At 40.0% G+C, this 142945-nt stretch overlaps 7 protein-coding genes across 10 annotated transcripts; 2 read left to right on the top strand and 5 right to left on the bottom strand.

Annotated features, from left to right (window-relative positions):
* Positions 1 to 4229: 4229 nt before the first annotated feature.
* Positions 4230 to 20816, bottom strand: LOC133450738 (long-chain-fatty-acid--CoA ligase ACSBG2-like). 2 transcript variants are annotated; one of them, XM_061729584.1, is made up of 15 exons: positions 20485 to 20816; positions 19426 to 19500; positions 19089 to 19330; positions 16953 to 17236; positions 15387 to 15475; positions 14283 to 14403; positions 14079 to 14159; positions 12783 to 12932; positions 11201 to 11368; positions 10938 to 11119; positions 9815 to 10045; positions 8620 to 8837; positions 5897 to 6036; positions 5568 to 5811; positions 4230 to 5304 (listed from the first exon to the last, which is right to left on the bottom strand). In XM_061729584.1, exons 2-15 carry the CDS (start codon positions 19488 to 19490, stop codon positions 5213 to 5215), a joined length of 2307 nt encoding a protein of 768 aa, XP_061585568.1. In that variant the 5' UTR covers positions 19491 to 19500; positions 20485 to 20816; the 3' UTR covers positions 4230 to 5212. The 2 variants fall into 2 exon arrangements, with proteins under 2 accessions (XP_061585568.1, XP_061585567.1); XM_061729583.1 differs by lacking the exon at positions 20485 to 20816 and having other exon boundaries at positions 19426 to 19597.
* A 2387-nt stretch (positions 20817 to 23203) lies between these two features.
* hint2 (histidine triad nucleotide binding protein 2) lies at positions 23204 to 27653 on the bottom strand. The gene is made up of 5 exons (XM_061730104.1): positions 27458 to 27653; positions 26909 to 27046; positions 26018 to 26122; positions 23611 to 23683; positions 23204 to 23528 (listed from the first exon to the last, which is right to left on the bottom strand). Exons 1-5 carry the CDS (start codon positions 27542 to 27544, stop codon positions 23437 to 23439), a joined length of 495 nt encoding a protein of 164 aa, XP_061586088.1. The 5' UTR covers positions 27545 to 27653; the 3' UTR covers positions 23204 to 23436.
* Positions 27654 to 29644: 1991 nt separating this feature from the next.
* mrps30 (mitochondrial ribosomal protein S30) lies at positions 29645 to 41772 on the top strand. Its single transcript, XM_061729582.1, has 5 exons — positions 29645 to 30229; positions 33780 to 33925; positions 37981 to 38086; positions 40159 to 40335; positions 41313 to 41772. The coding sequence occupies exons 1-5, from the start codon at positions 29677 to 29679 to the stop codon at positions 41570 to 41572; spliced, it is 1242 nt and encodes a 413-aa protein (XP_061585566.1). The 5' UTR covers positions 29645 to 29676; the 3' UTR covers positions 41573 to 41772.
* A 1640-nt stretch (positions 41773 to 43412) lies between these two features.
* On the bottom strand, positions 43413 to 55199 carry emb (embigin). The gene is made up of 9 exons (XM_061730103.1): positions 55027 to 55199; positions 52408 to 52491; positions 51964 to 52147; positions 49593 to 49675; positions 49348 to 49484; positions 47333 to 47494; positions 47036 to 47153; positions 43913 to 43940; positions 43413 to 43809 (listed from the first exon to the last, which is right to left on the bottom strand). The coding sequence occupies exons 1-9, from the start codon at positions 55091 to 55093 to the stop codon at positions 43740 to 43742; spliced, it is 933 nt and encodes a 310-aa protein (XP_061586087.1). The 5' UTR covers positions 55094 to 55199; the 3' UTR covers positions 43413 to 43739.
* Positions 55200 to 60019: 4820 nt separating this feature from the next.
* malt1 (MALT paracaspase 1) lies at positions 60020 to 80165 on the bottom strand. 2 transcript variants are annotated; one of them, XM_061729580.1, is made up of 17 exons: positions 79919 to 80165; positions 78145 to 78311; positions 76864 to 76985; positions 74807 to 74954; positions 72669 to 72847; positions 71385 to 71481; positions 71238 to 71285; positions 70519 to 70542; positions 70397 to 70441; positions 67959 to 68162; positions 67526 to 67703; positions 66550 to 66621; positions 66335 to 66462; positions 65053 to 65202; positions 64150 to 64307; positions 63881 to 64006; positions 60020 to 62626 (listed from the first exon to the last, which is right to left on the bottom strand). In XM_061729580.1, exons 1-17 carry the CDS (start codon positions 80065 to 80067, stop codon positions 62150 to 62152), a joined length of 2472 nt encoding a protein of 823 aa, XP_061585564.1. In that variant the 5' UTR covers positions 80068 to 80165; the 3' UTR covers positions 60020 to 62149. The 2 variants fall into 2 exon arrangements, with proteins under 2 accessions (XP_061585564.1, XP_061585565.1); XM_061729581.1 differs by lacking the exon at positions 71238 to 71285.
* Positions 80166 to 95153: 14988 nt separating this feature from the next.
* prlrb (prolactin receptor b) lies at positions 95154 to 114543 on the top strand. The gene is made up of 9 exons (XM_061729579.1): positions 95154 to 95308; positions 98716 to 98839; positions 101282 to 101414; positions 103666 to 103835; positions 106431 to 106594; positions 108314 to 108455; positions 111080 to 111176; positions 111912 to 111981; positions 112075 to 114543. The coding sequence occupies exons 2-9, from the start codon at positions 98782 to 98784 to the stop codon at positions 112834 to 112836; spliced, it is 1596 nt and encodes a 531-aa protein (XP_061585563.1). The 5' UTR covers positions 95154 to 95308; positions 98716 to 98781; the 3' UTR covers positions 112837 to 114543.
* Positions 114544 to 115868: 1325 nt separating this feature from the next.
* Positions 115869 to 133978, bottom strand: LOC133450734 (selenocysteine insertion sequence-binding protein 2-like). 2 transcript variants are annotated; one of them, XM_061729577.1, is made up of 18 exons: positions 133820 to 133978; positions 132450 to 132562; positions 130219 to 130345; positions 130061 to 130130; positions 129690 to 129901; positions 128568 to 128652; positions 128388 to 128482; positions 124953 to 125087; positions 124741 to 124824; positions 124543 to 124644; positions 124317 to 124449; positions 123010 to 123176; positions 122779 to 122905; positions 122520 to 122694; positions 121422 to 121642; positions 119618 to 119772; positions 117993 to 118173; positions 115869 to 117117 (listed from the first exon to the last, which is right to left on the bottom strand). In XM_061729577.1, exons 1-18 carry the CDS (start codon positions 133829 to 133831, stop codon positions 116993 to 116995), a joined length of 2319 nt encoding a protein of 772 aa, XP_061585561.1. In that variant the 5' UTR covers positions 133832 to 133978; the 3' UTR covers positions 115869 to 116992. The 2 variants fall into 2 exon arrangements, with proteins under 2 accessions (XP_061585561.1, XP_061585562.1); XM_061729578.1 differs by lacking the exon at positions 115869 to 117117 and having other exon boundaries at positions 118026 to 118173; positions 119618 to 119693.
* Positions 133979 to 142945: the final 8967 nt, after the last annotated feature.

The following is a 142945-nucleotide window of genomic DNA, read 5'->3' as shown; positions in this document are numbered from 1 at the left end:
CCCATTACAGTTAAAACAAGACTCATCACTGGAAAAAAACAACAATTTTCACCTGTTTCAAGTAGATTTTCACTTAAAATAAGTAGAAAAATCTGCCAGTGGGACAAGGTTTTTTTGCTTGTAATGAGAAGATAAATCTTGTTCCACTGGCAGATTTTTCTTATTATTTCAAGTGAAAATTTACTTGAAACAGGTGAAAATTGTCAAATAACAAGTTATTTTTCTGGGGATGACTCTTGTTTTAAGTGTAATGAGATACTAAAAATGAGACATTTTAACTAGAAATAAGACAAATATTCTTGTTAAGATTTTGAGTTTTTGCAGTGTACCATCTACTTCAGCTTGGTATTTATGGTCTTTAAATTATTTTCAGATGGCTTCCTTCAGTTTGTCAACACTGGGATTATTGCTGTTATATGACGTGCAAGGTTCATCTGAGGTTAATTTTATGCCCTGGTAAAGACTGGATTTAGGACCCATTTCCTTTTTTTAATGATGTTATGTAACCTTAAAAATGGAAGAAGGCTTGCTTTCTCCTTGACTCCTAACTCTAAATCCTGGCTTAGTAACTGAGTTAGTTTTTAAAAGTCGCCTGATGTTTTAGTATTGGTAATATTTGGGTATTTTAAAAATGACACCACAGAGTTATTTTACTTCAATAATATCAGGTTAAACTCGTCTACGGATGCGTGTTCACACTTTTGAGTTGGATAAAGTTTCTGGTTCCTCTGTGGACAGTTTTAGATTATTTACATTTTATTTTCTGCACTAAACAATACACTTATATTTGAGGTAAACGTTATCAGGATGGTTTAATCAGATGCCAAAGATTTTTTTAGTGAATGTAAAATCGCTGATCCATTTCAGTTAAAGCAGTCCAACAATGTTTGAGGATAAGATGCTGAGATATATCTGAGGAACAAATTTCTAGTTACAATCTGTTTAGAGAAAACGTTTGTTAACGTCAGAGTTAATCCACCTTGACCCACAACCAATCGGTCGGAGAAGATCCGGGCTGATGGACTAGATCTCCCGGGATTTCAATTAATCTTATTGTAATACGCATGTAATCAATGTTTTTAAATTGTTAGATTTTTCCTGTAACCGTACAGTCAGATAAATTTACCCGTGGATAATGAGTAATGAGTTTATCAATAATTAAAATATGAGAACAGAAAACTGAAGGCAATAAGAGTTTTTATCTATTTTCATGTTTAATAGATTACTCTTCTTAGGTGACAGGTTTGCCTTATTTTGTCCGTGTTTGATTATGAAAAAAGACCAAAAAATAAACACCGATTTTAAATTATCGGCTGCATTATTTTCAGTTATATGTTTAAGTTGTCAATGATACAGAACTTTAGACTTCTGACTGCAATAAAGGAATTACTGAAATTTAATCACCTGCATACACAAAAAAAAGTTTTTTTTTTTTTTCATGAACATGCTAGTGGCTAATGCTACACAGCAATCAGCTAAATCAGCAAAATGTGTAACTGGTAACCTCCATTTATTATTGTATAAAATTCAAGTTAAATATTAAACAAATGTGTTTTTTTTTTTTTTTTGCAAAGTAGGCTAAGTCATGATAATAGCTTGCTGATAAGCATATAACCATGGATATAAGAGTTTTTATTTCATCCATCCATCCATCCATCCATCCATTATCTATACCCGCTGTATCCTGTACAGGGTCACAGGGGTCTGCTGGAGTTTATCCCAGCTCATCACAGGCGAGAGCCAGGGGTAGGGTTGTCACTTTTCAGAAATAGAAATAAGGGACACCCCGATTTCAGCAGCGCAGGAGCCAAAAAAAAAATGGACATCCCCAAAACTTCTGAACTGCATAGAAATTTATTTATTTTATATGAAAAAACTAAATGCTTTGATTTAAAGTTTAAAGTAGCATTGAATTTGCATGACTGTACAGACAGACAACCATAATAGAAACTGAAATAGCCTTTGCTCCTATATATGTACGTCCCATCATATCATATCATATATCATATCATATCCTATCTTATCCTATCCTATCCTATCATATCAGCCCAGATGTATAATATATAACAGGTGAAGGTCGGAAAATTAGAATATGGTGTAAAAGTTCATTTATTTCAATAATTCAACTTAAAAGGCAAAACTAATATATTACATAGTCTCATCACATGCAGCGCAACATGTGTTAAACTTTTATTTGTTATAATTTTGACGATTTAATTTTTTATTGATTTCATAATATAGAGATTTTTTATTTGGGGTTTTCATAAACTGTGAGCCATAATCACCAAAATTATAACAACTAAAGGCTTGAAATATCTCACTTTGAATGTAGTGGGAAATAATATATTTGTTTCACCTTTAGTGGAATTTACTACGAATGAAGTTTTGCAATATATTCAAATTTTCCGACCTTCACCTGTATATTATGACATCAATAAATAAGAGAATAACATATGTCCGTATTGGTTCAATACGGAACGCAACTTTTAATTCCCAATTACGTAACAATTCTGTATTTCAAGGGACGGGTGGCGACCCTGTCCAGGGTTCACCCTGTCCAGGGTCGCCGGTCCATCGCAGGGCCACATATATTAATAGACAACCAGACACACTCACACTCACACCTACGGGCAATTTAGAATCACTAATCACCTACTCTGCATGTTTTTGGACTGTGAGGGGAAACCGGAGTAACCGGAGGGAACCCACACAAGCACGGGGAGAACATGCAAACCTTGAACCAGGAACCTTCTTGCTGGGTATTTTTATGCCTAACCATACAGTATATCTGCATTGTTTTGTTATGTCTCAGTGTAGCATATTACCTTGATAATATTCAGTGATTTCATTAGGTTTTAGTGTGAAACTAAAATTGACGCCTAAACAAACACCTAACTGGTTGAATCTTAGTAATAACGCCTGCTGATGTAAATCTAAATTTAGCACATAAAGTAAGGACTGGTGTTTGCTAGATTATGTCTTTGTTGTAACAATGCTTCTTGGTAATAAATATACCGTTGGAAGGCCCGTTCAGTCGTACCAGGACGTGGGTTGCACCCATGAAGAATTTGACAGATCTCTGCCAGTGCAAATGCCAAACAGCTTTGACTCTTGTTTGGTGTTTCGTGGATTGGATGATTGAAGTTTGAATCTGTACCAGATTGTCAATATATCAAATATATCAAAATATCAATCTCAGATACTATTGTCGAACAGGCTTCAACCTTTTGATTGATTAGGATAGGAGTTTCAAAAACATAGAGCAAAACTTCACTCAAGCAAATGCAACAAAGATTTACTGATTTACAGATTTGCTTTTTCTGTTTTGACCTAATTTTAAAATAAGAATACAACACAGCAGTTGCTGAGATGCACATTGTTTGCACTGATGATTGATTAAAAAAAAAGTGAATATTCCACAAGATGCACATTTTCTTCTCAATTTGTACAAATCACTTTTTTTATTGACAAAGAAAATCTATCACAAAATAAATATTTCTATATGTGCACCAATTTGGATATATGATTTACAATGTTATGACTGGATAAATACAGACACCTGATATTCCTTTACACTTCATATTCACATTATAAAACATTTATTCACCTTCAGTTCACCGGATGGAGATTAATTTACACAAAAGTAGTGCCGTAAAACGCTGGCTCAGACTCTCCAGTCGACCAGGTCTTGGTAACTTTCAACGGCTTGAAACAAAGCAGCTGGACTTCCTTTTCGTTTGTTCTTAGGTATGTTTCAAAACTTTTGAACTGACGATATCTTCAGGATAGAAGGTGAAACGTCTTCAAGTAAAAAAGAAAAAAGGAAGTTCAGTCAGCTTATTTTAAAGTTATTCTATGCAACTTCTGAGAGCTAGCAAGATTTGAAAGTGGCGCCTCCTCTAAGCCCCGCCTCCCCCTCCCCCCCCCCTCCCCCACCCACGAGCGCTCCGTCCAAAGCCACGCCCCCACAAACACGAACGCGTACACCCAGGATTCAACAAGGCAGTGGAGAGCGATTTTTAAACATTTTGGACAGCACATTTACAGCAAAACCCCATGTCTCATTCACCTGTAAGCGAGGCCGGTTTTAGGGGGGGGGGGGGGGGGGCTGTGCCCACCCAAACGTGCATCCTGCCCACCGGTGTCTCCATCCCGGAGAGCGCCGGTGCGGCTGGCGGAGCGCTGCAGTGCCGTGCAGGCTCTAGAGCCACGGCTACGGCGTAGCCTACGGCGTACCCTACGGCGTAGCTGTGGCAACAGAGCCTGCACGGCACCGCAGCGCTCCGCCAGCCGCACCGGCGCTCTCCGCCTTCGCCGGGAAGGAGACGCCTACATCCCCACGGACCCCCATACAGCTTCCGAGCTGGAGCTGCTGCCGCTCTTCACATGTCCCTGTGGGCTGCTGCTGCTGGGCAGAGAGTCCTGCAGCAGCAGCCCGGACGGCTAACGGCTCTGCTCCCCGCTCTCACACACAGAATGGGATACCCGCTCTGGAAATAACTACATACTGGGGGTCCGTGGCAGAGGGGAGGGAGGGGGGTTACACTGGGACACTGTGAGCCCAGGAGGACCCGTGGGAAGTGGACACGGGGGGCTGGAAGCGAGTGCGCGCATGGGACAGGGCGGGGGGGCGTGGTTTAAAATGAAGGCATCTGATTGGTTCTTTCCCTTCCTGCCAAGCCTCTGGTCCTGGACCAATCCGTTTCATTCGGACCGAATGGGCGGGGCTTAGAGGTGCCTCTTTCAAAATTCTTGCTAGCTCTTCCACATCAGGGAGAATACCTTTAAGCCTCAGAAAGTGATGTAAAATCTTTAAATATGCTGCATCAGGAGTAGAAAATATATCCCATAATCAAATATGTTGCCATAGTGCATTAATGACAACATTTCTGTTTTAAAAGACATTATAAAAGTGGAGTTTAGTGTTCTTAAAAGCTTCTTGACACCGCAGTGTTTCCTACTGAGGACGTGGCCATTATGTGTCACGTGGCAAGACCCGGCTCTGACATGGAAACATCATCCAGCTGCACGCAGGGAAACTGTATGTTCATTTAAAAGCTTAAATATCAAACACAAAGTTACTCACACAGCTTCTGGCAACATATCAACCTCTGTTCAGTTAAATACAATTCATTCAGAAACAAGACTTCCAGGTTCGTGCATTTCTGGCCACATTTGGTTTAAACCCGCCGTCGCCGCGGTGCGGTGCGGTCTACTGCCTCTCTGCGGCTACCGCGTACAACTCTTCTATTTTCTCCTGGTACATCTTCAAAACAATCGGCCTCCTCAGTTTCAAGGTGGGTCCTGCAGAAAAGAAAAAGAAAAACAGGTTGCGTCGATGTTTATCTCAGACTAAAGGAACTAAAAAAATGCTGCAGAGATTCAATCACTTTCATACTGGAATGTCATTTGGGCTGACTGCAGCCATAAATCATTACTGATTACTGGATGACCTGTGTTCAAAACCTGATAAGCGGTAAATGCTTATCAGGTTTTCCCATCTGATGACGCTTCAGTCTTTTTGTCAAATAACAGAGAAAAAAAACATCAAATTTCTAATTGCTGACCCAGTTCTCCTCCAGTGACGGAGAAGTCTCGCTCCAGTATGACCCACTTCTGGATCCTCTGGGCGTTGGACGTGGATTTGCCGTTGACCCGCTCGATGCCTTGCTTAATGGCATCGTAGAGAGCCGGCTCCTTACTGGCTATGACCTCTGACACCTTGGTGGCAGTGATGCCGTGTTGCTGGCAGAAATCCAAAACCTCGGGGCTGAGCTCGTCCGTGGGATCCCCGTTTTCATCAGCGACGCACTGCGGGAACAAAGACAGGTCGTGATTAGGTCGGGTATATTTTTGAAGCAGCTGCGACCCTCTGCAGGCGTCAAGTCTCGGTTACTTTAAGCGTGAGCAGCATGGAGAGGAACTTCAGCTTGTCTCCGATCAGCATGGCGTTGCTGATGAAGGGCAGCTCGGACTTCACCGCGTCCTCGATGCCCACGGGAGGTATGTTCTCGCCTCCGGCAGTGATGATCAGCTCTGCACAGAATACAGGATACGTTTGTGTCGCTCTCAAACCTCATGATGCAAATCTGATCTTCTGCGGAACAGCCAGGAGTGGGACGAAAAAAAATCCAAACATGATAACGCTAAAGTTGCAAGTTTCAGATGGGAAACTAGCGTGAACATGCTGCTTGTGAGGGGTGAAATGATCGGTCCAGAAATGAATTCTAAAGGAAGTTTTAGCGTTTTATCAACCGTAACTCGTTCTGCATTTGTCACAGTTTTGGTATTTAGTTCTTGTTTTTATTTTGAAAGCCCATGTCACCAAGCAAGGTGAGGCAGCGTTCAGTTATTCTGCTCCTCACCGGTGGAACAAACTTCCTGTAGACCTGAGGTCTGCTCCAACTGTAGATCCTTTAAATCAGGCCTAAAAACATTACTGTTTACTGAAGCTACTCTTAAATTAAATACTTACCTGCTGTATTCTACTGCCCTTACTTTTAACAACTTGTGCTTTTTATTATTTTACCTCTTTTCTTATTAGGGCCCTATTGTATCTGTAGGAATTTTTTTTGTTTTCCTTCTTCCGACGAAATGAGGGCCTTTTTTTGCCCCTCTAAACATGCCCCAAAAGTCACCAAATTTTGCACGCAAGCCAGGCCTGGTGAAAAATTTGATATTTAATGGTTTACATTAATGGGCGTGGACTAATGGCTCAACAGCGCCCCCTAGAAAACTTTGTGCCTCAAGCCCCACAATACGGTTTGACGTACATGCACAAAAATCGCTACACACCTGTATCATGTCGCAACTTGAAGAAAAGTCTCTTGGCGCCATGGCCGAAACCAAACAGGAAGTCAGCCATTTTGAATTAATCATGTAATTTTGGCGCAATTTATGCCATTTCTTCGGCAGTTAATGCGGCCCGAACCGTAACGTGCCCCCAGGTGTGTTATACATCAAAATGTGCGTCTCCATCCTGCAACGATGTGCATTACTTTTCTCAGTCAAAAGTGTTACCGTGCTGACGATAGATGCCAAAAAGCGCGCCCTTGACTTCCCTTATATCGACCCTGATTGTCTGCACCTGTGTCTCTTCAAGCTTTCTGTGTATATCTGGTCTTTCCCTCCTTCCCTCTGGTCCGTACTGTTTCCACCCTCCGTGTGTCCTGTAAGGTTTTTGGTAAGCGCCTGTGTTTCTTGTTAACCCTCCTCTGAAGCGCTTGGTTTGTTTTTTTGAATAATAAATCACCTTTTTTGGAGCTCCTGCCTCTTTTGGGTCCTGATCAACCACTTCGCAACAGCATTTAGTTCAGATAATTCCTAACATAAATTTGCTGATTTCTCCGCTTCTCCAAAGTTGTAGAGGTGATGACTCGTAAATAAGTCTAATATCAAACAAATTAAGCCAAAATTTGGAAAAACACAGTGATGAAAATTGGCCTTGGTTAGGCCCTTAAAGGAGCTTGAGGCTCTATTTAAGAAATGAGACTCTCTAGCGCCACCCTTCACCACGACGGCCGTTGGGGGTACTGCAGCCAACAGTGAAGCCGGCACGGGAGAACGGGGAGAACGTGCATGCAGCGTCATGTGACGACACATCCGCAGCCCAGCGCGGGAAATTTGGGCCCGAATTGCAGCACATTTTGCAGCACACAGCCTGTTCAAGGCAAAGGAGAGATACACTAGAGGAAACATTCTTTTGGGTTTGGAACGCTTCATCTGACATTATTACTAGAAAACTTAAAACGTATACGAATTTTTTTCATAAATCCTGCCTCAAGCTCCTTTAAGTGCCGTTCCAGTAAAACTAAAACCACACCCAAACTCGGTGTTACTACATTTTTAAGTAATTAAAGACATTCTTGGGTAGTTTCCCACAGGTGTGCCAGAAGCACCTGGGACATGTTTGCAGCAACGCTTATAAATCATGACAAACGCTGAGCGGAGCACGAGTCAGCAGCAGTGCAGAGACATCGAGATTGTTTCTTTATAACGGCAATCACTGAATTTGAATGCATCAGTGTCTTTTATGTTTTATAACGTTGATGTTGAAACACTTGTAGTCACATGGTGTTTAAACTAGCGCTCAGGCTCTTAAAGGGGAAGCCGTTTCGGTTGAGTCTTGACATTTCACCACATTCTCTGGCCAAAACACGTCGTTTTTTTAAAGTTCTGGGATATGTTGATGGTACCGGAGCATAAAGTTTCTGAACCGAGTCTTGTTTGATCGACTCTTTTATGGCTCATTTTCTTTATTTTCCCATTACTGAAAGTAATTGTATGCATTTTGGTGCCAGTTAAACGTCTTGTTGGAGCTTTTTCACCTGCAGTCAGGCAGCTACTTAATTTATACACACTTTAATATAAGATGTTATTAAAGGTCCCTACTTCCCTCATAAAATAGCGACATACGATCTAAATGATTAAATCAGATGAGACAAATATCCATATTTAACTAAAATAATTTCAGTGTAAATTCTTCTTTTTTTAGATTTAAAAGCAGTCTAAAATAAACAAAAACCAACATTATCCCCCTCTTTGCAAATCTCTGTTTTCCATCCCAGAAAGCTCAGCTTACTAATGATTTATTTTCTCTTCAGATATTGCTCTGGTCACCTTTGATCCGCCCGGTGATGTACAGGAAGTCGTTCTGGTCGTGTCTCCCCAGGTCCCCCGAGTGCAGCCAGCCCTCCTCGTCCAGAGCCTCGGCCGTCTTGTCAGGCATGTTCAGGTAGCCCATGAAAACGTGGCGACCCCAGAAACAGATCTCTCCGTTCCCGTCCTCATCTGGGTTCTCCAGCTTTGTTTTACCGCCTGGCATCACCTTCCCACAGCTGGAAATGACGAAGCAAACGTCAGCGATTGTCAATCCATGTGCAAAAAGAAATGAGTCGCATCCCAAATACTGAAGCAAAATTTAGCACACTGCTGGGAGGAAATATTACAAACCGGTGCAAGTATTAACTTCCCATGAAAGGCACCAGTAATTGGGGATTGGATTAGTTTATTTCTGTTAAGTATTCTACTGAATTCACACATAGGAAGTGCATTAGAAAGTGCACTCTTGGCCAGTCCTGATCACCCTTTGTCAGAACAGTTTGTCCTTCTCCCTTCTGGGCGGCGCTATAGGCTTCCCAAGGCCAATAGCAATAGGTGTAAATTTTTTTTTATACCAACCGCTGTTAAAATGATCAATTCACATACATTTTAATATTTTTAATACATTTTTATCATTCTGCCTGCACTACTGGAAGCACTTCTGCTTTTACTCATTTATTATGGTTACTATGTCATGTTTTAATGTTTTAATTGTTCTTATTTGTATGTCTGTCTTTGTATGATGACTGTTTCCCATACTGCTAAATGAATTTCCCCTCGAGGGACAATAAAAATGAATCTGACTCTGACAACACCAGTATTTTTTTCTTCTATTCTTTCTTTCAAATCTCGTGCCAAGAGCTTCCCTACAAACAGTGCAAACTGCAAACACCGCTTGTTCTGATACCCTCAAACTAACAGCATTGAGCATTAACAGTAAGCAGGCCAAAGAGCACGCTGAACTCATTCCTGCATTTGCATAATTTGTCCGTATGACTCAACAGACGCTGGCTTTGATTCATCTAATTTCACGCAACCCGCACAACTTTCTTCACAAACACAGCATGTACTGTGATCGGGGGGTGCGACTTGCTTGGATTTTCCCTCCAAGTAACCTTTTCTCTTCAGATAAATCTGCAAGATGAACATCTGTACGGTTTCCGCGTCCAGCGCTCGTGATAGCTGACGTGCTGCAGTGCGGTTCGATGCCCACCTCGTGATGCAGAAGTCGTCCACGGAGACGGAGTGTGGGCCCGAGCTTTCACTCATCCCATAGAGCTCCTTGACAGGGATGTTCAGGCTCATGAAGTACTCCAGCGTTTCTTTGGTGATGGGGGCAGCTCCCGTGCAGCAGAACTTGCAGCGGTCTAGACCCAGGACACCGCGCACTTTCTTGAACACCAGATTGTTAGCCAACATGAAGCCCCAAGGCACTGCATTCTCCCTGCAACACAGACACATCAAGTAAGTGCAAAGAAGGGGTGCACAGTGGTGTTCATCACAGCATTATCATCAGTACTCGAGTTGAAATAATCAGCGGGGATGGTGGATTTTATCATATGGGGACAGATAATTTGTGCTGATTACAAATAATATAATATATTACAAATAATAGCAGTGACCAAAACACCTGCAGAAATACTGCAGGAATGACATAGCAGCAGTTAAATGCAGCCTTCTGTAAGCTTTAAATATCCACTGGGCTTACATCAAATACATCAAAACACAACAATAAAAACACTTTTCTGAACTTATCAATATGACTCTGTCTTTCACAGGATAAGTAAAATGGATCACTGCAAAAACTCACAATCTTAACAAGAATATTTGTCTTATTTCTAGTTAAAATGTCTCATTTTAGTAAAAAAATCTCATTACACTTAAAACAAGACTCATCACTGGAAAAAACAACAATGTTCACCTGTTTCAAGTAGATTTTCACTTAAAATAAGTAGAAAAATCTGCCAGTGGAACAAGTTTTTTTTGCTTGTAATGAGAAGATCTTGTCCCACTAGCAGATTTTTCTACTTATTTCAATTGAAAATTCACTTGAAACAGGTGAAAATTGTCAAATATTGTCAAAATTGTCTGGTGTTATTTTTCTGGTGATGACTCTAAATGTTGAAATAGCAGTAAAACCACATTCATTTATGAAATGACATACGGGATGGAAAGGGGGGATGGCAGTTTTATTTTTATTTCAGAGGGGATGCCATCCCCCCTCATCCCCCCTCAACTCCAGTACTGATTATCATGCAAAAAATCCAGGATACTGTTCTCAACCGGCGACACAGATACTGGACTGAAGTGAGTCCCCGGTGCTGCTGCTGCCTCACCCAGTCATCACACTGTAGTTGTACTGCAGCCCGATGGACTTGGCCCAGTCCGCCACTCGCTTCCTGAGCGGGGAGGCCTTGGCACCAACGGCTCTCATACTCTCCTGCATCTTCTCCCACACGCGAGGAACCCCGAGAAAGCAAGTGGGTCGAGCCTCTCGTAGTGTGGTCACTAAGGTACCCTGGGACAGGGAACGGTGACTACTGTCAGAAAATTGAAGTCATTAGTAAATATGTGGTTGTACAAAACCGGTTTTTCTTACCTTGAGGGCGTCGGGCTCCGCGAAGTAGACCGTCCCTGCAAAGCTCATGCAGATCCAAATGTCGACCATCTGGGCTGCCACGTGGCTCAGCGGCAGGTAACTGACCAATATCTCTGCATCCCCTTCTGTATTTATCATGCCTGATGCCGTACGAGCCGTCCACGTTAACTAACGCGATAGAACAGAGACAGTGTGTTTTCATAGTATCAGAAAATCAGGATTATAAAGCAAAATACATTGCTAGATAACTCCCTAGGTGAGGTGTGGCATCCCATCCTTGAGATGGCGATGCAGCTGTAGCTTCATTAGGGCTGATCATTCGGTCCAAGAGAACCGGCAAAGTGAGGAGAAGACCCGCCAGAGACTCTCCAACTCTCCAACTCTCCAACTTTCAAAAACATTTATCATTTTGGTGCATATCTCTTAGAAGCTACACGGCAATCTTACTTATTGCAAAGTTATAATCTTTTTCTACTGCCGCTTAAAAGGATTGAAGAAGGCAATAAAACCGCGTGGATCGTCTGGTTCAACCTATTGACCTTGTCTGAGCAGCTTTTGCATCAGGCAAAACTTCCACCTCATGGGTTAGAAGAGAGATAAGATGATATCAAAGGAAGTCTGCTGTCTATCAATATTGAAACTTAGTTGGTTGAAAAGGAAATAAACCCCAAGGAGTTCTGATAAAGGATAACTTGTTATTATAACTGAACATTATTAGCATAAAATGTAAGCAGAGGTAGTTTCTGGCGTTCCCCAAGGCTCTATATTGGTTCTCTTAATATAAGGATTGACAACATTTTTATTTTTTTAAATCTAGCAAATATCAAAAAGTTAAAGAGGGTTTCATCACAAACAAATGTGGTGAAATAGGATTGTGTTTTAAAAATGTGAGCTTCCCCAAATAAAAATCTATTTCTTTTGTTCAACGGTGGTGATAGTTTCAGCTTTTATGTGTTTGTTAAATATTCTTTTGAATGCTTATCTGACCGGAATAATTGTTATTGACTCTTTTTATATTTATTTTACATTAAGACATTAGTACTTTAAGGTCAGTATAATGTATTATGCTGCTGAACCATCCGGCCAAGATTAGAATAAAAATGACTGAAATAATTAATGAACGTGTGAATCATTTAAAAGGAGAAGAATTACCATTTTTCTATTTTTCATCAAACCCATAAAAACTGTCAAAAAAGCTCTTCAAAGGGGTGACAGGATGACTTTTGTACTTTAAGTGAAGTGGAACAAGACTGATGATGAGTGGTTGTAATAAATGTGTTCATCTTTCCAGAAGATTAATTGAGAGCATCAAGAAGGCAAGGCAAGTTTATTTTAACATTTCATTTACAAGAAAAATCAAAGGGCTTTAAACCAAAAACCTTAAGAAGTGCATTAAAAAGTTAAAAAGTTTAAAAGCAGAATTAAATTCAAAAAAGGTTCAAACAGAAGAAATGCAAGAAATAAAAGTTAGTGAATTGTGGGAGAGTACTGAAATGCAGCAGTAAATAAAAGGGTCTTCAGGAAGCAGATGCTGAAAAAGTTCACTTGGATGGAGGATATAAAAGGTTTATTCTTTACTCACGTTGTCTTGGCTCAACATCACTCCTTTGGGGTTGCCGGTGGTTCCGGAGGTGTAGATGAGGGTGCAGCACTCGTTGGCTCGAAGGCCGTCAATTACAGTATTCAGCTGATCGTCTGGGACGTCCTCCCCAAGCTTCATGAAGTCTCCCCACTAGAGAAACACAAAGATTATTTTAAACCATTCAGATCTCCAGCTTTGTTTTTTTAAAGTCTTCTAAAATAGTGGTTTCCAAACTGGGGGGCGTGCCCCCTAGGGGGGTCGCGGGCGGCGCTATTGCAAGGGGGTTGGAGCGAGGTTGGAAGGTAGATTAATAAAAAATAAATAAATAAAAAAAAATAAAAATTTAAAGATTTTTTATTTCTTTAAGATTTTGCCTTCAATACATATGTGCAGTGAGAGAGAGAGACAGGAAATAGGGGGAAGAGATAAGGGGAATGACATGAAGTAATGGTCTGGCCAGCGGGAATCTAACCGGGGACCTGCTGCTTCAGGCCCCACAACTACCCGGTGCTACTGGAAGGAACATGCATGTGGTAATCTCTGACATTTTTGCAGACCAATTGTTGAAATTTTCATTATTTGTTTAGCTGTTGCTGCTGTTTTTTTTTCCTCAGGGAGCTGGTTATTTTTGTAAAAAAATATGTTGAAAGTAATGCATACTGTATTGTACAGTAAAAAGGAAAAAAAAGAAATGTGTTGCACACATGTAGCAAGCCCACTCACATCACTGAAAAGATGTGGGGATTAAAGGTGTAGTTTTTGTAGAGCAAATGTTCAGATTTTGGCTCCTGTTTGTATTGTTGTTGTTTCAATCTCTGTGAGCTGGTCAGGTTGAAAATCTATTTTTACAGAGATGGACTTTTTTTTCGCACATATGTTCAATATATGAAATAAATTGCAGTCGCATTTGAATGCAAAAGATGTGTGTGTCTGTGTTGGGGTCGGGGTCGGCTCGAAAATTCTGTTACGTACAAAAGGGGGGCCTGGCAAAAAAAGTTTGGGAACCACTGTTCTAAAACATGTCAGTTGTGGGAGGAAAAATGCAAAATGGTTCAACAAGAAGCATCAAATAAAAAGCTGGTGAAACGTGTGCCACTGTGTGTGTCGGGTCATAATGGGCTAAATATGAATGTATACATCTACTGCATAGCTTTGAAGTTCAATCTTATTTTACACGTCGTTATGTAACGTGTGTGGTGGAGCTGTGTGCATCATATAATATGCTATCAGGTGTCTCATAAAGTTTAAACCATGTGGTTATTCTGCTGCATCAACGTGTTTCCCATGTCAACATACTGTATACAGGAATGGCTCTTTCTTCTGCAGCTCGCCTTTATACTGGACGATGGCCTTCAGATGTGGTAACTGATCTTTAACCTGTTGGGAGAGGCGAGATTAGAAAAGGTATGTGAGGCTAGATGCATTGTCTTCTTTTAGAGGTTAGTTGTTACAGCTTTTGAAACGGCCGACAAATTGCAGGTGTTTTAACAAAGAGCCGACCTGCAGGATTTTGTCCAGCTGCTTCTGGTTCTCCACCACCAGCACGTTGGCGTCACAGTTGGCAGCCACGTACTGACAGGCCTCTGGGGAGTTGGTGGTGTAAATGCCGGTGGCCAAACCTCTGCAGCATTAAACACAATCAGTCTATGCTTCGTCTTTAATGATTCACTGTGGATTTTAACTGTAAATGATGACATGGACCGGCTTAATAATTACAAACTATTAGGTTTTTTTTCTGGTTTAGTTATGTCTTTCTTTTTTTTACTTGTACTTGGAAAGCGTGACTGTGCAATAAAATACCACTGTGCAAACAATTAAATAAATATTAACAGATAAATATGGAATTCATTAAAATGTGATTAGAAACAAATACATGAAGAAATAGATATTTGTGAGACATCAGGCTGGATCGCCCTTTTGACAAAAAAAATTAACCCCTTGATGCCTGGTATATGAAAGGCATATAATTCTTTTTTAAATTTAATGTATTATAAATTGAAAAAAAAATGTTTTAACTCCCAAATCTTTCTTTAAAAGTTTTATATATATTTTTTTCGAATATGAATACATTGGGTATTTTTTTTTTTTTAATTATTGTGTCATTTTTGTACTGTTTTGATTCTGGGGTGGTGCAGAGTTCACAGAAAGGTTTGCTTCAAATCAGTGACATCACGTATCATGGGGTTAAAAAAGATCATTCCAGAGTTAAATCAGACCCAGGTCTATTTTTAGACACTGTTAGCAAAAAAAACAAATTAGTTTAGTATTCCTCTTAAGCTGACATTTAGAAAAAAATTATAGATTTTTAAAAAAGCACCCAAAGACAGCGGAGGGAAAACTGAGATTCATGTTTAAACTGACTCATAAATCATGAGCTTAAGACGTAAAAGATCAAAATAAGAACTAATTGCATGCTTTAACAGTCTACATGATCTCTAGTGAGGGCTCGGGAAGGCTGAAATCTGATACTGTCAATCAGGTAGAGGCCAAACCGGTTTGATGAGAGATGAAAAGATACACCTGGCAGCAGGTAAAGAGAGAGAACTTTCACAGAGTCAGTGGTGACGGTGCGGAAGCATCTGCAGGGGCATCATGGGAACTCACCCGGCCAAGATGCAGCCGATGTCTGAAATGAACCACTCCGGGGAGTTAAAGCCCAGGATGCCGACGCCATGGAAACGCTCCAGCCCCAGCTGCAGGACAGGGAACATTAATGACACAGACGTGGCGTGCTTCCCTTACCTGCCTGACACACATCTCACTTCAAAAGCCACTCCACCTCCGCAGGCCACGAAACAGGAGACGTAACACAAGCTGCGGACTTCACACACTAGGAGAGTTTGTTTACAGCAGTTCTCACGCCACAGCCTGTCACTGAGGCGGTGGGTTATTCCTCTGGTGGAGAACAAGTACAGGACGTTTCCCAACAAATCTACATGTGAATCAATCAACACCACAAAATACATCTACAGCACTGTCTCAGAAAATTAGAATATTGTGATAAAGTTCTTTATTTTCTGTAATGCAATTAAAAAAACCAAAAATGTCATACATTCTGGATTCATTAGAAATCAACTGAAATATTGCAAGCCTTTTATTATTTTAATATTACTGATTATGCCTTACATCTTATGATTAAGATTCCCAGAATATTCAAATTTTTTGAGATAGGATATTTGAGTTTTCTTAAACTGTAAGCCATGATCAGCAATATTAAAATAATAAAAGGCTTGCAATATTTCAGTTGATTTGTAATGAATCCAGAATGTATGACATTTTTGTTTTTGTAATTGCATTACAGAAAATCACAATATTCTAATTTTCTGGGACAGTCCTGTAAAACAGACGAGCGTGAAGTTATCAAGAGATTCCTGAATTGCTTATTTTGGTGGAACTGATGCTAATTTAACTTAGATAATGACTTTAATCATCCTAACATTCATAATTAAATTAGCATTAAGGAGGAATTACTTCTTTTGTAGGCTCAATGAGTCACCTGGCATCAAACAGACAATGTCTCAAACCAAGGTGATGACAGTTGCACTGAAAGTCTGAGCGTGCCAAACTATGTGGGGATCTTAGGTGTAGATGTGGCTGTTTTGTTGTGTTTCCTTTTAATCATGCAGTGCAGAATCAACACGTATCTAAAAACTGGACAAGCAAGAGCCGATAACAATAAAAAAAAAAAAGGCTGACGTACATTGCAAACCCTGTCAAAGCTTTTAAATGCAGGCGTCCTTGGTAAGACTATTTTTAAATGTTATGCACTTTTTGTATACAGGACTGTCTCAGAAAATTAGAATATTGTGATTTTCTGTAATGCAATTACAAAAACAAAAGTGTCATACATTCTGGATTCATTACAAATCAACTGAAATATTGCAAGCCTTTTATTATTTTAATATTACTGATCATGGCTTACAGCTTAAGAAAACTCAAATATCCTATCTCAAAAAATTAGAATATTCTGGAAATCTTAATCTTAAACTGTAAGCCATAATCAGCAATATTAAAATAATAAAAGGCTTGCAATATTTCAGTTGATTTGTAATGAATCCAGAATGTATGACATTTTTGTTTTTTTAAATTGCATTACAGAAAATAAAGAACTTTATCACAATATTCTGATTTTCTGAGACAGTCCTGTACTTCAAAGCAAAGACGTCTAACCTTGAGGAAGCTTTTGGCGGCTGCGCGGCACTGCTCGTAGTACTGCCTCCAGGTCAGGGTCTCCGCCTGGCCGTCCTGTTTGAAGACCAAAGCCGCACGGTCCCCGTAGTTCTCCACCGTCTCCAGGAACAGCTGGTGGATGGTGACGGGGGTCTCGGAGCCCGGGCCCGAGCCCTCCACCCTCAGCCTGACGGCCCGGTCTCTGCTGCTGGTCCATAGATGCTCTGCAGGGGCCAGAGTCGTGGCCAGACTGGCCTTCACGGGAACGGCCCTGGCCTCCCCTGCTGTGTCGGGACAACAGGGAAGGCTGGATTTAGACACCATGGAGGACAGTTGAGAGGACAGCAGCAGCCGTGTAGAGAGGGAGTCAGTGGTTCCCCGGCTCTCCCAGAAGGTGTGCTGACACCTGCTCTCTCAGGGCAACATGATGTGCTGTGTGCCGCCGAGGGAAGAGGCTCTTCTGTTATCTGATACAACAGCAGGAAGCTGGAGAATGTGCACGCTCACCGGCCCGTCAAGTTTGCTTTGAGGAAGTAAAACGCAGCCTTGATCTGTGACGAGCAATTTGTACTTCTGTTATCTTTGTTTTACAGAAATGTGCCATGTTTTTATTTGAAAATAAAAAACTGGCATGATGATTTTTTTTGATTTTTTTTTTTCTTCTATGCTTTTCCTGCAAGATGTCTCAAACATGGTCTTGATGGATCGTCTGAGCATCTTTAAATCTAATTTAGATACCGGTAGATATCGGTTTTGTTTGTTTTTTTAACTTGAATTTATTTGCCTAATGTGACAGTGCAAACTCACACACATTTACATACATACAATATATATATATATACACAGGACTGTCTCAGAAAATTAGAATATTGTGATAAAGTTCTTTATTTTCTGTAATGCAATTAAAAAAACAAAAATGTCATACATTCTGGATTCATTACAAATCAACTGAAATATTGCAAGCCTTTTATTATTTTAATATTGCTGATTATGGTTTACAGTTTAAGATTAAGATTCCCAGAATATTCTAATTTCTTGAGATAGGATATTTGAGTTTTCTTAAGCTGTAAGCCATGATCAGCAATATCAAAATAATAAAAGGCTTGCAATATTTCAGTTGATTTGTAATGAATCCAGAATGTATGATATTTTTGTTTTTGTAATTGCATTACAGAAAATCACAATATTCTAATTTTCTGAGACAGTCCTGTATATACAGTATATATATAAAATCAAAGAGCTCTGTCTTCAAATAATCTGCAAAACTTTTACCCTCTTGCCGCATGTTGGGGTCATTTGCTGTGACTCTGATGAATCAATCCTGGCGTTGAAGTAGTCTTTTAAAACCACAATAAATAACCGGTTAGTGAAGTAAAAGTGAGAAACGCTCTTTTCTGCTTTAGAAGTCTGACGGAGGAGCTTTTAATTTTCTTTTTCAGCATGATCCCTGTGTCTGTTATTGTATTTCTATGTTATCTGGATCTGGTTTGTTGTGTGTCCCAAGAACTAGCGTGCTTGAACATGCTGCTTGTGAGGGGTGAAATGATCGGTCCAGAAATTATTTCTAGAGGAAGTTTTTAGCGTTTTATCAACCGTAACTCGTGCTGCATTTGTCACATTTGTTTTGGTATTTAGTTCTTGTTTTTATTTTGAAACCCCATGTCACCAAGCAAGGTGAGGCAGCGTTCAGTTATTCTGCTCCTCACCGGTGGAACAAACTTCCTGTAGACCTGAGGTCTGCTCCAACTGTACATCCTTTAAATCAGGCCTAAAAACATTACTGTTTACTGAAGCGCACTCTTAAATTAAATACTTACCTGCTGTACTCTACTGCCCTTACGGTACTTTTTAACGTGTGCTTTTTATTATTTTATCTCTTTTCTTATCATTTTATTTCATTTTAATTGTTATTTACGGTTTAATTGTGTCTCGCCGCTTTTAATGTTGATGCAAAGCACTTTGAATTACCTTGTGTTGAATTGTGCCTTACAAATAAACTTGCCTTGCCTTATACCTTGTTTTATAAACTCTGCATTCAAAAATAATTAAAGGCATCGGGGCTCCTTTTTTTTTAGGTTTGAGGAGGTTTTTCAGATCAGATTAGTTCCTCTCTTCTAACATGGAAGTCAGTCTTACCTGGGAAGAGTCCTTCATCAGTTCCCTTCAGCCCTGGAGATCTGGGGGGCTTCACTGGTGGCTCGCTGTTACTGGGAGCATCAATGGGAGCATCGGTGTTACTGGGAGGATTTGTCTTCTGGCTCTCTGAAACTGGCTCTGCGTCAAGGTCAAGTGATCCAGCTTTTCCGTTCTGGATAACAGTTGAGTGGCTCTCTAGGCCCGTTGGATCTGAACCAACCTCTTTTCTCTGGGATGGGAGGCTGAGAAAAAGCAATGAAGACAGAACGGATGAGAACCAATATTCAGTGATGAATAAAACAATCAGTCAAGTTGTCTTCCGCTTCGTTCCACATACCTGTCTGCAGGGCCGTCCATGGCTGCAACGCCATTGCTCATGACCGGACTTTCCTCAGCACTCATCTTGTATTTGCTAGGAACAGGGACATAAAATCAGACTGTTTTCGCAGATAAGCCCGTGTGTTATGAAACAGCAGCGCTCTGCTCCTTTATACAGCGCTGACATCCACTGAAGTCATGCAACAGGTCGGCACCGCTGACCGCTGAGGCTAGAAATAGCATGCAGAGGTGGTCCCAGTGTCGAAACTCTGAGAACAGTGCCAGGAGGCATTGCTCCATGTCCACACACTCTTTATACTGTCTGTCTGGAGGGGTGACCACCTTTGACCCAAAAAAAAAAATCATAAACGTGCTGAGTTTGCAGGTTTTTTTCTAATAATGATCAAAACGCATGACATGGATTCAATAAGATGACAATACTGTAAACAGACGGTAAGAGGCAGTGCTTTCTGATCCTCTACAACCTCAGAGTATCTTTCATTTAATACACTATTAAAGTATCTGCAAATATCAAACATAACCTGAAAACTAACAACCGCTTCCTTCGTCACCAAATATAATCAAATATCTGTCATGTAATGGGGTTTAAAGAAGATCTATCACGGCTGCAACCTTTCAGACTGAACTCTGGTTTGGTTGCTCCCTCGGGTCAAGATTTCTCTGGACGAACCTAAAACAAACTTACGAAAGTGCAATTTGCCAATATGAAGTGGTAATAGAAAAATATTTGCTCCAAATTGTGCAAGTGTGGAGTAAAGTGTCCTGTAAGGGACAAGAAAAAGTAGATTTCAGGCCAATTAACGACTTAGATTTGAACGTGACCCAGAGCAAGATGCAAAAGAAGAAAAAAAAACACAGCATTTTACATTTTTGATCATAACTTACAGTCTGAGAGGTTGTTAAAAAATAAAAAAAATTAAAAACACTTGTAACATCAGGACTTTCTTCGTTCAGCTATATCTGTGGAGACCCTGATGCACATCCTCCTGTCCAGTCTTCACACAATCTAGAAGAAATACGGCTGTGGAATTAATGCATACAGTACGGTACATCTTACCTTCTCTGCTCTTGGAGCTGCGCGGCATCAAACTGACAGGAGTCAGATAACCGGGGGACAAACCTGCATCAACCTTTACCCCTTTAACACGGGCACTTGACTGTTGCCCTCGGGGGGCAAATCTCCAGCTATAGGAAACTGGGACAAGGTCAAAGGAAATGTCTCTGCCTCATCCAGAGCTGCAGAGACTTGCACAATCCCAGCGGTGACTGATACAGAGACGGTAAAGGAAGATCCTAAACCTGACTCGCACAGCTGCAGAAACCTGCTGCAGAAACCTGCTGCATGTGTGTTTATTTCTACAACCGGCGACCGTCGGTGTTGGTGACCGTCACTACGATCCAACAGAGGAAACGTTTAATGATTCTGTGAAGCAAGAGATAAAGTGGGACGGGGTGGAGGTGCTGTTAAGACTTTTATTAGCTCAAATCGCTTTATGAAAACCAGTCATTATCAGACATGGACAAGGAGTGCTAGCTCAGAAGTAAAGATAAAGATCTGGTCAATTATCTCAGGTTACGAGGCTTGTTGAGACTTTGAACGAAGAGAGATTTTCAACACACACTTGAAATTTCTACAGGACTCACATCTGTAAATGTGAAATGATATACGGCATAAATGGTCAAATAGAAAGCATTCTGTCTTAAGGTTTATTTTAATGCCCCCACGCCCCTTTACCTTTGGTGTGAAGTGCATACGAGAAACAAGCCGGGTGGGAAAAGTGAAATAAAACCCTTCTATCATCAGCACATGCTTCATTTCCTCCCTTGTCCAACGCAAGTAAGTAAATGTGTAAATGTGGGGGAAAGTTTAACTGCCTTTGCAGTGACTGGCAGTAACCTCGCTGGGTGCAAGGGTCGCTGATCGTACCACCAGGCACACCCAGCCAGCCTAGCGTTGGTGGACTGCTACTAATTAGGTTAATTGGCAACAGATCAGGGATATAATTGGGTATTAAAAAAATCTAATAAAATAATAAAAACATTTTAGACAAGCAAAGTTCCTGAAGGTTCACCAGCTCGCAAAAAAGAAAATTGGAGAACCAATGTTTTTCAAGGGGATTCTATGTGGGTATGTAGGCGAGGGAGGGGTGCTTTTTTCTAGTTTTTCAATTACTTTATTTTATTTATTTTGGGATAATATTGTTTATTACAGTTTTTTGTTTGTTGTTTTTTTTTATTTTATAATGTTATTATTGTAATGTTAGTATTATATGTGTGTGTATATATATATATATATATATATATATATATATATATACACACACACACACACACACACACACACACACAGGACTGTCTCAGAAAATTAGAATATTGTGATAAAGTTCTTTATTTTCTGTAATGCAATTAAAAAAACTAAAATGTCATACATTCTGGAATAATTACAAATCAACTGAAATATTGCAAGCCTTTTATTATTTTAATATTGCTGATCGTGGCTTACAGCTTAAGAAAACTCAAATATCCTATCTCAAAAAATGTTAATATTCTGGGAATCTTAATCTTAAACTGTAAACCATAATCAGCAATATTAAAATAATAAAAGGCTTGCAATATTTCAGTTGATTTGTAATGAATCCAGAATGTATGACATTTATAAAATAAAGAACTTTATCACAATATTCTAATTTTCTGTATATATATATATATATATATATATATATATATATATATATATATATACACATATACATATATATATATATATATATATATATATATATATATATATATATATATATATATATATGTTACTTTTTTGGGGGGGTTATAAAAAATAAAAAAGATATTTGTATTTCTACTGTGAGAAATGCTGTACAGGAATAAACAATATAAACAAATCTTTATAATCTGACGGTGTGACTTGCTGATTCTTTTACGTCAGACAAGAATATTTTGGTTTTTTAAATACCTGACATGTTTCGGCGATTCCTCCCGCCTTCATCAGTCACCTGACTGGTGACTCTGAAAGCTGCAGAGCAGCTGAAATCTTCAACAAAAACAAAGAAAATTAAAAAAAACTAAACTCATGAAACAGCAAATATTAATGTCTCCAGTTCTCAAATATTTTTTTAAAAAGTGTTAGAAGGAAGGGTGGTGTAACACAAGTGAGTGCTGCTGAGATCAGATTTGATATTTTCTGTATCCAGTGACGTCGGCCAGTGAAACACGGACAACTTGTCTGTACATGTATGATTTAAAGTTACAAACACGTGCATGTTTTCATTGCACGCAAGATTGCGAGCCTGGCCAGGCTTCCTACCGGTAATTACTCCTCCTTTGATACAAGGAACTAGTCTGTGTCCTCCAGATTTGGGAAAACACCCGTTAGATGAACAAACCAGACTGGCATCAACAAAGACATCCAAAAAAGTTGACTTTTTTTTTCTTCTTTAACAATTTTCAAAAGTCTGTTTTCTGTTATGAATGTGGAAACCTCTGTTTGGTGTGTGACGTGGCTCAGCTGTTTCCTGTATATGCTTTTTTTACGCTGCAAAATCAATATAAAAACCTTAAATGCCCAGGACTGTCAGTAGGTAGGAGCACTGGGTGATAAAATGGGGGAAAAAACTGGGATAAAAAAATATTAAACAAAAAAAAAAACCTTAAATGCAAGATAACAATTTAAAAAAAAATATATCATTGTGTTTTAATTCATAATAACTCAAAAAAAATTGCAAAAAAAAAAAAAACTAAAATCAACGAGGAAATCCGACTTTCTATTGGAATTGTTTAATGACTGATTTGAGCATCAAGTCTTTGAGAAAAAGCATCTTGGTTTACAATTAAATCAACATAATATCTTTCATTTTCATTTTCACATTTGACGAGATCAGGAAAGAAAACGTGATGTTTTTGACTTGTATGTGGACTGATGTCATTTCCTGCTGTTGGGACTGAAGTGTTGAAGTGCTGACGACGGAGACGAGGGAGAGCACGCGTGAACCCGTTATCCGGGCGGCCAGCCCATCTGACGCCCTCCCATCACGTGGACGTGCAGGTGGTAGACCGACTGAGATCCATCCTTGCCGTCATTGATCACTGAGAATCCAGCAAGCAGGTAAATAAACAACCTGTTTATTTCTTCAGGAAAAGGTCAGGAACACGATGATAAACCACTCACCCACTCTGTACCCATCCGTCAGAGATTCTTGCTTCGCCACATTTTTAGCAACCACCAACAAATGTCCCAGGAGCTAAAAGAGAAATAAGACATTAAAAAAAGAACTGTCAACATCATATTTCAATATTCACCAGCTCAGCGCACATTTTTGAATATATCAGTTATTGCTTCTCAAAGATCAATGACTTTCATTGGAATGAGAAGAAGAAGATGTACTGCTCCTGCGAACTGGTGCATGCTTTAAACACGGCCAAACTACATCCTGAAAACACTGTATTGAGCTTTTTTAGAGATAGCAGACCATAGATATACGTAGACGCCGCATCGAGTGGTTTTGCCCGCTGCTGCGATACGTCAACGTCGCCGCCATATTGGATGTGGCAAGACTGCGTTGTAAGCTAATAAAAGTATATGGACTTATTTTCATAAAGTGCCTGTCTACAAAGAAATGTACGTTTTACGTCTCATTTATTCATTCACACACGCACTAATATACTTGGGAAACAGTTACGCACCAAATATAATATATTTAATTTTTTTCAGATGGCAAAAATAAGAACTTTATTGATCCCACATAGGAGTAATTCATGTTATATCAGCTATAGAGAACAAGGTAATGCTGAAAAACAATATATATCCCCCCTCACAAAAATAAGAAAAATAAAGAAACATATTTTCTCATCAACAAAACAAATTTAAAAATTTTCAAATAACAAAATAACATATTAGAACCATTTTCCAGACAATAAAATAACATTTGAACCATTTTTCAGACAATAAAATAACTGAAAAAATCTGAAAAATGGTTTAAATATGTTATTTTGTTACTTGAAAATTTTTAAATATGTTTATGTAAAATATGCTTTGTTGATGAGAAAATATGTTTCTCTATTTTTCTTATTTTTGTGAGGGGGGATATATATTGTTTTTCGGCACTACCTTGTTCTCTATAGTTGATATAACATGAATTACTCCTATGTGGGATCAATAAAGTTCTTATTTTTGCCATCTGAGAAAATTAAATATATAATATTTGGTGCCTAACTGTTTCCCAAGTATATTAGTGCGTGTGTGAATGAATAAATGAGACGTAAAACGTAAATTTCTTCGTAGAAAGGCACTTTTGTGAAATACAAGTCAATTTACTTGTATTAGCTTACAACGCAGTCTTGCCACATCCAATATAACTAATCTATGCCAAAAACAAACAGCATGCAAACAAGTAGTTTCTGCTTACAGCACAGAATTATACTTGAAGTTGTTCCCGTACTTTAATTCATGACTTATCTTTGCCCAAGCATGTCACTGACAACAAAGAATAAACCACTGAACCCGTACACATTGACAGGTTGTGCAATCAAAACCACTCACAGAGACGAGCTCCATGAGAAACATTTTCTTGTTTATTGTTCTTTTTTCCTCAATTCTTGAATCATCAGGGTTTTTCTAAATTATGCTTTTTGTTTTTCCTGCTAAGTTGAAATGTGAACCGATGGATCTGCTGCCACAAATTGGTTTGAGGATTTTGAGCAAATATAATAGAAAAGAGGTTTAGGTGAATAAAGATGTATTTATGTACAACTCGTGACGTGGTGACGCTGTATTTTGACATATCTGGGGCACTTGCAAACACTGATTCCTTATACATGCAGGACTTAGCAGAGACGTTCTAATCACATTGTATTTTCATTGAATACACATCTGTTTTCTGACAACAACGCATGAATAAACCACATGATTTTGTTTTGCCCGTGCACGTTTGTCCTAGATACTGTTTCCTCGGGCCTGGGAGCTAAGGGTCATCATTCTTACAACGTCTGCAACTATTTCTGCTGACTGCAACATCTTGCATAATCGTTAGTCAAACTCCACTCAACTGCATAAAAACAGCAGGATAAAACAGAAATGTCCACTAAATGACACTTTCCTCTTTGTTGTCCGCTGTATGCATCAGTTTTCTTTTCCTATCAATCAATAGTGCTTAACCTTTCATCTTTTACAGATTGCACTTTGATGAGCGAAGCAGAACAAAGTCCACCACTTCAGATTCAAGGCAAGTGATGAAGGAAACAAATAAAATGAGGTGATTGAACAGATTTGGAAGAAAAAAAGTGGCAATTTAAGATTTAATAATTCTAATCTCAACATTTCAGAAATAACATGAGGAAAAAAAACACAAAGCATCACTAATTCATGACAGTTTATGGTTGACATAAATTTCCCCATCGTGGAATCAAGAAGAGAGCTTTGTGAGAGCAATTATTCACATGGACAATCTGCAAACTTCAGACTTGTACTGTTTGCAAAGTTTCTAAGATGAGGAAATCCTGCATCATCTTTAATTAAATGATGAAATCTAGTGGATGAGAGTGACGCGTTATTTAAAGTATGAGATCAAGCTACTTACCTTGGCATCATCATCCTTAGCTGCACTTATTCTAGGAATAGGGACCCTTGGAATAACCAAGAAATGAACAGGGGCCTGTGGGTTGACGTCTCTAAATGCCAAACACTGGGCAAGACACAAAAAACATGTATGAAAGACTGAACAGCAATCAATCAATCAATAACTTTATTTGTCCCCGATGGAGCAATTAATCTTGCAGCAATATATAGACATATACACATAGTAAAAAAAAAAGGACAACGACTTCAAATCTAAAAATCTAAAAATCCAAGCCCCACAACAGCTACCTTTTCCTCATGGAATTGAGAAGGGAGATGGCAGAAGGTACAAAAGATTTTTTATATCTATTAGTTTTGAGAAGTGGAAGTCTGAGCCATGTACCCGATAGGAGAAACTGAAACTCTTGGTGTAGTACAGGATGGAACAGTCTGATAGGATAGTTTCTGCTTTCCTATACAGCTGTTTGTCATACAGGTCCTGTAGTAGAGTCACCTGAGCAGAGCCAATTATTTTGCTACAGACATTAACCATCTTGGTAAGAACAGTTTTCTGCTTTACCCTAAGTGATGAAAACCAACAAGTGAAAGAAAAAGTTAATACAAACTCAATGAAAGAGCGATAAAACATGGACATCAAGGATGAATCAACATGGAATTTGGACAGTTTTCTAAGACAGTACAGACGCTGCTGACCTTTCTTGTAAATTAAGTTGGTGTTGTCTATTATAGTTCCCAGATACTTATAGGTCTCTACAATTTCTACATCTTGTCCGTTAATCACTGTCCTATCCGGAGAGGGCTGGCTGAGAACAGCTGAGAACAGCTTCAGTATAACTACAGCAAGTTGGTTTGTGTTGTGAAATGGATACTTTTGAAGCCACTGGTTGTTTACCTTGTCATCTTCATAAATGATATCTGCAGGGATGCTTTTGTCAATCACTTTGGAGAAGATAGTTGGGGCTGGGGAGCCGTACCTGCGAGCCGCCTCCTCCGCCAGCTTCACCTCATCGTGCTTGGTGCACAGTGATCTCTGCAGGTCGGGGAGACACCACACACTCACATCATCACATTTGTCTGGACGGACTTAACTTAACTTAACCTTGCAAAAAAGCACCACAGTTCAGCTCAGCTGCACACAGATGGGTACAAACGTATGTTTTTCTTTATCAAAATGTGCATGCAAAAATGCTTCCCATCAGAGAACAGGGGCATTTGTGTCATTTTAACGAGTTTCCCTGCAGGAGGGAGCAGGCTGCAGGACTGTCTGGCTGAATAATGCATGGATCAAGGCTGATTTATGGTTCCGCGTTACACCAACGCAGAGCCTACGCCGTAGGTTACGCGGCGACGCGCAACGTACGGCGCGCGTCGCCTCGAACCCTACGCCGTAGCTCTGCGTCCTTTAACGCAGGACCATAAATCAGCCTTTAAGAGCAGCTACCTCGGCTCGACCAACACGGGGAAGACGGCTGAGCTGCACGGCTCTGGTCCCCACCAAACACGGCCGTAGCATTTTACGGAAATACATGGCTTATAACTTCCACTTTATAGGTCGCCAATATTCCACGATATATCAATGTCTTTCACGCAGACTTAAAAACATAGAACTTTGCACTCATCATACTGAGTAAATGCTGCGTTCAGGCACTTTACGTAAAGTTCAATACTACCCTCGATCTCCTTTTGCATTCGACTAAAACAAGACTCACTTTTACAAAAAAAAAATATACACTTAGTTTCCAGTTTTTGATAAACTTAGTGTATTCTGTTTTTGCTTTTTAAAAACCTCCCACAGCACTTTTGTAGTTATCACAAACCATATGTGAAACACGTAATAACGACATTTTCAGAGGGGCGTAAAGAGGCTTTTCATCACGTGTTCATGGGGTCGCTTCAAGAGCATCAGCGCTGTCACCGACTAAACACATGCTGACCATACCGGTCAAGTGTCCCGTTTTGGCCGGGAAACTACCGTATTTTGCCCCTCTTTCCCGCCGTCCTCCTGTATTAGTGTTTTCCCATAAATTTCCCGTTTTATAATCATTTTTAAAAAGCATTCTTGTGTCTCTCCAAACTAAATTGTTGTCACTAACCTCGCGAGAACTGCCACCTGTTAGTGGCAACACAGGTGCAAACCTGGTGCAAACTCGGAACAACAAATCAGATGGATGGATGTAACGAGAGAGAAGACATTTCTGCAAAAATTTGTAAATATCTGTAAAAATGGGAAACCGAATTTACTTTCCTAAAGAGGAGCAGGATGGAGCTCAGAAACATGCGTCTGTCATCAGTCAGTGAATGCCAGAGAGCCACATGAGTGAAAATGACAAATTAAAAGAACATGTAAATGTTTCACTTGAAGACAATCAATGTGTATATACACTGAAAATATTTAAATAAATAATTGTGCTTTAAATCCCTTTTGTGTTTTCATTTAGGCTCTATTATAGGAATGACATACATAGGAAGTACACAGCATTTCAGTGTCAACAAAGGTCGGCCTGTCAGATTCTGAGCACCTAGTTGTAGATTGTAACTGGTTGACAGGTAGTTATTTTAGATTTCTCTTAAATCTGTTTTAAAATGTAATACCGGACCTCGGTTGGGCTGGTGGGACGGCAGCGGAAAATGTCCCTTATTTTTAAATCCAAAACTTGACAGGTATGATGCTGACACATCCTGAAAAATAAAACATCCAACATGAGATGACATGTATTGACATTACATCTAACGAAGATAAAGCAGATCAACATATAGGCAGAGCTGGTAGTAATGAGTTTTTACAATGACATTTACTCCGTTACATTTACTTGAGTAAGTTTTGGGAAATTTTGTACTTTTAGGAGTAGTTTTGAATCACTATACTTTTTACTTTTACTTGAGTAGATTTGTGAAGGAGAAACTGTTCCTCTTACTCCGCTACATTAGGCTACGTTGAGTTGTTCCTCTTCTTTTATCCCTTTTATCCGCGTACGCGTCAATCTCATGACATCACTGGGGGATTCTTTGGGAAAAATGTTTGTTTTTGCATGTTTTGTCACATTTACACAGACTCAAACACACACAGAGTTTATATGAGTTCATGGGCTTGTTCTAGTTCTGCCTGGTTAAAAAAGAAAAGTACAAAGGCTTGAAATTTCGTGCTACTTGTGCTTAATTTATTTTTTTATTCTGTTATTATTTTATTTATTTTATTATTTATTAAAGTACTTGAATTTACTTTAAGATTATTTTAATTTAAGCTATTTTTTTATTAATTTTAATTTATTTTATTATTTTATTGATTTCATTTGCCTGAAGATGGTTATTTTGTACTTTTGTCTGTTTGAATGGTTGTGTTAAAAAAATAAATCAGAAAGTTACTCAACAGTTACTCAGTACTTGAGTAGTTTTTTCACCAAGTACTTTTTTACTTTTACTCAAGTAATTATTTTCATGACTACTTTTTACTTCTACTTGAGTCATATGATTCTGAAGTAACAGTACTTTTACTTGAGTACAATTTTTGGCTACTCTACCCAGCTCCTCCTGGAGGAAGTGTGCATTACTGGAGCTGAGACAGTGGTTAAACGGTGTAGTACCGCGCTGTGCCTGGAGGGGGCGCTGTGGCGGGAGGCTGGCGGGCTAAACCGGAAGAGTACAGTGACGTAAGAGAGCAACATGGCGGCCCGGGCAAGGCTGCCCTTGCTGCTCCCTAAACATGTCCCTGCGTTCAGAACCCAGAGGTTCGTCCAGGCCGATGCGGCGGTCAAACAGCCCAACTACCCCCCCGTGGTGGCCTCGCTCACGGCCAAGAGCAGGGCGGCCCGCCAGCGGCGCATGGAGGAGCGGATCTCGGTGGTGCGCTCCGCCGCGGGGCCGGACAAGCTGGCCATGGTGACCAGCCTGCAGCGGAGCAAGTTCGTGCTGTACCCGCAGACCGCGGCCCGCCGGGCCGACCAATGGTACCAGCACTTCACCAAGACCGCCTACACGCCGGGCCTGCCGGACCGGGTCACGGTGGAGACGGGGGTGGAGGAGGAGCAGCTGGCCGAGCTGCGGGCCCTGGTGACCCGGGTCATCCTGCACCAGCACTGGTACCTGAAGCAGAAACGCAGCCCCTTCATGTTCCGGCACCAGGAGCAGCTGGTGGGGCCGTTCCTGCAGAACCTGGTGAAGGAGCTGACACACAGCCTGGCCCAGCAGAACCCGCTGCTGCGGAGCTGCAGTCTGGGTAATAATAATAATAATAATAATAATGACTTGGATTTATATAGCTCCCTTCTAGGCACCCAGAGCGCTTTACAGAGATCATTATTCATTCATACACATTCTCTCTGGTGGTGGTAAGCTACGTTTGTAGCCACAGCTGCCCTGGGGCAGACTGACGGAAGCGTGGCTGCCATATCGCGCCAAACGGCCCCTCCGACCACCACCAACATTCATACACATTCACACGGGGCAAGGTGGGTAAGGTGTCTTGCCCAAGGACACTACGACAGCAAACTGGGACACAGCGGGGGGTAGGTGGGGGGAACAGAACCACACTACAGCTGATACAGGTACACCTGTCAAGATTTGGATTGAAAAATACGGGAAAGCCCTACCGAGGTCCAGTATCTCACATGTTAAGAGAGATCTAGGAGAAATCGCAAATATCCACCTGTCAACCACTTACAAACTACAACTAGGTGCTCTAGCCTGATAGGACGACCTTGTTGACACTGAAATTCTGTGGACATTCCAATGAATGAATGAATGAATGAATGAATGAATTCATTCATTCATTCATTCATTCATTCATTCATTCATTCATTTTATTTTAGTGTCATGCCCAAAGACCCATCCCTTACAGGATTATAAGACACCAGAAACAGAAAATCATCATTACACAATATCACACGCACTTAATTGGGAGCTGCACAATGTACACCGGACATAAAACAAACAAAATAAATAAATAAATCAAAAACCAGAATATATATTTTTACATATGTTACTTTTCTTCACCTATCCCACGCTTTCTCCAAATAGTCAGCAAGTGCAAATACTTTATGATCAAAAATCCATTTGAGTCTCTCAGCATCACTTACCCACATCAAATCCAAATTCTTACACCTATCAAATAATTTTTGACACAGCTCATGATACAGAGGACAATAACATACAAAATGGAACTAATTTTCAATGTCATTAATGTCACAGCAAGGACAAATCCGCTCTTCTTCTGGGACCCCTCGATAACGTCCCGTCTCAAGGTGCAGAGGCAAGATTCCATAGAACCTAAATGAAAACACAAAGGGAAATTAAAAGACATTTATTTATTTAAAATATTTTCAGTTTATATACACATTGATTGTCTTCAAGTGAAACATTCACATTTTCTTTTAATTTGTCATTTTCACTCATGTGGCTCTCGCAATCACTGACTGATGACACAGACGCGTGTTTCTGAGTCCCGTCCTGCTCATCTTTAGGAAAGCAAATTCGGTTTCCCATTTTTACAGATATTTACACGAATTCTTCGTGCTTTTTTGGGCAGAAATGTCTTCTTTCTTGTTTTTCATCCATCTCTGATTTGTTGTTCCGAGTTTGTTCCCGTTGTCGCTACTAACCTTGCGATAACTGTCACCAGGCTACAGCAGGTGGCAGTTCTCGCGAGGTTAGTGACAATTCAGTTTGGAGTTTAAAAATTATTATATTATAAAACTGGAAATTTATGGGAAAAATACTTATACGGGAGGACGGTGGGAAAGAGGGGTACAATACGGTAGTTTCCCGTCCAAAACAGGAGACTTGACAGTTATGAACAAAATAATCACATTTTAACCAGATTATCTTTTATTTATAATAACTTAAAGGGGCCTGTGGGGCAAATCCGAGAACATACTATGACTTTTTTACCTGTGCCATGATGGTAGTATCTCAAATTAAGCTATTCCCTGCAACAGTTTTGTGGTTAAGTCCAGGATTTGCAACAGAAAATGTCCAAGAAAAGAAAAATCTATGAAGGAGGAGGATAATTTAAAGATAAAAACAAAGCTCCTATTGGAGGCACGGCGGTATTATTTTAGTGTCTGCCACACCTCTACAATAGTGATTAATTTGTATCTATAATTAATAGTTAAATACACAGGTGAGAAATGTAATATGCAACGTTACTTAAATGTATCTACATTTGATTAATGAATAAAAGGTAGATGCATCTAAGTAGTCTTGCAGCCTTTAACACCAACCATGATGCTGATGTGGTGGATAAGTAATTGATTATTGAGTTTAGCACCAACGAATATTTCACTGGCACATTTCCCTTGTTTATATGTATTTAGTTTAACATGTGAATGTATTTCAATGGACTATCTGGTCAAAAATAAATACGGTTTAAAAATAGTCTAACTGATTAATATGTTTCAGGCAGTGAAAAGTTAAAGAGATGTTGTGGGATTCAAAACTGTGTCTTTATTTGTTGTGTCATGGTGTTTGTCACTGTAAACAAAGTGTCATACGAGGTAGCCTAAATGTGGCACCTAGGGCTGGGGATCGATTCGATTCCGATTCTTAAGATTCAGAATGGATTATCAAGATTTAATTCGATCCGATTTGATTCGATTCAATATTGATTTGGGTTAGTGTTATTAAAAAAGTTTTTTGTTGCATGAATTATATGACTGTAGATATGCAACGTATTAATACTAGTATTATATTGAGATTAAACAGCAAGTATTGGCAGCTAATGATGCTGTAAGGACCAATCAGCTCCCAGAATGCTGATAGAACTGCTTTCAGAAACATCGTGGGGCAGAATTACCAAACAGATCCAAATCCAAATGTAACCCCAATACAGTATATAAAGTAATGAAATATAGACAATTTATGCAATTATAACCTAACACTTTCATGTTTTCATACCTTTAAACATATTTAAAGGCAAAAACATGGCACCAGTTATTCTCGTGTCCAACAAAACATTCCTTTTTTGGGGATAAACAAAAAAATAACCAAAAGTTGTAATGTAATGATGAAAAAAAAAATAAAAAATACATAAATAAAAGAAAAACAAAAAAAAAACCAAAAAAAAACAAAAATTAAAAAAAAAAAATCGATCTTTAGACATATGAATCGATTTTTAGGAATTAATATGAAAATCGATTTAGAATTGGGAAATCGATTTTTTTCAACACAGGCCTACACCTAGGTGCCGTGAAGCACATGTGCGTTTGCATATTGAGGTGTATATTGATCTGTTGGTATCAGATGCCAAGGTGCTGCATTCTGCGCTGCTGGAATTTTAGAAATATTTACCAGTCCCACAACAAAACAACACGTTTGCTGATTCAAACACCTTTCATCACCATCTGACACCACGTCAAACTGGAATGCACTGAAAGTAATTCAGAGCAGAACAAAACAACTATTCTTTGCACTGCAGTCCCCAGAAGGAAGTATGAACCATCACCCCGTTTCTAATTCAGCTGATCATATTATCTTACCCATCTGTCCAGCAGGTGTCACAACAACTCAAACCACTGCACATCAAGGCCAGGAAATACAAAACCTATATCAAAGATAACTGGTGTTTGAAAGGTCTAAAGATGGGAAAAAATGTGGACTTTTCTTTTCAAGAACAGTTACATGAATCCTTCAACAAGCTGCCTGTAGCTGGGTGTCAAGTGTAATCAGAACTCTGGGGGAAGTAAAAAAGAGTAAGCCAGCAGGTTACATGAAGCAGAACCTCCTGCCAGTGCTGGCGTCCTCTTCTAATGCTGGCTGGTTTTCCTTTTCAGACGTCAGTCCGCAGGTGAACTTTTACTGGAGGAGAGGACAGCGAATCATCCCGAAGGGGCACCGCCGAGGCCGGGAGGAGCCGCACCGGTTCCAGATCGACGACCAGCCACACAGCCAGATTAGAATAACTCAGCAGCTGCCTCAGGTAGGAAGCAGCACACGCAAATGCTCCCACATGTCCCGGTGTGACGCAGAGCCACTGCTTCTGGTCATTACTTAAATCTTTCTGCAGCTCTCTATAAGCTCTTGTGGCACCAAATAAGGCTAAATTAGGGCTGAACGATTTTTGAAAATAATCTAATTGCGATTTTTTTCCTCAATATTGCGATTGCGATTTAATATGCGATTATTTTTTCAATGTCCTGTTCTCATGTATTTTTCAACTACACAAGCAATAAATTGGTCTGTTTTATAATAAACAATGTCAGATTTATTTAAAGCACAGATAACAACAATAAAGAAAACAAATCTGTGGCTTTACCCAGTACTGAAGTTGAGGGGGGATGAGGGGGGATGGCATCCCCCCTGAAATAAAAACGGTCCAAATCATCCCCCCTGTAAAACTGCCATCCCCGCTTTCCATCTCTTATGTCATTTCATCAATTAATGTAGTTTTACTGCTATTTCAACATTTAGTCATTACCAGAAAAATAACTTATTTGACAATTTTCACCTGTTTCAAGTAAATTTTCACTTGAAATAAGTAGAAAAATCTTTTTTTTATCTTCTCATTACAAGTAAAAAAATATTGTTCCACTGGCAGATTTTTCTACTTATTTTAATTGAAAATCTACTATAAACAGGTGAAAATTGTTGTTTTTTCCAGTGATGAGTCTTGTTTTAAGTGTAATGAGATTTTTTGTACTAAAATTAGACATTTTAACTAGAAATAAGACAAATATTCTTGTTAAGATTGTGAGCTTTTGCAGTGATCCATTTTACTTATCCTGTGAAGGACAGAGTCATATTGATAAGTTCAGAAAAGTGTTTTTTATTGTTGTGTTTTGATGTATTTGATGTAAGCCCAGTGGATATTTAAAGCTTACAGAAGGCTGCATTTAACTGCTGCTATGTCATTCCTGCAGTATTTCTGCAGCTCTTTTGGTCACTGCTATTATTTGTAATATATTATATTATTTGTAATCAGCACAAATTATCTGTCCCCATATGATAAAATCCACCATCCCCCCTGATTTTTTTTTTTTTTTACATCTCGAGTACTGGCTTTACCTCTAACCCAATCGCACGACACCAAACCGGGTTAAACTTTAGCCAAAACGAGGCGTAGTTAAATAGAAAAACACAGAAAAACTCCCACAGGGAACAAAAAAACTTCCTCACAGGAAACTCAGAACTTCTTCACAAATAACTCAAAAATCACATGGAAAAAAACCCACCAGCAAACTAACAAACAAACCAACAAAGCTCAGAGTTAACAAAACCAACCAGCAATGAACTCGCAGCCCCGCTCTCCTCTGACGGGCTGCAGGTGTGGTTTAAAGCTGATTTATGGTTCCGCGTTACACCAACGCAGGGTACGCAGTACGTACGGCGCGCGACGCCGCGTACACCTACGCCGTAGCCTACCGCGTACCCTACGGCGTAAGCTCTGCGTCGATTTAACGCGGAACCATAATTCAGGCTTCACAGCGCGGCTCCACTGTCCGCCGGCGCCCGGCTCCTCGCCACGCCGACTCCGCGGTCATATATTTAATAAATGTATAAAGCCCATATATCTATAAAGCCCTGTCTGGCCGAGCCCTAACACTGAGGCCATGGTAGAAACAGTAGGTTACAGGCGGACATGCGGCACTGTTGACTTTTTTTCCCTGCCGGCAACGTGACCAGATCACGTGACCAGATCACGTGACTGGTCAAATCGCAGCCTTTGCGGTTTGAAAATCTCGTTTTATCACATCGCGATATTATCGCAAATGCAATTAATCGTTCAGCCCTAGGCTAAATCATCAGCCCCGAACTAATGAGCTGGTGTGAAGCCTTCGTGTTGATCTGCCGGGTTTGAGCTTCACTAAACTTGGTGCTGCTCGTTTGCTCTCATGATCCAGAGGTTCTGTGGTTTGTCCAGGTTTGACCTGTCAAGCCGGAGCCATGCTGCCATGTTCAGCTTAGAGAGAAAGTATTTTCCCTGGCAACCTTTTTTTTGTGTGGTAACTTAAATGTCATTGTAGCAAGGCTAGTGCTAAGGGGGTCACCCGACAGGACAGAGGACACAGGGTTTCGTGCAGGAAACGGTTTATTTACTCCTCTTTCACCCAGACACACGTGTTATCACCTTCAGCAGCTTCCTCCCAGCAGACCTCTTGCTGGTATGCAGCTGCTCTTTATGAAGGCAGGCAGGGTGGAGAGGCTGATTGGGCACAGGTGTGCCCAATCAGCTGAGTGGCTGCTCCTCCACCCTGCCACAGTCATCAACTTGAACATTTAACATAACTGAGGCCTTATATGGCCCTTTCGCACTAGTCCCGCCTCAGCTCGGTTCTACCCGCCACGGCCCCGTCTTGCGCTTTTGCATTAGGGCTGAGACGGGTAGAGCCGCTCCAAGCAGATACTTTTTCTGTAACCATTCTGGCGAGGTTCTATCCGGGCTGAGCCGGGACTATTTCCGACGTCACCACCCTCCGTGCCACTGATTGGTCGGGGGGCGGGGCCGTCAGACGTTTGAATCAGGAAGCGGGGAGTCAGAGCGACTGGCGGCACGAGGCGATTTTATTATAAAGCGCAAACGTCTGTTTGGTGATCCAACTCTGAGGTGCAGATGTTCATAAACCTGGTGGCTGACGAGAGAATTAAAAAAGGGATGTAGATGGGCTGTTTTTTTCTCAGCCGCTCGCGGCTCCAGCTGATTTCTGATCTGCGCCGACACGAACAAAGGTGTTGCGCAATCGAGTATGTCACAGCAGCTTCACCCCAACCCCCCACTTCTCCCCTGGCTGTGGAAAAACAAACGGGGACAAAACGGGTGGAGCCGGGACGAGCCGGGCTAAGGCGGTACTAGTGTGAAAGGGCCAATAGACTCTGAGCTGTAGCTCTGATGTTGCTTTGCAGTTTCTCGTAGCATTATGGGGGTTGACCGTGCAGTATATTTGCTTGGATGGCCTCTTCAGCTTTTTTATTTTTTAATGTTTTCCACTTGTGAATAATGTTCTCATCGTAGAATGATAGACTTCAAATTGTTTGAAAATGGCCTTATTACTCTTCCCACATTCGTAGACAGCAGCTGCTACTCCTCTAAGGTCATTGCTGATGTCTTTTCTCCTCGGCGTTGTGTTAACACACACTAAAATGCTCAACACCAGCTAGGGCTGGGCGATATGGACCAAAAGTCATATCTCGATATTTTCTAGCTAAATGGCGATACTCGATATATATCTCGATATTTTTTCTGTGCCATAATTGGGGTTTCCCCCAAAGCATTATAGCATAGCATCTCTGTTAGCTTCATTTTTTTCTGAGGCAAACCCTTAAAAAAACAGTCAGTTTTAATACAAAGCCTCGTTTGTTAACAGAGGTCTGCACAATATCAAAATGTATAAAACGAATGAAATAAAAATAAACTGCCTGCATATATAGAATAAAATGCTTCTTGAATAAAATAAAACAAATATCCCTTTCCTGCATAACAATTAAATTAAAATACACTGTGCAATTAATACAATGTAGACAGTAACAGGCAGACTTTTCCACTGAGGTTGACAAGTGCAAATAACAAATCATTTGTGCAAATCTCAAATAAAACATTCAAGTCAATTTGTCACAAAATAAGCTATATCAAAATCATTAAAAAAAAAAAATATATATATATTTTTTTAAATCGATATAAGCGATATTGTCTCGTACCATATCGTGTTTGAAAATACATCGATATATATTAAAATCTTGATACATCGCCCAGCCCTAACACCAGCAAACATCAAGCGGTTTGATCAGAAGCAGCCGCCTGGTCTGCCTCTTACCTTCGTAATTCCTCTCATCGGTAAACACGCGTTTCACTTTTCAAGTGCTGCTTCTGGCCTTTTTTGCCTCGTACCCGTTAAGCTGTGTGTATTTGATTTGAAGATCTGTCGTTGTGTTAAACTCTAGAAATGTTGGATGGATTTTTATATTAAAATCCCACTAAAGCAAAGCCACAAATACTGATAAACAGATTAAAAAAACAATAATTGTTTTCCCGTCTCTCAGTTTGCCCCGCTGGAGTCCTCGTACGCAGCTGAGGTCCCGGAGGTCCGGTACGCCCCCAACATGATGCCTCTCTTCAGGAGACAGTACAAGAACAACATCTTCACAGGTAACGGATCAGCCGCTCTGGGGAGTTTGCCAGAGATCAGGTTCTGTTACGTAAACTCAGAGTGAGCAGAGAATCTGTGTTTTCAGTTCCAAGAAGTACATTAATCGCCATGGCAACATACCTAGCAAATACACAGGAGGAAGGTTTGGTTCACAACGTGTTGAGTATTTTAAGTCCACGCGTATGAACGCTGAGGCTCAGTTTCTGCCACAACGTGCCATTTCCTTTTGAGAATTAAGAAAAAGCACAAAACACGTGAGGATGTAAAGACCACGGACCGATGTCTTACCTCTGAAATTAGTTTAATCTTCCCTTTTTATAGACTTTATTTTATTGCATTTTTTTATTGCATATGTAAACGGTATTCTTTAGCAAGATACTGTTAATGCCTCATTTTAATCGGTCGGTCATCAGGGGGCGCCGGTGAGTCCAGATAACCTGCCTTTCAATTATTCATACTTGTGTGATGCTGTTGCTTGATGTCGCTGCGTCTGCTGTTTGAACCTGGTTTATTTAATAATGCAGGCCGTGTTCACCCGTGTTTCTGTTTTATTTTACTTTCTTTGAGCGCTGAACGTTAAGAGTTACGTGCTCTCTTGTTGAGTAACACCCTCCTACATGTTCACCTGCAGTCTGACAGCTGCACATCATTCTCAGAACCGACGGTGGTTTTTAGTTATCGTTATTTACAGATTAACAGCAGAAAATAAGTGTCTGAACTGTACATGGCTCCATCATCCAGCCGGGTCCACAAGTGTTTGATAATGACGAAGGTCTTGTAGGTGTGGTGCATCCTCTCGTTACTTCCAGGGAACTCGATATCAGGTAACGAGTTAGGTGGTAGCTGTTTGACTGGAGCTTTCAGGGTGAAGTTAAAGATGTGTGTATGATAGATACGGGGGGAAAAACAACTCAGGTGTGGCCAAATGAATACTGTTGCTGCATTTTCAGAAGGAAAAAAACCCTCTGATGATCTCAACATGATCAAAACATCTGGAAAATCATGGAAAAATAACAAAAGTGGACAACTGCAGAATCCTTTCCTTGGTGAACAAAAACGACGTAACAACATTAACAGGAGTCAAGAGGTAGACGTCTGATCGTCAAAGTCTGCAATCAAGAATGTAAACGCAGACGTCTTACAACAAGCTGTAAGATGCCCTGGTTTCATTCAAGACCAGGAAGACTAGATTAGGAAATGTCTAGTGATGCACCGAAATGAAAATTTGTGACCGAAACCGAAAATAATAATAAACACTTGGCCGAATACCGAACAATACCGAACATGGTTCTTCGCAGTTTTTAATTTATTTTGCCAATTTTTTCACCATTGCATAAATCAAATAAATTTGATTTAGGCATGCTTTTCAAAGAAAAACATCTTTTCCAAAATTACAAGGTAGAAAATATTTATTGAACATAAAAAACTGAACATTTTTTAATTTCCCAGCATTATGTTGTTTTGGTTCCACCTCCTGGTGAATGTTAGGTCAAATTCTTATGTGGTTACTTTTTGGTTGGCCAACGATTTATGTTTGTGGTGCGCAACAGTTACGGGAGCGGCCAGTCTATTTCCTTATTTTACAACGCCATTATTAATTGTTCGTTTTTTTCCCCACTTATTCCACCGAACCCCGAAAGTGTTTTTCTGCCGAACAATTTCGGTTACCGAACAATCGGTGCATCACTAGAAATGTCAAAACAGTCTTCCGTACTCAGGAATCAGATTCTTTGGACAGATTAAACCAAAATGAACTTGTATTCTAATTATGGCATCATGTGTCCGAGTCCGACACGGTGGAGGCAGTGTCATGATATGGGGATTTGTGGTCACCCATTGAATTGGTGTTTTATTTAGGACCTGGCTAGATGCTTCCTGAAGCGTACAGGGCTTTACTCTCTGCAAAACCGACGGAGAGATGCTTCAGTGGCATCTTGTTGTTTTTATGTCTTTGACTAAGTTTTGAACCGAATTGACAAGTCGACTTGTATCTCCAGGCAGTCTGAGCTGTTTGCAGTTTATATATAGCTGAACTTGTTATAATAAAACAGTATTTTGGTGTCATTAACAGGTGCAAAGATGCCCGACCCGGCGTGCTACGGTCACACTCAGTTCCACCTGGTGCCGGACCGATACCACCGAGACCGCTTTGCCCGGCTGCAGCAGTCGGAGCAGGTGGAGGTTTTCCTCCGAGCCAACGCTCTCGCCAGCCTCTTCGCCTGGACCGGAGCTCAGGCCATGTACCAGGGTGGGTGGTCACGGCAGAACACAGACGGCAGAACTGAAATTACAGAATTTACCTTACGATGACCAGAAATTAACCTGAAGATCCATCAGATCTCACTTCATGATTTAGTAGCAACTAAAGTTGCTTTCGTCAACGAAAATTATGACTAAATATCGTCGTCAACTAACCTTTATCACCTGAGGAAAAGGAGACGAGACGCAACAAAAATAGTGGTCATGTGATAATGATAATTAAATATATAATGCAATATCGTAGATGAATAAAAACAAGACTAAAATGTAGATTACAAAATAAAAACTGCTAAAATTTGTCTTCATTTTCGTTGACTTACACGAGACGAGACGAAATGTTCTACCAAAGATCCTTAATGTCCATGTTTTCAGTAGTTTCTCTGGTTTAGTCGTTTGGCCGTTAACGCAGAGCTCTAGGTTCACGTTATTAAAAACAAAGTTACATAGAGAAACGCAGGGATCTGCTCTGGGGCTGGAGAAGAAGAACCATCTCCATCTTTGGATACACTTTCCTACATAGACGTGGAAAAGAAAACCCAATGTGTCATTGAAAAAGAAAAAGATGGGGAGAAATGTGGAAAAATAAATGTGTTGTAAACTCAAATTAGTCTTCTGTATCTGGAATGAATGTATTCTTGAGTCTATAAGGTAATAATAAGATAACCTTGTTTGAATTGTAAAATGGGTTTGGATAAATACAATCTTTGACTAAAATAAGACTAAAATGCTCAGACTTTTAGTCGACTGAAACTTGACACGACTAAAAGGAGAATGAACGGGACTAAAACTAATAAAAACTAAAATGATAGCTTGACCCAAAGACTAGACTAAAACTAAAATTGAAATAGACTGACAAAAACGACAGTAGTATCAACAACTAGTTCCCGTCCATTAGAGGAGCAGGAACCAAATATCTGCCCCTTCAGTCCACTGCATCACCAGCTCACACCGCTCTCTCCTGTGCAGGTTTCTGGAACCACGAGGACGTGTCGAGGCCGTTCACGTCGCAGGCTGTGATCACCGACGGACACTTCTTCTCCTTCTTCTGCTACCAGCTCAACACCGTGGCGCTCTCCGTGGAAACGGACGCTAACATCCCCCGGAAAAACCTCCTGTGGGGCACGGAGAGCCAGCGGCTGTACGACAGCGTGCAGGACGGGGAGGTCGTGGGGCTGAACGACGACGTGCTCAAGCTCCTGGTCCAGTTCCTGCTCAATCAGCCTTAAAGATGACAGAAAACGTTAGGTTGGAGTTTAAGTACTTAAGGAATCAAGAGAAAGATGCGAGAAGTTTCTCAACTAATGGTTTAAGCTCCAAAATACAGAAGAAATGCTCGACGTCCTTGTTGGTTTGTTTGTTTTTTCTGACCGATACGATTGCTGGGAATCTTTGTCCACTTATAAAATAAATATTTATGGCCTGTAAAGAGATTTAAGCTGCATTTTTGTTGCGTCTGGCAATTTTGAGATGCCGCATTGCAGGAAGATGGAAATAAAAGTGGCTTCAACAGAACGCTCAGCCACTGAACACACACACACACACACAAATTGCAACGACATTAGGTTTCAAATCGATGAACGAGGGTTTAGGGGTGGGACGATACGGGTAAGTCCCAATTCGATACTTTGGCGATATGTGGCCCAGGATATCGATAATATCACGATATTTTCGATATTCGATATATCGATATATCGGTAAGAGCGATATATCACGATATATGGGACTAAAAAAGAAAAAATACCTATAAAAAGGAAAACGTCTGTAGTTATGCATTTATTCAATGCCAAAACTTCATACAAGAAAGTGCATTTGTATATTTCCTCACTGTCTCCTAGGCTTGTAAATGTAAACACTGTACAGCTGGACAAATTAAAGTGCATGAACATTAATAACATGTTTTATATAAACCAGGACAGTGCACTGCTTTGTAATAATTAAATACATTAAATAATAATTTCACAAATATAATTATTGTGAAATAACTAAGAAATAAATAACTCAAATAGGCTTAACAATATCCCTTCTTTTCCAATATCCTTTTAGCCTGTCTAATTTATTCTGTCACCACACACACATATTGCCATGAAGCATCAGGCATTTTTCACTCATGTCATGACAAACTGTATCCGATAACAGAAGAAACCAAACAAGCTATAATAAATATAAATAATATGAACTTATCCAAAGTACCCAAAGCACTCCAAAGCACTGAACACTGGTTTTGCACAGGTGGGCGTGTGTCTGAGTGTGTATGAGAGTGTCTGTGTCCGTGTGTAACGTGACTGGTGATTCAATGATCTGCAAGTTTTCCCAGCACACGGTTGACTGGACACGGAAGGATACGAGCGAGGATCACTTACAGAGTGAAAAGCATAAACGTCATAACACAAAAAGACTGACGATCATTTACTTTAACGGCGTCTGTGGAATAATTTTGTATTACAGTACGAGCCGCTCTCCTCATGTGGAGCGCAAGCGGAGCGGGGTCCGTTTCTTAACGCAGCTGGTTGTCTGTGCGAGCGGACATTAACGCACATGGAAGTTTAAACACCGGCTCAAACAGCAAGTTTTCCAGCATTAACAGTGCTGCTCAGCCCGCTGTCTGTACGAAGTAACCCGTGGTTCTGTATTTTCTGAGCTGGTTTCTCAGGCGGCATGTTTGTTTTGCTCACGAGGGCAGCGGGGGCGGGCGGGGCAGAGCTTGAACAATAGTGCGGTGACAACCGCATAAACCATTAAGTGTGTTGTAATAAAATATCGATATTAGCCGACAGTATATCGATTATTTATTGAAACAGAGAGCACAACAATATATTGAAATATCGATTTTTTTTCCCCACCCCTAGGGTTTAGTATTCTTGAAATCCAGCTTCCCGACAGCCACAGCTGAAGCTTCGCTGACTCGTGTGGCGTCAAGTCAGCAAAATGTCTACAGCCGTGTATTTCTGTACGATTCTCCAAAAGTAGGAACATTTACAACCCTTACAGAATGTGACCTTTCAGAGTTTCACCGATGCTCTGTATCTTCAGTTTATATTCATGAAGAAAAAAAAACTTCATACTGCCCCACGTTTTTGTGTTTTAATATCACATTTTTGATCATTTAATAGACATCACATTGTTCATGTTGCGTAAATATTAAAATCTTTTGATACATTAACATGAAAGTGACACCGGTCAAGTTGAGGTGACGTTAGATGCACAAAGGTGATTTACTAAATGCATTTCAGGGGTGTAAGGCACTGCTAGCAATCCAAGACTCGTGTACAGCAGCAGTTACGGTGAAGAGATTAAAAGAGGAGAAGAAATGACATAAAACAACCGTTCAAATATTGCTTTCAAACTCTTCTAGTTTGATTTTTATGGAAGCTTGAATTTGATTGTCATCAGGCTTTATGGACTTTCCACTTTCCGCTGCCTCATCGAAGGACTTTCCTCTGTTCCATTATCGTCTTCTTGTTGCCTGAAGTAAAAGTTAATTATACACACATTTATTGTTATACATCAAGAGAACGTGCAAATGCATGAAGCAAATAAACATGTAGAGAAATGTCCATCATACTCACAGCGTGTTTTGGTCAGCATTCGTAGCATCTGACAATGAGACGAGAAGGAATAAGGCTTTAACTACTTGACAAGAAATGTATGAAAATTTAATGCACGATTAAATTGCACGATGCCAGATATTCGCTTGGTGCACGAATCCGTGTAAACATTTAATTCAATTCAATTCAATTTTATTTATATAGCGTCTAATACAACAGATGTTGTCTCTAGATGCTTTCCAGAGATCCAGAACATGAACATAAACATAAACCCCCGAGCAATTATTACATAAACAATGGCAGGTAAAAACTCCCATAGTGGGAGAAAAGCCTTAAGCCAAACAGTGGCAAGAAAAACTCCCCTTTAGGAGGGAAGAAACCTTGAGCAGGCTTAATGCGAGTTGTTAAATCAGTGAAAGATGATTTTAACATGGGTTCCTTAAGGGAACACAAAAATGGGGAAATTGTGTGAAGAAACAAGAATTCATGACATTTACAAAAAGTCGTGGGAAAGAAATTACATCCTCTTTCAGTTCAAGGTTTTACACATTCAATAAAATTAACTACCATTTGACCGTTGCCAGATTTTAAATTTTTAAATTTTACATTTTTTTCGGCACCTCTATAAATGCTTTAACATAATACCAGAGAGGAAAGACATCAGCACAGAAGGACTTATCGATGTGGGAAGGATTAAAAACGCCATTTCCAAACAATTTCCAGCAAGTAAGACTGTTCACAAGTCAAAACTATTCTAGACGGCTGACAGTATTCAAGGGTGGATGAAGGTCTCTCCAAGGTCAGACCACGCTGTGGTTGGAGAAGCTGCACAGTTTATATACAGGACTCAGAACAGTAAACGTAAAAGACTGCACATATAGCTGGTTTAAATGGGTTTTCTCTCAATTACACGAGTCCTTTCACATCTTTATTGAGAGAAGGTTTGCAAAGTTGCATCTAAATAAACTGGAAGACTTCTGGAAGAACGTGCTGTAGACACAAAAACCTTATACAGGACTGTCTCAGAAAATTAGAATATTGTGATAAAGTCCTTTATTTTCTGTAATGCAAAAATGTCATACATTCTGGATTCATTACAAATCAACTGAAATATTGCAAGCCTTTTATTATTTTAATATTGCTGATCATGGTTTACAGCTTAAGAAAACTCAAATATCCTATCTCAAAAAATTAGAATATTCTGGGAATCTTAATCTTAAACTGTAAACCATAATCAGCAATATTAAAATAATAAAAGGCTTGCAATATTTCAGTTGATTTGTAATGAATCCAGAATGTATGAATTTTTTGTTTTTTTAAATTGCATTACAGAAAATAAAGAACTTTATCACAATATTCTAATTTTCTGAGACAGTCCTGTAATTGTTGAAAACACCCCAAAGAAGCCCTCAGGAAAAGGCCTTGGCACAGATTGATGACGATTAGGGATGTCCCGATCCGATCATGTGATCGGAAATTGGCCCGATCACGTTGCTTAAGACTTGATCGAAATCGGTCGTTGCATCTCGATCAGGGATCGGTATATTCTCATTATTTTGATCAGCGCATCAAAAACTGTGGAAAAATGCTAAACAACTGGTGTATCAACAAGCAACGGGTCCACATAATTTTTGTACAACAACACTGCTAATATGAAGAGAGCTATGGGTGAGGTGAGGGTGGAGTGTGGGCCGTGTCACGTAAAGTGAGCTCAATAAAGTTGTTTTCTTTGATATGCACACAGCAGTGTTACAGCGAAGGTAAATAAATTTAAGTTAAGTTACAACAGTGATTTAAAACCGAAAGAAGCCTCTGTGTCGACTTCCTCAGCTGAACGTCCAGAAAAACCCTGCAGGCTGCGTCACACATTCTTGCAGACTTTGCACGCGGGCAGCGTGATGGACACCCTTCTATCTGGAAGATTGTAGGTCCTTCAAACACAAACATTTTATTCTTTAAGCCAGAAAAGGACAGTAAGAAGTAAGAGTTCAGTCTAAGAAGCAAATTACTGCCTTACTTTGACACTGTTGCTCTTTTATTTCCTTATTTGTTTACATGCCTGCTGGGTATTTTAAGTTGAGCTGGTGTTTTTATTTTATGTTTAAATATGCATTATTTTTGCAAGTTAACAGTTGCACTATTATTACTTGATTGTTCAAGCTAGCTCGAAGAGAACTGTTTAAATGCTAAATGATAAAATAAGGTGAATAAAATAAAAAATGGGGGACGACCTGGATCTGCTTATTTTTCATTTGTTCATTATTTGAATGTGTTACGAAAGTATGGGATCGGGACTCGGTATCGGCAGATACTCAAAAAATCAAATGACTGGGAATCGGATCGGGGCCGAAAAACCTGATCGAGACATCCATACTGACGACACGGCGTAGGTTACGTAACCTACGCCGTGCGCTCTGCGTCGATGTTACGCGGGCCGTACCCTACGCCGTACCCTACGCCGTCCCCCACGCCGTACCCTACGCCGTAGGCTCTGCGTTGATTTAACGCAGACACATAAATCAGCTCTGGAGCCGGCAGGCAGAAATCTCAAAATTTTTCGGGGCAAATTTCTTAACAGGCGTAGCTACAACTGTTAGATTTCATCTATTAAACCAACATTTATCTTCCTAAATGATTTATTTCAGCCAGCGGTAATTCTCCACAGAGCTGCAGGTTTCTCCCCGGGTCGACGGCGCAGGGCGATCACGTCTGTACTCCGGCTGCTGCTGCTCCGACCCGGCGGCTCTTCTCATCTCCGAAAACATCGGATCAAATTTCTTAACAGGCGTTATTTGGATAAACTGAGCCCAGGTTGGGGATCTTAACGGTTACTTTTATGCCTGAAAAAATATTAAAACTAAAGTGGCATATTAACAGCGCTACAGCTAAAATTAAAACAGCTTTTGGCTCTCAGCTTCCTGATTTTAGGGGTGGTGCTGAAAGTAGGAGTAGTGGGAGTATTGGGACAGGGCCCTGGGAAGATTTCAAGTGCCCTAAAATCTGTCCCTTCTTTTTTAGGGGTAGTGGTAGTGAGGGAGGGCTAGTGGTAGAAAGTAGGGGGTGGGATTGGGCCTAAGTTAGGCCACTCCCACCCCCTTGACTGAGGTTGTACTTCCTTTACCACCTGGCGGTACATGCTAATACCTTCTGTGTTGTTTTTCTTGGACCGGCTTCTTTCCCAGAGAAGTATGGCGGCGACCAGCACGATAACCTCCGCCATGATGCTTATGAAGGGCTTCAGCGGCTCCATGAAGGTGATTACCTTCACAATTGTCATATAGGTGTGAGTTTAAAATGGTTTTAATTATTTCACATAGTGTACAAGTCGCCAGTTTGAAAACTCCTGAGATCTAGATGTAATCACAGTAATTCTCTTATCTAGTCAAACTCATATGAACCTAAAGTTTAAAAAAGGCAGTATTTGAGTGAATGTGGTCTGACCTTCAGCGACATGTGGCTCATGGAGGTGCTGATGTTGTAGACGGCGCCGCAGTAGAACCGGCCAGAGTCCGCCTCGGTCAGGTTTTTCACCTTAAGTTTGGTTTTCCTCTCATCGTTGTAGATCTCATAACGATGCGGCGCTGGGGCACTGAAGATCTGCTCCTTGGAGACACAAACCTCCGCAGCATTAGTCACTTTATCTGTCGGGGGGCATCTGTTCAGGCTGAGCAGGTTTTCATGCATTTGTTTTTGAAGAGTCATTCTGGTGCTTTTCCTCTTCGATGTGAAGATCTGCTCTGAGTGTTCTGCATTAGTCCTCGACTTCCTAAGGGACGGCCCCAACAGACACAGAGAAACCTGCTTCTGGAAACCAGTGGGTGGGGGAAACCGATCAGAGAAATACAGCATGTGACGTAGGCGACGCATACCTGTCAAGTCTCCCGTTTTGGCCGGGAAACTACCGTATTTTACCCTCTTTCCCACCGTCCTCCCGTATTAGTATTTTCCTGTGCATTTCCCGTTTTATAATATAATAATTTTCAAACTGCAAACTAAATTGTCACTAACCTCGCGAGAACGGCCACCTGCTATAACCTGGGTGGCCGTTCTCGCATGGTTAGTGGTGACAACGGGAACAAACTCGGAACAACAAATCAGAGATGGATGGATGTAACGAGAGAGAAGACATTTCCGCCCAAAAAAGCAAAGAATTTGTGTAAATATCTCTAAAAATGGGAAACCTAATTTACTTTCCTAAAAATGAGCAGGATGGGGCTCAGAAACAAGTTCTGAAAGATGTGTAACTGCGATGTTAGGGCCAGTCCCAATCCCCCTCTAGTCCTACTTTTCAGCACTACCCCTACATTTTGCGGGTTCCCGTGAGGGTAGTGGTGTCCCAATTCCTCTTTGCATGTAGGGCTAGTGGACATAACGAGGGCTAGTGTGTATCAATCTAGCCCTTCAGAGTGAGGGATTTCAGATGCTGACTCGCTGACCGGGGGCTAGAGAAATTTCCCAGAATGCTTTACGTCGTCATTTGCAGACTGAATTAAACGAAAAAACAATGGCGGACATTTCTTATTTTTTAGTGAATAAAATCAATATTTTGAGTTAGTTTCTGCATAAAAATGCGTTTTGATTACATTTCTAGTGAGAAATATATATTTTACTTTCATAATAGTCACTCAGTGAATGTACATAATCACTCGCTTGCCCGTTTTTGCGAAGTCTTTTCAGATCTTGCCAGAATAAAGGCTGATTTATGGTTCCGTGTTACGCGGCGACGCACGCCGTACGCCGTACCCTACGCCGTAGGCTCTGCGTCGATTTAACACGGAACCATAAATCAGCTCCCGGACCGGCGGCTCTTATGAAGTGATTAGTCTCCTCCTGGTCTTGTGTTTCTCCGTGTTTATAAGAACTTCCTGGATTCAAAAGACCAGGATTCCTTGTGAACAGAGCATGTGCAGAAAACAAATTCCTGTTCCGTTTGATGAGGATATTCCGTTTGACGTTTATATGACCCAATATTCGGGTTTTAAAAGGAGTAACCCAGGGGTCATATTCAGGTTTTTAAAAACCTGAATATGAGCAAATCCGGGTTATTCAAAGGGGTTATTGGTGTTTACATGGCCGTGCAAAACCGGGTTATTGCCAATATTCGGGTTTTGAAAGGGTTATTGATGCATGGAAACGCAGTCAATCAGACAATCAAGCAGGAACCTGATCCATGGTGCTCTCAGCATCCAGCTGGGTGGTTTTCAACGGCGGCTCTCCGAGACATTGCATAAACCTCACCTCCAACCCGCGGAGATTTGCTTGCTACATTCTGTATTGGTGAAAGTGGCCGTGAATCGGAGGGGGAACTAGACCCGTTTCACCAGGGAGGATTTCTGCAAAGTGAAATTCAGGCTCGGAAAACCCTGGACTTTGGAAAAAGTGTCCATTCAACAATGACCAGTAACACAAATGTCCTTCAAAAACACGTTAGAGACACGTTGGGACAGTTTGCTCACCTTTTCCGTGCCATTGTCCTTGTACCAGTGCCAGGTGTTGGGCATTGGTTTGGCCTCCTCCATTTTACACACCAACACCACAGAATCCCCCACGTAGCTGACGACGGGCTTATCTCGGGTTTCAGCCATCTGTGGAGCTGACGGAGCAGGACGCAGGCGTCATTTTATGGATAATCAGGGAGATGACGAGCCATTAACTATTACGGTGAAGTTATATCACACTTAAGAAAGGACTTCATCCATACCTGCCAAAATAAAATCTACTTTTGCTTCACTTCCAAACACACACGAGTAATTCCCCAGGTTTACCTCTGCAATGATACTGAACCTGTGAAGGAAAATAAATTGTTTTAAATATTTAGTATAACATTATTACATGAATGAAGTAATAAAGGTGTTCACACCTTGTCACATATAATAAATGACACAGGGCTACTGTCTTTTAATGAATTAAAACAGTAATTTGATTTACCTGGCGGTACCTTTTTTTTAAATTTACAATTAAGAACAGTAATGCGTACATATGGGGTACCTTTGGGCCAAGCTTTACCTATTCATATGCTATGCTAGTGAAGATAATACATTTACAAAAAATTGGTGGATTTGTATCATATATTTATATAAAAAACTGCAACAAAAACTGTATGTTCCGATTGGCATTGTCAGAGTATGGAATATTGATTTAAAAGATCATGGACAAAATATAGACTGGAAACGAGTGTGGAATAATATCCCTTTGACATCTAGTAATCAACTCAACAATAACAAAGTTAATAATAAAAAAAAATAAGTTAGATGTAATTGTAATGTGTATTTTTGTTTTTTCGATTTTTTGTTGGTGCTTGTTTTGTTTTTTCATATAAGGATTGTGTTTCATGTAGTATTTAAGTTAAGTCTGATAACGCTTGAATGTATTTTGTCAAGACAAGAAAAGAGGAGGGTGGGTGAGGGCGGGGAGATCAGTGCAGTCATTGGGTGGGGGGATTTCAGTGCACATTATAATTGCAGAGCATCCTCTTTTGATAAATGTTATACTGTTACAAGTATATGTTTGAAATGTTGATGCTCCTCTTGAATATTGTTTGAAATATATATTTTTTTCCCTCATTGTTATCCTACCTTGCATGGGTTAAAATTACTTTGAAAATCAATAAAAAGTTGGTCATAAAAAAAACATTATTACATGAAGCGTTTTCTCATAAATCTGTTCAACTGCCACGTTTGCCAAGTTGAGCAGCCAATTTAAAAGACAGTTGCGTCTTTTTTTAAAAACACCTGCAACGCCCTTTACACCTAGTCTTCCACTTTTGTTTTCATTTCATGTTTTGTGATGTCAAGTTCCATCCCAGTCCAAAATTCCTTTAGTTCACAGTGTTTCCTGTGTGCAACATATTTGATAAAAAGTTTCAACAGTACAACTTTGACCCTTTCATAATGTTGATACTCCCTCAAAGGCATTCGGGCAACGAGGATACCAAGTGATTAAAGATGATTTTATCTGTTTTTCTTCCTGGAAACAGGCCTGTAGAGTATCTTAATAATTCACGGTTATCACTGTAAAACCTTTCATGTTACACTCCTCCACACTTTTCTCCATCAAGGACACGTTTGAAGGCGTGCTGGTGCAGCGCTCACGTCTCCATCCATACCCATGCCGTTCTCATGTGTGCAGAACACGTGCTTACTTTCGAGTTTACAGTCGCTTTGTTTTATGTGATTATAGCCTATTAGCTACTGTCAAAGGATAATTATTGATCAGGTGCGTTGAGGGTTTGAGTATCACTAGTATCCAACTTACACCTGCATTCTTGCCCTTTACGCACTGAAATTCATCCAGATTCCTTGAAAAATATATTTACAGGACTGTCTCAGAAAATTTGAATATTGTGATTTTCTGTAATGCAATTACAAAAACAAAAATGTCATACATTCTGGATTCATTACAAATCAACTGAAATATTGCAAGCCTTTTATTATTTTAATATTGCTGATCATGGCTTACAGCTTAAGAAAACTCAAATATCCTATCTCAAAAAATTAGAATATTCTGGGAATCTTAATCTTAAACTGTAAGCCATAATCAGCAATATTAAAATAATAAAAGGCTTGCAATATTTCAGTTGATTTGTAATGTATCCAGAATGTATGACATTTTTGTTTTTTTTTAATTGCATTACAGAAAATAAAGAACTTTATCACAAAATTCTAATTTTCTGAGACAGTCCTGTATATTATGCCATTAGTGAGATATATTTGAAAGCCCCTTCCAAATGTTCTTTGAGGGAAATTATTTTTAAATTTTTTCTCACACATTTAACTGTTTACCCTCTGCACATGTTGTTTCAATTGCAATCACCTGCAGACATTGCTTACTAAAATGATGATTATTTAACTGTGCCGTCAATTTGGAACACGTTGCACGCTTAAAATGCAAAATTGGATTTATGTTATGACAAAAAACTAATGAGACAAAATATGAACTATGAACTTTGTTTCTGTCAGATTAAATGTACAGATTTACCATCATATACCACATATCTCACTGCATTTTATTTCTGTTCTGGGTCGTAAAACTGATTCGATAAATAGTATAAACTAAGCACATGAAATACTTACCCTGCTTTGAGTTTATACTGCTCATTCTCCGGCAGCACCGTGACACGACTGCCCTGAACCTCACGTCCATCTTTAGCCCAGTAGCCCGTTATGTTCAGTGAGTGGTTCTGACCACCGGGCCAAATGCACTCCAGGGACAGATTGGCCCGATTTATCAGCTCAATTCTCTTCACGTGACTCTGACCTGCGTGAAACATCACAAAGGGCTTTCAGACGGACCCGAGGTCAAATCAGAACCCACCAGAAAGGTGCAGCAGCTCATTATGACCCAACACACCCATGCCCTGGTACCACGTTCTAGAGGTGAAATAATCCCCTCGGCAGAATTTTTACAATTCCTAGTAATATTTACAAAACCACCAGGGATAAAAAAAAAAAAAAAGTTAAAAAACAATACACTGAAATCTTGTGAATCTATCATAAAACATAATCCGACGGTAATACCTGTCAGAGTGACCGTCGTGGTGAGTGTTGGCAGCGGACTGACAGGAACCAGTGGTGGAGGTGTTGGTGAGGGCTCCACCGTCTCTGGATGCAAAACAAACACGTCATTTAAACAAATTAACACAGTCCTAGTGGAGAGAGAACATAGCACAGCAATTTCACAATTAAACAGCTCAATGAAGGATGTAGGTCTCATAAAATTGTAATATTTTAGAATCCCAGAAACAAATTTCGAGAAAGAAATTGTAAGGTTATTAGATTTTTAGAATCTATAAAACATTACATGTCTATGTTGCAGTAATTTGAGGGGGGAGGAACTTTATCCTACATTTTTGCTACATGAACTGTCATCCAGAAACTCCCTACCTTTAATTTGCCTTTAATTTGATGGAATTAGTTTCAAGACTGGGGTCAGATTTTAGGGTTTTAAAAAAGGTCTTTAAAGGAGCCGTCTGTAAGAAATGGCCAAAACTGGTACTGCAGTCACTTTCAAAATATTGTTGAGCGGCGTGTACCCCCCCCCCCCTCCTCCCCCCGACCAGAGGTTGCCAGGTAGGCTGCAGAATGCAGCAGGAACGTAGGCTGCCATGGCTGCGATAATTAGAGCCGAGCTGGCAACCCGGATGCCGAAACAATACTGACTTGGTGATTGGGAGATAGGTGGAGGGTGGAGCTTCAGAAACAATACTGACTTGGTGATTGGGAGATAGGTGGAGGGTGGAGCTTCAGAAACAATACTGACTTGGTGATTGGGAGATAGGTGGAGGGTGGAGCTTCAGAAACAATACTGACTTGGTGATTGGGAGATAGGTGGAGGGTGGAGCTTCAGAAACAATACTGACTTGGTGATTGGGAGATAGGTGGAGGGTGGAGCTTCAGAAACAATACTGACTTAGTGATTGGGAGATAGGTGGAGGGTGGAGCTTCAGAAACAATACTGACTTGGTGATTGGGAGATAGGTGGAGGGTGGAGCTTCAGAAACAATACTGACTTGGTGATTGGGAGATAGGTGGAGGGTGGAGCTTCAGAAACAATACTGACTTGGTGATTGGGAGATAGGTGGAGGGTGGAGCTTCAGAAACAATACTGACTTGGTGATTGGGAGATAGGTGGAGGGTGGAACTTCAGAAACAATACTGACTTGGTGATTGGGAGATAGGTGGAGGGTGGAGCTTCAGAAACAATACTGACTTGGTGATTGGGAGATAGGTGGAGGGTGGAGCTTCAGAAACAATACTGACTTGGTGATTGGGAGATAGGTGGAGGGTGGAGCTTCAGGCCAAAACAAAAAATGACAACATAAACATCAGTTGAGGGCTGCAACTCCTCTTTTTAAACTGGAATATCCTGGCTTGAGTGCTGTTGTCAGTGACATAAGTATTTGAAATGAACATGATTTTTAAATGTCTGTTGACATATCGGGGTGATTTTGTGATTCGTTTTATTATTGCTCTTACATACAGCTCCTTTAATATTCAGAATAATCTCTTCAAGCAATGCAATTCTACAACTGACAGAGAAGTATTGCTATAATTATTATTATTATCATCATAACAAGTGGAGCACAAAATGTCTGGGGTTCACTTGTAACTCTCATTTAAGTGGCACCTGCTAGTTGCTATGGAGATTTCCCCAGCTTTTAAGAGCTCATTATCTCAGAATGTACTTTTAGTTTAAGATAAAATAAACCCAATTAAAGCATTTCCAACACACATGTGAAATGAGAGAAGAAAAAAAGTATTTTAAGATGTTTTATTAGGTTTTCTTCTACCCATTCACTGTCATCCTAAATGTTAGTTGATATTAAGCCACTTGGGATAGTCTTTAAGTATAACCCACATTAAAAAATGAATGTTTTTAGTGATATTGTTTAACATCAGTATAAGGGATAGTAAGGTATTTGTCCCTCGTAAGTCTCAAATGTCACGACGTGACAAACTTTAACTAGTTTTTCTCACAAACGTCGGTGCGGTGAAGCCTTTAAGGCTGATTTATGGTTCCGCGTTACACCAACGCAGACCCCACGGCGTAGAGTACGCGGCGACGCCCACCGGCGTCGCCGCGTACTCTATGCCGTAGGCTTCGCTGTCGATTTAACGCAGAACCATAAACCAGGCTTTAGCGGTTCACCTGCCAACACGTGTTTCTCATCATGAACCAGTTCTGCTTTCAAGTTGGACAAACAGAAGCCTGTTTTCCACTAATTTCACGACAAAAAAATCTAAACTTTCGTTAGGGGAAGCTTAAAAGAAAACCCAAGGAGGAAACGTTAGAAAACCGCCCCATAGATAGTGTTTCACGCTAGGAAACACAAACATCAAACAATCACCAAACGAAATTAAATAAAATTGCTAAACATAACCGAACTTGAAAAACTTAAGTGTCCATTATAATAAGTCTTCTATCACCCTATGTTATTTATTTATTTACACTAAAACCCGCCCTAGTGTAATACCAGCTCATACATACATATGACGTCACGGTGTTCAAATTACATAGTAACTATTTCCTCTGTTTCCTCAATTCCCCACAAGGTTAGCGGGTCATTCAGGGATGAAAATGACCAGAAAATAGCTTTAGGACAAGCAGATAATGAGAAAAGGCCGGACTGTCTTTACTTGTGTTGCTGCTGCAGAAGAGCATCAGCAGGAGGAGGAGAAGGAGCTGCTTGCTGGAGGATGTCATGGTGGTGGAGCCTCGTCCTCCCTGCAGGTTCCTCTGTCTCTCTGCTGCTGGTGCTGGTGCTGGCTCTGCACCACCACCTTCCTCCTCCAGCAGCAGCAGCAGCAGCAGCAGCACCCTCCTCCTCATCCTCCTCCTCCACAGTGACGCAGTCATGAAGTCACCCTGCAGCCTGCGGGTTGCTGACTGACTCCATGCATTATTCAGCCAGACAGTCCTGCAGCCTGCTCCCTCCTGCAGGGAAACTCGTTAAAATGACACAAATGCCCCTGTTCTCTGATGGGAAGCATCATTTGCATGCACATTTTGATTAAAAAAAAAAAAAAAAAACAATATGCAACAGACTCAGAGAAATGCAATATGACATTCTACAGAATGTCTATATATCCCCATATACAGGACTGTCTCAGAAAATTTGAATATTGTGATAAAGTTCTTTATTTTCTGTAATGCAATTAAAAAAAAACAAAAATGTCCTACATTCTGGATTCATTACAAATCAACTGAAATATTGCAAGCCTTTTATTATTTTAATATTGTTGATTATGGCTTACAGTTTAAGATTAAGATTCCCAGAATATTCAAAGTTTTTGAGATAGGATATTTGAGTTTTCTTAAGCTGTAAACCATGATCAGCAATATTAAAATAATAAAAGGCTTGCAATAATTCAGTTGATTTGTAATGAATCCAGAATGTAGGACATTTTTGCATTACAGCAAATAAAGGACTTTATCACAATATTCTAATTTTCTGAGACAGTCCTGTAGTAAATATACAGCAGGGGTCTCTCCAAACTGTCAAAAATGTAAGACTAGATTAGGAACAAGATTGCACTGTCTTTGGGAATGTGAAAAGATTCAAAGTTTCTGGCAAACTGTATGTGACGAGGTTGGTGTGATAATCCAACAACAATTACAGCCAAACCCACTACTATGTCCACTGGGATGTATCCCTAAATCACTATCACGGCATAATAACACTTTACAGTTCTTGCTTATGTTGGGCCGAAAGGCTATTATGACTAAGTGGGTGGGAGAAGAACCTCCCTCAACACATTTATGGAAGTCGTTGATAGCCAACTATATTTCTCTGGAAAGAGTGAGATTTGGAATAAGTGATCAGAGGAGCCTTTTTGGAGCAAAATTTGGCAAAGTGTTGGAATACCTGGGAACTGCCTGAATATTGGATTCACTGAGGACCTTGGGAATCATTACTTTGTATGTATTCTGGATCTGCTACATATTTCAAGTTATTTGTATGTATACTGCACTGGACATGTATCATTTTGAAAATGTATAATAAAAATAATGTACAAAAAAAAAACTGATACATTTGTACCCATCTGTGTGCAGCTGAGCTGAACTGTGGTGCTTTTTTGCAAGGTTCTCTGTCATGTTATATGAGAGGACCCTGGTGACTCGGGGGCACATTATCTCCTCTTTCTGAAAGAAGCCAGGACTGGAAATATTTTACCTTTGTGTGCAAATTATAAAACCAAATAAATGAAGTTCTTTTATTGGAAAAAAAAAATACTGTAAATTTCACATGCAGTCAGAGCCAGAGATTTGAGCAACTTAAAAAGCTTTTTCTGATTTCAGTCCTCTTGACATGTCTACGAACAAAACACATGAGCTATATTTACAATAAGAGCATATTAAAAACTGTTTCATCATGGAAGCAAGAAATTAGTGACTGCATTAGCACACCTGAATCAAAAGAATGGCTCAACAGCCTGTCACCAAGGTATGTTAAACACACATTCATCTAAAATCAGGTGAGTTGAAACAGGTAAATGTCTTCAATTTGGACAGCTGACTTAATGAGCCCTGCTTTAGGGTTCTCACCCAGGTTTCCTGGTATGACTTCAGTGTTTTCTTTACGGTTTGCACCTCGCTCGTCATTCACAGAAAAATGTCTTCACAGCAGGTTCTCATTCCTTCAGGAGTGACTTCAATCTGGCCTCTGCTGCAAAAACCTGATCAAGGTTTTTGCAGCAGGCTAGCCTGCATGTTTTATGCATTATTTAGAATCAGTTATGTTGAAGCAGAAGAGAAACATCTAAAACATGCAGGACAGCCCCCCCCCCCCAGATCTTATAGTTTCACAAAGGAACTCTGAATCTCAACCACAGTTTCCATTGTTCTGTTGTTAATATTTGTATTTCTTCTCTCTGTTTACCAGCCAGCTGGTCAAAAAGTCTGTTGTTTACAGATATTTTTCACTGGATATGTTGGAAAAAGCCTGATAAATGGGGGGTTTTCATTTCATTTGTATGCTATTTAGCATAAAATGATGATCAACCAGATGCACAAGTGGGTTTAAACCAAACCACATGTTCTAAAATCTGCTCCTCACCGGTGTTACAAACTTCCTGTAGAGCTGAGGTCTGCTCAAACTGTCAGCTCCTTTAAATCAGGCCTAAAAACATTACTGTTGAAGCGTACTCTTAAATTAAATACTTACCTGCAGTACTCTACTGCCCTTACTTTTTAACAACTTGTGCTTTATTATTTTACCTCTTTTCTTATCATTTTATTTGTTATTTACTGTTTAATTGTATCTTGCCGCTTTTAATGTTGATGTAAAGCACTTTGAATTACCTTGTGTTGAATTGTGCTATACTAATAAACTTGCCTTGCCTAAAATCCTTCCTTCAATCAGGACCTGCAACATGTTCACCAGCTCCGTGTTTTCCCTTCGTCACGAGGGATGAGGTCAACTTGTGTTCAAACAATATTGAGTTAGGAATATAACACCCTGGGAGCGTAGATGTGCTCCCCAGAACAGACCATGATAAAGCTTCCTCTCGTCACGTTTCTAGCGTGATTTCAGTGGGTGTTGTGGAAAAATACACCGACGGGTGACCCCGGCTGAGGAGCCGGACCAATGTGGATTCAGTCCTGACCCTAACCCCATCATCACACTGATGCACTCATCAGTGTGTGACTGTAGAGACAAAAGTGCTGGGTATAAAATAAGAGGTGCCGTGTGAGAACAGAAGAGTTAAAGATATTTTAATATATACTATATTTTACTTTGAATTTTCTTCACTTTCAATGGAATGGAAAATTCAGTTTAACTTGTTTTCAGCAAATAAATGTCAGGCAGGTACCAGGAGTCTCAGCTAGCTTTGAATAATTAAAGACTTGCATCACAGAAATTCAAATTTTATTAAAGTTTAACTATGTATATGTATATATATATATATATATATATATATATATATATATATATATATATATATATAAAAACAAGGGCCTGCTGGGATTTCCATTACTGTATGTAGATATATAATATATATATATATATATATATATATATATAAATTAAAATTTCTGTGATGCAAGTCTTTAAAGGAGCTTGAGGCTCCTTTTAAGAAATGAGACTCTCTAGCGCCACCCTTCACCACGACGGCCGTCGGGGGTACTGCAGCCAACAGTGAAGCCGGCACGGGAGAACGGGGAGAACGCACATGCAGCGTCATGTGACGTCACATCCGCAGGACAGCGCGGGAAATTCGGGACCGAATTGCAGCACATTTTGCAGCACACAGCCTGTTCAAGGCAACGGAGAGATACACTAGAGGGCTCATTCTTTTTGGTTTGGAACGCTTCATCTGACATTATTACTAGAAAACTTAAAACGTATACGAATTTTTTTCATAAATCCTGCCTCAAACTCCTTTAATTATTCAAAGCTAGCTGAGACTCCCGCTCTATTTCTAAAAAAAATTATAAAAAAAGATATACAAGCCGCACCTGCATACAAGCCGCATCTGTTCTATTTAAAAAAAAAGATATGCAAGCCTCAGATATTTATGTTGTTAGATTAGATATTTACTTCATGTACAGAAGGATTTTGAACTGTAAATGATGTACATGTTTGTACCTAAATAGATCCTTTCCAGTGTCTTTTAACACGGCAGCAACTTTGTTGATTAAAACAGGACAGAACCAAGAGAAAATAACCGGTATTTATTTATCTATTTGAAATCTGCTGTCAGTAGTGTATTCTTCTTTGCATTTATTTTGTCTTAGTTTTGATTCTAATTCCGGTTAGAGCGCCCCGAGCGGTGTAAGAAAAATCCACAGAATAGCCGCATCTTTGTATAAGCCGCACGGTTCAAAACCTATGAAAAAAGTTGCGGCTTATAGTCCAGAAAATACGGTATATATATATATATATATATATATATATATACATACAGTAATGGAAATCCCAGCAGGCCCTTGTTTTTAGGAAGCTTCCACGGTTCACGAAGAGCAGGCAGAAACTGATTCAGTCCCCTGCAGTACGAGGGAACGTCTGGCTTCATAATGTACCATGACATGAGCACCGGCGGGGCCTTCCACTGCTGGGACAGCTTCAATACTTAACAAAGAGGACTACTAGTGTTGTACAAACACCCTGGGGGGGTGGTTTCATCTAATTTCATCTCAGACCTATTATCCATGGTCAAGGCTGGAAGATTGAGTCACTGAAAGCACTGAAAGATCTATTTAGTTTCTTGAAAATGGTTTAGGGGCAAATGGTTCTTGTGGTGCTTTTAGATTTAAAACAGGAAAAAAAGGTTTGCTACAGAATTCATTTATTTTTATTCCTCTCAGATTTGCTGTACATCGTTAGGATTCCAGGGACAGTCCAGCAGCCTCACACTGCAAAAACTCAAGATTTTACCAGGAATATTTGTCTTATTTCTAGTTAAAATGTCTCATTTTAGTCAAAAAATCTCATTACACTTAAAACAAGAGTCATTACCAGAAAAATAACTTATTTGACAATTTTCACCTGTTTCAAGTAAATTTTCACTTGAAATAAGTAGAAAAATCTGCCATTGGGACAAGATTTTTTTGCTTGTAATGAGATAAATCTTGTCCCACTGGCAATTTTTTCTACTTATTTTAAGTGAAAATCTACTTGAAACAGGTGAAAATTGTTTTTTCCAGTGATGAGTCTTGTTTTAAGTGTAATGAGATTTATTTTGACTAAAAATGAGACATTTTAACTAGAAATAAGACAAATATTCTTGTTAAGATTTTGAGATTTGCAGTGCACTCGTAAAAACAAAAATTAATGTACACATGAGCTGACTGATGATGTGGTTGTGGTCAAGTCTTTAAACATTATGAGGAGCAGCGGCCATCTTTTAACTGTAAGGGAGACTCGAGAAACACGGCAGAGGAAACTTTTTCAGTTACTCGTGTTTGTCATCTTATACCTTTGGTCACTACACAGGATTTGTGACATAGGTGAGAGCAGGAAGTACAACAGACCGGTACAGAGTTCGCGCTGCTGCCGCTGGATCCACGTGGATTCAAATCAAGAGTGTCAGTCAAAAACCTCGATAAAAACTCACAAAGTGAGCCATTTATGTGCCTCAGCATTTCTGAACAAGAGATTTATCAATAACCTGACCACTGCGTCCCTTTGGCCGATCCAATAAACCAACAATGTCTAAGTGAATCCCCCAAGATGCACTGCACCGTTCATACGGCAGCCCAGAAAAAAAAAAAACCTAACCGTGACTCTAAAAAAGTGTTCCCTGTTCAGTTAAGACCTCAACACCGAAGCCATACTTACACATTAAATATATCTCTGTAAACTTCTGTCTTTATATTCATATCTGCACTTTAAAACACTGCTCTAAAAGAAAAACTACATCTGCAGCAATATACATCTACTGTAACGTACGTTTTTCACTTTTCTAAGAATGCATTTATAAAATGTAATTTTTCAGACAAATATAAATTCAGGATGTATATGCTTAAATTCATGAAATAAATTCAGGGATATAAAAGAAAAAAAAAATGTTTCTTCACAATCTTTTGATAAAATGTAACTGTAAGAGCAGAATATTCAGATACTAATGGCACTTTTCCACTATTACCTACTCGTCCCGCCTCGTCCTCGTTTGTTTTTAGACACCCAGATGAGAAGTAGGAGGTTGGAGCGAAGCTGCTGTGACGTATTTGATTGTGTGATCTAAACGGAAAAGACAACACTAAAGATGTAGAACCTGGAGGAGATGATAGATGTGCTGCTGGGTCTGTGGCTTGTGTTCGAAAACAAGTTAAAAAATGAGAGTGAAAGAAGCTTCAAGCAGCGACGCTTTTTGTTTGTTTGTTTGTCTCGGCGCTGCTGAAAAGTCAGCTGGAGCCGTGAGCAGCTATGAAGTGACAGAGTTCCTGGTAGATCTGGTCGTTCCTTATCGCCCGTCTAGATCCCTTTTTTAATTCTCTCCTCACCACCAGGTTTATGAACATCCGCACCTCGGAGTTGGATCATGAAAAAGACGTTTGCGCTGCCGTTGCCTGTTGAATAAAATCGCCGTGAGTCGTTCTCGCGCTGATTCCCACTTCCTGATTCAAACATCTGACGGCCCAACCCCCCGACCAATCAGTGGCGTGTATTGTGATGAAGTCAGATCCAGGGCCGAGTCAGCACGCTTAGATCAGGGGTCGCTAACCCAAAATGTTGAAAGAGCCATATTGGACCAAAAACACAAAAAACAAATATGTCTGGAGCCGCAAAAAATTAATTCTTGTATAAGCCTTAGAATGAAGGCAACACATGCTGCATGTTGATGTTTCTATATTAGCTATAACCGGGGGAAGATTTTTTTTTCATTATGCACTTCGAGAAAAAAGTCGAAATGTCGAGAAAAAAGTCGAAATGTTGAGAAAAAAGAAATGTCAAGATTAAAAAAGGAAAAAGGAAGAAACAGAAAAAAGTAAAAAAAGAAAAAAAGGGAAAAAAGAAGAAAAAAAGGAAAAAAAAGAGAAAAAGAGAAAAAAAAGAAAAAAAGGGAAAAAAAAGGTCAAACATTTTTGAAAAATCTCCAGGAGCCACTAGGGCGGCGCTAAAGAGCCAAATGCGGCTCTGGAGCCGCGGGTTGCCGACCCCTGGCTTAGAACCTCGGCAGAATAGGTACAGAAAAAGTACCTACTCTGCACGGCTCCACCCACCTCGGCCCGTAGTGGAGAAGCGCAAGACGGGGGCGTGGCGAGTAGAGGCGTGCTGAGTAGGTACTAGTGGAAAAGCACCATAAGACACTGGTTTCACTGCGGCTCAAGCTGCAGGCTGTTGATGAACACAGCCTGCACCTCGCTGATGTCGTCGCTGGCCTCGATGGGGACGCCGAGCCCGGCGCAGTCGTACGCCAGCTCGTAGCCACACTGGTTGAGGTTGTCGTAGTAGGAGCTCCCGCTGCCGCAGCCGCCCGCCGCGCCGTGAGGATGCTCGCACACGTCCAGGTAGCGCTGCTGGGGGGACAGGCGGTTGTAGTCCTGGACCTGGTGTGGCCCGTGGCAGAGGTGGAGCTGGTGTTCGGGCCCGGGGCTGTGACACGGGCTGTGGGACGGGCTGTGAGGCATCAGGCACGTCTGCATGCAGCTGTTGCGACGCATGGCCCGGTGCAGGTCCAGCCGAGCGATCAGGGGCTTGCCGATGTTGATGCTCGTGGTCCAGTGGACGGGATGATCGTCGTCCATGTCTGCAAACGTGCCCTGAAGGCACACGGTGAAGACCAGCTCCTCCTGAGACAGGGAGGGTTAGGAGGGAAAGAACAGTTTTAATAAACCAGAACCATTTGTCTGGATGAAAAGAGAGGTAGAATATCTCCATGTTACTTCAGTACAAAAATAAATGAAAACAAATGAAAATACAAACTCATTATGGTAAGACTTTAGCCACAGTATCACCAAATGTAGACTCTTATTACTTCAAAATGTATCTGTTATTCATTTTTTCTGTAGCATATTGACCCAGAGATGATCTGACGAGATGAAATGACCACGGTGACCTTTAATCACGCCTAGCCAGAAGGGATTAACTTTTATATGCTGAAATACTAACGCGCATTTTATTTCCTGCAGTTTGTTCCACTTTGGTTCATACCTGTAAAATAATAAATACTGATTCTCAAGGGAGCCAGATAATGAATAGAGATTTTTGTCATAAGTTTAGTGGGCATTCATATAAAAGAAGAGAAGCTTCAGTTTATGTTAGGAGAGCATATATTTTAGCGGGATTAAGTCCTAAATCTCATACAAATCTGTGTTTTTCAGGATGAATTCTTTTAATATTGTTGCTTAAAAATCAAACAGAATGCATTTTGGACATGCTTATGACAACATATGAGGGCCATCGCAGGTTGAAAAACAACACCTGCCGACAGCAGATGATCAAATTATATATATATCCCTTCTTTCCTTTTCTCCCTTCTTTCCTCCCTTCCATCTTTTCTCCCTTCCTTACTCCCTTTCCTACTTCCTTCCTTCCTTCCTTCCTTCCTTCCTTCGTCCGTCCTTCCTTCCTTCCTTCCTTCCTTCCTTCCTTCCTTCCTTCCTTCCTTCCTTCCTTCCTTCCTTCCTTCCTTCCTTCCTTCCTTCCTTCTTTTCTCCTTCCTTCCTTCTTTTCTCCCTTCCTTACTCCCTTTCCTACTTCCTTTCTTTTCTCCTTCCTTCCTTCTTTCCTACTTCCTTCCTTCCTTCCTTCCTTCCTTCCTTCCTTCCTTCTTTCCTTCTTTTCTCCTTCTTTCCTTCTTTTCTCCCTCCCTTCCATATTTTCTCCCTTCCTTACTCCCTTTCCTACTTCCTTCCTTCCTTCCTTCCTTCCTTCTTTTCTCCTTCCTTACTCCCTTTCCTACTTCCTTCCTTCTTTCCTTCTTTTCTCCTTTCTTCCTTACTTCCTTCTTTCCTTCATTCCTTTTTTTCTCCCTTCACCCTCCCTCGACCTGAAGACTGCACAAGGGTTAGAGGACGTGCTGTGAGCATAAGCGATGTGTTTACCCTGAGCTTCTGCAGCGAGCTGAGCCGGGTGTAGAGGCAGTGCTGCGGCAGGCTGCTGGACAGGAGGTAAATCCCCGTCTCCTCCGGAGTCTCTCTGTTCATCTCTTTAGGATCCACGTCAAGCTCCTGCGGTGACATCACAAGCTTTCAGAACCCAGTTTGAAGCAGCTTTTAGTATATTTATAGGGCCTACATGTTGAGAATTGTTGAAAATGAGAAAACTCAAATTAACTTGTTTTCATACGGACGACATATGACAGTGTGGGGACCTGGGAAAAGTCGGTGACGTGAGCTTGGCAGAAGGACATGTCGTCAGGCTTCTTCACGATGTAAGTGTAAATGACGAGCACGTTGGAGAACTCTGCAGCGAAGCCCAACTTGATCTGAGCCCCGCAGTCGAAGCTGAGACACATACTCTCGGGAAGCTCTGGGGAAACACAGAAACATGTCAGGATCTGAACAGATGACTTATGACATTCAAAATAGGACTCCATTGTACAGGACTGTCTCAGAAAATTAGAATATTGTGATAACGTCCTTTATTTTCTGTAATGCAAAAATGTCATACATTCTGGATTCATTACAAATCAACTGAAATATTGCAAGCCTTTTATTTTTTTAATATTGATGATTATGGCTTACAGTTTAAGATTCCCAGAATATTCTAATTTTTTGAGATAGGATATTTGAGTTTTCTTAAACTGTAAGCCATGATCAGCAATATTAAAATAATAAAAGGCTTGCAATATTTCAGTTGATTTGTAATGAATCCAGAATGTATGACATTTTTGTTTTTGTAATTGCATTACAGAAAATAAAGAACTTTATCACAATATTCTAATTTTCTGACAGTCCTGTATACTCCACTCACATATTTTCCTTTTTTTTATATAAAAATATGTTTATTTTAAAAGTTAAGAAACATTTTCATTTAGCACACGTAAAGCTCTTTTTTTAAATAAAAAAATATTGGTATGTAAGTGGAAGAGAAACTGTTGCTAATGCTGCATGTTTTAAACAACAGAGCAGTTACACCAGCAAACTTCTGTGTACAGAATCAACAATCTGCATGAGACTGAATGTGTCCTCCTGAGTTGGAGGAAGCCAAATAAAGGGGCTTCCCAGGGAACTGATGGCAAATGACTAATAAATGTTTAAAGCCTTATTGTTACCGTGAGCTTTGGCCCACTGGCGGCTCTGGGCGTGGACCAGACTGGCGCTGTCGCTGGGCAGAATGGGGTCGGTCAGCGCTCTCCTCTCTGACAGGCTGCTGCGGATCTCCAGGGCCTGCTTGCCCTTCGTAGCGTCAAACTGACCCATGTCTGGGAAGGAAAACAAATGTAGACATTTCACTAACAACCTTCCAGGAGTCGAAGCTCACTCCAGTACGAAGGACAGTATGTTTTAAATGAAATGAATGAAAGCTTTTCTGCCCGTATGGTTAATAACAAGAGTTTAAATCAGGAATCAGCGGGAGCTCTGGGGCATAGAGATCCAGTATAGCAAGTACATTTCATAGCAAAATAGTCTCTTAGGGCCAATCCCAATGTTCACCCTACTCACTACCACTAGCCCTAAAAATGAAGCCACTAAGCGTAGGGCCCTTGTAATGTTCCCTAGGGATTGGGACACCACTTGCTACTTCACTGCGTGGTTTACGTTCGGGTACGTAAGCAACTGCGTAGTTACGTTTCAGGAAGCCGAGAGCTAGAAGCTGTTTTAATTTCAGCTGTAGTGCTGTTAATAAGCCACTTTACTAAGTTTAAATATGTTTTCAGGCGTAAAAGTAACTGTTAAGATCCCCAACCTGGGCTCAGTTTATCCAAATAACGCCTGTTAAGAAATTTGCTCAGATGTTTTCGGAAATGAGAAGAGCCGCCGTACGGCGCACGTCGCCGCGTAACCTACGCCGTAGGCTCTGCGTTGATGTAACGCGGAACCATAAATCAGCTGGCGAGATCTGGAAAAACTTCGCAACGGGCACGCGAGTGATTATGTACATTCATTGAGTGAATATTATGAAAGTAAAATATATATTTCTCGCTAGAAATTTAATCAAAATGCATTTTTATGCAGAAACTAACTCAAAATATTGATTTTATTCACTAAAAAATGAGAATGTCCACCATGTTTTTTGTTTGATTCAAGTCTGCAAATGATGACGTAAAGCATTCTGGGACATTTTTCTGGCCCTCGGTCACGAAGTCAGTATCTGAAATCCCTCGCTGTGAAGGGTTAGATTCATACACACTAGCCCTCGTTATCCCCACTACCCCTACATGCAAAGAGGAATTGGGACACCACTACCCTCACGGGAACGGGCAAAATTTAGGGTTAGGGCTGAAAAGTAGAGCTAGGGGGGGTTTTGGGACTGGCCCTTAATTGATCAAAATCAATTAACCCGATGATGTACTAAGTTCCACCTAGCTTGATAATTGTGTTTCCATGTCTCACCCTCAGCAACTCTGTCCAGCACCACAGTGATCTTTTCATCTTCCAGCAGCCGCTTCTTGAGAAACTTGACAAACACTCCATTGGTGAAGCCGGTGGAGCTCAGCTCGAAGGCCTCGGCGTCCTGGCACCTGCAGACAAACGGAGAACACAACGCTCATGTAACACAGGAGGACAGTGAAGCTGATATTAAATAAAAACTCATGTCTCAGACTTACGTCGCATATCCAAAGACAATGTTGGCTGTTACCCTCAGGACGATGTTGGGAGTATTGTCATCATGAATGTTCCTGGAAAATGAATGAAATCATAAAACATCTAAGCTGTATGAACACTATTTTGAACATCTGTCATTTGCTGTATTTCAGAACATCTTTTGTTCAACTCGGTGCTCCTCATCCGGGTTTGAAAGTGTCTCCCAGCCCCATCAAACATCTGATTAGATCCTGATTAGACTTATTCTGTCTTCACTCAGTACTCTGTGAACATTTTTTTGTAATTTACAATATATTTTTTAAACTCTAAGCACAACTGTCTTATCCATAATGTCACTTCTCAGTGGAGCCTACCCAGTAAAAACTCATATACTTATGTTCTGCATTACAGTTTTTTGCTCAGTTATTGTCCTCTTTTCATCCCTCCAATACAAGAAAACAGGAAAATTAAATTATTAAAAAAGAAACATCACAATATGTAAGAACATTAGCAATGACAAAGTTAACTCCAACCAGGTAACGAACCTCAACGCCGAACTGCTGATTGCTTCATTTTCAAGACAAATGAAAACTAACAAGACGCCATTTCAATATTTATGTCACTTCTTTCAGGAAATCTGACCAGAAATTATTTACAGCAGATCTCAATTATCTTTTGGCCCTATGAGACAGTAAATTAAACATTTTGGGACATTTAAAACAGATTTACATCAAAATGTGTTTTGATAACTTTTTATCATCATGCAATCTTAATATCTGAAGTTCCTTCATGTTTTACAGTGAATGAATGAAAAATTGGCCCAAAAATTTTAATTTCTTCTCATCTGCCTCCACATTTTATCACAGCATTTTTTCTATTTCAATGTAGCATTTTTTTTTGTCCATCACTGAAGTATTTCTTCTTTTTTTTGGGACTTCCCTATATTAGTCTATTGTGAGATAATTTCGTGTCATTGGTGGAACTAATTGAGGAACTAACCTCTTCCTGCACATGTCCAGCAGGAAGACGTTCAGGTCCGTTTCCTTCTCCTGCATCAGTTTTAAGATGCTCTGCACACACAGGCAGTTGGCCGAGCGGTACGGGTTGGGGGCGTCGACCGGCACCATGAAACTATTCCCATAGTTCTCGTATCCATGTCCAGCGTAGTACAGCAAGCCTACAGAGGGACGAGTGCTTTTCTGTAAGACAATCAACCTGCAGGACATCTCATTCAGGTCACATCAACAGATTTAAAACTTGTATTACTTTTTTTTACTTGACTGTAGCTCTAATTGACTAGATATCAATGAAGAAGTTGTCTCAGTGGAACTGGCTGGCAGCGTCTTGGGTTAAATCCTCTCCACATAATGTTTTGAGATGCATTTGCGTCATAATATCCAGAACTATCCGTGAATGAAAGATCCAAACACACCGTACACTCCCTTGTGGAGCAGCAGCAGAAACTCATCGACAGCATTTCTCATCTCTGATTCGGTGAGGTCGAGCAGAGAAACCACTTTGAAGTTGAGCTGGCGCAGGAGGTTGGTGAGGTCGTACACGTCCACCATGGGGGCTTTGAGCTGCGGGTGGTTCTGGTACGACAGGTTTCCAATCAGCAGGGCCACTTTGTCAGTTGCTGGAGTTGAACATTGGAGGAGGGGAAAAAAAACAACACAAACAATAATATTACTTATTGGTATTAATTAACAATTATCATGAATGCATCCAAATTACCATGGATGTTTGGACAATTTCCTTACCATTTTTTTATGTCATTTTGCATGCAGTGAGATGAAGAAAAAAAACTATGTTGTGTAAACCATTATATAATATGTTTTCACACATGACAAAAACCATTATGCTCTGCTCAAAAGTCTGTCATTGCTTAAGCTTTTGAACATATCAGATCAGCTTTATGCCCTCTACATTCATTAGCTATTTGCCACTGAAATGTTCAAATTTCCTGTGAAAATAAAATAAAAAAATATCTTGCTTCTACTCCACATTGTATTGTTAGGGTAACCACTCCACTATACCAATAAATACATAAATAAAATACATCAATGGAAGAAGTTGATTTATTTTTATTTCTACATGTTTAGATATGAAAACACAGTTTTAAAAAAGAGCTCTGCTGAATAATTGAATACACCACTGGCGCCAAAAGCTGATATCAGCCATTAGCATCTACAACTTCTTGTTGTTTCTTTGCATAATTTGCACCTGTCTTGGACATCAGCTTGCTGTATTTGTGACCACTGTCCCGTACAAAATTAATTGTACATTTTATGGGTTTCTACCATCTTTTCCATTCATTTGGATTCAGATCTGGGCTTTGATGCAGCCATCTCACGTCCCTTTATTTCCTCACATGAGCTGCTCGTTTGTGCATTTGTTTGTGGGCTGGGCATCGCTATGGTGATAAAACAAAGAATTAACCACAACTACTGTAGGAGAGGGACGGCCTTAAATCATGTTTATGTTCAGTTACTGCGAGCTTCTCAGCCATGGGACAGAGCAGCAACCCCATTTTTGTCCTTGAAAGGCTTTCTTTGCTCTGCACAAAAGTGTATACTCTTACTGAGGCAAAAAAAAAAAAAAAACACAACCACAGACTGCTAACAAAATACTGTATTTTCTGGACTATAAGCCGCACCTGTATATAAGCCGCACCCGCTCTATTTAAAAAAAATAAATAAAAAAAAGATATACAAGCCGCACCTGTATATAAGCCGCATCCGCTCTATTTAAAAAAAAAAAGATATGCAAGCCGCAAATATATTTATGTTGTTAGATTAGATATTTACTACACTGTAAATGATGTACATGTTTGTACCTAAATAGATCCTTTCCTAACAGTGTCTTTTAACACGGCGGCAACTTTGCTGATTAAAACGGGACAGAACCAAGAGAAAATAACCAGTATTTATTTATCTATTTATCTGTTTGAAATCTGCTTCTATTTCTATCTGCTAAAGAAGAAGTAGCATATTCTTCTTTGCATTTATTTTGTCTTAGTTTTGATTCTAATTCCGGTTAGCGCTCCCCCTAGCGGTGGAAGAAAAATCCACAGAATAGCCGCACCTTTGTATAAGCCGCATGGTTGAAAACCTATGAAAAAAGTAGCGGCTTATAGTCCAGAAAATACGGTATGTGTCTGAATAGTGAAAGAAAAATATGTTTTAAAAATTGGTATCGCTCATTGGTATCGCTCTGATTACAGATTTAGCTTTCTGTTTCAGATAACTGCCAAAGGTATCTGAAGATCTTTAGGTGAAACTTTGAACTTCTCAGAAAGTTCTTTAAACATTAGACTTTGGGTGAATTTGTCCATGTAGGACAAAACATATTTTCTGAAAGCCTTAGGCCGCTCCAGAAGTGCATGGTGACGTCAGACTTCATTTAGAAAAACAACACCAGACCATAAAAAGTTTCAATGAGACCAGCTGAACCTTTCACTCCATATGTATGTTAACAATTACTCCTAAGTATAAACGTGATCTGTTTAAGGATACAAAATCACCTGTCACAGTATTAATCAGTCTACTGATGTTATCAACACACACATTAAAGCAGAGGTAGTGAGTAAAACTGCAGGCAGGAAGGAAGTAGATCATACCAAACCCTGACATTTGAAACCGTTTGATGTCCCTCAATACGTTGATTAGTGACACTCATAGTTTCCTCTCTCTTTTGCTGAGCCTTTTGTTTTATTTTTAGTCATATCTGGTATTTGCATTGTGCTTCAGGGAATAATTATTACTCCTCGTTTGGGTGCTGGTGCAAGACACTGGCACGTGTTTTTGGTGTTAATAAAGACATGAACTGATCCTTACAACGTCAAACACAAGTGTAAAAACAAACACTTACCATAAAGTTGTTCAGGAATGCTATTTAGCAGAAATTCACAGGAACCTAAAGATAAACACACTTAATCACAACAGTAGAAGTGTAATAAGTGAATGATGTACTTATTGTATAATGAATCTTACCTCCTCCAAGGGCATAAATGTCATCTAGGAGTTGAAAATACAAATATATTACAATCATACAGGTACAGCGTTTTTAAACATCGACTCTGATGGAACAATATTAACTATTATTAAGTAGTGAAATGATTAAAGAAAAGGAAATGAAATGTGAAGGTAGAAGAATTTCATGCAACGAGTCAACAAATTTGAATGAAATTTTAAAAGGATGAAGTTAATATTTCATGTTTCATGTCTTGTTTTCATTGTTTCCCATGGAAAGATCAAATTCACCAATTTTTATCTTTGTTTTATCCCCAATAACCTGCACCAGTCACAGTGACAAGAGGCGACGCAACAGTGCAGTTCAATAACATGCTTTAATCCTCAATAACTTTCTTAAACAGCAGCAAAAGACTAAAACAGTCTGGATTTAATCTCCAGGATCCATTTGACGTTGGTCTTTTCATGGGCTTTTTGATGGCAGCACAGATACTGAACTCCACCTTCATCTTGCACTGATTGGAAGCAATGACATGAATTAAATCGAAATGTGTGAATCACAAATCTGAAAATAAGCTTTGCTGTGGTTAAAATCCGCGTGGCGGTACTTTGGCCTACGACCCACATGCTGTTACGGTAAAACGAATTAGAGACAAAGCTATGATTAAGATGTGCATGCAGCTAATCCGTGGTAAGAGTTTCCTTGTTTATACACCAGGACCCGGTGGTTTCAACTCTACCTTCAGAGCACTCCGTTGCCCCTGAAATCTGGACAGATATCCTTGGTGCTTTCAGTCAAGAACAAAAGCAAATATTTGCTAAAACATACTGAGTGAAAAAAAAAGCAGTTTTTGAAGTATCAAGAAATAGCTGCAAGTGTAACATACCAATCACAACGTCCGCTTCATTGGTCCACATCCTGTCGGTGCTGCTGCTGATCTCACAGCGGTACCGCCCGCTATGATCCTGCATCACATGAGGAATCTGACACCCACAAACTAGTTATTTGGCCATGTCACTTTGGTAACCATACAACCATGTTAATGTCTCATAATCAATTAGGTGGCATCTTGCTTTGTAAACTGTAAACAGTAGGGGTGTAACAATATATCGTGCCACGAAATTTCGCAATACAAAAATGTCACGATACGTATCATGGAGGTGACAAACTGTATTGCGCATCCGACCACGCGTGCCGACCGCACCTCGACCCATGGACCAAAATCTTACTCCGCTCAGAAGAAACTAGTACCGTTTTGGTCCCGATCACGGGAAGGCTGGTGTAGAGTTAAGCCGTACCTTATTAAATTAATTAATTAATAATCACATTAATTATTATTATTATTATTATTATTAAATTAAACCTTTTTGGGGTGGTGAGTAGGATAAACACGGGGACAACTTCTGCTGAGTTCCAGTGTACTTTAATGTCCCTCAACAGTGTAGGATTTTAGAACATCAACACAGCAGCTAGTGCCGTACTGTGGCGTATCACTCCGCCCAATCTAAAACAGACTAATCACTACAGATAAACTGACTAGTGTCATTATAGCCCCTGATTTACATCAGAATATAAAGAATATATTTATAAAATAATGAACCCTGAATTACCAAAATAACCTTCTTAACAAAAATAAATCTCCTCTTACACTTATAAGGTGAACATGAATCAATCTTTTTATGATGTAAAATTGTATGTATTTATTTACTTTTATTTATTTATTTTTTATTTATTTATTTAAAAAAGTCAAATCATACATGAACTATTCAGTTATATATAATATAAAATATTTGTACTTGTATAAAACTGAAGATGCATAATGCAAACCTGACATTTACTTTTAGTTCAGTTTGTGGAAAATGGTTGGCCTGGCTTTCTCTTTAAAACTTAAACAGTTATAAAGCATTACAAACTGTAACAATAGGGCAAATGCACAGCATTGTTTTGTATTTGTGTCTTTCAAATAAAAGACAATTTTTTCCAGTCATATGTTCCTCATTCAAGGTTGTTAAAAAAATACTGCTATAATATCGTATCGTATCGTTATCGTGACCTCAATATCGTGTATCGTACCGTATCGTGAGATTAGTGTATCGTTACACCCCTAGTAAATATAGGGAAAAATAGCTCACAGAGTAGCAGTAAAAGGAGAAAGAGCTGAACATCTCACCATAAGCCTCCTCTGTGCAGCATTTGGGATGGGGACTCCGTTTCTGTGCCACTGATATCGAGGGATCGGCCGCCCCACGGCTCCACACTCCAACCTCAAGGTTTCCCCGACATGTAGATGCTGGAACTGAGGCTGCATCACCAACTTCAACCGGCCGTCTAAGGAATGATAACTCAGTCCTGGAGGGGTGGAGACGGGGGACATTACCGTGTGTAATATCAACCACGGCCAAGTGAAAAACAGCACCTGGGGTTTTTTTTTTTAATTAAAAATTGTGGTGTATTAGACTATGTCATTATTTCATTTCATTCATACTAAAAGTGCATGTGCGCCCAAAAGCCGAAAATGGCGTGCGCACAAAAAAATCCTGATTTATAAAACCGTGTGCACGCACACTTGCACGCAATGTTCTCTTTATAAATCACAGTCCACCTGGAAGGTTGCGCACGTGAATTCGCCTCATATCCCGCCCTCTACACGCCCACTTCCTACCATGAATGGTGAATGCAAACTACTCCATGACTGTATTTGCATATAAATGAGCCTGCTGAGCATGCGCAGCGTGATCCTGCAGTCTATTTCTGCTGTGCGTCAGGATGAATGAGACGTGTCGAGCCACTGTGCCACTAAATTTCACGGAGACTGAGATGGAGATGTTGTGGATGAGGTGGAGGCAGGAAAACCACATTATTTAGTGGTCACAGTAGTGACATCACTAAAAAAAATAAAGCGAGTGAGTGGCAGCACGTCGTTGCTGCGCTAAACGCCTGCCAGAATCTGATTTTTGGCCGCGGGAGCGCGCACACCAGCCCGTTGAGGGATAGCGCTAAAACGTGAGATTTTCAGATTATGAAGCTCAAGAATGAGATCAAGTCATATTTAGGCAGAAACAACTTTCCATTAACTGTATTTGGCCTTCAATCAATTTTTGGCAGGTGAAAATGCCCATTTTGTGTTGTAACGGTCCTTTAAAAGAGTTAAAAGCAATCCTGTGAGCTCTAGTGTTTATATTATGAAGCTCAAAAATGAGATCAAATCATATTTAGGTAGAAACAAACTTTCATTAACTGTATTTGGCCTTCAATCAATTTTTGGCAGGTAAAAAGACCCATTTTCAGGGGAGAAATCACTTTTTGGCACGACACCGGCACGGCGTGTCCTGCACCGCGGCTGCAGCTGCAGCAGCACCAGAGCGATCCAAGCGCATGACGCAGCTGGAAGTGTCCATGTCCTGACTGACGCTGTGCTTCAAACACGGAGGGACACAATCAGAGCTATTATATTATAAGTCTGATATGTGATGACATTAAAAGTATGACATGAATCTGGCTTCATTTCACCACCTCACCGCCTGCGTCGCCCATATCATCACTAAATGTTGCGCTTGTGTCAGGGTTGGCGTAAAGATACGCACATTTTCCCGTTAGTTTTTTTTTTTTTAAATCCCAACCTTTGCGTAGAAGGTGGCGTGCGCATCTTTCAAGCCCTGTTTTGTTCGCACGCAAGCTTTATAAATGAGGTCCCAGAACTCTTAGGAGTCACTGACCAGGACCATGAACTCCTCCGCATGCCCAAGGGTCATAAAGACAAGCGTGACAGCTAAAGCTGAGGCCTTGAGTCATGCAGCTGGATAATCAAGCCAAGTAAATCTACATTAAAATGGTTTAAAAAAATAATAATTAAAAGTGTTACAATACTCCAGTCAAAGTCCAGATCAAAAGTTGAGCTGTGCATAAACAAATGTCTCCAAACATCAATAAACTAAGTAATATTGAAAAGGACAGATGGCCAAAATTCCTCCACAACAATGTAAAAATTCACAGAAAATAAAACAACTTGCTGCTAAAGGTGGTTTCACAAACATCTAAGTTACAGAGTGTAGTTGTTTTTAAACATATAGCCTCTCTTTTCTTGCTTTTTAAATTTTGACGATGTGCGATATGTAAAATGATGTTGCTCTGCTGCGGCCATCGCTGCCTTATTTCAAGCACTGATAAGGACCAGACTCATTTTTAAGTTCTGTTATGAAAAACGTTAGAAAATTAAGGTTAATTTGAGTTAAAAGCTGGAGCAGCGTTTATATCAGGTGTTAGTCTGAGTGGTGACGTGAGGTGTTGAAGGTGTAACGCAGCATCTACCGTAAGACATGCCAACGTTCAGGACGTCCACCTGAGCCCACTGGCTGAATTCACACACTTCTCCACTGTTGACCCTGCAGATGTAGAAGCCGGCATCCTTCACACTGACAGGACTTATCATCAGCTCCGGAAAGGCGCTGTTTGGCACCTGAGGGTGTAAAAACATGCATCAGCTTCACCAGTCAGCGTGGTATCAAATCTCTGCAGACAAGAGGCGCGGTGATACGCCTCTTCTTCAACCCAGTTCTTCAACCCATCATAACCTAATGTGACAACATTGGGCCTTTTCTCTCTTCAATTTGGATCCCTATGTAACATTGCTTTCAGTGAATGTGTTATTTAGCATTTACTTTATGTAATGTTAACTAAAGCAGATGTCAGAGCCATACTACTCAGACTTGATTATTTAGGGCCCGAGCACTTACAGTGCGAAGGCCCTATTGTGTCTGTAGGATTTTTTTTTTCTTTCTTTCTTTTTCTTTCTTTATTGTTTTTCTTTCTTCTGACAAAATGAGGGCCTTTTTGCCCCCCTAAACATGCCCACAAAGTCACCCAATTTTGCATGCAAGCCAGGCCTGGCGAAAAATTTGATATTTAATGGTTTGCATTAATGGGCGTGGCCTAATGGCTCAACAGCGCCCCCTAGAAAACTTTGTGCCTCAAGCCCCACAATACGGTTTGACGTACATGCACGAAAATTGGGACACACCTGTATCATGTCACAACTTAAAGAAAAGTGTCTTGGTGCCATGGCCGAAACCGAACAGGAAGTCGGCCATTTTGAATTAATCGTGTCATTTTGGCGAAATTTATGCCATTCCTTTGGCAGTTAATACGGCCCGAACCGTAACGTGCACCCAGCGTTACAGTGGCGATGCTAGACGCCAAAAAGCGCGCCCCACCTTCATCTGATTGGTCCATATTTGATAGTTCCTACTTTCTGCCATAACTTTTGAATGGTTTGATATAGAGAGTCGTGGCTGGTTTCATCCGCTAAATGTCCAGGCCTGAAGAATCTACATGCAAGTCATACAAGCTTCCACTGCAGCCTGAATGTGCACAAGGGTGTGAGGGCCCGTTCATCGCTGCTTGCTGCTTTAATTATTTTTGTAATCAAAAGGAAGAACCACTAGCATCTGGCAGCAATGAACTTTTCCTTTAAAAAAGTATTAGACTTGAACAGATATCCTTCCCATAATGGTGTGAAACACTTATTTCTGTAGTCTCACCGCTTACCATTTGCAAATATGAGCAGTTTTATGGAGAGTTAAATTGTGTCCTAATGTCAGCTGTGGTCAAGCATTTTTGTGCCGATTATATATTTAACAACCAGATACAACAGATAATAGGCCACAAATAAATTTGGCATAAAATCCAAAACAAAGTAGGGAACCTTCGAAGAGCAGAAAAATGTGTTTTGTGAGCACATACAATACGTTTCAAAAATATCTTCAGTTTCTGTGTAAAGAATACCTCAATCTTACTTAAATAACTGTAATTTCCCAGAAAGCATTTACATGTTAGGGCCCATATGAGCTAAAAGTAGGCTGTGTCTGTATTTTGCCCACAGAAACAGAATGGGATCTACCTGGTTTTTAAGTAAGGCCCCAAATGGTTGATTTCAATAGCAATGTTTCCCAACTCGGGTCCTCAAGTACCCCTACCCTGCATGTTTTAGATGTTTCCCTGCTTTAACACAACCCTGATAGACATGGCTGTGTCATTAACAGACTTTTACACACCTTAATGACAAGCTGAGGATGACCATTAATTACAATCAGTTGTGTTTAAACATGAAAACATCTAAAACGTCTAAAAAAGTGGTAGCTGAGGACTGGGAAAGACTGCTATACAAGACCCACACTATTTGCCCCATATCTTAGCCAAAGTACATTAAGTTCACTTGTCACCTTCATGGCCCTCTCTATTTGGCCCTCACAGGCCTCCCATTTGGGGCCCATAATGCTGAAACCATATGGGAGCGTCTTACTAATAGGTGAGATTGATGGCAGTTTATGTGCATGAGTGTAAGTGTGAGCGCATATTGACGGCCGCACCTCTTCCTTGGATTTGAACCACTGGTACTGCACTGCAGATTTACCCACAGCGTGGCAGCTCAGGCGCAGATTGTGGCCACATATTAGAGATACGGACTGGGGCTGAATGAGGATCTGCAGAACTGTGAATTCGTGCGGGAGAAAGAAAAGAAATAAGTGAACTGCCAACATGATTTATATACACCATCAGTTTCTGTTCTCTGCAACAGTTTACAGTATAGTTTTACAAAATTAGATACATTTGATAGCGTTTTCTCTTTGACATGGCAGTATGGAGTCACCAGTGTTGGGACTAACGCGTTATTTAGTGACGCGTTACAGTAACGCCGTAAGTTTTGCGGTAACTAATACTGATACTAATACTAATACTAATAATGCGTTACTCCGTTATTTCTGGCTTTGGTGAAGCTTTTTTCCCCCACACACGGAGACCAGAGGAAACGTAGTGTGTGCGTTCAAAAACATGACGGTCATGAGCCAAGAGAAGGCGAGTTTCGCAACGTGGAGATATTGTCATTACAGTAATCTCTGGTTTTTCGCAGGGGTTACGTTCCAAAAAGAACTCGTGATAAGTGAAATTCTTTTTACAATTATTATAGAAGGCTTCAAATTGCAGAGATCAGCCCCGCCTCGCACGTATTCCACTGCTCTTCTGAGCCGCTGCATCCTGACTCTGTAGCGTCTTTTTCTCCTAAAGCAACGGTGCAGGGGTGTTTTTTCGAGAGAAGAAAATAGTTATGGGTCGTTGTTTTCGTTTCTTCTGGGCAAAAAGATTCTTATAAACCGACATGCCACCATTGATTATATTTGAGAACTGTAATGACCGATTCATCAAAGAGTCCCGTTCCCGAGCTGCTGCTGAAGCTCATTGGTCGTTCTCAGCTTGTTGCTAAGCAACCAACGTTATTGATACAGGAAGTGAAGAAGCGGGGAGACTGTTTAGCCAATCAGAATGCAGAACACGATGCACAATGCAAATCCATACAGTACCTGCAGAAATGAAGGCTAGAGGGGCATTAATGGGAGCATTTAAAAAAAATGTTTTATTTAAAGTAACTAAATAGTTACTTTTCATAGTAACGCATTACTTTTTCGTCTAAGTAACTGAGTTACTAACTGAGTTACTTTTTTAATGAAGTAATAGTAATGGTAACTAGTTACTATTTTTCAGTAACTAGCACAACACTGGGAGTCACACTGCTGTGAATCTCCATCTGAACAACATCTCAGTATGACTTGTGCCTGGATGCCACAACGGGGCCGGAGGTGGTTTCACTGCACCTTGTGGTTTCAAGCAGTGCAGGGCTTCTGTGTTGCCCAGAGTTTGCAGGTAGTCGATCAGGTGTCCCGCAGTGCAGCCTCGCTCTCCCATCAGCCTCAGCAGCATGAGGCTGGGGCTGCCCTCCACCTCCAACACCCGCAGAGAGCACAGCTCCATGTCGTCCGAGCTGGGAGGACATCAGACGGAGGGTTTGCAGGATATTATCATCAAAACAAACATACGCTCTCTTAGTTTTAATGCCATGCCTGCACGGTGTTGCATGAGTAAACCCAGATGTACAAAAGCAAGAAAATGCAAGCATCAGTTCAGAGTTGCTGTGATTATGGGGGGATTTTAGAGGCCCATTTAAAAGAGAAGTAATTGGTAGTTTAATTGGACCCCAGGACAGGTGGCTTGTTGGTAATGAATATGTTACATGTTCATTTAAGTCTTGAAAACATGTTATAAACGTTCACTTCCTCTATTGTAACAAAGATATTAATTACATCAGTCTAACACAGGGGTCTGTAACCTTCATTATCAAAAGAGCCCTTTTGCCCCCACTTCTACAAAAATAAATTGTCGGGAGCCGCAGAAATAACAGAGATTTTAAAAGTTTTCATCTTTTATTTATTTTAGCTGTTACAACCCCTAAATATAACAACAGAAGTGCAGAGTGCATTTCAGTCTATATTTGTGTAAAAGTCAAATAAAAACTACCCCACTTTAATATAAATAGAAAAAAAAGCTGCAGCTTAGCAGCTTTAAAAATAAATATAGAAATTAAAAATAGTTCTTTTAAAATTAGATGCAGTATATTACCAATTCTAATTCTAATAATTATTCTTGGCATTATCATGATATATTGTTTTATAGTGTATTATTATATTATGTTATGAGATCTCATGGGATGTTATATTATAGTATTATTATATATATTTTATAGTATGGTGATATAATTTTGTTATATGTTATAATATTATATTACTATTATGTTATATTAGGATATTATTATATTATTATATGCTATTATAGTATTACATATATTACTTTATATCATATTGTGCTATATCATATCATTCTATATGATAATTATCTATTTATTTATTTTTCAAATTAATATTCTTAATTTATTTATTTACGTTAATTACATTATTTACACACACACACACACACACACACACACACACACACACACACACACACACACACACACACACACTTAGATACATATCATTGTAACTTGATATTGTCTTTTGATGTTGTTTGTACTGTATGTCCACTGTCTGTATCTTGTATTTGTATTATGTCAACTTGGTGTAATAATAATTGAAAAAAAAATGAGATGGCATCAACTCAAACTCCAAGATAACTGCCCAACAAAATGAACTAATAATATGACTAAAAATTAATTCAGAAATATCATTTATTAATTTTTTTTTCAAGTCCAAAGGGAGCCACTACAACCCTACAAAAATCAATTACTGAAGTAAAAGACAAAAAACAACAACTTTTAATTATAGTATTTTCAGGTTGCAGACCTCTGGTCTAAAGCCGGATTTATGGTTCCGCGTTAGATCGACGGCGTACCCTACGCCGTAGGCTCTGCGTTGGTATAACGCGGAACCATAAATCAGCCTTAACACGTCGTTAACTAACTAGTTCATTGTGGCTGAAGTGGAAGTTAGGCTCTTTCCGCTGGATGTAGATTTACCACCAGTCTAAGTGGACATTTTAAAAGAATATGTTATAACCAGTCTCCTACCTTAGGGCAGGGTGGTTTATAGCACCTACCTGACCGTAAACCGCCTGTCATTGCCGACTATCTCTCCAAGTTTTCGCCATCCTCTGGTGTTAGACTTGTCCAACACCTCGCAAAGCTTCTTCACTACGGACTCCTTCAGCAGGTTGATCTTCGTGGACCTCTCCAGAGAGTCCGACATGGCAGCCAGAAACAAAACAAGGAAAAGGTTTACCTTTCACGCCTTTCTACAGACATTACATGGACATGTTCGTGCTAAGGCTGAAAACAAGTGGGGCGCTGAAGTTGGTTCGCGATTCGTCGTTTCCTACAGTAGCTTCAATTTACGCTTTTGTTTTTAACGCACCGAGGCAGCTTGATAAAGTCTACATATATTTCTTTACTCCCATCTGTTGTACAGAGTTTACTTTTAATACCGTTTGTTTATTGTGAAATTTGTATTATATAAGTGAAATAATTGTACCTGTATTATTTAAATATGGTTTAAGGTGCCCTAACACTACAAACTAAGACAAAAAATAAAATAAAATTGGAAATTACGAGAATAAAGTCATAATATAATGAGAATAAAGTTGTAATAGAATAAAGTCGTAATATTATGAGAATAAAGTCGTAATATTATGAGAATAAAGTCGTAATATTACGAGAATAAAGTCGTAATAGAATAAAGTCGTAATATTACGAGAATAAAGGCGTAATTTATGAAGAATAACGTCGTAATATAATAAGAATAAAGTTGTAATATTATTAGAATATAATTTATGAGAACTCTTACAGGAAAATAATCTTCTCCCTGTGTTATGAGGAATATTGAGCATCTTGTGAAGTTATATTTATATATTTATAATATATTTAATATTACTACTTTATTCTCGTAATATTATGACTTTATTCTCGTAATTTTACGACTTTATTCTCATATTATTATGACTTTATTCTCGTAATTTCCTTTTTTTTTTGTCTTAGTTTGGCCCTCCGTCGTACCTAACTTCCCAAAACATAATAAAATGGATAAAGAAATTGTGTAATGCCATTTATGTGTCCCTGCCTTGGACAGGAGCTAATCCAAAGTAACATCAATGTTTAATGCTTTTGTTTTAAACATGTTGCGGTCTGTCGAATCATGAGCATCGAATCACAAACGTACTTCATCGTTCACAAACGTAGCTCATGTGAACGAGACGAACTTCCTGGAGTTTAAAAGTGATGCAAACGCACCAACACACCATGGATGTATTATAGAACAATACACCTACTGCACCATCTTGGGTTTCCCCTAACAGCCACCTGACTAAAGCTGCCAAAGAGAGGGTTTGCATCAACATGGAGTTCTGGGGGGTGCTGGTAATTGCTGATGGGGAAATAATAATAGTTGCAGTTAGTTGCAAAAGAGCCCGCCAGTCATATATTGTTTCAAAATATTTTTATTGAAAAAATAGTTGTCAATTGCAACAGTTTTAGAGATATGATCGTTTTTTTTTTGTTTTTACACAAAAATTGAACAGTAGACAGCTTTAGATTAAATAAAAATAATAGTAAAAATAATAAATAAATAATAAATAAATAAATAAATAAAAAAACGCTCACAAAAAAAGGGAGCAAAGTACAATTGGGCTTGATTGTGTGTAAAAGAAAAATAAATTACCGGTATACAAATGTCTAAACCGAGCTGCGAGAATAACTCCTGAGAAAACAAAACAAGTATAAAATAAAAGGAAAACAAAAAACCGAAAGCCAAGGCACTCATAATACCCACCCATTCTCCCTCCCATATCCACCACAGACTGCACAGGTCAATTTTAGAAAGAAAATCTCTTTTCTTTAAATTTCTTTAAAGAAAAGAGATTAAAGGTTGCCAAATCTTTTCAAACTCTGGTATTTTGTGATTAACAGTGTATCTTATTTCCTCTAGGTGGAGTGTATCTGTCAGTTCAGTAAACCATAACTTCAATGAGGGAATATCTTTACCTTTCCAGAATTGTAGAATATTTTTTTTTTTTTGCCATTATCAAAGAATATGATATAAGCGTTATATCATATAAGAGTTTTGAGTGATCTATAATTCCCATTTGATGAGGAATTCCAAAAATAATAAGAAATGTGTTCGGAGTTATTTTTGTTATCAGTACTTTGGAAAGATATTCAAATATATTGGTCCAAAAAGTTTGAATCTTTGGGCAGGTTGCAAAACTGTTTTGCAAAACTGGTTGCAAAACAGGTTGCAAAACTGTTCCTTTCTCTACACTGCATTTTTCACATATAGGTGAAGTTACTGTGTATATTTTGTTAAGTTTTTCTCTGGAGTAATGGAGCCTGTGTACCACTTTGTACTGGATTAAGCACTGACGAGCGTTGATGGAGGTGCTCTTTATCATCTCTAAAGCCCGATCGATGCCACACATGATCAACAACAGCGGTGCCAAATTCCCCTTCCCACTCACTCTTGATGTGCGTAGTGGAAGGGATAGTTATTTCCTCTAATGAAGTATAAATATCTGAAATTTTCAGTTGTGGTCCACGACGCTCACTCAGACACTCATCCAGAACATCTGGTTTAGCAGTTTGAAATTGTGGAGTGTGAGAGCGAACATAGTTTCAGATTCTACCAGTCATATATTAAACAAAATTACACTAATTATGTTTTGACCAACGTTAAATTTCTTTATAAAACTGTTTTTCTTCTTCTTCGCATTATTATTATTATTATTATTATTATTATTATTATTATTATTATTATTATTATTATTATTATTATTATTATTATTATTATTTAAACTACGTTCAACAGCCTGTGCTTAATATTCCGGCAAATTGCAACCTGCGCTGATTTGCAAGAGTTTCCAACCCACCGGAAGTAAGGGTTATTCATCTTGCGTCGTACGTACTCTTTGATTACACTTGCCTCAGATTGATCAGTAACAAAGAAGCTGTTCAGACATTTACCGGTATGTTATTAGATTTAATTTTATTTTTCAAAATCAGGTGTAATGGAGCAAGAAACACCTCTGCCGTGAAAAGTAGTCTGGTTGTGCGAACTTGCATTTATAAAAATAGCATAACATTTCATTTCAACATTTCATTTCAGCCTAATAACAAATTCAGTGTGTACGCAAAAGGCAAGGCAAGTTTATTTGTATAGCACATTTCTTGTACAAGACAATTCAAAGTACAAATGAGTGTCAGCAGCCCTGATGCATCCTGGGAGTTTGTTCTACAGGTGAATACAATAAAGGCTGAAAGCTGCCTCATCTTGTTTGGTTCTAACCCAGATCGTTCTTCCTCGGCTCCAAACACTATTATTTCTGTTTTGTCTTAATTTCACTGAAGAAAATTCTGGCACATCCATTCTTTTATTTGTTCAATGCATTTGATCAGTGTTTGAATTGGATAAAGTCTCCTGGTGAGATTGTTATTTAGATATGTGTGTCACTTAAAGTCTTAAAATCAGAAAATCTGTGTCTCGGCTACCAACATAAGCGTTTAATATTAATATTAATATTGACCCAAAAATAAACAGTAAGGGCCCGATTTAAGATCCTAAATAAAGAGTACTAAATTGCGTGTGCACTGAAAAAGTTTGCGCGTGCTGTTGTTGTGTGGTTTGCGGGTGATCAACTAAGATTGCGTGCGCAATTGATAACAGGTGCAAACAGCAGTATTTAAATGAGGTGTTGCGTGTCTTAAGGTTTGCGAGCGCAAACTCTGCGCCATGGAGAGTCTGGATGGAATGCACAGTCACAAATCACAAGCGCAAAATGAAATTTGACGAGTTGGAGTTAGAGATATTAGTGGAAGAGGCAAATAAACACATTCATGAGCAAAGAAATTTAAACATTACCAAAAGAAACGCAATATCGGAGAAAACCTGCAATAGAATAAATGCAGTTGGTAACACAAAAAACGGAAAAACGTCTGGTTTTTCATATTTCAATTTTAGGCACAGATCAAAAATACGAAATCGAAAAACGGGCCACAGGACCGAATTTGATTTTAATATTTAATTGGTCGGGTTTGCGTGACCCGGCGGTGCTCGGCATGATCTGAGGAGAAAAAGACAATCAGACACAGAGCTGGAGAGCGCTTTGATTAATCTATTTATGAGTTAAGTTTTTATTCAGATGTCCACAGTATATTGCAAATATTATATATTATATAGCAAACACTGACAGTAAATGTGTGACAGACGGGACCATCATATGGCCGAAAGAAGAGAAGTGTTCAGAACAGCGCACAGAGCGCACACTAAAGGCTGATTTATGGTTCCGCGTCACACCAACGCAGGCCGACGGCGTAGGGTACGCGGCAACGCACACCGCACCGCGACCCTACGCCGTCGGCTACGCCGTCGATTTAACGCGGAACCATAATTCAGGCGAAGCTGCAGTCTCTGCGCTGATCCTGACACAGCGGGTCGGAGCGGATTTGGTCATGATGTTTAACCTGTGTTTTGTGATTAATAAGCACGGGTTTTAATTAAATGTAATTTACGAAGGATGATTTCACATTCAATAAGATAAGTAATCAATAAAATACAAAGTTTTGCACAAAGGCTTGGCCTGCTTGTGGGCGAGTGGAGGGGGGCACAATAAGAGAAGGTGGCAAGATATAAGGCGGAGAACTAAAGAAAAAGTGGCCTTTAATAAAACTTGTGTAACCATTTTTAAAATAGCATGCAGCAGAATAAAGACTCTCTCTCTGCGTATTCTTTGATTTTGGATATCGCCTCCTTGCCACAATAACGGCAGCAGCAGATTAGCACCTTCCTTTCAAACGTATTAAATACAGACGCAATCACAATACGCGCAATTACTTTCAGGCTTGGTAAATCTCATTGCGCGTGGTAAATGGACCAATTTGCATCTTCCCCTCCCAGTATTTAGGATTTCTGCCGGGTACGCCCCATATTGATTATTCATCAGGGCAAAAGTACTAACTGAATTGCGTGTGCTATTTTGCGCATTTCAGAGACGCAGTCGTCTTTGCACGCTGTTAGTAGATCAGCTGGCACTTTGGTTTGCGGGTGCTGTCAAGTTTGCACAGGTTTTTACGCACGCAAACCTTTAGTAAATCAGGCCCTTAGTGTATTTTAATAGTACATACTACTGCATGAACCCATACAGATTATACAGACGTAGTGGGCCTCTATAGTCACTAGGGGGCGATCAAGGTACAAGGTACGACCTCAGTTCACAGGGTTTGAGCAGAGATAACATGACCTTTCTTCATTTATAGCCACCTAAATAAAAGCACAAGTATGTCACAGTGAAGCCTTTCAAAGAAGTCTTAGATGTGTGCTGTAGGCGTCGTGATTGTAAAGAGGTTTTACACAAATTTGTGGATTATTTAGTCAAAAATGTAGTTTCTTCCTTTGTTTTGTTTCTATTTTCAATTAGAGTTTATAAAGTGACATTTTGTAATTAGTGATTTACATTTAGTTTGTATTTGTTTGCTGATAGCAGGGCTGAAGGAATTCGTTTTCACCCACATGCATGAAACCATTCACTTTATTTTATTTGCTGATTGTAGTAATACTACAGTATATCACCACACAACTCTCTGTCACATTTTGGAAAGTGGGCACAAGTTAGTTTATGGCAGCCTCCAACTGATGTTAGAGCCACTGCCATCTTATCTTCAATAAGATAAGGGGGATAAGTAGGTAAAGGCATTGTCTCAGTCTGAAAACCACAAACTAAAATACATACATCCACAATCTCTAAACACTCTTTCAAAAGTTAGCAAATACAATTAAACCAGCTCTTAACCAAAATAAAGAGAATGGCGATGGTGCCCTGCACCTCGGCCATTCTGTGCATTTAAGTCAATAAATTGTGTCAGAAGACGCGTTCAAATACGATTGTGTTATAATTAACATACAAACTGATTTCCATTCCTCCATATATGGTCAGGTAACATTTTAGTCTGTGTTGACATACCAGAGGCGAACATCATCAGACTTGTTTGATTTATAAGCTTGTACAATAACCTTTAGCTGACTACAGCCGCCAAATTTGTGGTTGCTACACTGTTCTGTCAAATGTATAGTAATTTGAACAACTTGATCAGGGCTTTTTCATCTTTTCACATTAATGACAAGCTTGTGCTGTGGTTGACATGCTCGGCTGAAAAATGTATTATATTCTATTTGAACAAAATTATATTCACTTTACCCAATCAAACAAACTGTCAGTGAATCTATATGTATGAAAAATGATAAATAAAATCAAGGAAATGGTCATTCAAAGTGGGATTCTGGCTTTAAAACTGTTGCATTACTTATGCGGAAAAAATCACTCGCCTAAAAGTACAGACTGGAGTCCCCTGAAAAACTTTACCAAAATGCATTTTTATTATTTTTACCTAAAGAGGACTGTGTTGAGATGCTCTGGGAGCCGCTCCAGCTCTTATACAGTATGTATTTTGCCCACACACTAACATTTACAACTTCTGTTTTAAAAAATCATTTATCGTTTCATTTATGTGAGAAACTGCACTAAAGGTTTGAGTGTTTTTAAAAAGTGACATTTAACATAGATTGTCTTTTTTTCTTGCATACTTTTCAGCTGTTGAACACTGCTGCATTCCTGCATCTTGATCGCCTTTGTGCTCTTAATTGTTTGATCTCTGATTCAAAAGTTTTACTTCCAATTTTAATATTAAAAACAATTGCCTGACTGCGTCAAGATTTTGAATCACTAAGAAGTCGTTTTTTTTCTTTCAAACACAGTTTCATCAGCAAAACGTATCAGTTGACATATTTATATCCACCACTTTTAACTGTCATACTTTTATTTGTATATTCTATCTACCATATTGGGCTATTGATCTCAGGTTTTGTTTGAGAATCATCTAATTTTTAGTTTTAGTCACAGTTTTTTGTGCTTTTGTTAAACTGATATTTTGTTTTAAGTTTTATTTCTTTTTTTTTTTAAGTGTATCTTCTTGTTTTGTCTTATTTGTCCTCAGCTGTGTCTAGTTTTTGATGATCTCACTGATTGAGTAATTTTTGTGTCCTGAAAATATACCTACCCCCATTTAAATCACACCTCAAAACCCACCTGTTCAGATCTACTTTTAATGTGTGATTTGGTTCTGTTACGCTTGTCTTGCATTTGATTCCTGTAAAGTTTCTTTGAGTTTTTTGAAAAGCACTATAAATACAGTATAAATGATTATTATGATTGTTGTGTCTTTGGAAAATAATCAGTTAATTACAGTAAAACCTGCAAATATTTCAAATTTGATGCAGTGTTGTTTCGGCTGAGGCCATTCTCAGTGCCTTTAACTCATATGTACCTGTAAAATACACAGTTACAGGTACGAGAAGTGTGTGTGCACAAAGTCTAAAGCAGTAGACTCTGCACACCCCGAAAACAACAAGGATTAAATGAGTTTGTGTTACTCAGGCAGCAGGATAGTGGAAAACTCATAATCATATATATTAAAAATAAAGAGAAGAGGGTTTATTGTCTTTATACAGATTGTAAGAATGATGGGTAAAAAAGAAAATCACTGGCTCTTAAATTCATTAGTTTAATTTTGTATTTAGGAATTAAATTAGAGCAACTGCCATCTTCACCGTTTGCTTAGATTATTTGTGTATGTTATTTGTAACAATGTGTAGTGTTTTACCCCTGTGTGTCATTGGTCTGATCAGCCAGTATTCAAGCTCCTTGTGTTTTTTTGTTCAGGTTAGGTCAGTTTGTGTTGTTGGTTCTGTTACTGTTTAGTTGCTTTAGTTTTGACCTCTTTTAAGGGCCCGTCTTGTTATTTTGACTTGGTCTCTCACACTTCTAAACATTGCTCAGACATGAATTTTATCAGTAATATGAATTACAACGAATAGATGGGCAAGACATTTATTAATTTTGCCTTTGCAAGCATGCATTTCTTATGGAAGAGTATTAGCGCCAGGCAGGAGAAAAATAAAAATAATATTGGAGAGGAGGAAGATTTTTTTTTCATTATGCACTTCGAGAAAAAAGTCGAATTGTCGAGAAAAAAGTCGAAATGTTGAAAAAAAGTCAAAATTTCGTGAATAAAGTTGAAATTTTGAGGAAAAAAGGCGAAATTATGACTTTTTTCTCGAAACTGTATTTGAACATTATTCTCGACATTTCGACCTTTTTTCGACATTTCAACTTTTTTCTCGAAATTGTATTTCAACATTATTCTCGACATTTCAACTTTTTTCTCGAAACTGTATTTCAACATTAATCTCGACATTTCGACTTTTTTCTCGACATTTCGACTTTTTTCTCGAAGTGCACAATAAAAAAAAATCTTCCCCTCTCAAATATTTTTTCTCCTGCATGGCCCTAATACTCTTCCGTAATTTCTTACATATATCTGCACGACTATTACAAATGATACCTGATGACCCATAAATGTATAATTAAACTCAGTTGGTAATCAAAATGTACAATAATTTAAAAATGAATAATATTAACCAAACATGTTATCAGATTTTTACCTTCTGCTGTACTTCAAAAAAATTATTTCAACAATTAGATGAAAAGAGATTCAAGTAGTTTCAGAAATATATCAACGTTTGGGTGATTTTCCACGTCGGCTTATTATTTAGTGCCACTCGGGTTCATGTTGTTGTTAAAGGAAAGGACACGTAGACAACACGCACCTTTTACTTTTTTATGATCGCTGCCATGTTTATTTACACATCACAGATTTACTTTGAAATGATGGCTCTAACTTATGTACGTGTTAGGAAAATGTAAATGGTCATGTCACCCATATCCTGGTTATTAAAGCCTGTGTTTTGGCTGCATACAAGCTGGAGGTTTTAATTTAATAAGGCGATTTAACATAGAAACAAATGCTGCCGACACTTACGCTGGGTTTGGCAGGTTGATGAGGGGTTAAAGTTAAAAGTGTTTGAGCACAGTCAAAGCTGATTCGCTGCAGCAGCAGTGGAGATAGAGGTGTGACCAATTTAAATTCAAAATAAATAGTTACTTTCAAGGAAACTTATGTAATATGGATTAACTGAGATTCATTTTTTAGGACTTTGAAATATGCACATTTATGACAGGGGCGTCAATTGGGTATGCAAGGTATGGCAGCCGCCACACCTTGGCTTCAAGGGAAAATGTAAATGTTTGTTTTTTAAATACATTTATGGAATTAGTTTGTGTCTATTTGTATTGATTATTCTATTACTTAATACATATCGATTTCACTAGTTAAAATGTCTAATTTTTAGTCAAAAGAAATCTCATTACATTTAAGACAAGACTCAAAAACAACAATTTTCACCTGTTTCAAGTAGATTTTCACTTAAAATAAGTAGAAAAAACTGCCAGTGGAACAAGATTTTTTTGCTTGTAATGAGAAGATAAATCTTGTCCCACTGGCAGATTTTTCTACTTATTTCAAGTGAAAATTTACTTGAAACAGGTGAAAATTGTCAAATAACAAGTTATTTTTCTGGTGATGACTCTTGTTTTAAGTGTAATGAGATTTTTTGACTAAAAATGAGACATTTTAACTAGAAATAAGTCACATATTCCTGGTAAGATTTTGAGTTTTTGCAGTGAGCGAGACTGCATTTGAAAAAGTTCCAATTTCCTTGACCACACTGATAAGCTACATAGCCTTCTGTGATGAGTATTTGCTGGACGTGTTGATTGATACTCTAGTTAAGTTCTGTGACTCGTAACCTTGCCGTACCTTAGCTTTGACTGAATTAACGCCACTGATTTATGATTGCAATATATTTGTATTTCAACAAGATTATTAGTTATATATATATGTTTAACATCTTTAAAGGTAATTTGCTGGATGATTAGAAGAAGATTGCACATTTATGTCAAACATTAACAAAATACTATTAGCTATTATAGTAATGAGTCATAAAAAAAGAAATAGAATCTTGATACGACTTGATAAGACTATAAAGTGAGCAATTGTTTTTATTGATCTTATTCCTGTTTATAGAGAGGTGCTTCTAATAGGAACTATGCTCTTGCTTTGGCAAAGCGCCACCATCATGCATTTGGCACATCAAAACTTTGAGTAACGTCTATCAACATAGAGACTAACCAGTGGTCCGCTTCCTGAGAAAAGAATTAAAAGCTTGTTTTTAAGACATTCAAGGCCTGTTTAAAATAGGTATTAGATGCCATAATAGGTCCCCTTTAGTTATTAAAAGTGACATAAATAGGCGTTGACTCCATCAAAGAGTGACATGCACTTGCAATGGACTCCATTTTGGATCAGCCTCCAGTGATCAGTGGGAGAACTGATGTTTTTCCACTTCCAGATTTGAGTCAGACAAGCAAATTGGATTTAGGCCCTCGCTTGGAGTTGAGTTGTTGACCGCACGGCCCAAAACCAGCTCCTTCCAGGAGAGCTGTAAAGATATGGTTGTACTGGATTCCTGTGGATACTGCACACCTTTACCAAAAGTATGTCTAAGATTTTTTTTTAAATACCTCGGAAAATGTTTGGACTTTTGAAATGTCGTCTTCAAAATTAGGCATATAGGGTGAATGCAGCCTTGAATGAAAAACAACACGACATCTGACACGTCATTATTCATTAAAAAAAAAAAACTAAGCCCAAACAAACAAAAATAAATGGCGAAGATGCAGAATCAATGAAAGAAAATGAAATGTATTGAAGAACTATTACACAATAAAACAACTTGTAGGTGGGAGGTTTGGAGGGATGGGGGGATGGAGGTTTGGAGGGATGGGTTGATGGGGGGATGGAGGGATGGACATATCAGGTAAAATGACTGATGAGCGAATGTTTCCCGCCCTAATCTGGATGAACAGCAGACAAGCTACCCTCAGTGTCTTCCTGTAGACGAACTTCCCCGTTTCTAGATTCTGAAAAGTAAAAAAAAAAAACAAAAAAAAACATGTTTTTCACATCTTGAGGTTTAAAGTCAAATTAAAATTTGAATCAGCAAAGCAGTGTCAGAATACCTGTAGCAGGAGCTTTTGCATCTTGATGCCATTGATCGGCTCATATATCAAAAATGATTCTTTCCAATGTTTTTTAAAAGATTTCAAAGGTTTTTTTGTCTTTATAAAAAAATAAAGTCAAATAACCCTTAAATTATTAGCTGATATATCAAAGTATCTTTTACTTTAATCTCTTTCTGAAATGTTGATGCTATTTTCCTTAAAATGCCTTACTATTATTGTTATTAATAGTACTTATGTTTACCTCATTGTTTCTGTACGTGTCTCTTGTTCATGATACCTCCCTAAATATGTTCGTTTTTATTATCTTTTATTATCTTTTTATTATGTTACGTCAGCTGGCCACCAGGTGTCGCTGTTCTCCGTTGTAAAGAGTCTGAAGAGGCTCCACCTGCTGGGACTAGTGTTGATGATGAAGCTGAACAACCTAAACCTCAGTGATGATGAAGTGATACTTGTTGGTGGCTCTGAGAACCCACATGATCATTTGGAAACTGTCAATGTCAATAAATCTTCCTGTGTGAATTAGTGTAAAGAGGAGGTGACCCGGTCCCTCTTCAGGTGACTAAAGGCTGATTTATGGTTCCGCGTTTCACCAACGCAGAACCTACGGCGTAGGGTACGCGTCGATTTAACGCAGAACCGTAATTCAGGCTTTAAGATCCGTTTCCACCGTGTAACTGAATGAGAGCGTCCGACTATCGCGTTGAGCTGTGTGACATCGGACGCTCTCTGTCCACACTGAAACCGTTAAACTCGCAGCCAGTTAGGACAGTCCAATACAAAAAAATAAAGCAATGGAATTTATTTTGTCACTGAAGTTCGATCGCATCGCATGGGACACGTTTTGTGTACGCAGCCGGCTCTTCAGCCCGGAGAGGCTTTGTTCCCTCCCCTGCTACACGTCATTCAGTCAGCCAATCAGCACAGTGCCTCATTATCATAGCCCCGCCCACTCAGAATCCCGCACAGATAATGAGGTTAGAAGCGGTAAAACTAGAGACATGGCCCACAAGCTGAATTTCTGTTTTATGTAGAAAAAACAAGCTTTAGATTGTTTTTAAGACATTCAAGGCCTGTTTAAAATATACATTAAATGCCATAATAGGTCTCCTTTAAAGCCTGAATATGGTTCCGTGCGCATCGCCGCGTCTCCTACGCCGTAGGCTCTGCGTTGGTGTATGTGCATTCTTTCCATAATATAGATGTAATGTTTGTATTCTAAAGCACTTTGTGACTGGTGTCTGTGAAAGGTGCTCTATAAAGAAATGTTACTTACTTACTCACTGACTTACCTTTGTTAACTTTTGTTGTTTTGGCTCTTATTTTGAAAGCACTCCCTGGTGTGGGAATTTCTTTTTGACCCCGATTGTAATTGTCCACACTTGTGTCATCTGATACCGTTAGTGTTTGCTAGTGCCACTAAGTTATTTAAGCCATTTCGCAATGCCGAGTGTCATTCATACTTGGTGACTACGACTCAGCAGGATGCAAGTCGTAGTCACCAAGGTCTCCCTCGCTAGTTCATCATCATTTTCCTGGAGTTGCTCCAAGTGTTTCCTTTGCTGCTCTCCATGTTGCCCCAGCTACAGCCGGATATACTGTAAGTGCAATAACTAAAACCCACTAGTCAATTCACATGGAGCAAAAGTAAAACCAGCAGGCAACACCTTCAGCCCATTTAGATTTGATTGATTTTGATTTGATATGTTTATTTGGTCACGTTGTAGAAGTTAGTAGTCGATACAAAGTTTTTGCATGTAGATCAAGCAAGGACCAAAAGGTGTAGACTGAAGCCAAAGCTTATTTTGTCTACCCTTTTAACATAATGTAACCACTATAGTGCAAGATTTGAAAAAAATGAAACAAAATAACTATTTACATCCCAGATTTCCCCGGTCTCTTGCATTTGGGTCCTTTTTCTTCAAATACAAAATGATTTTGTATTTTTCAGTGTTTGTTTGAGGTTCTGTTTGTCTTTCTTAATAATCTTTACTCTCTAGATGATTTTTTTTCTTCTTCTTCCTTTATTTTATTTAACGTACTGATACGTTCAATACCAAAAATGGAAAAATGATGCACCTAATATTTACCGGTGAGTGTATGTGTTTAAATTGTGAACTGTATTGTAGCGTGCATGTACCAACTCTGGGTTATTCCTGCTGCCACTCATGTGGATTCATAACCTGCACCGCTCCTGTTTTTGTTGTGGTGCCGTTAAACATTGTGCCGCTTACAGTTACTCATTTACTGCAAGGCACCTCTGTTTCACTGGCACGTAATACACACAAGTGTAATGACTTTCTGTAATTAGCAAAGTGTGACTGGGCAGGTAAGCAGAGGTTAACTGGAGGACCCCTGGAGCTCCTGCTAACCCCCCCTAACTGACACTTTATTATCACTGCTGTCACTTCACTGTCATCCTGCTTTTTTAATATTTTTCTATTTATAATATTTTTAGTATTTGTTTAATTTTTATTTTATTGCTGTTTATACTTTTTTTTGTTGGTTTTTGCTCTTGGACAAGGGAAACTTTATTTCCATGTCTAACGTGCTGGAATGACAATAAAGACTCCTTGAATCCTTAAATAAACCTACCAAGTCTGTGTCCATACAACTGTTGGCTAGAAAGATTCACGCTGGCCCCAATTTAAAGGATTAAACTTTTATTTTTTCAAATCATCAGTTGAAATGATAAATATTCACAGGACAGTTTTTGAGCACAAACACAATGGAGCCCTGCTAAGACGTAGTTTGAGGTTCTGTTTCGTCCCCTCCTGTCATCCAGGGACTCACAGATCTATAGTTACCTGCATAACTTACGAGTTTATCCTATTTCTTTCCTATCCAGACCAGAGAGGTGAATCACCGATAGTGTTCAACAGAACCAGGCTCTCTTCATTGCGGCTGTAGGACTACAAAAGCTGGGACAAGAGATAATGGAGACAAGGATGGGGTTTATAAGCTACTACTACACTCCCAAAAGGGCCATGGTCACTTGAATGAATGAATGAATAAAGTTTATTCAGTCATGACAACACAACACAAAACAAAAACAACACAACACCAAAAAACATTGTGCACAGCATTAACATTTCACACAAAACCAATAATCATGTGTTGAACAATGACTGAAAAGGCATAGGCTGAAGCAAACTGCTTATAAAAGCCTATCCTACATTATCAACTTTCTTTTTTTGGCTACCGACCTCCAGAAAACCAAAAAGAGAATAGAAAAGCAGAGAAACAACAGAAAATCAAAGAAACAACCGAAAAGCAAAGAAACATTAACAGATAGTCAATTGCACTTATAAGCTTCAAAAATAGCTTTACAAACCATTTTCTTAAAAACCAAAAGAGAATGACATGTTTTTAAATGTATGTTGGCATCATTCCAGAATTTAACTCCAGTAATGGAGACACATCTCCTTTTCCTACCTTTTTTAGCTTTTTGTGCAGTAAAATTGCAGACACCTCTAAGATTATAACAAGTCTAGTATAGTATAACTTCTGCACATAGTTCACTGATTTCCAGGCACTTCATTTATAAAGAAAATGTAGGTTGTGTGCATTGTGAAGAATATGAAAATCATATGCTGCTTCAGTTTAGACAACACAAGAAAGGCATCAAACTATTACTTATGCAATTTAACCAGCAAGTGGGCCCCAAATGGTTGAAAGTCAGCTGAGGAAATGAGTGTAAAGCAGAGTACAACGTGTATATTTCTCTGCGTGTGTTGCAACAGGTTGTTCTTTAAACATGCATATTGCAGAGGGTCAACAGTGCTAAACGTGTGTTTAAAACACCATACATGATCAGCCAGTAACATCTGCTCTTCACTGGTTTATTTGCATTTCTGGTGACCTGTTTGTCGACATTCTTTAAGTGATTTTTATCCAGGTTTGTTTTTTTTTTTTCGGAAAACACACACCCAGGTTTAGTTTCCACCCCCATAAGCCTGACACAATTCATGATGCATTCAAAGACCACAACTGACTACATGAGGCGTTCACGGGAGGGTTCAGCCTCATTTCACCTGTTACACTTCATCAGGTAAACGTCTCTCAATTTGTAATCAACTAACACGTTTTGCTGGGGAAATCCAAAAAATCCTGAGAAGCCATACTCTTCTCACAGCTGTAATCAGGCTTACGTGAACAACACCAAAGCCTGCTTGCTGGGAAACAGCTGAATAAAGAAATGACGTCAGAACTCAGCCCGAAGTGAGGCATCTCGCACCGTTTTTGATCTCTGGCTGCTCTCAGGTGGGCAAGTCGCAACGACAGCAGGCTCCTCCCCCTGGTGACAGGTCAGCCTTCTTCCTCATCTGGAGGGATCATACCTGTGTCGTCCAGCCAGGGTTGCCATGCAGGCGCAGACAGCCGGGGCGAGGTCATGACCCTGGAGGGCCAGGTTTCTCGTGTAAACACCAGGGAAAGGCTCGATCCCGGAGCTGCAAGGCTCCTGATCTGGTGAGCAAGTCTATCATCATTTATTACGGAGAGCAGGACCTTTATAGGAATATCTGTTTGTGTGTTCATTCAAAAGTGAAACGTAGCGTAGGTATATGATGAATAACTTGCAAGAGATTTGCTTTGCTTTTTTTTTTTTTTTTGCTAAATTAGTTTGTCTATGAAAAGTTGAATATAATCTGCATTGTGATATTATAATGCTTAATAAAGCTTTATAGTAATTATCAATGGAATGGGGAAAGATTGAAACACCTCTGCCATGATGACAGTATTCATCAATTATCTTGCTAACAATTCTGACATATTCTTTTTTTAAATGTAATTCAATAAAACTGAGCATTTAGCATTACGATTTATTCAAACGTGCACTCTAGAAAAGAGAAATGCTCATCCGTCCTTAGCTCAAGCGGTCCTGTAAAAACTTGTCAGAGCAGCTGCTGCAGCACAAAACACACACACTGTGTTTGTTATACAGAAGAGTTGCAGAAATTAATAAGGAAAATGTGTAAGTGAATGAAGGAACGTTTCCCACACCTACTCCTGTGACTTATCAGGCGTTTCAAGGTTGATGCAGCAGCCAAAACGCTGCAGTGGAATTCGAGCGTTCCCACTGAGCCAGTAAATTTCCAGTGAGTGTAGAAACATAAAAAACACAGCTTTAGACTGGAAGAAAATAGGCACAGAAGAGCTGTCACTCTGGTAGGATATCCCAGTGCAGATGTCAGTGTTTCAGAGGTTACTATTCTTTTAATCTGAAGAGTAGCATGCGATAAGGAAGCACAAGCTTCCAACTTCCAGACAAGTTTTGAAAATGCAAAAAGAACTTAACTCGGGACATTTTTAACCTTTAGTGGGTCTATATTCATCTGACAAACATAGAAAAATAGGCATGATTTACATGATTGTCTTCACAAACAAACTATTGTATCTTGAATGTTGAAATCCAACTGAAAAAAGCAGAAAAAGATGTTTAGAATGGTTTAATCTCTCTTCTTTTTAACTGAGGGTAACAACTGTTGCAGTGTTGTGAGTTTAATTTGTGTCTATTTTTGATGAATACAAGATTTAGTTTGTGGTCCTTGTTGTCTGATACCCTTTTTCAAGTAGACGCTAGTAGATGTAAATATGACGCTACAGTCTTCTACCTGGCATGCCATCGTCTTGTCATAAACCACCAATCACATTTCATGTAATTATCATCTCCGAGGCAGCAGCAGCTAAGAGTTCAACATGTGGAGCAACAGCCGTCCAGAATCCTGTAGCTCTTGTGAACATTTTGGATGCACGGTCAGGAGACAGGACTAGCCAGCCACCTTTTTGAGCAGTTGCATTTTCTCTCTCTCTTGTTTGTTGCAGTCTGACCAAAGGAACAGGATTTGTATCACCATGTTACGGTGGCCGACAAGGGCCAAACGCACTGCAACGGCCTAATGCGTCTCAGTTAAGGAAAACGGCTTCAAGTACAGAAACGATTGATGCAAATGAAAAAACGTGCTGCAAAAAACAAACACAAATGCAGCATCATCAAACGTGCTGCAAATAGAGAAACGATGCAAAGCACAAAGCGATATAAAACAAGAAACTATCTTCAAAAGAAAAACGCTTCATAACCAGTCACTACAACCGGAAGTGTTTCAAACCTGCAGGGGACGCAGCTGACTGAACCACCGTGTTTACATCCATTATGAAACGTTTCTTTATTATATTTTACACCAGACGATACAATGTACGGCGTTGTACAGTGATATAAACATCGTATATAAATAAATATAGTCAGATAAAAATCACATTACCGTTCCCGCTGTATGTTTAAACCATGGATGTAAACACTGTGGTTCAGTCAGCTGTTCGGTCTCGGCTGAGAGCGCCCCCTGCAGGTTTGGTAACCGGTTATGAAGCGTTTTTCTTTTGAAGATGGTTTCTTGTTTTATATCGTTTTGTGCTTTGCATCTTTTCTCTATTTGCAGCGCGTTTGATGATGCTGCATTTGTCTTTGTTTTTTGTAGCACGTTTTTTCATTTGCACCACGTTCCTCTTTTTGTACCTCGTTTTGAGTTTGTGAATTTGAATCGTTTCTGTACTTGAAGCCGTTTTCCTTAAAGGAGCATGAGGCAGGATTGAGGCAGGATTTATGAAAAAAATTAGTATACGTTTTAAGTTTTCTAGTAATAATGTCAGATGAAGCGTTCCAAACCCAAAAGAATGAGCCCTCTAGTGTATGTCTCCGTTGCCTTGAACAGGCTGTGTGCTGCAAAATGTGCTGCAATTCGGGCCCAAATTTCCCGCGCTGGGCTGCGGATGTGACGTCACATGACGCTGCATGTGCGTTCTCCCCGTTCTCTCGTGCCGGCTTCACTGTTGGCTGCAGTACCCCCAACGGCCGTCGTGGCGAAGGGTGGCGCTAGAGAGTCTCATTTCTTAAAAGGAGCCTCATGCTCCTTTAACTGGCCGTTGGCCGTTGCAGTGCCCTTGTCGGCCACCGCACCATGTGATGTTTGCACGTCTCTCAAAGTTCCAACATGCATCTTTGCATCAATGGTACCGTCTACATAGACGGCTCATTGGGCTCTGATACCGCTACCAAATAAACACCCTGGCGTTCCCGCCGGCCATGGCCAGCAATCTAAATGTTCCTTCTAATCTCTGGATACACAACGTGTTTTTACCCCAATCAAAGTGACAACAGACCGTGTGTCGGCTGTTCGTCTGTCCATGCGGGCCGAGCTTGTTATCCAGAAACCTCTTGAGATGTTTTCCCTACGGCAGTGAAGCTTTCCTCTTGCATAGTAACGTTGGAGGGAACATTGAATATTCTAAAAATGTCCTTACCTCTCTCCCAGAGTTTGTGCATTTGTCTGTCATTTATAAATGCAAAGAAGCGGATAAGTTAAGACACTGAAAATCATGTTCCCTGTACATTGTCTGGTAAATAAAGACTCAAACGAATCAACACATTTTTTCAGATTTGAGTTTTTATTGCACTTTAGATGACCTTTCACAGTCATAAATGGGATCTGTACAAACCTTGATGAAGCATTGATGAAGCGTTTATCCGTGAATATGTATGTGTACATTTGACGCAGCACCAACAGCACAGTTGGCAGTTGTTCTTCACAGCTCATTTTTTAAATCTTGTAAATCCAGTTCTGAGAGCAGAGAACCTGCATGGCTCCTCACATTTGATGTGTTTGCAAACTTCTAACCCTCACATATTCACAGTCTCCCGCTTCCCAACCCACGACCCGTCAGTCACAACAGAAATGTATTCAGGGATATTTTTTGTTTTGTTTTATATAATTTTCCACCGGCATGTGAGGTTTGTGGGTGGCCTGTATATGTCGGTTATAATATGTACAAACAGTTACTGGTTTTGTTTGATGTTGTCCCTCCATATCCGCTTGTTTTAGGTGGAAACAAGACGCGTAGCCGAGTTTATACTGGTGTTGTCTCCGAGGGAGACGGGTATCGCCAGCATGAGTAGAGCTTTGGGGTTGGTGATGCTCTTCATGCTTTCTGCAGCAGAGTTTAACGGTAGGTGGATACGGGAATAATCAATCATCTGATAACGCGCTGTTTAAAGGGTGAAAAGATGCCCTTGGTGGCAGTTGTTGCTTTATTTGTGCGGCTTTGAACACATTCTTCTTAGTTGATATTGTATAAAAAAATTAAATCTTACATTTATTAGCCAAATCTTTTCCATGTTTTACAGTTTGACAACACTGAGTTCAAACATAAAATTTAATTGCTATATGACAATTTTAAACCTTCACATTCTAAGGCTGCAAATAATTCATATTATGTCTTTGCATTGAACAAAATGAATTTTTATAACATCACATTTGATATCAATGTGTTTATTTATACCTTTTACGACACTCAAACAAATACCTTGTCTTGTTTAGCAGTTAACATGTTTCTTAAATTGGCACTTTAAGAAAACGGTTTCATGAAGAGCAGTGAAGGAGAGACTCAAACAGAAGTCCTTTTTGGATTTTAAAAATGATAAAACACAAGATCAAATATCAATGGTTCTTCCTTTATTATTTTTATCTATTTTTAGTATTTTTTTTGTATTATCTCCCACCGATTTTTGCATTTTCTGCTCCTTGTGGAAAAAAACAGGAGCTGTGATGAATTCACTGCAAAAACTCAAAATCTTAATCTTATTATTATTATCTTATTTCTAGTTAAAATTTCTCATTTTTTCATCAAAAAAATCTCATTACACTTAAAACAAGACTCATCACTGGAAAAAACAACAATTTTCACCTGTTTCAAGTAGATTTTCACTTAAAATAAGTAGAAAAATCTGCCAGTGGAACAAGATTTTTTTGCTTGTAATGATAAGATAAATCTTGTCCCACTGGCAGATTTTTCTACTTATTTCAAGTGAAGATTTACTTGAAACAGGTGAAAATTGTCAAATAAGTTATTTTTCTGGTAATGACTCTTGTTTTCAGTGTAATGAGATTTCTTGGACTAAAAATGAGACATTTTAACTAGAAATAAGACAAATATTCCTGGTAAGATTTTGAGTTTTTGCAGTGTTGTGGTGGACTGCTGCAGGTTGCGTGTCAACCATCATTTGTTGGACAAAATGTTCTTACCATCACATCACCAGAGAAAACTAGAGGAGCTGGTTGAGCAGCTTCCCGCTCACTGCCACTGAAACCGTAGCTGCGTGACGTGGTTATCCACCGTCCTGGCCTTTTATTTAATTAGTTACCTGAAATAAGTATAGAACATTTCCCTTAACTGGAAGTGCATGACGATGGGACTGGACCAACAGACCTGCCGTTCACAGGAACCATAGGGAATGCTTTGCATTCCTGTCAATATTACGTGACTGTTGCAGAGACGCTGCGTTGAAGTATGTTGTGAAGTAAAGAAAATATTCTTAAGAAGCAACATTTTCACTGAAATTATCACAATTGTGGCACTTTCTGGGACTCTGCAGCTTTCTGTGTTTATAGGAACTGGAAAAAAGCAGTATATAACTTTTCACACTATTTTCCAATGAATGAATGAATGAATGAATGAATGAATTTATTTCGAACATGTATATAAATGAATCAAGGAAAAAAGGGGGTCTCCCGCACACTGTAAAGTCAAATGCAAAAAACTTTAATAGGGTAAACAAAAAAGCAACGTTTCGGTCCACAGGACCTTTCTCAAGCAGAGATTTGAACATGTATATAAAAAATAAAAAATAAACAATAACATCTTCATTTGCACATACGTTCGAAAAAGGAGTAGGAAGAAGTATACACTTTTTCCTAGTTCCTACCCCTTTATAACTAATGAATTTACATTTTTGCTGTTATTATATCTACACAATATCCCTATAAATATAGTCTATATTAATACTACGTAAACATGCCTATTATAATTATCCATATAAGTATATAGAAAATATAAATATTTAATTAAATATATCAATATATAGAAAATACAAATATTATATACATCTATATAAATATACACTATATAAACTACATAAATATATATATGCTACATACATAATAAATATATTACATATATTACATAATTATAACTATCCCTCTCAACATATAATATACTACATAAATATCCACATAAATATCTAAACATATCTTAAGCAAGTATAATATACCATTTTTCCCTATTTTATTTGTTTATCACACTCCTCGTTAACCCATTTCCTCTTCCATATACCTGTGTATTTAATATTTTTTTGTATCTCTTTTCAAATAAATTCATTATCAAATAAATAAAAAATAAAAATGACAGAAAATACGTCTGGCAGCCCAAACTGCAAAATATTCATTGTTCTTTACACCAATTAAATGAACCCCAGTCAGACTGTAAGCACAGAATGTTGGAGTGAACAAGTACTTTGATAGATCTTCTAATTTCAGTCTTCCTGCTCCAAAAATTTAATTTTCCTGGTGCTTTTTGGAGTATTTTGTACGTGATGGCTGTTTGTGTTGCCAGGCCCGTCTCGGCCAGGGAAACCCGTATGGATCGAGTGCCGGTCGCCTGAGAAGGAGACGTTCACCTGCCGGTGGCGGCCGGGCTCTGACGGAGGGCTGCCCACCGTGCACCGGCTCTACTACGAGAGAGACGGGTCAGTCGCTTCATTTCACCACTTCCTGTTGGGTGTTGGGATCCGGGTTTTAGGCCCTGTCCCAATCCCCCCCCTAGTCCTACTTTTCAACACTACCCCTAAATGTTGCGCGTTCCCGTGAGGGTAGTGGTGTCCCAATTCCTCTTTTCACCTAGGGGGAGTGGAGAAAAGTAGTGTAGTGGCTATGAATCTGTCCCTACGGATCGAGGGATTTCCAATGTTCACTAGTTTGATCTAGGGACAGAAAAATTTCCCAGAATGCTTTTCGTCGTCATTTGCGGACTGAATCAAAAAAAAAACATGGCGGACATTTCTTATTTTTTAGTGAATAAAATCAATATTTTGAGTTAGTTTCTGCATAAAAATGCGTTTTGATTACTTTTATTTTTTTTTTACTTTTTTAATATTCTACTTTTTTTTTTTTACTTTCATAATATTCACTCAGTGAATGTATATAATCACTCGCTTGCCCGTTGTTGCGAAGTCTTTTTCAAACCTCGCCAGAATAAAGGCTGATTTATGGTTCCGTGTTAAATCGACGCAGAGCCTACGGTGTAGGTTACGCGCACCGTACGCCGTAGGTTACGTACCCTACGCCGTAGGCTCTGCGTCGATTTAACACGGAACCAGAAATCAGCTCCGGAGCCGGCATGCAGAAATCTCGAAATTTTCGGGGCAAATTTCTTACGTAGCTACAACTGTTAGATTTCATCTATTAAACCAATATTTATCTTCCTAAATGATTTATTTCAGCCAGTGGTAATTCTCAACTGCAGGTTTCTCCCCCGGGACGACGGCGCAGGGCGATCACGTCTGTACGTGAGCTGCTGCTGCTCCGAGCCGGCGGCTCTTCTCATCTCCGAAAACATCGGGTCAAATTTCTTAACAGGCGTTATTTGGATAAACTGAGCCCAGGTTGGGGATCTTAACGGTTACTTTTACGCCTGAAAAAATATTAAAACTTAATAAAGTGGCATATTAACAGCGCTACAGCTGAAATTAAAACAGCTTTTGTCTCTCAGCTTCCTGATTTTAGTGGTGGTGCTGAAAGTAGGAGTAGGGGGAGTATTGGGACAGGCCCCTGGGAAGATTTCAAGTGCCCTACAATCTGTCCCTTCTTTTTTAGTGGTAGTGATAGAAAGTAGGGCTAGTGAAAGAAAGTAGGGGGAGTATTGGGATTGGGCCTTAATCACTGCATGCTGGAGTTTTAGACGGCCCTCTCTGAGGTCCGTAAACCTTATGTGAACAGAACTAGTTCAGTTGCGTCCTCGCTCCAGGACGAGCGAGTGGAAAACTACCAGATCTTTGTGCTTAGTGACGTGAGCGCAGGTTTTTGTTGCTGTGCAAGTGCACTCGCACACTTCCAACTCCTGGGTCACCTGTGAGACGTCCACCCGCCCCGGCCCGAGGGCACAATGTCACTACTGGCTGTTCAAGATGGTTCAAGGAGCTTTTCCATTCCATCAACCTGAGTAAAAACCCTCCTATAATGGAAATGAACAGCTTCTTCTGCAACAACCTTCTGTAACCCGACGCTGTGCGATTCTCTTCAGAGGTGGAGGGTGGTGAATTAGTATTTTAGCCGTTAAACCTAGACATGGCAGACTTGCAAGTGCATGTCACTCTTCGATGGAGTCTTTCAACGCCTATTTATGTCACTTTTAGTCATTAAAGGGGACCTATTATGGCATCTAATACCTATTTTAAACAGGCCTTGAATGTCTTAAAAACAAGCTTTTGGTTGTTTTTGCTAAATAAATTAGAAATTCAGCCTCTGAGCCATGTCTTTATCTTCCCCGTTTCTAACCTCATTATCTATGCAGGATTCTGAGTGGGCGGGGCTATGATAATGAGGCTCTGTGCTGATTGGCTGCCGGAATGACTCGATACACCGCTACGAAAAAATGTCGGAAGCTCCAGCCGGCGGAGTTAGTTGTGGGAGGCCGACATATGTAAATCGCTCCTGTCGTTACGTAACGCTCCCGTCGTTACGTAACGCTCCCGTCGTTACGTAACGCTCCCGTCGTTACATAACGCTCCCGTCGTTACGTAACACTCCCGTCGTTTACTCTGTTTTTCATAATAAGTCCCCTATAAATACGAAAGTCTCTTATTTGGGAGGCTGTTGCAGTCGCGCTGCTGATCTACAGCCAAGTTTTAAGTCACAAATCAGACTTATTCAAGTGTGCATGTTAGCAGAATGCAGTGAGTATTGTGCATGGTGGTCAATGAAAGTTTTCCCCATCCACAGATTGAATGCAATCCTGGAGTGTCCAGACTACCAATCGGAGGGAAGCAACTCCTGCTTCTTTGATAAGAACCACACGTCTCTCTGGGTGGAGTACTCCCTAACAGTTGTGGCCTCCAACGACCTTGGGAACAGCACCTCGGATCCCCTGAAGATTGACGTCGCAAAAATTGGTAAGCCTTCACAGCCGGAGGGAGACGTTAACGGAGATGAATGAGCCCAACGTCATGAACTTGCACATAAAAGACAAACGCAGATATGACCAATGAAAGCTGCGGAAAGGTAAAGATGGTAACTCCAGATGGATTGTGCATTCACAGATCTTTAGAGGGGTTTCCGGGTTATGATTAATAGAATGTCTCCTGTAACTTTGGCCGCTCAGTAAACGGTGTACAATATCTCCAGGTAATAACTTTGCTTTGACTGCATAGATGGCTGTTTTACAACACGGAGCCGTGATGGATATATGGAGGTTTTCTGGTGGTTATTAACCGCGGCAGGGCAGCTGGAAAATGAAGCAAACCCGTGACCTCAAGGGGGACGGTTGTGGGCTCTGGAGTAAAAAGCAACACAACAGATAATTATCTGGATGGATCGAGCTAATGATTTGCTCGGTTTTATTGGCCGTGGAACCATCTCGAGCTCAGTAAAGGATGGAAAAGTACTGAGTTACAGGCACGAGGCGCCAACGACAAACCCGGACAGGAAGAGGGGGAACAAGTTTGAGCTCTATGTAAAAGTTGTGTACGGTCGCGGATCAAATTTCACATCTTTTGTTTGTCTATAGTGGCGATTATGTATGTGGGTTGTTTTAGTTACACCCCCGTCGCTCCAGGGATACAAACCTATTATTATACTACTTGATATCTTTTTTAAAAAAAGCAAACATGCATAACTGTAATAGAGTGATCTGTTGTCACTGACCAGTGAGACCTGCTCTGCCTGTCCTCATACGTGAGAAGACATGCACGCTTCTGCACATGAACCCGGCTGCTGCAAATCATTATCATGTTTATAACCCCGGGGAGGGGCCGGCACCCTATGGGTTAACTCCTCGAGGGCCAAGAGTGCCGGTGTTGAAACGGTGTACCACTCCCACAAAGTCACGAAGCTGGAGTCAGGCTCAGTTCCCCTAAAACCACGGCAAGCTCCACACCAATCCAACCCCCTGACCAATCGGTGGCCTGTAGTGTGATGATGTCAGATACAGCCGACTCAGCCGTTTAGAACCTCAGCAGAGTAGATACAGAAAAAATCTACTCGGCACGTAATGGCCCTTTTCCACTAGTACCTGCTCAGCTCGGTTCTACCCGCCACGACCCCGTCTTGCGCTTTTCCACTACGAGCCGAGGCGGGTGGAGCCGTGCCAAGCAGATACTATTTCTGTAACCATTCTGCCGAGGTTCTAACCGGGCTGAGCCGGCACTATATCTGACGTCATCACCCTCCACGCCACTGATTGGTCGGGGGGGCCGTCAGACGTTTGAATCAGGAAGCGGGGAGTCAGCGTGAGAGCGACTTGGGGCGATTTTATTATAAAGCGCAAACGTCTGTTTGGTGATCCGACTCTGAGGTGCAGATGTTCATAAACCTGGTGATGAGGAGAGAATTAAAAAAGGGATGTAGACGGGCGATAAAGAACGATCAGATCCACCAGGCACTCTGTTTTACTCTCAGCCGCTCGCGGCTCCAGCTGATTTTCTGATCAGCGCCGACACAAAAAAAGCGGTTGCGCAATCGAGTACGTCACAGCAGCTTCATCCCAACCTGCCCACTTCTCCCCTGGGTGTGGAAAAACAAACGGGGACAAAGCGGGTGGAGGCGGTACGAAGCGAGTCGGGCTGAGTAGTTACTAGTGGAAAAGCACCATTAGACATACCTGGATAGTTTGCTACCAACCAGTCTACCTCACATACTGTATCCCATAATGCAATTCACCACGAGAGCAGAAGCTGGTGACATTAGAGTCGAGTATAATGGCTTTTATAATCGCTGCAAACTAACGATAACGGACAGACCAGTGTATACTGCCCTGGAGTCACAGTATCTATATTTGGTTTGAAAAGAGATGTTTTAAAAACAAACAAACAAACAAAAACGTATCCAGTGACCAGCAGGGAGCGATACATGTCACGCCAAAAAGAAACCCGCTTTTTATTATGATAGCAAAAGAGAAATCAGACTATAAGAAAATAACCAGATGGCACAGCTGATTGATTACCCATGCAAACATTTTGGAAACTGGAGTCCCATTTAGTGTCCCATGACATTGATAAGGGCCTACTATAAGAAACTGACACACTTGTGTTTGAAACCACTCACATTCACTAATCCCGCTGAATTTATAGCAGGTTTGTTGTCATTTAGCAAACACACTGTTGACTTTTCTCAGGTCGTTTTCTCTGCGCCGTGAGTAGCGTCACTACTGCTGTAATTTAATGCACAAGGTCAGTGTTGTTTGGCATTCCTCTCATACACTGAGTTCCTGCAGTCCTGCAGGAACTGCAGTCCTGCAGTATTTCTGCAGGTGTTTTGGTCACTGCTATTATTTGTAATATGTTATATCATTTGTAATCGGCACAAATGATCTGTCCCCATGTGATAAAATCCACCATCCCCCCTGATTTCTTTTTACAACTCGAGTACTGGCTGTAAGTATTTAGTATTTAGTATTTAGTATTTAGCGAGTACCTGTGTGTCTTAACGTGGTATCACAGGCACACAGCCCGGCTGAAAACACCAGCTCTTGTTCTTCATGTCTTGCACAGTGAAGCCTCACCCTCCTCAAAACGTCACCATGCTGGTGAAGCAGAATAACGACATCCCATATCTGCACATCCGCTGGAAGAAGCCCCCCAAAACTGACATCAGGTCCGGCTGGGTCACGCTGGAATATCAGCTGAGAGTCAAACAGGAAGACAAGGAGTGGAAGGTGGGTGCTTGAATATTACATATGCAAATATATTTATCTGCTTGTTCTGCAGCAAAAAATAAATATAAATTATATATAAATTATAACACAAAAAGTTTATATCACATAAAAATAAAGTTGCAAGCATCAGACATTGAATGGTTATCAGAAGAATCAGAGTTTTTTTTAAATTTAAACGTGTACATCAGGAAATATAATAAGAGCCCTCTAGGAAAAAGCTTTTAAATTCGCATTAGTACATAACTTTTGTTTAATTTTAAATAACGTTCTCTTGATAACCTTCCTATAAATACTGTTTGACATGATTCACAACTAATTTTCCAACAACTACAAGAAACAGCTCTGAGGAGTTTCTTGTCCTGTGCTTTTTATTAGATTTTAAGAACATTTATAATAAAATGTTCAAACATGTCTGACTTCCAAAACATGAGTAGAAGCTAAAGTGTGGTGTGAATAGCGTCCCTTCCTGTCTGGTTGGTTTCGGATGTTGTAAATCTTTTCCACATGCCAGAACAAGTGTGTAAGGTTTCACAAACGTCGGCACATCCTGGCCTCTGAACTCTGATTGGCCGTTTGACATTGCGTTTTAAAGTCGGCCAGTAGACGCTGCAGGTACTGCCAACATCTGAAGGCCTGTTTTTGTACTGTACATTTCTAAGAATGTTAATACCAAGTTTCATTAACATTTCCAGCCACAGGGCATCGCTGGACCGTCCTCACGGGTCTGGTTACTGGAGAACGCTGATACAGGACACACCGTCTAACTTCTACCAAACTCATAAAGGACTATGCGCCAAATTTAGATAAAAATCTGTTTTATGGCCACCAGTGTGTTTTACTTTCACTTTTAATTTCTAAAGTGGTGGGAAAGGTTTCTCAAGTTGTCAGCCAAGCCCAAAACCTTAGCATCACGCCACCTAGAGGCCTGTGAAGGTTTTTATGATTACCGGGGATGTTTCAGGGATACTGCATCTGCATGTAAAGTTTGGTGAATCAAAGTCAATATATTTATCTTATTTACAGAACAATATGGTTCTGGGTTGAATACGAGCAGCGCAAAACAATTAATGATTAACCCTTGTGCTGTCTTTGGGTCAAGGGAGGGTGAAGGGAGAAGAGAAGGAATGAAGGAAGGGAGAAAAGATGGAAGGAAGGAAAGAAGGAAGGAAGGAAGAAAGGAGAAAAGAAGGAAGGAAGTAGGAAAGGGAGTAAGGAAGGGAGAAAAGATGGAAGGAAGGAAGGAAAGAAGGAGGTAAGGAAGGAAGAAAGGAGAAAAGAAGGAAGGAAGTAGGAAAGGGAGTAAGGAAGGGAGAAAAGATGGAAGGAAGGGAGAAAGGAAGGAAAGAAAGAATGGAGAAAAGGAAAGAAAGAAGGGATGGAAGAAGGAAGGAATGGATAAAATAAGGAAAGAAGGAAGGAAAAGCAAATAAGGTAATAAAGGAACGAATGACGAAAGGGAGGTAGGAAGAAAAAGGAGTAAAGGAGAAAAGGAGTAAAGGAAGAAGGAAGGAGAGAGCATGGCAGGAGGAAAGAAGGATAGAAGAATTGGGTCATTTTGACCCAAAGACATCACAAGGGTTAACCCTTACAGACTTGAACCTGTACGAGCCGTCACGTCAGAAAAATAAAGTTGGTGCCTTTAGCTGCTGTGTGAGTTTATATTGCACCGTAACCACCGAGCAGCTGTTTTTATAAACTCTATAACATCTTTTCTTCTAGAAAATTGATCCAGTGAAGGAAACCACGTTAGACTTGTACTCCATGGTTCCCGGGGCGGCGTACACGGTTCAGGTGCGCTGCAGTGTGGACCACGGCCAGTGGAGCGAGTGGAGCAACAACACCACCGTACAAGTCCCAAACTGTGAGTCCTACACAGTCTCAGGCCTTAACCCCTGTGATGTCTACGGGTCAAGGAGGGAGGAAGGGAGGAAGGGAGGAAGGGAGGAAAGAAGGAAAGAAGGAAGGAAGGAAGGAAGGAAGGAAGGAAGGAAGGAAGGAAGGAAGGAAGGAAGGGAGGAAAGAAGGAAGGAAGGAAGAAAGGAAAGAAGGAAGGAAGGGAGGAAAGAAGGAAGGAAGGAAGAAAGGAAAGAAGGAAGGAAGGGAGGAAAGAAGGAAGGAAGGGGGAAAAGAAGGAAGGAAGGAAGGGAGAAAAGAAGGAAGGAAGAAAGAAAAGAAGGAAGGAAGAAAGAAAATAAGGAAGGAAGAAAGAAAAGAAGGAAGGAAGGGAGGAAAGAAGGAAGGAAGGAAGAAAGGAAAGAAGGAAGGAAGGGAGGAAAGAAGGAAGGAAGGGGGAAAAGAAGGAAGGAAGAAAGAAAAGAAGGAAGGAAGAAAGAAAATAAGGAAGGAAGAAAGAAAAGAAGGAAGGAAGGGAGGAAAGAAGGAAGGAAGGGAGGAAAGAAGGAAGGAAGGGAGAAAAGAAGGAAGGAAGGAAGAAAAGAAGGAAGGAAGAAAGAAAAGAAGGAAGGAAGAAAGGAAAGAAGGAAGGAAGGGAGGAAAGAAGGGAGGGAAGAAGGAAGGAAGGAAAGAAGGAAGGAAGGGAGAAAAGAAGGAAGGAAGAAAGAAAAGAAGGAAGGAAGAAAGGAAAGAAGGAAGGAAGGGAGGAAAGAAGGAAGGGAAGAAGGAAGGGAGGGAAGAAGGAAGGAAGGAAGAAAAGAAGGAAGGAAGAAAGAAAAGAAGGAAGGAAGGAAAGAAGGGAGGGAAGAAGGAAGGAAGGAAAGAAGGAAGGAAGGAAGGAAGGAATGGAGAAAAGAGGGAAGGAAGGTAGAAAGGAAGGAAGGAAGGGAGGGAGGAAAGAAGGAAGGAAGAAAGAAAAGAAGGAAGGAAGGAAGGAAGGAAGGAATGGAGAAAAGGGGGAAGGAAGGGAGAAAGGAAGGAAGGAAGGGAGGGAGGAAAGAAGGAAGGAAGAAAGAAAAGAAGGAAGGAAGAAAGAAAAGAAGGAAGGAAGAAAGGAAGGAAGGAAGGAAGGAAGGGAGGAAAGAAGGAAGGAAGGGAGGAAAGAAGGAAGGAAGGGAGAAAAGAAGGAAGGAAGGAAGGGAGAAAAGAAGGAAGGAAGAAAGAAAAGAAGGAAGGAAGAAAGAAAAGAAGGAAGGAAGAAAGGAAAGAAGGAAGGAAGGGAGGAAAGAAGGAAGGAAGAAAGAAAAGAAGGAAGGAAGAAAGGAAAGAAGGAAGGAAGGGAGGAAAGAATGAAGGAAGGAAGGGAGAAAAGAAGGAAGGAAGGAAGGGAGAAAAGAAAGAAGGAAGGAAGAAAGAAAAGAAGGAAGGAAGAAAGAAAAGAAGGAAGGAAGGAAAGAAGGGAGGGAAGAAGGAAGGGAGGGAAGGAAGGAAGGAAAGAAGGAAGGAATGGAGAAAAGAAGGAAGGAAGGGAGAAAAGAAGGAAGGAAGGGAGAAAAGAAGGAAGGAAGGAAGAAAAGAAGGAAGGAAGAAAGAAAAGAAGGAAGGAAAGAAGGGAGGGAAGAAGGAAGGAAGGAAAGAAGGAAGGAAGGAAGGAATGAATGGAGAAAAGAGGGAAGGAAGGGAGAAAGGAAGGAAGGAAGGGAGAAAAGAAGGAAGGAAGGAAGAAAAGAAGGAAGGAAGAAAGAAAAGAAGGAAGGAAGGAAAGAAGGGAGGGAAGAAGGAAGGAAGGAAAGAAGGAAGGAAGGAAGGAATGAATGGAGAAAAGAGGGAAGGAAGGGAGAAAGGAAGGAAGGAAGGGAGGGAGGAAAGAAGGAAGGAAGGGAGAAAAGAAGGAAGGAAGGAAAGAAGGAAGGAAGGGAGAAAAGAAGGAAGGAAGGAAAGAAGGAAGGAAGGAAGAAAAGAAGGAAGGAAGAAAGAAAAGAAGGAAGGAAGGAAAGAAGGGAGGGAAGAAGGAAGGAAGGAAAGAAGGAAGGAAGGAAGGAATGAATGGAGAAAAGAGGGAAGGAAGGGAGAAAGGAAGGAAGGAAGGGAGGGAGGAAAGAAGGAAGGAAGGGAGAAAAGAAGGAAGGAAGGAAAGAAGGAAGGAAGGAAAGAAGGAAGGAAGGAAAGGAGAAAACAAGGAAAGAATGTACTCCCCCAGTCTGGCCTTCGGCAGGAGGGTCCCCCCTTATGAGCCTGGTCCTGCTCAAGGTTTCTTCCTCCTAAAGGGGAGTTTTTCTTGCCACTGTTTGGCTTAAGGCTTTTCTCCCACTAAGGGAGTTTTTACCTGCCATTGTTTATATAATAACTGCTCGGGGGTTTATGTTTATGTTTATGTTCATGTTCTGGATCTCTGGAAAGCGTCTAGAGACAACATCTGTTGTATTAGACGCTATATAAATAAAATTGAATTGAATTGAATTGTACGAAGGGAGAAAAGAAAGAAGGAAGGGAGTAAAGAAGGAAGGAAGGGAGAAAAGAGGAAGGGAGAAGGAAGGAGAGAGCAGGAGGAAAGAAGGAACAGGAGAATTAGGTCATTTTGACCCAAAGACAGTACAAGGGTTAAAAGAGAGTGATAATCATTCATTTAATAGTGGTTTTTCTTCCTTTCAGCTCCTCTGAGTGAGACCTCTCTCATGCTTCTGGGCTCCATGCTCTCTTTAATACCGCTGTTGGCGACAATCTGCATCTTGATCGTGAAGAGGAAAACGTACGTATCTGACAAAACCACTTCATCTTTACAACTCCAATAAAGATGTGATCCATGAATGTTCCTGTTGTTCTTCAGTAGAGGTGGTAAAGTAGACAAAAATTGTACTCAAGCAAAAGTACTGTTACTTCAGAATAATATGACTAGTAGAAGAAAAAAGTAGTCATCCAAATAATTACTTGAGTAGTAAAGTACAAAGTACAAAATAATCATCTTCAGGCAAATTAAATCAATAAAATAAATTAAAATTAATACAAAATAGCTTAAATTAAAATAATCTTAAAGTAAATTCAAGTACTTTAATAAATAATAACAGAATAACAGAATAAAAAAACAAATTAAGCACAAGTAGCACAAAATTTCAAGTCTTTGTACTTTTCTTTTTTAACCAGGCAGAACTAGAACAACATGAACTCATAGAAACTCTGTGTGTGTTTGAGTCTGTGTAAATGTGACAAAACGTGCAAAAAAAAACATTTTTCCCCAAAAAATCACCCAGTGATGTCATGAGATTGACGCGTACGTGGATAAAAGGGATAAAAGAAAAGTAACAGCTCAACGTAGCTTAATGTAGCGGAGTAAGAGTAACAGTTTCTCCTTCACAAATCTACTCAAGTAAAAGTAAAAAGTATAGTGATTCAAAACTACTCCTAAAAGTACTAAATTTGCCAAAACTTACTCAAGTAAATGTAACGGAGTAAATGTAACCAGTTACTACCCACATCTGTTCTTCAGAGTGAAGCAGTGGCTTCTTCCTCCGGTTCCTGGTCCAAAGATAAAGGGAGTAGATGTTCACCTTCTCAAGGTAAGAGCGTATCTTTATTGTGTTTTCAGAACATTAGAAGAGAAAAAAAGAGCCCCTTTGTCCCTTTTGTGAGCACGGTTTTGATTGTTTCAGAGTGGGGGGTCGGAGGACATCACTAAAGCTCTGATGGGAGACCAGGCCCTTGTTCCCGCGCCAACGTGGACGGACCAGGCTGAGGAGTATCTGATCGTATCGGACGGCAGTGACTGGCTCCTACCTGACCCCGACACGTCTGGAAAGAAGAAAAAATGCACCCTCATTCCTGCCAGCTTCCACTTCCACTCTGAAACCAAATGTGAGAAGCTGACTTCAGGAAAGAACAGCAGGGATGAAACGGACCAGTTTGCAACGAGAGCTCGATCCCAGTCGGAGGAAAACTCCGGGAACGTGGAGCCGCCCGAGCCGACTGCAGAGAGACGTTCGAGCGTCAACTCTGGGGACAAGGAAAACCCCAACCGGTGCAGGACAGGCCCCGGGAACGGCCTCCAAACCCTGGCCAACACCAGCTACGTGGATATTCAGGAGCACGTGGACATGAAGCAGCAGGACTACAGCAGAGTGAAGGAGGTGGACGGCCAGAACGGCGTTGTCCTGGAGAAGGAGAACCCCCCTGTGAGGCCGGGCCTGCAGAAACAGGGGGACGTTGCCGGGGACTACAGCAGGGTCAAGGAGGTGGACAGTGACACGGTGTTCCTGCAGAAGCACCAGGACTCTGCACACCCCGGCCGGGAGAAGGACGACCACGACGCAGAGCGGACTCCCCACAAGCCCAAGAAGCCTCATGGGGCCCAACTGAGCACAGAGCGGCTTTGCAGCGGATACGTAGACTCTGTGCCCAACTTTCCTGTCCCGTGATTGGTTGAGACATGACCTCAAACATCCCTCGCGGTCGATGACACAGCAGACAATATTGTATATTTTTTTATGTAACTAGGGAGCGACGTCCCTCTGGATGCAGACGTCGGTGGGTGCCAGAAGCGTCGCCCCTTCTGCTCAGGTTTTTTATTTATCCGTCGTGATCAGTTGGTGAGGAAACCCAATCACTTCAACAGCTGTCAAGCTTTTTAGTTTTTATTTATGAGGTGGAAGTGGAGTACCTCCACTTCCAAGGATCGGCATTAGGGTTGCCACCTTTCAGAAATAGAAATAAGGGACACCCCGATTTCAGCAGCGCAGGGGCCAAAAAAAGGGACATCCCCCAAACTTCTAAAATGCATAGAAATGTTAGTTAGTTTATTTCAATAATTCAACTTAAAAGGTGAAACTAATACATGTACCGTATTGGCCTGAATATAAGACGGTGTTTTTTGCATTGAAATAAGACGGTAAAAGTGGGGGTCGTCTTACATTCGGGGTCTAGACATTATACCCATTCACAACGCTAGATGGCGCCCGATATCTTTAAAGCGAATGCTGAACTTAACTCCCCAGGCCAAAGCGGACCCCTGTCACGAAGAAGAAAAATAAAAAATAGTATAAGAAAGAAAAGAGAAGAAAATAAGAGGAGAGATAACAGAAAGTGGAGAAACGTAGTGACAATCTGGAGAAAAGTGGGTGAAAGTTCGGCAGGTTAACCGGCAGCTGAGGAGAAGTTATGATGCAAACTTCAAGATGATGATTTCAATGAGGCAAAATAACATGCTTTTTCTCTCGAATATATTGTTATAATCATTTGTTTCAGATGTACTGTAATTATTTTCTGTATAAAAATTGAATTTGGTGTTTAAAAAGTCTTTCTTCAAACTTGAGTCTTGAAAAAGATGGGGTCGTCTTATAATCGGGACAATACGGTATATTACATAGTCTTTACACGCAAAGCAAGATATGTTAAGCCTTTTTTTGTTATAATTTGGATGATTGTTTATTGATTTCATAATATATTCAAATTTTTTGAGATTTTTTATTTCGGGTTTTCATAAACTGTGAGCCATAATCACCAAAATTATAACAAATAAAGGCTTGAAATATCTCACTTTGTATGTAGTGGGACATAATATATTTGTTTCACCTTAAGTTGAATTTACTACAAATGAAGTTTTGCAATACATCAATCAATAAATAAGAGAATAACATATGTCCGTATTGGTTCAATACGGAACGCGACTTTTAATTCCCAATTACGGAACAATTACGTATTTCAAGGGACGGGTGGCGACCCTAATCGGCATCGAATTTGACGTTGGAGTTTCCCGGGTGAAGTGGCCGTTATGTTCCCTGATGGCAGCGCTGCGCGGCATGAAGGGACTGCTGGGAAATGAGGGCAGATATTCATGTAAAGGTTGAATAGTGAGGACTTTGTTGACGTGCTGGCAGCAACACCGGGGCTATCATCAGGTCAAAGGTCATCCATGAAACTTCCAGCTGAAAGGCTGCATGGAAATGTGTAAAACACCATGTACACTCCCGCTGCAGCAGCATGGAGGTGGAGGGTGGAGTGGCGGCTCCTCGGTGGATAAATGTCATTTTGAAACGCTGTACAAAATAATCACAATCTTTTTCTAATTCAGCATTACTGTCTTTATCCTCGACAGCTCTGTTGGCGATTAAATTATTAAATACTGATGTTGCAGACTGTTGTTCTTGATCTGAGATGTGTGCACAAGATTTTTATTATATCCACACTACTGAAGAGTATCAGTAGTGTTTTAAATGAAATAGTCGAATCTAATCAATAAGATGAATCTTGCCCTTTCTGATGCTTTTATTTAAGAGAAATTAAAAATAAAAGACTGCATATACAAACTTTGTAGTCAAATCCTGTGAATATTTGGATTTTACAGGATTTGAAATACAAAAATAACTGAAATTATACAATATTTTATAAAAATGTTTTTACAACAGGAATGTAAAGAAATAGCAAATAACATTTTCTTACCAAAAGGATCTTTCTTCCTTACGGCTTTTCTTGAAGCCACACTTTCCTGAGTAACTGAAGTTACATCCTGAAGTCTTCATTATCTTTTATTTATTTTTGCATCAGTCAGAAGTAAAGATGCAGTAAAGGACCGAAGCTTTTTCCCTGAATAACTACTTTTCCATCTTCTAAACACGTAGTTTAAAGATGCAGAAATTCTTCGTAATCAGAAACTCGATAACGTCTGTGATGGATTTAATGACACGTACGACACAAGAAGGTTTGGGAGCACGGCATATTTCCTCCTGGGGAACGCCTCGCTACAGATAAACAAGCTTGTTGTGACGCGTCTCTGCGGTCAGATTTAAACTGAACAAATCGTTTCAATAACAAAACAGTAAATCTCTGGTCTCATTTGTCAGCTACCACCTGTAACCCGTAATGTATAAATATTTATTACTCACACATTAAACATGAATGTACAACTTTTATATTTTAACCCTATTATGCCTGATTAATTACATTTAATACATGCATTTCTGAGACTTATACACCACCCCATAATTAAAAAAAAAAAATTGTATCCAATTAAAAATGAATAAATATGATTGCTCTGCATTCATAATGACACTTATAATGGTATATATATTTAGAAAACTGAGGATGCCTTTAATTTGAATGCATAATCAACACTTCAAATAAAAATAATAAAAGGTAATAAAGGATGTTCTGTGTATTATTTCAAATGGAAGGCATTAAGAGGTTAAAGGGGGTTTAAAAGCAGTATTGAGATTAATAGCATAACAAAGCACATGTTGGCACACGCTCTGCACGTCTCCTTCCTGCTGCCTTGGGTCAGGGTGACGCAACAATTTGTCCAACATTCAGGAGCGTTCTGTGGTTGTTTTGGAAATGTAACTGTTAAATGTCTCAGATGTTTAGGTTTTTTTTTCCCCCTTCTTACAAATCTTCTTCCTTTAAACCTGCACACTGGCCTCAGATAAACCATCAGCGGTCTTTCATAATTACAAGATAATTTTTAAACATTACACTTTATTTTCATAAGCTCATAATAGTCATTTATTCCTCAAAAATCATTATTTGCAACCCTGCCACTTTTTTTCATGCCTATTTTAACATGATTGTCAACTAGCACTTTAAATGACAGCAATTAATGTTTTTTAATCATCACACACTTTTACCCTTTTTTGTTAGTTGGTAACATAACATTATTTAGAGATTTTCTTCTGTGTAATTCAAGTAAACAAGGTTAAAAATATGTGTAGTGATATTCTTTAGCATGAAAGAGGGATGCCATTTTTTATTCACTGAAAAAAAAAAAAGATTTCAACATAAAACGATAAACCTTTTTGGAAAAAATCATGATCAACTCCGATAATCAACTAATTCTAGTTAATCTTAGGAGTTTAAGACTGTGGAAGTTAAATTAACTATGAAGTTTCCAAACCATGCACGACCCTTTCTTCCATAAATGCTTATGGAAATTTAAAAAACGTGTCAAAGAGAGAAGTTGTGAACAAATTAGTTTGGAAATTATATGAATGTAATTCTAAATGTATGCAAACAACAAATCTGCTGCAGCGAACATCTGGAATTTGGAAACAATTACAGTATACTTCAGAATTATGCATAAATGTGAGAATTTTGAGTACTCACGCTTCTCTGTTGTTTTCTATGAGATAACTTTTTGTTTTTTACTTTTTTGAACTCCAGAATTTCCTAAACTGATTTTTTTTCCACATCTACCAATGGTGACACGCAGAAGTCACATCATCCCTCTTTCTAGTCTGTTTTCATCATGTCTCCACTTTCATAACAATAATAATGCCAGAAAACCTCTTTAACCTAAGGAAAAATTAATATATAATGGCTCCAAAATGCGGTGGAATAACTAGATTGGATCGTTTTCCATTTACACACACATCCTAAAAGCATGTTTGATTCACAGAGAATACACGTCTGAAAATGATTTCATATGATCTCCTAAAGTCACAGCTTCTAATTCAAGTTAATAATTACTGCACATGAACAGTAAAGGATGATTATCTGCTGGAGTCTTGCTGTGGTGGAGCCCCAGCCTGCGGTCCTTCACATCCTCCCTCCCCTCGCTCGTAGGCACTGAGGGCTTTGCCGCCATCAACTCTTCTCCTCTTCACAGGTTTCTGTACATTCGCTCTCCAAGTGCATGGAGCTCAGCTGCTCCTCAAAGTTCAGATACGTGTGGCTGCAGTTCCTCTCGAACATCTTCTTCCAGATTTTCACTGACAAGCAAAATGAAAACGCATTCAGTCGACAAAATGAAGCTGTAGTTCTGCTTTATGGCTTAAAGCAGCACTATGTAACTTTTCCACCTTAATATAATATTTCATCATCATCATCATCATTGTGATGGTACATCAACTTCCAACAGGTTTAATGAACCTCTGTCATGGTCTGAGGGGATCTGTATCGCCTTCACTGGCACTATGTAACTTTGAGGAGCATGGTAGGAACCCTGCCACACTAAAAAACTACACATTTTTACGGCTTTGACTGCTTTACGGCATACGTCACTTCCCCCTCCTTCCCGATTCGTAGTCGAGACGAAAATGGGCGGGGCGTGGAGCGCAGAGCTCAGCAGAAGCTGGTGTCATGGCCGAAGCAGCGAAAAAACAGAAGAAAATAAAAGTTTTATCGGAGGAGGCGAAAAAAAGAAAGAGGGAGAGTAACAAGCTAAATGCCCAGACAAGAATAAAAATGTGCCCGGTGTCGTGCCAAAAAGTGATTGCGTGCCAGAATCTACTATTTTTCCTGAGAACTGTAAAATTGTGCAGGGCTGATCTGCAAAACATTCAGTTATTCACAGGTTATAAAGTATTTTTTTTATTTTGTCAGTAAGTATGTTGGACTACTAATTTATAATTTATATTAAGTCCCTCGAAAAAACGTGACAGGAAAAAGGTGCCGTAGAACAAAACCAGAGCGCATTATCAAATGCACGCGACGGGGACGGGAGTTCATGGGAAATGTAGTGTTCTTTCTGGTAAAGCACTACCGCTTTTGTCCAAAGGAGCCGCCAAACTCAACAAAAGCTGAAAGTTACATTGTGCTGCTTTAACAGGGGAAGCTCCCGTCGGTTCCTAGAGGAGTAACTTACTGTACTCCGGTTCCTCTGGCTCCGGGTGTCCGGGAGCGGGTTGGGGGTCTCCAGGGAGGTTGCTGAGCTCCTCCGCCCCGGCGTCCTGCTCCGCTTCACCTGGCTGCTCCAGGCTGGACACCATCACCTCGTAGGCTATCCGGGCCTCCGACGACAACTCGATCATCTTGTGATAGTAGTCCTGCGGGCGGTGGAGGGTTCAGCTCGTTGGAAAATGTCTCGACTGTCTTTAATAATCATTTATAGAGGGAATGCGCATGACGTCACAGATACGACTTCACAGCGGGTAACGCCCACTGAGTGTCAGAAAGACTGAGTGTCAGAAAGACTGAGTGTCAGAAAGACTGAGTGTCAGAAAGACTGAGTGTCAGAAAGACTGAGTGGCAGAAAGACTGAGTGGCAGAAAGACGGAGTATCAGCATAAACTTTCAGTTTGAGCAACTGGAAAACATCTAAAATGGGAAAGAGCTGTTGTACGATCGACTGTACTCATAGATTTAGCAAGAAACCGGAGTTATCGTTTTACAGACTGACGAAAAATACAGGACTGTCTCAGAAAATTTGAATATTGTGATTTTCTGTAATGCAATTACAAAAACAAAAATGTCATACATTCTGGATTCATTACAAATCAACTGAAATATTGCAAGCCTTTTATTATTTTAATATTGCTGATCATGGCTTACAGCTTAAGAAAACTCAAATATCCTATCTCAAAAAATTAGAATATTCTGGGAATCTTAATCTTAAAACTGTAAGCCATAATCAGCAATATTAAAATAATAAAAGGCTTGCAATATTTCAGTTGATTTGTAATGAATCCAGAATGTATGACATTTGTTTTTTTTTTTGTTTTTTTTTTAAATTGCATTACAGAAAATAAAGAACTTTATCACAATATTCTAATTTTCTGAGACAGTCCTGTAAGCTTAAGAGAGATGAATCGCTGCAATTCACAGAAACAACTGGATTCCAGACACCGAAAGGTGGATTTTCGGTTCCCATTTTGTATCAGGTAATGTTGGATTTTTGGGTAGCTAACGTTAAACGGTCAAATCATAAAGTTCAGTGTCCTCATCACTTTAATTTCTACAACAAATCCTGCCTTGAAGTCGGACCAGGTGTCAAGACTTTTGTAAGCCTTAAAAGCTTTGCTCCGTGTATTTCCCCGGTGTAGAAATTAAGTACATATAAATATCAGGAAACTGGATTCGTGGCCAAATATGTCCATGGACCACTGGTTCTTGGTAACTGTACCAAATATTAATGTCCATGGACCACTGGTTCTTGGTAACTGTACCAAATATTAATGTCCATGGACCACTGGTTCTTGGTAACTGTACCAAATATTAATGTCCATGGACCACTGGTTCTTGGTAACTGTACCAAATATTAATGTCTATGGATCACTGGTTCTTGGGGTAACTGTACGGGTCACTGTCAAGTCCAACTGCCTTTAATTTAAGTCGATTATTAAGCCTTTAATTATCAGCTGTTATCCCGTCTTCTCCACTAGTTGCAGCTGTTTTTGCCACTCAGTGTGAGTAAGGGGGCTGGTCCAGTGGGGATGTGACGTCAATGCAGACCCTCTATTGTTGTGATTGAACTGTGCACGTAACCCTGACCTGTGCACCGTCATAGTTGAAGATCCCCACCAGGCTGACGGGCACAGCCTTGTTGACGGAGCGTCCCAAAGCTTTCCTGGAAAGTGCAAACACAAACGGCACGCCCTGGTCACGACATGTGTCAATGATGGTGTGGAGGGCCTCGTCCAGGCCACCTGTGGAATCGACATCTTCTGTCAACCTGCAGCCTGAAGCATAAGAGTCTTACACGCTCCACATCTGGAGCCTTCAGATCCACATCTGGAGCTTTCAGCTCCACACCTGGAGCTTATCTCCACATCTGGAGCTTTCAGCGCCCACATCTGGAGCTTTCAGCGCCCACATCTGGAGCTTTCAGCGCCCACAGCTGCACACATTTAAGTCAAGCAGGTTTCCATTTAAGTCATAACTGGAAACAAATGGTTTAATTTCCATCTTGGTCAAGATTTCCAACCCATCAAACTGCTCTCCGGGGTAAATAAGGGTAAACAACACAGAGCATATGATCTTCAGAAGCATGGAAGGAAAACAATAAAAGCTTTTGCCCATCTCAAACAATGAAAGGAGAGGTTTTAACGGAAGGTACGCTCAAACATTTTTATGAGGAGAGAAGAAACAAACTAACAAAAAAAAAAGCTTAGTACAGGTAAATAGTTAGCTAGTTGATGATCAGGAAGCATTTTGACTTTCATGATTTTACTTTTTTTTTTAAAAAGCATTCATCATTTTCTGAGCCGTAAAATGTGATGATCCACTACGTTTTTCTACTCAATATATATAAATTCAATTACTTTGGCTTTATAAAAAATGTGGTGAATTGTCATGACCATTTTTTCATATTTCATCTTTTTAGAGATTTAAATTAAGTCTTAGGCTTGGAATAGACTTGCTGTTTATAGCTCGTACATGAATGCATGGTGGCTCTCATGCGTATCCCGCTTTTCTGGTGAGATGTAATATTCACGATGAGTGAGCAGCCAGGCGGCTCAGCTGCAGCTCCAGTTCGCCATCTGTAGCACTGTCATGGACGATGAGCGGCGATCTGACGTAGTAAGTCACATTTTGTGTGCGTTTTTTACCTCAGATTTAACTTCCTAACACACCACCCCCAACAGCGCCGCTGTTGCTTCCTCTGCCGTGACTGCGACAAAAGCATTTCCATCCAGATGTGGACACCAGCTACACCTCCTGTGAGAGCTTCACTCAAAACTGTGTGCTTATATTTTTGGTTTCGCGCTTTTTGGCCAGGAGACACAGACAGTTTTTTTTTTTTGTTTGCACATTTACTGCGACGAGTCAACATTTTAATTTACGCTGGGAAACATGCTCTTTGGGCTTCTAAATAAATCGTACTTTTCCGCCCCCCTACATCCACAAGGGTATATTTTCAGATAGACAGATTCATTTGTTCACATTTTTAAGGAAGTCAAAGCAATATCAAGAATTTCTATCTTTCCAGTTTTGAAGATTTTGTCCTTCGCTATCGCTACCCAAGCAAACCTTTCTCCCCGGCTAACAATTCAATTTTTAGTAATCTTTTGGTTCATGTAATTTGTATTGTGTTAGCTCCATTTCATTTAAATTTAAAACAACCTCTCCAAACAGAGTTGTCATGTTGCACACAGCTGGGTGTACATACTGCCCCCATGTGGAGACACCTGGCATTACACGCCCATGTAGTACTGAGGCAAAGAAGAGCCCAGCTTTGAGCTATTGGACCATTTACCAGTAAAAATACAAATCTTAAAGATGCTCTTTGTCACATGAATTCAACATATGCAGCCGTAGTGTTTTATCAAGGAAAGAAAACAAAGTCCCCCCCTACCTTTGGCCTGGACGCGTTCACAGTTGGGCGAGATGATGACACATTTGACCTTCCTGAGCTTGAGATGCTTGAGAACTTCTCGAAGTCCCATCACGATGCGTCTCTTCATGCGGGCCTTCATGGGGTCTTTGTGGTACAGGCGGTCCTGGAACCGAACCAGCTCCTTCAGCAGAGTTGTCACACACTCATCCACCTCTTTCCTCAGCATCTGGTTGCAATAGCTGACACACAAATGAGCAGAACTGTTAGGACAGGGATGGAAGACTTTCTCTAGAGTCCAAGGCCCTGTCCCAATACTATCACTACCCCTACTTTTCAGCCCTACCCCTAAATTTTGCGCGTTCCCGTGAGGGTAGTGGTGTCCCAATTCCTCTTTTCACCTAGGGGTAGTGAAGAAAACTAGTGTAGTGGCTATGAATCTGTCCCTACTGATCGAGTTTTTTCCAATGCTCACTAGCTGATCTAGGGCCAGAAAAATTTCCCAGAATGCTTTTCGTCGTCATTTGCGTACTGAATCCAAAAGAAAAACATGGCGGACATTTCTTATTTTTTAGTGAATAAAATCAATATTTTGAGTTAGTTTCTGCATAAAAATGCTTTTATTTTTAATGCTGATTTATTTCAGCCAGCGGTAATTCTCCACAGAGCTGCAGGTTTCTCCCCCGGGACGACGGCGCAGGTTGACCTGGCGATCACGTCTGCTTTCCTGCTGCTGCTGCTCCCCGGGGCTCTTATCATCTCCGAAAACATCAGGTCAAATTTCTTAACAGGCGTTATTTGGATAAACTGAGCCCAGGTTGGGGATGTTAACGGTTACTTTTACGCCTGAAAAAATATTAAAACTTAATAAAGTGGCATATTAACAGCGCTACAGCTGAAATTAAAACAGATTTTGGCTCTCAGCTTCCTGATTTTAGGGGTGGTGTGAAAGTAGGGGTAGTGTTGGAGTATTGGGACAGACCCCTGGGAAGATTACAAGTGCCCTAAAATCTGTGCCTTCTTTTTTAGGGGTAGTGATAGTGAGGGAGGGCTAGAGGTAGAAAGTAGGGGGTGTATTGGGATTGGGCCCAAGTTGTGATTGCAGCTGTGCAGACTTACTCTCTGAACTTCCTGCTGTGGATTTTGGGTGCACTGTCCAGAATGGGCTGAGTTGAGGGGATTTGTTGTTGTACGGACTCGTCTTGGTCAGTCTCTTCATCACCCTCTTCTACTGGATTTGTTTCATCCAACTCTGGATGGTCATCAACTTCTGCTGTTGAACTCTCAATCATATCTGGATTTTGTGAAGAGCAAAAGGAAGATTACTGAGTAAACTTTGCATCAGGTTGAATGTATTGCCTCCCACGTGAAGTCAGACCTGAGTCATTTTCACCACTCTGCTCCTCTGCAGCATCGTTACTGAGTTTGGATTCGTCCTCAGGCAGCATCCCTCTCTCCTCGAGCAAACGTTTCTGTTTCCTCTCTTCTCTTTCTTTCAAGATGACCTGAAAGTCCAACAGAAAATTGAATTCCAAATACAAAGCTGAAACGCTTCAATTATTATTATTATCCGTTCAATTTTGGATACAGACCGAGTAAATGCACCTGCCTTTTTGAGAGGAGTGGGTTTCTTGGCTTTGGGCACCTCTCTTTGCTTGCCTTTCTTCACCAAAGGGCTGGTGGAGTCCAGAGGATTGTGCGCGATCTTATCCTGCTGCCAGTGCGGCTTCTTTGGGGCCGGTGGCTGTTTCTGGACGACAGGTAGTCCTCCACCGACTACAAAGAGGTCAGATATGTTACTCTTCATCTGGTTTCAGTATAGGGATGTAACAATATATTGTGCCACGAAATTTCGCGATACAAAAATGTCACGAAACGTGTCGTGGAGGTGACAAAGTGTATCACGATATTGTGTTATTAATATTAATCTATTGTGTTGACTAGAAACGCGAATCCAACCACGCGTGACGACCGCGCCTCGACCTGCGGAGCAAAATCTTACTACGCTCAGAAGAAACTAGTCCCGTTTTGAGCTCTGAACTTTTACTTATGTAAGGTTGGTGTAGAGTTAAGCCTTACCTTATTAAATTAAACCTTTTTGGGGTCGTGAGTAGGATAAACACGGGGACAACTTCTGCTGAGTTCCAGTGTACTTTAATGTCCCTCAACAGTGTAGGATTTTAGAACATCAACACAGCACCTAGTGCCGTACTGTGGCGTATCACTCCGCCCAATCTAAAACAGACTAATCACTACAGATAAACTGACTAGTGTCATTATAGTCCCTGATTTACATCAGAATATAAAGAATATATTTATAAAATAATGAACCCTGAATTACCAAAATAAACTTCTTAACAAAAATAAATCTCCTCTTACACTTATAAGGTGAACATGAATCAATCTTTTTTATGATGTAAAATTGTATGTATTTATTTACTTTTATTTATTTATTTAATTTTAGTTGTTAAATTTCTGGAAAAGAAAAAAGTCAAAATCATACATGAGAGAAACTATTCAGTTTGTGGCAAAATATTTGTACTTGTATGAAACTGAAGATCATAATGCAAACCTGACATTTACTTTTAGTTCAGTTTGTGGAAAATGGTTGGCCTGGCTTTCTCTTTAAAACTTAAAACAGTTATAAAGCATTACAAACTGTAACAATAGGGCAAACGCACAGTATTGTTTTGTATTTTGTGTCTTTCAAATCAAAGACCATTATTTCCAGTCATATGTTCCTCATTCAAGGTCGTTAAAAAAATAATGCTATAATATCGTATTGTTATCGTGACCTCAATATCGTGTATCGTATCGTGCGATTAGTGTATCGTTACACCCCTATTTCAGTACAACTACAAGATAAAGATATTGTGGATCCGGCTGAGCGAGGCCGAGAAGCCGACGGCCACCGACCTGAGAGAACCACGGGCTTGGCCTCCTGCTTGGCCTTCTGAGACTGCTGCTGCTTCTCCAGGGCGGCCAGCACGTTTCCGATGTCCAGCTGGACAGGAACTTTACTCTTCTTCCCTGAGACTTTCTCCATTTTCTACAAATCAGGTGACACAGAACAGGATTACATATTCAAGACAAAGCAGACTCATTTCTTACTATTTCGTGGAAGGTTTAATCAAACACAAACCTGTCCTTTTTTAGCCGTCTCTGCAGGTTGGGTTTTCCCTCCAGGCGACTTTTCCTTGTTGAGATCAGCATGCTGATGCCGACCTCCCTCTCTTTGGTTTTCCTTAAAAATGTAACATAATTTCAACACACAAGGCCCAATATCTTTGTCTTTGTAATTATTTTTCTTCTTTTCCACCACATAAACAATGATATCTACCTCACTGCTCAGTTTTGCATTGCTGCTGGTTATTAACTTGTTCCCAGTTAAAGTAACAGTCAGGCCAGGAAACTCCTCTTCATCCTTGAAAGAAAAAGAACAGACAAAATAAAGATTATTATTTAAAAAAAGCCTCTTCCATACAGCATTGTTTCTAAAAGCCTGCTTTAAAAAAGGAAAAAGTGAACAAATAAATGAACATCTTTATTCACCTCAAATTTTGGAGGCTCTTGATAAATTGGTGCTTCCTCTGGATCTGCCTGATCATCTTCAACGTTGCTTTTAGTCTTCTTCTTTTTCTTTCGTTTTTTCTTTCCCGGCGCTCGCTCCTCAGGAATGTCTTCTGTCTGATAAAACAGCCAAGTATACACACGGCAAGAACTTTAGACAAAACCCTTCCACAAAAACAAACACAGGCCACTTTAAAAAATTAGAGTTAAATTTCAAGTCAATATAAAAAAGGTTTCTGGTAATAATTGAAAGAAAAATAAACAATTTCCTTCGAAGGAAGCAACCAGAAGAGAGAGGTGGAACAAACCCTCCCTGTGAAAATCCGGCCTCCAGAGTAGCTTCAAATGTCCTAAATCATTGACGGAACGTCTCCATCATCCGAAACGACCCCATAACTCAAATTTCCGTTCAGCCCGTTTAAGATGTTTCCCTGCTGAAACCTGACTGGATGACCATGGGCTTGTCATCAATGTCTGCACAAGTCTATGGCTGGTCCAGTAGTTTGAGCCAGGGGTGTGAGAGCAGAGCAACATGTAGGACACGCAGGACAGTTGTCCTCGAGGACCGGACTTCAGGAGCCCTGATCTACGGGGTCCAAGCAAGCCTGCTCTGTGATCGGTACCCAGAACCACCTGAAGAACTGTGGTGTTGATTTGGTGCTGATTGGATATACTGTGGTCAGGAGATGATGACCTTCAGCCGTTTTACTGTTGAACTTGTCATTTTAATTGGTTTATCTCCAGGGTTTTTTTTTCCCTCCTAATCTTTGTCTTCTTTTAATTCATGGCAAACAGTGAAAGTGGTGCAGAGCTGTCACCGGGTGCTATAGAGCAGTGTTCCCCAACCTTTTCTGAACCGGTTTAATGTCCGACAATATTTTCACAGCCCAATCTAAAGGTGTAGCTGATAAAAACAAAATAAAATGACAAAATCGGAATTAAAAACGGTGGTATTTTCTCTATAATAATAATAATAATAATAAAACATAATTTTCGAAAAAATAAAATAATGGAAATTGTAAATTACCTTTAACATGAGTATTTCTATAAATGTGTTTTTATGTTTGTTTTCTCATTAACGTTATTTAAAGCCAGGCTTTTATTTTATTTGTTATATATTAAGGAGACCGATATTTAGTGCTTTTATTTTGAAGGCGTCTCGCCGAGACTTTGTAAACATCCGGCGCTTCGGACTTTAACGGTAAAAGTTTAACGGCAGTAGAAAGTGTGTCTGAAAGACTAAACTAGTGTCGGGAATGCTAAAGTGGAGCCCAACTGACACAAAAAGCACCTGCTGATAAGGATTTGTTTTCTTTGCAAATTTTATGCCGTATTTATGTACATATTGAGTTTGGTTGCCATGGTTACTCATGTATTGCGGTTAAAGGAGCATGAGGCTCCTTTTAAGAAATGAAACTCTCTAGCGCCACCCTTCACCACGACGGCCGTCGGGGGTACTGCAGCCAACAGTGAAGCCGGCACGGGAGAACGGGGAGAACGTGCATGCAGCGTCATGTGACGTCACATCCGCCGCCCAGCGCGGGAAATTCGGGACCAAATTGCAGCACATTTTGCAGCACACAGCCTGTTCAAGGCAACGGAGAGATACACTAGAGGGCTATTCTTTTGGGTTTGGAACGCTTCATCTGACATTATTACTAGAAAACTTAAAATGTATACGGATTTTTTTCATAAATCCTGCCACAATCCGGCCTCAAGCTCCTTTAACGGTAGCCGACCGAGCAGCTGTGTCGGTCTGTATTTAAGTTAAATGAAACTTATATGAATGTAGTAAGACTAACTCTATTTTATTGTATTCCTTTATAGCTCTTACGGTGTGTTTGCAGTGTATTTACATCCAAGGAATAAAAACATTGTGAACCATCAGTTTGAGAGTCATCCATCATCAGTCGGGGCTACAGAAATCATTTTTTCTCTCTGTGCGGCCCCGTACCAGATGACCCACCACGGCCCAGTACCGGGCCGGGGCCCGGGGGTTGGGGACCACTGCTCTAGAGTGCTAGTTTGCAAAGTCAGTGCGTCCCACTGGTTCCATCAGCAAGCGGGTTCCATGGAGCTATGCGACTGAAAATACCGCCATGAAGGTCGGGCCTGTTACAACTCCAGCATCCTAGGATTTACCCCGGACATCCACCAACAGAAACGCATTTAATACTGTCTGGTGCAACTGGCTGGGGTAATAATATAAATAATCAAAAATTAATGAATGGTTACAAGAAACTGGTTGAAAAGTGACGCTCCACAAACAGGACATTGGATGGACATTATAGAGGAGATCTACGCAATGGAATAAATGACCTTTCATCCACGAATCAAAGCAGGTGACTTTACACAAAACTGGAGAAAATAGACATTGTACAAAGACAATGCTACCTCAACTTAATGAGAATGTGTATGCCCCCTCTTGTATTATTTTACTTTATTTTAGGTTATGTACTGTGACATGTATACATATACACAAATAACTAAATAAAGATTTAAAAAAAAAAAAAAAAAAAAAAAAAGAAGAAGAATGGATAATCTGCAGCTGCTAAGTAGCTCATCAGGTTAAAGGTCTAAACCAGGGGTCGGCAACCCAAAATGTAGAAAGAGCCATATTGGATCAAAAACACAAAAAACAAATATGTCTGGAGCCGCAAAAAATGAAAAGTCTTGTATCAGCCCTAGGATGAAGGCAAATGTCGAAATGTCGAGAAAAAAGTCGAAATGCTGAGAAAAAAGTCGAAATGTCGAGAAAAAAGTTGAAATGTTGAGAAAAAAGTCCAAATTTAGAGAAAAAGGTTGAAATGTCGAGATTGAAGTACAATCTCGAGAAAAAAGTCAAAATGTTTAGAAAAAAGTTGAAATGTCGAGAAAAAAGTCGAAATGCTGAGAAAAAAGTCGAAATGTCGAGAAAAAAGTTGAAATGTTGAGAAAAAAGTCCAAATTTAGAGAAAAAGGTTGAAATGTCGAGATTGAAGTACAATCTCGAGAAAAAAGTCAAAATGTTTAGAAAAAAGTTGAAATGTCGAGAAAAAAGTCGAAATGTCGAGAAAAAAGTCAAAATTTAGAGAAAAAGGTTGAAATGTCGAGATTAATGTTGAAGTACAATCTCGAGAAAAAAGTCAAAATTTCGAGAAAAAAGTCAAAATGTCGAGAAAAAAGTCCAAATTTCGAGAAAAAAGTCGAAATGTCGAGATTAAAAAGGAAAGGAAAAAGTAAGAAAAAAGGAGAAAAAAAGAAAAAAGAAGAAAAAAAGAGAAAGAAAGAGAACAAAAGAGAAAAAGAAGAAGAAAAAAAGGAAAGTCAAACATATTTGAAAAAGCTCCAGGAGCCACTAGGGCGGCGCTAAAGAGCCGCATGCGGCTCTAGAGCCGCGGGTTGCCGACCCCTGGTCTAAACAAACATGCATCATACCAGCATGGCGTTGTTGCTGATGGGCTTGTCTGCAGGGGCAGGTTTCTTTGGAGGCTGCGAAGCAATATTGGCCCAGGATGTCGCCACCTGCTGAGCTGTTTACAAAAGAGATTATTAACGCGTGAAAACAGAACAGTAAAGCTTCTCAGAGACCGTGATGTTCAGTCTACTCCACTGTACCTGCCGGGACAACAGGGCTGTCCGTTCTAGCATCCCTGGCACTTTGAGGGGATTTGTGTGGCGTTGGGGATAACTTCCTGACAGCCTGTTGGAACAGAACAGAAACAACCACGACAACTCCAAGTCAATGGGTTGAATTCTGTGTTAAGCAGACATTCACATGTATTCAGCCCTAATCTTTTTTTTTTTTTGAATGCATAAGAGGTTGGGTTTTATTTAGTCCACTTTTCAAATTTACATTTTGTTGAGATTTGTTAAAAAAGATAAAGCATCATCAGCTATGCAGTTTGTATCACAAAGAAACTGCAACAAGGATAGAGTGAAGTCGAATGAAGATGACTTGGTAGTAGGGCTGGGGATCGATTCAAATGTCAAGAATCGATTCGATTCCGATTCTTAAGATTCAGAATGGATTATCAAGATTTGATTCGATCCGGTTCGATTCCGATATTGATTTGGGTTAGTGTTATTAAAACTGTTTTTTGAGCTGTTGCATGAATTATATGACTGTGTAGTTATGCAACATATTAATACTAGTATTATATTGAGATTCAACAGCAAGTATTGGCAGCTAATGATGCTGTAAGGACCAATCAGCTCCCAGAATGCTGATAGAACTGCTTTCAGAAACATCATGTGGGGCAGAATTATCAAACAGATCCAGGGCAGCAAACAGTATGAAATCGGTTTTATTTTTCCTTACATTACGTTTAAATTTTTTCCATTTTCGGTTTTTAGCATTTTATGCAAATGTAACCCCAAGACAGTATATAAAGTAATTAAATATAGACAATATATGCAATTATAACCGTAAACTTTAATGTTTTCACACCTTTTAACATATATAAAGGCAAAAACATGGGACCAGTTATTCTTGTGTCCAACAAAACATTCCTTTTTTGGACATAAACAAAAAAATGTAAAAAAAGTTGTAATGTAATGATGAAAAAAAAAAAAAAAAATTAATTAAAAAAAAAAAAAAAAAAAATCGATCTTTAGACATACGAATCACTTTTTAGGAATTAATATGAGAATCGATTTAGAATCGGAAAATCGATTTTTTCAACACAGGCCTACTTGGTAGGCACAATCTTTTAAACATGTCACCACATCTAATCTCACCCTCCAGGAAACTGCCCGATCTGGTGTTTGGGAGCCGGCTGACCGAGAACTCGAACCCCAGCTTTCTTTCCGAGCTACAGGAAGAGCTGCCCTCGACGCTGAAACACCAGCTAACTCTGGAAAGTCTGCCATCTTCACTTCAAATGGGGCCAAGTTTTTGTCTGCCGGTGTCGACTTCCCCGCGAGGTTTGGGGCCGACCTGGCTCCAAAACCTGAAGGAAAAGGATAAAAAGCTTGGATATCTACAGTGATGAGCTCAAGCATTCGACAAAAGTTAAATCTGATAACTTCAGGAAAATGACCGAAATCTACATGACAAAGGTATTGCGGGGTCATTCCTGAATGATAAAACCGCCTGATATCATAACTACCTTTCTTCTGCGCCTCCGCTGACATCTTACCCTTGATTCTCCCCTGAGAACCATTTTTGTTTTTTGACGTCTGTAAAGATAAAACTATAATCAGGGGAATCCTTTCCATTAATTCAGTTTACACACATTTCATTTGGGGAAACAGCAATGACGCCAACCTTCTCTTGTGGATCCCTGAAGGGTCGGTCCCTCTGTAGGAAATCTGCACTACTCCCTCTAGCAGGTCGGCTGTAGTCACGACTCCCTGACGAGTCTGCTGCTCTCCGGTTTAGATCGGACCAGTTCCTTGGAAATGTTGAAATATTTAGAAACAACTATGTTGTAACAACTAAGTCAAATGTCAGGTCTCTTGCCATTCTTGTTTACACTAGAATAACGGCGGTTTTCCACTAGTATCTACTCATCTCGCCTCGCCTCAGTTTTGCGCTTCCCCACTAGGGGTTTAACGTGCCGAGTAGATACTTTTCTGTATCTATTCTGCCGAGGTTCTAAGCTGCTGAGTCGGCTGTATCTGACATCATCACACTACAGGCCACCGATTGGTCGGGGGGTTGGAGTCAGACGTCTGAGTCAGGAGGAGGAAATCAGAGAAAGAGACTCTGACGGATTCTTGTTCATTTTATTCGACAGGCAACGGCAGCAAAAGTCTGTTTCATGATCCAACTCTGAGGTGCAGATGTTCATAAACCTGGTGCTGAGGAGAGAATTAAAAAGGGATCTAGACGGGAAAAAAGGAACGACCAGATCTACCAGGAGCTCTGTCATTTCATAGCTGCTCGCGGCTCCAGCTGACTTTTCAGCAGCGCCGAGACAAACTAACAAAAAAATGAAAAAGCATCGCCGCTTGAAGCTTCTCTCACTCTCATTTATTAACTTGATATCGAACACAAGTCACAGACCCAGCAGCACATACAGGACTGTCTCAGAAAATTAGAATATTGTGATTTTCTGTAATGCAATTAGAAAAACAAAAATGTCATACATTCTGGATTCATTACAAATCAACTGAAATATTGCAAGCCTTTTATTATTTTAATATTGCTGATCATGGCTTACAGTTTAAGAAAACTCAAATATCCTATCTCAAGAAATTAGAATATTCTGGGAATCTTAATCTTAAACTGTAAACCATAATCAGCAATATTAAAATAATAAAAGGCTTGCAATATTTCAGTTGATTTGTAATTAATCCAGAATGTATGACATTTTTGTTTTTTTTAAATTACATTACAGAAAATAAATAACATTATCACAATATTTAAATTTTCTGAGACAGTCCTGTATGTCATCTCCTCTAGGTTCTACATCTTTAGTGTTGTTGTCTTCTTCATTTAGATCAGTGATTCTCAACTGGTGGGTCGGGACCCAGAAGTGGTTCACAGACCCGTTTTCCCCGGACCCTGTGACTCAGATGATGGTAAAGTTCTCAGGTAAACCTACATAGTTTTCGGCCTTTTTGGATATACTTCCCTTTTTTTCCCCATGAGTTGAGATATTTTGATGTCACATCAGCTTCCTGTTTGAAGCTTTATTAAAGACTGAATAACTTAACTCCTACTGTATTTGTGCATTTAATTAGTGGATGCTCAGCTAAAGCCATATATTTTGGGAAATATTTTTCAGTTGCACTTTTTCATTTCACGTTTGAACGTGAAAACACTGTTATTTCTCTAAAATCTGAGGCCTAAACTACACTACCTTTTCAATGAATTTGAGAACTAGAAAATTTGGCTCCGGGCTTGTGATAAAGGAGGGATGGAAGCCAGTTGAGAACCACAGGTTTAGATCACACAATCAAATACGTCACAGCAGCTTCGCTCCAACCTCCTTCTTCTGCTCTAGATGCTGAATTGTTATGGAAAAGAAACTAGAGATGCACCGATCTATTGGCAACCGATCGGTATCGGCCCAATAATGCCCCTATCGGTTTTGATCGGAAAATAATAGTTGAAAGCGGGCCGATCACATGACGTTTACAACAACAAACCGCTGCAGGAAAGTTTAAGCTAGTAAACTACACGTACTCTTTGTAAGCTGAGTCTAAGTCGTCTCTAAGAGTCTCTAGAGGGTGAAATATTGCATATTGCCTCAGGCTGCAATAAAACAGTCAATTCATGATATTTTCTCATCTCCTAATTTTTATACCTAATAATACAATGTCAGTGTTGTGTACATGAGACAACAGTATTGAAGAATTTATGGATTTCACGCTGTGATCGGTGATCGGCAACATCGGGATCGGCAGATAATGATTTTGGGTTATCAGTGATCGGCCTTCAAAATCGGGATCGGGGCATCTCTAAAAGAAACCAGGCTGAGTTGAGATGAGTCGAGCTGAGTAGGTACTAGTGGAAAAAGTGCCATAATAGAGCCGTGATCAGGTCCATACCTGCCTGACGCCGGGTCTGGCCTGTGAGGGTTGGGCAGGACCAGGGCGGGGGTGCAGGGGTCGGGGTCAGAGGTCACGCTCCTCCGGTGTTCAGCAGCTGGCAGTTTGCTCTCCTGAAGAAACAACCTGCTTGTTTAGGACCCAGATCATCGTGTAATTAATTCAATTTGTTTTATATAGCGTCTAATAATAATTAGTAAATTAAGATAATCTAATAATTTTGTATAAAGCACGAAATAATTTACTTCCTGGTAATATACAAAAAATGTTTAGTAATAGAGAAGGAGGATATGAGCTGAGAGGGAGATGGAATTTAAAACAACCGATTGTACATACTACTCTGAAAAGCATGTGTGTATCAGTCCATGGGGTAAAGTGTGGAATAAGTTACCTGACAACATCAAAGAAAGTACAAATATTGCGCAATTCAAAAAAGAATTAAAAAACAATACTCTGGATATGTATAGACATGGTGGTATATAATCACGATTTAGGGGGAAATTTAACTGAATCTCTGGTATTATGTTTGGTATTGGCTGTGTATGTTTATATGTATAGGTGGCAGGTATGTGTGTACGTGTGAAAATCTATGTGTATATGAGCATGTGCACTGATTATGGGTGTAGATGCAAGCATGAATGCATCAATGTGTATGTGTGCGTATATGTTATATATGATTTGATGGTATAAAGGTCAGGGCATCTATAAGCTGGTTAGCTTCAGCCCTGACCCTTTCGGTCAGACCTGTGGACCCTTTTTTTGTTTTGTTGGAAGGACTTTTTATTTTTTTGCTGATCGAAATAAACAAACTCAAACTAATACAACAGCAGTTGTCTCTAGGATCTCTCCAGAGACCCAGAACATGACCCCTGAGCAATTATTACATAAACAATGGCAGGTAAAAACTCCCCTAGTGGGAGAAAAGCTTCAAGGCTGATTTATGGTTCTGCGTTACACCGACGCAGAGCCCACGAGGCAGGCTACGCACGTCGATTTAACGCAGAACCATAAATCAGGCTTTAAGCCAAACAGTGGCAGGTAAAAACTCCCCTTTAGGAGGAAGAAACCTGGACCAGAACCAGAACCAGGATCATAAGGGGGGAATTAATGACTCCAGTATCCAGCACAGCCGTGTAAAGCTTGTGTGAACTTTTAACCCCGATGTTATAACAAACTGAGCTCCAGTTTCTGTAGCTGCAGCAACACTGCTCACTCTGGGAGCTTCAGGTAAACATGACGCTTTACAGCAAACCAAACTTGTGAAGCCCAGCCGGGTCAAGGAGGAGTTAGTTTTATAAATGTTATGTTTGGCTCAGCTGCCTCGGTTCGTTAGCAGCTAGGCTAGCATTAAAGTGGTTATCTGTGCTCACCTGCTGGTCCATGTTGGGGGTTTCTCTAGCAGCAGTCACATGTCTGGATGTTCACCCCCGCTTCCATCGGCCGCCTCTCCCGCAGCAGCGACGTTCCCCGGGGCAGCAGCAGCAGAGCACCGGTGTTCTGACAACTTCTGCTACCTGACCACAAATGCTACTTGCTGCTTCTGCGCATGCGCACAGTCGATTTTTCAAAGTTTGCATCATTATTTGATCCTTCAAAATACACTACCCATGACATGAATGCATTACACTTTGTGAACGATAAAGAGAAAGAAAAAAACAATTATATCGCTTTATTTGATATTCATTCAGTCATTGGCCTTTATTTAACCAGGCAGGTCATTAAGAACACATTCTTATTTGCAATGACGGCCTGGCAAGCGACACTTGGGGGAAAAAGAAGTGGTTTAGGGCAGTGGTCCCCAACCCCCGGGCCCCATTGTGAAACCATTGTTTCACAATGGTTTTATTCCTTGGATGTACAATAAATACACTGCAAACACACTGTAAGAGCTATACAGGAATACAATAAAATAGAGTTAGTCTTTCTACATTCATATAAGTTTCATTTAACAGATTATTATTATTTATTATTATTGTTATTTCATTATACAGACCGACGCAGCTGCTCGCTCGCCCAAGAGTACCTGGCTGCAGGCAAAATGGCCGACAAGGGCACCGCCATACTTCGATCCATACCGGAAGTCCATACCGGAAGTTGGTCACTTCATTAATATATATATTTTTTTTTATTTTATTTTTTCTTAAATTAACATTTGCAAACAGTACAATGATAACAAAACTTCACATTATGCAATTTCACGTTGAATTATAACATATAAAGAGTATTACTCAAATAAAAAACAAAAACCAATGCATACCGGAGTTCCAGACCGGAAGTCCATACCGGAAGTTGGTCACTTCGTTAATATATATATTTTTTTAATTTTTTTTTTTTTTTAATTAACATTTGCAAACAGTACAATGATAACAAAACTTCACATTATGCAATTTCACGTTGAATTATAACATATAAAGAGCATTACTCAAATAAAAAACAAAACCAATGCATACCGGAGGTCCAGACCGGAAGTTCATACCGGAAGTTGGTCACTTCGTTAATATATATATTTTTAAAAGGGCGTACGCCAGGTTTTTGTGCGTACGCACGCTTTGTACATGAGGCCCTTTTTCCACGCAAATGTTCAGATGAATCAAGAGTGAAATGACCGTGGAAATGTGCGGTGCCTGACGCCAACTTCATGGCTGGCGTACGCACGTTTCCACAGCTATTGGTCCGTTGGCGACACTTAGTGGTGAGGCTGGGAAACTGTTAATAATGTGAAAACAATTAGCCCTCAGAGTGATGTGCACATCAGAGACACACTGATGAACAATTAACACATTCAACTGTCTGCAATTACACGAGTGGATATAAAAGCAAAGTGGTGCAGAAAATACCGGTAACAACAATGGCAGCTTTGGCAGTGTTAGAAGATATCGCAAATGGCGCAGTAAGAAGAGAAAGAATATTTAGCCGGTTTTCCTAATGTAATTGGAGCTATCGACTGCACACACATTGCTATAAAAGCACCATCACTGGATGAATATGTGTACGTTAACAGGAAGCATTTTCATTCCATTAATGTACAGATTATATGATTAATTTATGTTATTTGTGAAGTCATTTCTTGGAAAAAGGGGCAGATCAGATAAGATTCTTCTTCTTTCTGCTTGCTTTTCATTCACGAGTTAAGAACATTTGTATTTGTATTGAATTATTTTATTTTTTTAAATGAAATAAAGAATATTTAAAAAAAATAAAAAAATATGTCACAGGTGTCAAACTGAATCCCAGAAGGACGGGTGTCCTGCATGTTTAGATGTTTCACTGCTTTAACACACCTGATTCTAATTAATGATCGTCACCAACTTGTCATCAAAGTCTGGATAGTTCTGTTGATGACACAGTCACTTGTATCATGGTGCAATTAAACAGGGAAACCGGCCCTCGAGGGCCTATTTAAATACATTTGCATATTTAAATGGGGGCGTGGACAGGGAGGAGTCTGGTACTCCTACATGTGCGCTCAATTCCACGTTGATTGGGATGTACAAAGGAAATGTGCTTGGATTCATGCCTACGCACAGTTTCATACATCTGGATTTATTTGTGCGTAGGACGTTTTCTGGATTTAAGCGTACGCCATGTTTCAGTAGGAAATCCACGCAAGTCTTTGTACATGAGGCCCCAGATCCTCCTTCCCCCTTCAGACAGGATAGCAGAGACCTCAGTTCACTCATGTGGAGCTGCTGCTCCATGTTGATGCTGGAACTGCTGGAAGGAGGAGATGGGACATTTATGGATTCAGAAGCTTTAGACCCTAAATGGAAATGGCATTTAAGTAAACTGATTATGTTTTTTAAAGAGCTCACAAGACAAGCTAAATGTTTGGAAAGGATTACTCAACTCTATAGTCTCAGAAGAAGCCTGGAGTTTGGCCTGTGAAAACAAATCAAATAAGATCTGGTTTATCCATGATCTCTGTTTCAAACTAATTATCTATATTGTCATCAAGTGAGGAGGCTCTGGCTGGACAGGAGTTGGTTTTGCTCCAAGATAGTTCAACGATGCTCCAGCAGAATAACACAACACAAGTACACAGTTCATCATCATATTCAATGAAAGCTGCACATCTTGAGATCAAAATGAATTCAAATAAAAAAAGTAAAAATCTGTCAGAAGCAGAATAGTGATGTAAATACTTTGTGTACGATGTTCTCACCCATGTTGTTACCTTACTCCAAATAATGTCATCTGAACTACCAATAACTAAGTAACTAAGGAACACACTGAGGCAGAATAACCAAGATGTTATAAGCAGTACTCGAGTTGAGGGGGGATGAGGGGGGATGCCATCCCCCCTGAAATAAAAACGGTCAAAATCATCCCCCCTTTCCATCCCTTATGTCATTTCATCAATGAATGTGGTATCACTGCTATTTCAACATTTAGAGTCATCACCATAAAAATAACACCAGAAAAATAACTTTTTCTACTTATTTCAAGTGAAAATCTACTGGAAACAGGTGAAAATTGTTGTTTTTTCCAGTGATGAGTCTTGTTTTAAGTGTAATGAGATTTTTTTACTAAAATTAGACATTTTAACTAGAAATAGGATAAATATTCTTGTTAAGATTTTGAGTTTTTGCAGTGATCCATTTTACTTATCCTGTGAAGGACAGAGTCATATTGATAAATTCAGAAAAGTGTTTTTTATTGTTGTGTTTTGATGTATTTGATGTGCTTTGATAAGCTATTTTCATTTTGAAGACTGTACCATATATGTTACTTAAAAAAAAACATGTTATACATTAAAGTATGAACAACGTTTTCAGGTGTAAAAACCAACATAATCTTGTCAATAATGCTCACGCAGGAACATCCAAGCTCCTTGGAAGATTCTAGATTCACAGGTGGTTCAGTTTACGCTTTACAGATATGAACATTCTTACCTTCATCTGGCCTTTTTTTCTCGACCCCGGACTCGTTTTTATTCTCTTCTCCACTACAGAGGGAAAAAATAGTTAATTTTTTGTCCTGCTCAAAACCAGAACCGACGCCTTGACATTTTGTGTGAGATTAACTTCAAAAATCTCCGTCGCGCTTTACTGCGCATGCGTTGTACTACAGAGGCACATTTACTGACGTACCCCTTTATATAGATGCGTAGATAATATAACATGATAATTAAAAATACTATTAATAATAATAATATTGTGACATGGTCATTTCTCAAAAACAAAAAAAAGAAAAGTAAAAAAAAAGACCTGCGATGTTTGCGTTCCAAAATGGAATGACGTCTTTGACGTCATACGCGGGCCGACCTTCCTGCGCATCAAAGGAGTAGTGATGACGTCACGACACGAAGGTTTAAATGCTGAACATTGAGAAGTTGGATTCACAAGAAGAGTACTTGTATATCCCGAACATCAGACGGGAAGCCTTCTTAAAAAAAGAAATCATGCTGAATAAAGTAGAGGAGATACCTGCCAGGGAACAAAAGGAATATGAAAGTATGAAATTGAAATTGGATAAGCTTGAGTCTAAGCTGGAAACAAAAACTGCTGTAATTGGACATTTGGAGGATGCCAGGAGTTTGAGACAAGATAACATCATATATATTGAGAGAGTTGTGCAAGAGCTTGAGCTCAAATTGAAAAAGAGCCAAAAACAACATTCAGAAAAGGATGTACAAATAAATATATTAGAAAATAAAAAAAAGGATCTACCGTCATGTGAAAAGTTTGTTCAAGTAACTAAGGTTGAGACAAACCAGGAAGATAGGATACTGATACATATGCCGAACATCAGACGGGAAGCCTTCTTAAAAAAAGAAATCATGCTGAATAAAGTAGAGGAGATACCTGCCAGGGAACAAAAGGAATATGAAAGTATGAAATTGAAATTGGATAAGCTTGAGTCTAAACTGGAAACAAAAACTGCTGTAATTCAACATTTGGAGGATGCCAGGAGTTTGAGACAAGATCACATCATACATATTGAGAGAGTTGTGCAAGAGCTTGAGCTCAAATTGAAAAAGAGCCAAAAACAAAATTCAGAAAAGGATGTACAAATAAATATATTAGAAAATAAAAAAAAGGATCTACCGTCATGTGAAAAGTATGTTCAAGTAACTAAGGTTGAGACAAACCAGGAAGATAGGATACTGACTCCGGATCTGGAACTTGAAGATATACCTGAAAATGAAGTTTTCCCACCAGACATGGATACGGATGAGACAGAACCAGAAACTGACGTGGACAACTCTCACGAGTCTCAGAAAACAAGTTTCTGGTATTCCTGTGGCAAAGGCCTGTTTAATGTGTTGAAATTCAGCGCCATCAGCGCTATTCCTTCTGCACTAGTAGCTCTGACTTATATATGGCAAGGATGCAACTGCTGCCCTCAAGGAGAACATCCCTTCTGATGAACGCACCACTTCATTAGAAACTAGGGGGATTATTTGTCACCTCTATTATAGGAATTACATACATAGGAATGTCCACAACATTTCAGGGTCAACAAAGGTTGTCCTAGCAGATTCTGAGCACATAATTAGGGCCCGAGCACCTTCAGTGCGAAGGCCCTATTGTATCTGTAAGAATTTTTCTTTCTTTCTTTTTCTTCTGACGAAAGGAGGGCCTTTTTGCCCCCCTAAACATGCCCAAAAAGTCACCAAATTTTGCATGCAAGTCAGGCCTTGCGAAAAAATTTGATATTTAATGGTTTGCATTAATGGGCGTGGCAAAATGGCTCAACAGCGCCCCCTTGAAAACTTTGTGCCTCAAGCCCCACGATACGCTTTGACGTACATGCACGAAAATCGGTACACACCTGTATCATGGCCCAACTTAAAGAAAAGTCTCTTGGCGTCATGGCCGAAACGAACAGGATGTCGGCCATTTTGAAATAGTCGTGTCATTTTGACGAAATTTATGCCATTCCTTCGGCAGTTAATACGGCCCGAACCGTAACGTGCACCCAGGTGTGTTATACATCAAAATGTGCGTCTCCATCCTCCGACATAACGCATTACTTTTCTCTTTCAAAAGTGTTACCGTGGCGACGCTAGATGCCAAAAAGCGCGCCCACCCTTCATCTGATTGGTTCAGACAGAAAAAACTTTGCGCCTCAAGCCCCATAATACGGTTTGACGTACATGAACGAAAATCGGTACACACCTGTATCATGTCACAACTTAAAGAAAAGTCTCTTGGCGCCATGGCCGAAACCGAACAGAAAGTCAGCCATTTTGAACATTCTGAATTAATCACGCAATTTTCGGAGCAATATATGCCATTCCTTCGAGAATTAATACGGCCCGAACCGTATCGTGAACCCAGATGTGTTATACATCAAAATGTGCGTCTCTATCCTGCGACTACGCGCATTACTTTTCTCTTTCAAAAGTGTTACCGTGGCGACGCTAGTCTCTTGGCGCCATGGCTGAAACCGAACAGGAAGTCAGCCATTTTGAATTAATTGTGTAATTTTGGAGCAATATATGCAGGGCTGCACATAATCATTTTGGTCTGGTGCTCAGAGGAGCTGTTAAGTATCACGTGGGTCACGCACAGACAAGACGCGGCCCTGTTCTGTGCAGTTGTTCTGAGTTCACGACAGAAGAAGGTTGTATTATTACGAGTGTCTTAATAAATATGCCAGAGCGGCTGAAGACAGTTTTTGCCTCCGTCAATTTTTGCCTCCGAGTTCAACGCTGGTGAAGCTGCAAAGCTCAACAGGAGCCCCTGGATATGTGACTTGGGGCTCCAAAAACGCGGTGACCCGTCTCGCCGGATCGATAAAAGAGGGATCCAGGAATAAGTTATAGGCAAAACAATATTTATTCACTTATAAAGATGAATTAACAAATTATAGTGCGTGTTAGTCTGTAGAGTCAGTATAAGTAAGTTACAGTTTTTATCAGCCAGATTGGGATGCTCACGGCATATTTTGCACCTAGGGTTGCCACCTTTCAGAAATAGAAATAAAGGACGCCCCGATTTCAGCAGCGCAGGAGCCAAAAAAAAGCCCAAAAACTTCTAAACTGCATAAAAATGTGTTTATTTTATATGAAAAAATGTGTTCTTTAATAGCATTGAACTTGCATGACTGTACAGACAGCCAACCATATAGCAGCTGAAATAGCCGCCTATGCTCTGTATGTCCACATCAGCCAAGGTGTAGAATATTGCTACAGGTGAAGAATATGGTGTAAAAATTAACTTATTTCAATAATTCAACTAGAATATGGTGTAAAAGTTAACTTATTTCAATAATTCAACTAGAATATGGTGTAAAAGTTAACTTATTTCAATAATTCAACTAGAATATGGTGTAAAAGTTAACTTATTTCAATAATTCAACTAGAATATGGTGTAAAAGTTAATCTATTTCAATAATTCAACTTAAAAGGTGAAACTAATATATTACCTAGTCTTATTACTGTACATGCAAAGCAAGATATGTTGAACCTTTATTTGTTATAATTTTGATGATGGAATTGTTAATTGATTTCATAAAATATTCTCTAATTTAGTTTTTATTTGGGGTTTTCATAAACTTTGAGCCGTAATCAGAGAGCAGCGTCTTGCTGGTGCAGGAAACTGCTGCACGCAGTGACGGACACTGGCTGATTTATGGTTCCGCGTTGCACCAACGCAGAGCTACGGGGTAGGATACGCGGGGACGCGAACGTACGGTGTGCGTCGCCGCGTAACATCTTGCAGCCACTTCTCGGCGAACACACGTTTTCTGTTCGATTCGGGTAGTGGTTCAGTTTGGCGTCTCTTTGTAGTTGGTGGTGGTGGAACGCCAAAATAATTACTTAATGGCGCTTGCTTCTTGGACATTTTGACGAGACGTGTCGGGGTTTGTTCAGTAAAGCTGATCCTTACCTCTCTTCCTGCCCAACCCACCGCTGCAATTAGCATGGAGGGGGAGTAAGGACGCACTGTGATTGGCCAGTACCAACTTTGAGTGGCAGTTCTGGGGAAAAGCTCTCGCAATAGATTTTTTAATATTAGTATTCTGGTCTGGCCACAACCAATAATATGAGCCCCAGCTGTTGGTACGCAAAAGCGCTTCGCAGCACAAGATTGACAGCGCACTGTGGATTTTGACAGCACATGCGCTCTGGCGGCCCACTTATGTGCAGCCCTGAATATATGCCATTCCTTCGGCAATTAATACGGCCCGAACTGTAACGTGCACCCAGGTGTGTTATACCTCAAAATGTGCATCTCCATCTTGCCACTACGCGCATTACTTTTCTCTTTCAAAAGTTTTACCGTGGCGACGCTAGACGCCAAAAAGCGTTCCTCCCCTTCATCTGATTGGTCCATATTTGATAGTTCTCCAAAAGTCACAAAATTTTGCATGCAAGCCAGCCCTGGCGATAAATTTGATATTTCATGGTTTGCATTAATGGGCGTGGCAAAATGGCTCAACAGCGCCCCCTAGAATACTTTTCTCTGCCATAACTTTTGAAAGGTTTGACATAAAGAGTCGTGGGTGGTGTCATGGGACTCGGTATTGAGTCCTTGACCATAATTGGTGAAAATTAGCCCCGCCCCTTCTTCTGATTGGTTGTCCCTATTTCCTGCTATAACATTTGAATGTTTTGACATAGAGAGTTGTGGGCGGTGTCATCAGATTCTGTATGGAGTCCTTGACCTTCATTGGCCTGAATTAGCCCCGCCCCTTCTTCTGATTGGTTGTCCCTGTGAGATTAATCCAAGTTTATCATTGTGAAACTGCCAGAATCAGAATTAGAAAACTGCCTGTTTTATCCTCATGACACACGCAGGAGGTTAAAACTGCTGACTTCCTGGTTGGTCAAATCAACCATTGTCTTTAGACGCATCTGTTTCAAAACCCCCATCACATGCTCTGAACAGATAACAGGGCAGCTACTTCAGGGGGGTCGACTGACAGCCGTCTCATTGTCTTTAAAAGTTAGCTGAGGGTTATTTGAACCATCTGTTCAAACCTCCAAGAGAGAGGTCCTATTTTAGTTGACCTCTTGACCCTTTGTGTTTTAAGGATGTCTGTTTGTTTCTTCATACCAAGCCTCTTCAACTGAAAAGTCATGTGTGTGACCATCTGTTTTTGTCAATTGTCCATCTATACATTCACTGTTCCAAATATGGTCATTCCTGTCATCCTTTGTTGAATAAAAGCACCAGCTCTGCAGAGAGCCAGTTGAGAGAAGTTCTGACGAGCTAAGAGGAGGGCTGTGTTGCCTAAAGCTTCTCAGGATTTCTCTCCAACCTTCTGCAGAAGGCCATTGAAAATCATTTCTGACAGTTTCCGGTGTCTTTTTCTAAAGTTATTAATATTGTGATGACTTTTGAACCTAACAGTCCCTTTTTTCTGCTATAACTTTTGAATGGTTTGACATAGAGAGTCGTGGGTGGTATGTATCGTTTCTGATATGCTTATGGGGGGCGGTGGCCGTGAGTGCGAGGGCCCGTTCATCGCTGCTTGCAGCTTTAATTGATTTTATAACCTCAGCAGAGCTTTTCTGCATCAGCACTGGGCCAGAATTTTCTCCA

The sequence above is a fragment of the Cololabis saira genome, chromosome 9, assembly GCF_033807715.1.
Source record: "Cololabis saira isolate AMF1-May2022 chromosome 9, fColSai1.1, whole genome shotgun sequence".
Classification (NCBI taxonomy): domain Eukaryota; kingdom Metazoa; phylum Chordata; class Actinopteri; order Beloniformes; family Belonidae; genus Cololabis; species Cololabis saira.
This window is presented reverse-complemented; position numbering and strand designations above follow the sequence as displayed.

Bases quoted from the DNA above. Each gene is read 5' to 3' on its own strand.
- prlrb (XM_061729579.1), top strand. From the start codon at position 98,782: ATGAGTAGAGCTTTGGGGTTGGTGATGCTCTTCATGCTTTCTGCAGCA. The intron at 103,836-106,430 runs GTAAGCCTTCAC...TGTCTTGCACAG, and splicing joins GATTGACGTCGCAAAAATTG to TGAAGCCTCACCCTCCTCAA. The intron at 106,595-108,313 runs GTGGGTGCTTGA...CTTTTCTTCTAG, and splicing joins AGGAAGACAAGGAGTGGAAG to AAAATTGATCCAGTGAAGGA.
- LOC133450734 (XM_061729577.1), bottom strand. The intron at 130,346-132,449 runs GTATGGACCTGA...AACATTTCCAAG, and splicing joins CCAGACCCGGCGTCAGGCAG to GAACTGGTCCGATCTAAACC. The intron at 128,653-129,689 runs GTGAGATTAGAT...CTGTTCCAACAG, and splicing joins ATCGGGCAGTTTCCTGGAGG to GCTGTCAGGAAGTTATCCCC.
- hint2 (XM_061730104.1), bottom strand. From the start codon at position 27,544: ATGTATTTCCGTAAAATGCTACGGCCGTGTTTGGTGGGGACCAGAGCC. The intron at 26,123-26,908 runs GTAAACAACCAG...TGTCTTGCCCAG, and splicing joins TCATTTATGAAGATGACAAG to TGTTTGGCATTTAGAGACGT. The intron at 23,529-23,610 runs GTGAGTGGTTTA...CTGGATTCTCAG, and splicing joins GACGGATGGGTACAGAGTGG to TGATCAATGACGGCAAGGAT.
- emb (XM_061730103.1), bottom strand. From the start codon at position 55,093: ATGACATCCTCCAGCAAGCAGCTCCTTCTCCTCCTCCTGCTGATGCTC. The intron at 52,492-55,026 runs GTAAAGACAGTC...TTTTGCATCCAG, and splicing joins CTTCTGCAGCAGCAACACAA to AGACGGTGGAGCCCTCACCA. The intron at 47,154-47,332 runs GTCAGACCACAT...ACAATTGTGAAG, and splicing joins TGAGCCACATGTCGCTGAAG to GTAATCACCTTCATGGAGCC.
- malt1 (XM_061729580.1), bottom strand. From the start codon at position 80,067: ATGTCGGACTCTCTGGAGAGGTCCACGAAGATCAACCTGCTGAAGGAG. The intron at 70,442-70,518 runs GTAAGATTCATT...GTTTATCTTTAG, and splicing joins CATTTATGCCCTTGGAGGAG to GTTCCTGTGAATTTCTGCTA. The intron at 68,163-70,396 runs GTAAGTGTTTGT...GTTCAACTCCAG, and splicing joins CATTCCTGAACAACTTTATG to CAACTGACAAAGTGGCCCTG.
- LOC133450738 (XM_061729584.1), bottom strand. From the start codon at position 19,490: ATGAGTGCTGAGGAAAGTCCGGTCATGAGCAATGGCGTTGCAGCCATG. The intron at 14,404-15,386 runs GTGAGTTCCCAT...TTAATGCTGCAG, and splicing joins ATCGGCTGCATCTTGGCCGG to AGGTTTGGCCACCGGCATTT. The intron at 14,160-14,282 runs GTCGGCTCTTTG...CTCTCCCAACAG, and splicing joins AGCTGGACAAAATCCTGCAG to GTTAAAGATCAGTTACCACA.
- mrps30 (XM_061729582.1), top strand. From the start codon at position 29,677: ATGGCGGCCCGGGCAAGGCTGCCCTTGCTGCTCCCTAAACATGTCCCT. The intron at 33,926-37,980 runs GTAGGAAGCAGC...CCCGTCTCTCAG, and splicing joins TAACTCAGCAGCTGCCTCAG to TTTGCCCCGCTGGAGTCCTC. The intron at 40,336-41,312 runs GTGGGTGGTCAC...TCTCCTGTGCAG, and splicing joins AGCTCAGGCCATGTACCAGG to GTTTCTGGAACCACGAGGAC.